Source organism: Anastrepha ludens, chromosome 6, assembly GCF_028408465.1.
Source record: "Anastrepha ludens isolate Willacy chromosome 6, idAnaLude1.1, whole genome shotgun sequence".
Lineage (NCBI taxonomy): Eukaryota > Metazoa > Arthropoda > Insecta > Diptera > Tephritidae > Anastrepha > Anastrepha ludens.
The window spans coordinates 24,698,762-24,842,940 of record NC_071502.1 but is presented as its reverse complement, the minus strand read 5'-3'; the positions used below and the strand labels follow the sequence as shown (position 1 = coordinate 24,842,940).

The 144,179-nt window shown below is 35.7% G+C and overlaps 12 protein-coding genes and 2 pseudogenes across 12 annotated transcripts; all 14 read left to right on the top strand.

Moving 5' to 3' along the window:
- Positions 1-6,407: 6,407 nt before the first annotated feature.
- Positions 6,408-7,372, top strand: LOC128868239 (coenzyme Q-binding protein COQ10, mitochondrial-like). The gene is made up of 3 exons (XM_054110095.1): positions 6,408-6,561; positions 6,720-6,823; positions 6,890-7,372. The coding sequence occupies exons 1-3, from the start codon at positions 6,451-6,453 to the stop codon at positions 7,338-7,340; spliced, it is 666 nt and encodes a 221-aa protein (XP_053966070.1). The 5' UTR covers positions 6,408-6,450; the 3' UTR covers positions 7,341-7,372.
- An 8,647-nt stretch (positions 7,373-16,019) lies between these two features.
- Positions 16,020-16,734, top strand: LOC128868135 (coenzyme Q-binding protein COQ10, mitochondrial-like). Its single transcript, XM_054109899.1, has one exon. The coding sequence runs from the start codon at positions 16,257-16,259 to the stop codon at positions 16,698-16,700; it is 444 nt and encodes a 147-aa protein (XP_053965874.1). The 5' UTR covers positions 16,020-16,256; the 3' UTR covers positions 16,701-16,734.
- A 9,733-nt stretch (positions 16,735-26,467) lies between these two features.
- On the top strand, positions 26,468-28,720 carry LOC128867681 (coenzyme Q-binding protein COQ10, mitochondrial-like; annotated as a pseudogene).
- Positions 28,721-38,359: 9,639 nt separating this feature from the next.
- Positions 38,360-40,614, top strand: LOC128867649 (coenzyme Q-binding protein COQ10, mitochondrial-like; annotated as a pseudogene).
- Positions 40,615-49,514: 8,900 nt separating this feature from the next.
- On the top strand, positions 49,515-50,229 carry LOC128868020 (coenzyme Q-binding protein COQ10, mitochondrial-like). The gene has a single exon (XM_054109722.1). The coding sequence runs from the start codon at positions 49,752-49,754 to the stop codon at positions 50,193-50,195; it is 444 nt and encodes a 147-aa protein (XP_053965697.1). The 5' UTR covers positions 49,515-49,751; the 3' UTR covers positions 50,196-50,229.
- Positions 50,230-58,664: 8,435 nt separating this feature from the next.
- Positions 58,665-59,365, top strand: LOC128868147 (coenzyme Q-binding protein COQ10, mitochondrial-like). The gene has a single exon (XM_054109914.1). It carries the CDS (start codon positions 58,902-58,904, stop codon positions 59,343-59,345), a length of 444 nt encoding a protein of 147 aa, XP_053965889.1. The 5' UTR covers positions 58,665-58,901; the 3' UTR covers positions 59,346-59,365.
- Positions 59,366-67,894: 8,529 nt separating this feature from the next.
- On the top strand, positions 67,895-68,861 carry LOC128868052 (coenzyme Q-binding protein COQ10, mitochondrial-like). The gene is made up of 3 exons (XM_054109781.1): positions 67,895-68,048; positions 68,207-68,310; positions 68,377-68,861. Exons 1-3 carry the CDS (start codon positions 67,938-67,940, stop codon positions 68,825-68,827), a joined length of 666 nt encoding a protein of 221 aa, XP_053965756.1. The 5' UTR covers positions 67,895-67,937; the 3' UTR covers positions 68,828-68,861.
- Positions 68,862-77,486: 8,625 nt separating this feature from the next.
- On the top strand, positions 77,487-78,199 carry LOC128868224 (coenzyme Q-binding protein COQ10, mitochondrial-like). Its single transcript, XM_054110064.1, has one exon. It carries the CDS (start codon positions 77,724-77,726, stop codon positions 78,165-78,167), a length of 444 nt encoding a protein of 147 aa, XP_053966039.1. The 5' UTR covers positions 77,487-77,723; the 3' UTR covers positions 78,168-78,199.
- An 8,091-nt stretch (positions 78,200-86,290) lies between these two features.
- LOC128868166 (coenzyme Q-binding protein COQ10, mitochondrial-like) lies at positions 86,291-87,003 on the top strand. Its single transcript, XM_054109970.1, has one exon. The coding sequence runs from the start codon at positions 86,528-86,530 to the stop codon at positions 86,969-86,971; it is 444 nt and encodes a 147-aa protein (XP_053965945.1). The 5' UTR covers positions 86,291-86,527; the 3' UTR covers positions 86,972-87,003.
- Positions 87,004-97,127: 10,124 nt separating this feature from the next.
- Positions 97,128-97,842, top strand: LOC128868123 (coenzyme Q-binding protein COQ10, mitochondrial-like). Its single transcript, XM_054109883.1, has one exon. The coding sequence runs from the start codon at positions 97,365-97,367 to the stop codon at positions 97,806-97,808; it is 444 nt and encodes a 147-aa protein (XP_053965858.1). The 5' UTR covers positions 97,128-97,364; the 3' UTR covers positions 97,809-97,842.
- A 9,853-nt stretch (positions 97,843-107,695) lies between these two features.
- Positions 107,696-119,155, top strand: LOC128865895 (coenzyme Q-binding protein COQ10, mitochondrial-like). The gene is made up of 2 exons (XM_054106289.1): positions 107,696-108,371; positions 119,133-119,155. The coding sequence occupies exons 1-2, from the start codon at positions 107,933-107,935 to the stop codon at positions 119,153-119,155; spliced, it is 462 nt and encodes a 153-aa protein (XP_053962264.1). The 5' UTR covers positions 107,696-107,932.
- LOC128868145 (coenzyme Q-binding protein COQ10, mitochondrial-like) lies at positions 119,071-119,762 on the top strand. Its single transcript, XM_054109912.1, has one exon. The coding sequence runs from the start codon at positions 119,308-119,310 to the stop codon at positions 119,749-119,751; it is 444 nt and encodes a 147-aa protein (XP_053965887.1). The 5' UTR covers positions 119,071-119,307; the 3' UTR covers positions 119,752-119,762.
- A 9,192-nt stretch (positions 119,763-128,954) lies between these two features.
- LOC128868154 (coenzyme Q-binding protein COQ10, mitochondrial-like) lies at positions 128,955-129,669 on the top strand. Its single transcript, XM_054109923.1, has one exon. The coding sequence runs from the start codon at positions 129,192-129,194 to the stop codon at positions 129,633-129,635; it is 444 nt and encodes a 147-aa protein (XP_053965898.1). The 5' UTR covers positions 128,955-129,191; the 3' UTR covers positions 129,636-129,669.
- Positions 129,670-138,330: 8,661 nt separating this feature from the next.
- On the top strand, positions 138,331-139,045 carry LOC128868133 (coenzyme Q-binding protein COQ10, mitochondrial-like). Its single transcript, XM_054109898.1, has one exon. The coding sequence runs from the start codon at positions 138,568-138,570 to the stop codon at positions 139,009-139,011; it is 444 nt and encodes a 147-aa protein (XP_053965873.1). The 5' UTR covers positions 138,331-138,567; the 3' UTR covers positions 139,012-139,045.
- The last annotated feature ends 5,134 nt before the right edge of the window (positions 139,046-144,179 follow it).

Here is a 144,179-nt window from a genome sequence, read left to right as displayed (position 1 = left end):
CATAAGACGTCGGGGAAATTAGAGGTGAAATTCTGAAACGTTTATAAGAATGAAAACTTTAACTAAACATTAATCTGATTTATTTTGATATTAATTCAATATATTTACTTGATTTATAATTTTATGTGGTCAACAAACCAGGGATGTAGCGGTCGTTAAGGGTTAACTTTCTTATCGGTAAACTATTAAAGCTATGAACGTGCAATACTTAACTACCGTTATTGCGATTTGAAAGACAGTTGGTTGTTCTAATGAAACACATTCAGACAGAACTTTTTCATTCAGTATCGAAGTTTATTTTCTTAGTCGATATGGGTCTTGCTGGACGAGCTTGCGAATTATTCTAAAACAAAAAAAAAAAAAAAAATTTGTCAATTTTCAATATTTTTTAATAATCATTTGTTTTTAACTCGTTACGTTTAATTACATAAATTTGTCAATTTTCAATATTTTTTAATAAAAATTTACATTAACATAGTTTAATACATCTAATATATATTAATATTATAAAGAGGAAAACTTTGTTTGTTTGTAATGAATAGGCTGAAAAACTACTGGACCGATTTTAAAAATTCTTTCACCATTCGAAAGCTACATCATCCACGAGTAACATGGATTATATTTTATTTTGGAAATAGGGCTCGAGATATAGGTCAAAACGTGGACCCGGGTAACCTTCGGATGTGTATGTACAATATGGGTATCAAATGGAAGCTGCTGGTGAATGCTTTAGTCCAGAGTATTTTTCATGCCGCTGCGTGACTAGGGTCTCGAGATAGAGACCAAAACGTGGACCCTAGAATGTGTTTGTACAATATGGATATCAAATTGAAGCTGTTGGTGAATGCTTTAGTACAGAGTATTTTTTATGCCGCTCCGTGACTGGGGTCTCGAGATATAGGTCAACACGTGGACCCGGGTAACCTTTGGTTGTGTATGTACAATATGGGTATCAAATGAAAGCTGTTGATAAGTGCTTTAATACGGGGTAATTTTCATACCTATTGATGACTAGGGTCTGGAAATATATGCCAAAACGTGGACCCGCCGTGTCTTTGCACCGAATTAAACCAAATTACACACATTGTTAAGGAGGTATTGAAGATGGTTTCCGTATAGTTTGGATACCTATTGGTAGATAGGGTCTCGAGATATAGGTCAAAACGTGGACCCGGGTAACCTTCGGATGTGTATGTACAATATGGGTATCAAATGGAAGCTGTTGGTGAATGCTTTAGTTCAGAGTATTTCCATCCGCTCCGTGACTAGGGTCTCGAGATAGAGACCAAAACGTGGACCCTAGAATGTGTTTGTACAATATGGATATCAAATGAAAGCTGTTGATAAGTGCTTTAATACGGGGTAATTTTCATACCTATTGATGACTAGGGTCTCGAAATATATGCCAAAACGTGGACCCGCCGTGTCTTTGAACCGAATTAAACCAAACTTACGCACATTGTTAAGTAAGTATTGAAAATGGGTTTCGTAAAGTTTGGTTGTAATTCGGAGCACTGGCAACGGGTACAGCGCTCTTTTGAACCAGCCATAATGTCGCTTACTGTTTTAACGCTTGGGGCGGAACTGAACTGTCAAATTGACAGTGTGAGTTACAATGTGTCAATATTTCTTTCTGATTTGGATGCCATAAGGAAAAAACGTAAGTGCAACATGTAAAAATTGTTTGTGAATTTTTTTGGAGTGGATTTTGGAACAGTGAGTAATTTCTTACGAAATTTGAGAATTTAATGTGAAATCCGAATGAAATTATGTGTTCGTGGAAAAAAAATTTTTTTTCGTTTTTTTTTTTGAAAAATATAAATGGATAATGGTTAAAAAAGCTCCAATGCTTAATAAAACATATAAATTGAAACGAAAAATTCATGGATGATCAGGAAAAAAGACGATTGTTTATTCATATGCGTTGATTTGAAATTTAAAAACAATCTTCTTTTTTCCTGATTTTCAATTTATATTTTATATTTACTCAAAAACAAATAGAAAAACAAAAAATATTGTTTATGCCAAAGCGCTTGAATGAAGAATAAAGAAATAAATAATATGAAAATCATATATTTTCTGTTCTAAACCATATCTATTCTATTTTAGTGTGCCCAGCGAAGGGGGCCGGGTTTGCTAGTATATCGCACCCTAAATACAAAAGGGTCACAACTCAAAATGTACGTTCTGCTCAAATATGAACGAGACGGTATCAATAAAACGGTCCGCGGATGACATATGGCAAAAATAATATTTTTGTTTTTTGGTAGGACTGTTATAAGCTTACATGGCAAATTTCAGCGTGATATATCACATAGTTTGGTTTCTGTGCTACTGTAAACAAGTCAAGCTCGAGTGTGGAAAATTTAGAGTTGTGCCCCTTTTGTATTTAGGGTGCGATATAATAAATTGCCTTTTGTTCGGTCCTCGAATAATCTTTCCTACTTACAAAAAAAAAATTCTCAAAAATCTACTATTTTTTGGCCCCAAACAGTGGCGTTCCCCCTTAATTTCCGAGAATTCGCTCTCAACGAGAAAAATAAAAAAAATTAAATGAACGCAAAGCAGTAAAAATTAGCAAGCTCACCTTATTAAATTGTTGACGGGAAGAAGTCACAAAAAGTAAAAAAAAAAAAAATTTAAAAAAAAAAATTAAAAAATAAAGCAAATATAATGTAAAATAACGACCCTAGCACCACATGATTTATTTCGTCCATAATAATTTATTCTATTTCATCAACGATGTCAGATGAAGAACATTAAATTTTCAATTGAATTGTTGTGGCAATCATAGCTTTCTATATATTTTCCTTGCTGCTGTATATGCATGTATGCAAGTATATGATATACATACATATATTGCCAAATTAGTTAATAACCAAGAAGTGCAAGCATAAAACACCAAAGATATCTTCAATGCTTTCGATTTGCATTTCGCAAACTGCAGCAGCGGTGACTGGAAGCTGTGGTTCAGAAGTGCATGCCTCTACATGATTGACCGATTCCTATTTAATATAGGATATCTAAATTAGATACTCCATTTTAATCAATTTTTTTAATTTAAATTTAGAATTTTGTCTCAATTCGAAAAATTTTAATTCGTGTTTATTTTTACTTTGCGTTTAACTGTTTCTCTCACTTGCAAATTCTTACAAGTAAAAAAGTAAGTCTGTAAGTCGGTTTACTGACGATAGTTTAACGTGAGAACGTCATAAGAAAATACTGATGTACTGGTTGCAATTTTCAAAACAAAATTTTAATTTTATTTGTTTGATAGATATTTTGTATGGATATAGAGGAGGAGGTAAATGGAATCGCAATGGAATAGGTCAAGTTAAATTTACACAAACATGAAAGTTGACGAAACATTTCTCAAATTCATGAAAGATATGTTCAATTTCGATTGTGCATCAGACGTTAATAAGTCAAAAACACTAAGAGGCAACATCATCGATTTGCCTTTTTCAAGACACTTTACACTCGAAACACTCCCTTTCATTTCCTATTTTTCCTATCATCGTCGTACTCGCAACAGAGAAATGATTCATTACCATGCACACGGGAAGAAGGCATATGCAAATACAAATATGCGAATTTATATATGTACATATGCGCATATACATACATATATACATATGTTCACTCAAGTAGGTGTGCAGATGTCGAACGTTGCCGAATGCGGGGGCCGATTGTGCTCTATGTCGTTCGTTCCGCGCTTTCGCTTGCAGTTCATGCAAGGTAACGACCAGCCGGCTAAATCGAATTATAAGACGTTATCACGTCAAAATGTATACAGTAAAAACTTGCTACTTCCCCTCAAATTGAAATGTTATTTTGCTCTCTCACTCTCCCTTACTTTGCAATTGTTTTGGATACATGAACACCAAAACTTGTTAATTTGTTACAATTTTTACAATTTATTTGCTTCATGAACAGACCTTTTGACTGCCTTAGAATATTTTATTTAAAATAAGCACAAAACTCTGCTCTTATTGCCGTACAAATTTCTGTTATACAGTTTACCGATTTCAATAAATATGCGTGCCAGTGATTTAGTCGAAAAAATATATGATTATATTTTAATAATAAAATAACACATAATAATACTATATAATAATACGAAAATATAATTTAGTTTGCATGAAGAATCAAAAAAAGAAAGTACTTTATTTTTAAAATGGGACATTTTGAAGTGAAAACTTCTTTAGAATCGTTGGGAGTGATTTGAGACTCGATGAAACGAAAAAGCGACACCAAAAAGAAGAAGAAAAAAGATATACGTATGTATATGTATGTATAGAAAATGCTTTATTACCAGGCACACAGAAGGATGGCATAAGCAAATTTAAATTTGTGAACTTATATATGTATTTATATATGCGGATATATGTATATATGTTGTGTGTATGTACATATGTGTAAGTAAAATTTTTTGATATTTCGCTTAGTTTTCGAGATATTTAATAAAAAAGGTCTCAAAATGTCTCATTTCAGTAGTGTCTAAACTTTTTGATCTACATTATCGCACAATATGATTTTTCAATCACTTCAGGTGTTCTTCGTCCATCCAATTCCATTTGTTTCAACTCCAAATAAGTATTCTCATACTTCTTCGCCAACCACTCAGGTAATGGCTTAGACCAGTCTTCCGGAGGCTGTGTTCGCTTATTCCACGTTGTATTACCATAGTGTGCCTCCATGCGTTTTCGCCGTGGACATTTTGGGTATTATTTAACAACTAAATCATATCTGGTAATATGAAAATAGTGATTTAGACAACAGCTGTTTGGAGCCGGCTCTCTTCTTCTTCTTATGAAAAAATAGTCAACAATAATTTTATGCTCTAATTTTAAAACCCGTATTACTGTGGTAAATTTGTTTCGAAATTGGCTCAAAACTCTTTTAGGTAACTAGTTTTAAATGTATTTTTTTTTTATTATTATAAGAGCACTTAGCACTAATTTGTTTCGAAATTGGCTCAAAACTCTTTTAGGTAACTAGTTTTAAATGTATTTTTTTTTTATTATTATAAGAGCACTTAGCACTACGACCTGAAAGATGTATTGTGCCTTTTTCATGGATTAAAAGTATTTCTCTGAGCCCAAATTCCTCAACAAATTTTAGTGTTTGTCCTATTTTATGGAGCCCTTTTTTCCTCTGGTAAAATATGTTTACACTGGTGTTTGCCCCTCTTATGCATCAGTGCTGGACACGGACATTCAGTGTCTTACTAGTATTGCCTATGGTTCTTTTAAGATCCTCTTGTTGTTGTAAGAGGAAAAACATTCCCCATACTTGTACGGGGAGTGCTGCTGGAGGGACAGTCCTTGACCAGATATACTACATATAGTAAGTCCGGGTGTTCCGGTAACATAGAACCGACTGTTTGAGGAACGCCACTTACATTTGTTAATATACTGCCCACATTGAAAATTTCTAATTTTTTAAAAGCTATATCCCATCTGTGATAACCACAATCATGATCAACAGATTGAGATGGGCAGGTCACACATTGCGGGCTAACACGTGTTACCCACCTCAACAAATACGCTTCGGTAAATGCCACAGACAGAGAAGAAGGGACCGCCCGCCGCTTAAAACATTATAACTGGTTGTAGTACATAAGAATGCAATGCAATCTCTTAACCTGAAGGCGAGTTCCCAATTGGTCTATATCTGGAGTCCTTAGTTACCTAGCGAAAAGAAAAGTCCTCTTTTCATTAGCATTTATCAACAGCTCCCATTTGCTACCCATATTGTACGAACACATCCTTAAGTTATCGGGGTCCACATTTTGGCCGATATCTCGAGACCCTAGTCACGGAGCGGCATCAAAAATACTCTATACTATAGAATCATCAGCAGCTTCCATTTGCTACCCATATTGTACAAACACATCCTAGGGTTACCCGGGTCCACGTTTTGGATTATATCTCCAGACCCTAGTCACGGAACGGTATGAAAAATACTCTATACTATAGAAATCATCAACCGCTTCCATTTGCTACCCATATTGTACAAACACATCCTAGGGTTACCCGGGTTCACGTTTTGGCCTATTTCTCGAGACCCTGGTATCCGATTCTTAAAATTTCAAAACACAAACCATCTACTGAATAGTCCAAACAAAGCCTAAAAATTTGGTTTGGATAGGGGAGCCCGTTCTTGAGTTATAAGATATTTTACATATACACGCTTTAAAATTCACTTCACAGAAACTACTGTGAAACCGGCAGAAATATTTCCTTCACTGACATCATAACCTCATTGAAAAAAATGGAATCAGTTGTCATGATTCATTATTGAATTATGCTCAGTTGTAACTTGACTTGAATACGGAGAACACGAAAATAAAAATTTTAAATAATAATAAATAATAAATTTTCAAAGCACAAAAAAAAAAAACAATTCGTGTGTTATTGTTTCAATAGTGTAAATAGTGAATTCCAGATGGGCAGATCGTTCACACGTAGCTGTGGAATTTTTTGTGGCGTAATGTTCAAGAACGCAAAATTGTTGCTGGCAAATAGGCAACTTATCGGTTGCACCTACACACAATTGTAAGTATTACTTATTTCATACAAAAATCTAATTTCAATGAAAATTATATAACCCCCCTACCAAAGCATATCGTACCAGTTCGAATGTGTCTACATGAACTCGATATGGAAATCGCAATTCGCAACTTAATTTTTTCAAGTTTGTTTACTTCTCTTTGTAGCACAGCTGCCGGCAGAAACGTGAACTGTCCTCAACGAGACTTCTTCACTTTTAGTGATCTTACAAACAAGAATCGGGAATATGCCAAAAAGGAGTTAATTGGGTAGGCGTGCAAATGTGTATTGCATCCGCTATTACTCACTTAAGTTGGCGTTTCGCAAATTTGCAGATACTCGATGCAAGAAATGTATGATGTGGTCGCCGACGTATCGAACTATTATAAGTTTGTGCCATACGTGAAGAAATCACTCGTACACAGTAAGCGTAATGACGGCTTCAAGGCTGACTTAATTGTCGGTTTCCCACCGTTGAACGAAAGTTATACATCAAACGTTTCGCTTCAAAATCCTGTGCTGGTAAAATCTGTATGCACAGATGGAAGATTATTCAACTATTTGCGTAACAATTGGCGATTTAGTCCCGGTCTGAAGGATATTCCACAATCTTGTGTTGTGGATTTCAAAGTAGCTTTCGAATTCAAATCGCTGATACACAGCAATATTGCAAATATTTTTTTCGATTTAATTTGCGATCAAATGGACCATGCTTTTGTGGCGGAAGCTGAACGACGATATGGACCACCTTCAATTAAATCGCTTATATTATGGCGAAGATCTTGACCAAGACGCAATGAACAAGTTAAACATAAATAACTCCGTATTCAAGTACTTTTGTGTGATTGATTATTTTTATTTATATACTTTTATTATTATATTATATATTATTATTATATATTATTATTATATATTGCAAAAATATCATTGTTAAACTTATACATACATTTGTACATAAGTGCATACATACATAAGTATATTTTTACTTATAGTTCACACGAGATCACACTATTTTGTACATAGCTTTACATGGTAATCATAAGCAAACAAGAAAAAAAGCCTCTCCGACAGTACCCAGAGCTGAGGTGTGTATCTTTTTCAAACAAAATTACTCAAAGATAACAAATTTATTAAATTAGTGGTTAAGTCTATTGTAAATAAACATTTTAAAACAAGAAATAATAACCAAACTGTTACAGTTCCTTTTTGTGGTATAACAACCGTGCTTTTTTAAGTTCCTGGGTAAAATGTATGAGTGGATGGATGATATTAACTCTTAACGGCCGAGAGCTTTTTTGTAATACTCGCCAATAAGACGCCGGGGAAATTAGAGGTGAAATTCTGAAACGTTTATAAGAATGAAAACTTTAACTAAACATTAATCTGATTTATTTTGATATTAATTCAATATATTTACTTGATTTATAATTTTATGTGGTCAACAAACCAGGGATGTACAAAGTTGCAATTCCTTTCATGTCCCCGTAGCGGTCGTTAAGGGTTAACTTTCTTATCGGTAAACTATTAAAGCTATGAACGTGCAATACTTAACTACCGTTATTGCGATTTGAAAGACAGTTGGTTGTTCTAATGAAACACATTCAGACAGAACTTTTTCATTCAGTATCGAAGTTTATTTTCTTAGTCGATATGAGTCTTGCTGGACGAGCTTGCGAATTATTCTAAAAAAAAAAAAAAAAAAAAAAAAATTTGTCAATTTTCAATATTTTTTAATAATCATTTGTTTTTAACTCGTTACGTTTAATTACATAAATTTGTCAATTTTCAATATTTTTTAATAAAAATTTACATTAACATAGTTTAATACATCTATATTAATATTATAAAGAGGAAAACTTTGTTTGTTTGTAATGAATAGGCTCTAAAACTACTGGACCGATTTTAAAAATTCTTTCACCATTCGAAAGCTACATCATCCACGAGTAACATGGATTATATTTTATTTTGGAAATAGGGCTCGAGATATAGGTCAAAACGTGGACCCGGGTAACCTTCGGATGTGTATGTACAATATGGGTATCAAATGGAAGCTGCTGGTGAATGCTTTAGTCCAGAGTATTTTTCATGCCGCTCCGTGACTAGGGTCTCGAGATAGAGACCAAAACGTGGACCCTAGAATGTGTTTGTACAATATGGATATCAAATTGAAGCTGTTGGTGAATGCTTTAGTACAGAGTATTTTTTATGCCGCTCCGTGACTGGGGTCTCGAGATATAGGTCAACACGTGGACCCGGGTAACCTTTGGTTGTGTATGTAGAATATGGGTATCAAATGAAAGCTGTTGATAAGTGCTTTAATACGGGGTAATTTTCATACCTATTGATGACTAGGGTCTGGAAATATATGCCAAAACGTGGACCCGCCGTGTCTTTGCACCGAATTAAACCAAATTACACACATTGTTAAGGAGGTATTGAAGATGGTTTCCGTATAGTTTGGATACCTATTGGTAGATAGGGTCTCGAGATATAGGTCAAAACGTGGACCCGGGTAACCTTCGGATGTGTATGTACAATATGGGTATCAAATGGAAGCTGTTGGTGAATGCTTTGGTTCAGAGTATTTCCATCCGCTCCGTGACTAGGGTCTCGAGATAGAGACCAAAACGTGGACCCTAGAATGTGTTTGTACAATATGGATATCAAATTGAAGCTGTTGGTGAATGCTTTAGTATAGAGTATTTTTCATGCCGCTCCGTGACTGGGGTCTCGAGATATAGGTCAACACGTGGACCCGGGTAACCTTTGGTTGTGTATGTACAATATGGGTATCAAATGAAAGCTGTTGATAAGTGCTTTAATACGGGGTAATTTTCATACCTATTGATGATTAGGGTCTGGAAATATATGCCAAAATGTGGACCCGCCGTGTCTTTGCACCGAATTAAACCAAACTTACACACATTGTTAAGGAGGTATTGATGGTTTCCGTATAGTTTGGATACCTATTGGTAGATAGGGTCTCGGGATATAGGTCAAAACGTGGACCCGGGTAACCTTCGGATGTGTATGTACAATATGGCCATCAAATGGAAGCTGTTGGTGAATGCTTTAGTTCAGAGTATTTCCATCCGCTCCGTGACTAGGGTCTCGAGATAGAGACCAAAACGTGGACCCTAGAATGTGTTTGTACAATATGGATATCAAATGAAAGCTGTTGATAAGTGCTTTAATACGGGGTAATTTTCATACCTATTGATGACTAGGGTCTCGAAATATATGCCAAAACGTGGACCCGCCGTGTCTTTGAACCGAATTAAACCAAACTTACACACATTGTTAAGTAAGTATTGAAAATGGGTTTCGTAAAGTTTGGTTGTAATTCGGAGCACTGGCAACGGGTACAGCGCTCTTTTGAACCAGCCATAATGTCGCTTACTGTTTTAACGCTTGGGGCGGAACTGAACTGTCAAATTGACAGTGTGAGTTACAATGTGTCAATATTTCTTTCTGATTTGGATGCCATAAGGAAAAAACGTAAGTGCAACATGTAAAAATTGTTTGTGAATTTTTTTGGAGTGGATTTTGGAACAGTGAGTAATTTCTTACGAAATTTGAGAATTTAATGTGAAATCCGAATGAAATTATGTGTTCGTGGAAAAAAAATTTTTTTTCGTTTTTTTTTTTGAAAAATATAAATGGATAATGGTTAAAAAAGCTCCAATGCTTAATAAAACATATAAATTGAAACGGAAAATTCATGGATGATCAGGAAAAAAGACGATTGTTTATTCATATGCGTTGATTTGAAATTTAAAAACAATCTTCTTTTTTCCTGATTTTCAAATTATATTTTATATTTACTCAAAAACAAATAGAAAACAAAAAATATTGTTTATGCCAAAGCGCTTGAATGAAGAATAAAGAAATAAATAATATGAAAATCATATATTTTCTGTTCTAAACCATATCTATTCTATTTTAGTGTGCCCAGCGAAGGGGGCCGGGTTTGCTAGTATATCGCACCCTAAATACAAAAGGGTCACAACTCAAAATGTACGTTCTGCTCAAATATGAACGAGACGGTATCAATAAAACGGTCCGCGGATGACATATGGCAAAAATAATTTTTTTGTTTTTTGGTAGGACTGTTATAAGCTTACATGGCAAATTTCAGCGTGATATATCACATAGTTTGGTTTCTGTGCTACTGTAAACAAGTCAAGCTCGAGTGTGGAAAATTTAGAGTTGTGCCCCTTTTGTATTTAGGGTGCGATATAATAAATTGCCTTTTGTTCGGTCCTCGAATAATCTTTCCTACTTACAAAAAAAAAAAAATCACAAAAATCGACTATTTTTTGGCCCCAAACAGTGGCGTTCCCCCTTAATTTCCGAGAATTCGCTCTCAACGAGAAAAATAAAAAAAATTAAATGAACGCAAAGCAGTAAAAATTTGCAAGCTCACCTTATTAAATTGTTGACGGGAAGAAGTCACAAAAAGTAAAAAAAAAAAAAATTAAAAAAAAAAAAATTTAAAAATAAAGCAAATATAATGCAAAATAACGACCCTAGCACCACATGATTTATTTCGTCCATAATAATTTATTGTATTTCATCAACGATGTCAGATGAAGAACATTAAATTTTCAATTGAATTGTTGTGGCAATCATAGCTTTCTATATATTTTCCTTGCTGCTGTATATGCATGTATGGGGGCGTCCATAAATTACGTGAGGTATCGTGAGATTTTATTCAACCCCCTCCCCCATCCCCCAATCTCACGTGAGATTTTTCAAAATGTGGGTTTCTTATGTAAACGCGTTGGATTGTTATTGTAAAAAGAAAAAAAAATTGCTTCGTGCTTTTATTTACGACTAGTTAAGACTAGTAATCAATATTGCTGAGAGTTATAAGTGTAATAAAAATTTATCAATAGAAGACTTAAATCGTAACTACTGCGATTAAAAAAAGAATATCTACTCTAATTCAGTCCATGGAGAATCATGCGCGGTTTCAAGAGAGACTATTGGGACCAACATGTCCATATGATTTTCAGTAAAATCATGTGCTCCTTCAACTTCGTTCTAATCTAGCCACTCTAAGCCGTTGACGCTTGCGCACAGTAACTCATTAGCTCGTCTTGTGACAATCCGTGAGGGTCGCACTTTGCGGAACATACGCGCTTGCTTAGCTGGTGCAATGTGAGCTGCTCTCCTGTGCTCTGCAGCTCTTGTGATAGATGCGAAGTAAATACCGCATGTACTGCAGCATATTTTCTCTAAATCATCACGTATACTTGGGCAATAGAGATCAATAGGCGTGCTGATGCAGGCATTCAGCGGTTGAATCGGTACGCGTATTAGAAATGGAGCAAATGATTTTCCGTCATGTTCTTTAAAGTTCGGAATTGTCAAACGTCAACCTGAGTGATAGGGCGTTCGGCTCATAGTGGCGCGAAAACAACCGACGGGCTACACTGTACCGCAAATTCAGATTAAATTGAGCTATTTGGTATAAAACAAATATGGTGGTTTGACAGTAGTAATGTATAACGTCGAAGTATGAATGAAATTATTTTCTTTTGAACGAATTAGTGAATGATCTTAATCATACTACGATTACGTTTGAGATTAAATCTTAAGCATGTACAATTTTTTTGTTTCAATCAGAAAAAAATTGCGTGATATTTGCCGAGACCCCCCCTCTCTCCAACGTAAGATTAGATGAGATTTGGCTCGACCCCCTCCCCCCCTTAAACATCTCACGTAATTTATGGACGCCCCCTATGCAAGTATATGATATACATACATATATTGCCAAATTAGTTAATAACCAAGAAGTGCAAGCATAAAACACCAAAGATATCTTCAATGCTTTCGATTTGCATTTCGCAAACTGCAGCAGCGGTGACTGGAAGCTGTGGTTCAGAAGTGCATGCCTCTACATGATTGACCGATTTCTATTTAATATAGGATATCTAAATTAGATACTCCATTTTAATCAATTTTTTTAATTTAAATTTAGAATTTTATCTCAATTCGAAAAATTTTAATTCGTGTTTATTTTTACTTTGCGTTTAACTGTTTCTCTCACTTGCAAATTCTTACAAGTAAAAAAGTAAGTCTGTAAGTCGGTTTACTGACAATAGTTTAACGTGAGAACGTCATAAGAAAATACTGATGTACTGGTTGCAATTTTCAAAACAAAATTTTAATTTTATTTGTTTGATAGATATTTTGTATGGATATAGAGGAGGAGGTAAATGGAATCGCAATGGAATAGTTCAAGTTAAATTTACACAAACATGAAAGTTGACGAAACATTTCTCAAATTCATGAAAGATATGTTCAATTTCGATTGTGCATCAGACGTTAATAAGTCAAAAACACTAAGAGACAACATCATCGATTTGCCTTTTTCAAGACACTTTACACTCGAAACACTCCCTTTCATTTCCTATTTTTCCTATCATCGTCCTATTCGCAACAGAGAAATGATTCATTACCATGCACACGGGAAGAAGGCATATGCAAATACAAATATGCGAATTTATATATGTACATATGCGCATATACATACATATATACATATGTTCACTCAAGTAGGTGTGCAGATGTCGAACGTTGCCGAATGCGGGGGCCGATTGTGCTCTATGTCGTTCGTTCCGCGCTTTCGCTTGCAGTTCATGCAAGGTAACGACCAGCCGGCTAAATCGAATTATAAGACGTTATCACGTCAAAATGTATACAGTAAAAACTTGCTACTTCCCCTCAAATTGAAATGTTATTTTGCTCTCTCACTCTCCCTTACTTTGCAATTGTTTTGGATACATGAACACCAAAACTTGTTAATTTGTTACAATTTTTACAATTTATTTGCTTCATGAACAGACCTTTTGACTGCCTTATAATATTTTATTTAAAATAAGCACAAAACTCTGCTCTTATTGCCGTACAAATTTCTGTTATACAGTTTACCAATTTCAATAAATATGCGTGCCAGTGATTTAGTCGAAAAAATATATGATTATATTTTAATAATAAAATAACACATAATAATACTATATAATAATACGAAAATATAATTTAGTTTGCATGAAGAATCAAAAAAAGAAAGTACTTTATTTTTAAAATGGGACATTTTGAAGTGAAAACTTCTTTAGAATCGTTGGGAGTGATTTGAGACTCGATGAAACGAAAAAGCGACACCAAAAAGAAGAAGAAAAAAGATATACGTATATATATGTATGTATAGAAAATGCTTTATTACCAGGCACACAGAAGGATGGCATAAGCAAATTTAAATTTGTGAACTTATATATGTATTTATATATGCGGATATATGTATATATGTTGTGTGTATGTACATATGTGTAAGTAAAATTTTTTGATATTTCGCTTAGTTTTCGAGATATTTAATAAAAAAGGTCTCAAAATGTCTCATTTCAGTAGTGTCTAAACTTTTTGATCTACATTATCGCACAATATGATTTTTCAATCACTTCAGGTGTTCTTCGTCCATCCAATTCCATTTGTTTCAACTCCAAATAAGTATTCTCATACTTCTTCGCCAACCACTCAGGTAATGGCTTAGACCAGTCTTCCGGAGGCTGTGTTCGCTTATTCCACGTTGTATTACCATAGTGTGCCTCCATGCGTTTTCGCCGTGGACATTTTGGGTATTATTTAACAACTAAATCATATCTGGTAATATGAAAATAGTGATTTAGAAAACAGCTGTTTGGAGCCGGCTCTCTTCTTCTTCTTATGAAAAAATAGGCAACAATAATTTTATGCTCTAATTTTAAAACCCGTATTACTGTGGTAAATTTGTTTCGAAATTGGCTCAAAACTCTTTTAGGTAACTAGTTTTAAATGTATTTTTTTTTTATTATTATAAGAGCACTTAGCACTACGACCTGAAAGATGTATTGTGCCTTTTTCATGGATTAAAAGTATTTCTCTGAGCCCAAATTCCTCAACAAATTTTAGTGTTTGTCCTATTTTATGGAGCCCTTTTTTCCTCTGGTAAAATATGTTTACACTGGTGTTTGCCCCTCTTATGCATCAGTGCTGGACACGGACATTCAGTGTCTTACTAGTATTGCCTATGGTTCTTTTAAGGTCCTCTTGTTGTTGTAAGAGGAAAAACATTCCCCATACTTGTACGGGGAGTGCTGCTGGAGTGACAGTCCTTGACCGGATATACTACATATAGTAAGTCCGGGTGTTCCGGTAACATAGAACCGACTGTTTGAGGAACGCCACTTACATTTGTTAATATACTGCCCACATTGAAAATTTCTAATTTTTTAAAAGCTATATCCCATCTGTGATAACCACAATCATGATCAACAGATTGAGATGGGCAGGTCACACATTGCGGGCTAACACGTGTTACCCACCTCAACAAATACGCTTCGGTAAATGCCACAGACAGAGAAAAAGGGACCGCCCGCCGCTTAAAACATTATAACTGGTTGTAGTACATAAGAATGCAATGCAATCTCTTAACCTGAAGGCGAGTTCCCAATTGGTCTATATCTGGAGTCCTTAGTTACCTAGCGAAAAGAAAAGTCCTCTTTTCATTAGCATTTATCAACAGCTCCCATTTGCTACCCATATTGTACGAACACATCCTTAAGTTATCGGGGTCCACATTTTGGCCGATATCTCGAGACCCTAGTCACGGAGCGGCATCAAAAACACTCTATACTATAGAATCATCAGCAGCTTCCATTTGCTACCCATATTGTACAAACACATCCTAGGGTTACCCGGGTCCACGTTTTGGATTATATCTCCAGACCCTAGTCACGGAACGGTATGAAAAATACTCTATACTATAGAAATCATCAACCGCTTCCATTTGCTACCCATATTGTACAAACACATTTCACGTTTTGGCCTATTTCTCGAGACCCTGGTATCCGATTCTTAAAATTTCAAAACACAAACCATCTACTGAATAGTCCAAACAAAGCCTAAAAATTTGGTTTGGATAGGGGAGCCCGTTCTTGAGTTATAAGATATTTTACATATACACGCTTTAAAATTCACTTCACAGAAACTACTGTGAAACCGGCAGAAATATTTCCTTCACTGACATCATAACCTCATTGAAAAAAATGGAATCAGTTGTCATGATTCATTATTGAATTATGCTCAGTTGTAACTTGACTTGAATACGGAGAACACGAAAATAAAAATTTTAAATAATAATAAATTTTCAAAGCACAAAAAAAAAAAACAATTCGTGTGTTATTGTTTCAATAGTGTAAATAGTGAATTCCAGATGGGCAGATCGTTCACACGTAGCTGTGGAATTTTTTGTGGCGTAATGTTCAAGAACGCAAAATTGTTGCTGGCAAATAGGCAACTTATCGGTTGCACCTACACACAATTGTAAGTATTACTTATTTCATACAAAAATCTAATTTCAATGAAAATTATACAACCCCCCTACCAAAGCATATCGTACCAGTTCGAATGTGTCTACATGAACTCGATATGGAAATCGCAATTCGCAACTTAATTTTTTCAAGTTTGTTTACTTCTCTTTGTAGCACAGCTGCCGGCAGAAACGTGAACTGTCCTCAACGAGACTTCTTCACTTTTAGTGATCTTACAAACAAGAATCGGGAATATGCCAAAAAGGAGTTAATTGGGTAGGCGTGCAAATGTGTATTGCATCCGCTATTACTCACTTAAGTTGGCGTTTCGCAAATTTGCAGATACTCGATGCAAGAAATGTATGATGTGGTCGCCGACGTATCGAACTATTATAAGTTTGTGCCATACGTGAAGAAATCACTCGTACACAGTAAGCGTAATGACGGCTTCAAGGCTGACTTAATTGTCGGTTTCCCACCGCTGAACGAAAGTTATACATCAAACGTTTCGCTTCAAAATCCTGTGCTGGTAAAATCTGTATGCACAGATGGAAGATTATTTAACTATTTGCGTAACAATTGGCGATTTAGTCCCGGTCTGAAGGATATTCCACAATCTTGTGTTGTGGATTTCAAAGTAGCTTTCGAATTCAAATCGCTGATACACAGCAATATTGCAAATATTTTTTTCGATTTAATTTGCGATCAAATGGACCATGCTTTTGTGGCGGAAGCTGAACGACGATATGGACCACCTTCAATTAAATCGCTTATATTATGGCGAAGATCTTGACCAAGACGCAATGAACAAGTTAAACATAAATAACTCCGTATTCAAGTACTTTTGTGTGATTGATTATTTTTATTTATATACTTTTATTATTATATTATATATTATATTATATATTATTATTATATATTGCAAAAATATCATTGTTAAACTTATACATACATTTGTACATAAGTGCATACATACATAAGTATATTTTTACTTATAGTTCACACGAGATCACACTATTTTGTACATAGCTTTACATGGTAATCATAAGCAAACAAGAAAAAAAAAGCCTCACCGACAGTACCCAGAGCTGAGGTGTGTATCTTTTTCAAACAAAATTACTCAAATATAACAAATTTATTAAATTAGTGGTTAAGTCTATTGTAAATAAACATTTTAAAACAAGAAATAATAACCAAACTGTTACAGTTCCTTTTTGTGGTATAACAACCGTGCTTTTTTAAGTTCCTGGGTAAAATGTATGAGTGGATGGATGATATTAACTCTTAACGGCCGAGAGCTTTTTTGTAATACTCGCCAATAAGACGCCGGGGAAATTAGAGGTGAAATTCTGAAACGTTTATAAGAATGAAAACTTTAACTAAACATTAATCTGATTTATTTTGATATTAATTCAATATATTTACTTGATTTATAATTTTATGTGGTCAACAAACCAGGGATGTAGCGGTCGTTAAGGGTTAACTTTCTTATCGGTAAACTATTAAAGCTATGAACGTGCAATACTTAACTACCGTTATTGCGATTTGAAAGACAGTTGGTTGTTCTAATGAAACACATTCAGACAGAACTTTTTCATTCAGTATCGAAGTTTATTTTCTTAGTCGATATGGGTCTTGCTGGACGAGCTTGCGAATTATTCTAAAAAAAAAAAAAAAATTTGTCAATTTTCAATATTTTTTAATAATCGTTTGTTTTTAACTCGTTACGTTTAATTACATAAATTTGTAAATTTTCAATATTTTTTAATAAAAGTTTACGTTAACATAGTTTAATACATCTATATTAATATTATAAAGAGGAAAACTTTGTTTGTTTGTAATGAATAGGCTCAAAAACTACTGGAGCGATTCTTTCACCATTCGAAAGCTACATCATCCACGAGTAACATGGATTATATTTTATTTTGGAAATAGGGCTCGAGATATAGGTCAAAACGTGGACCCGGGTAACCTTCGGATGTGTATGTACAATATGGGTATCAAATGGAAGCTGCTGGTGAATGCTTTAGTCCAGAGTATTTTTCATGCCGCTCCGTGACTAGGGTCTCGAGATAGAGACCAAAACGTGGACCCTAGAATGTGTTTGTACAATATGGATATCAAATTGAAGCTGTTGGTGAATGCTTTAGTACAGAGTATTTTTTATGCCGCTCCGTGACTGGGGTCTCGAGATATAGGTCAACACGTGGACCCGGGTAACCTTTGGTTGTGTATGTACAATATGGGTATCAAATGAAAGCTGTTGATAAGTGCTTTAATACGGGGTAATTTTCATACCTATTGATGACTAGGGTCTGGAAATATATGCCAAAACGTGGACCCGCCGTGTCTTTGCACCGAATTAAACCAAATTACACACATTGTTAAGGAGGTATTGAAGATGGTTTCCGTATAGTTTGGATACCTATTGGTAGATAGGGTCTCGAGATATAGGTCAAAACGTGGACCCGGTAACCTTCGGATGTGTATGTACAATATGGGTATCAAATGGAAGCTGTCGGTGAATGATTTAGTTCAGAGTATTTCCATCCGCTCCGTGACTAGGGTCTCGAGATAGAGACCAAAACGTGGACCCTAGAATGTGTTTGTACAATATGGATATCAAATTGAAGCTGTTGGTGAATGCTTTAGTACAGAGTATTTTTCATGCCGCTCCGTGACTGGGGTCTCGAGATATAGGTCAACACGTGGACCCGGGTAACCTTTGGTTGTGTATGTACAATATGGGTATCAAATGAAAGCTGTTGATAAGTGCTTTAATACGGGGTAATTTTCATACCTGTTGATGACTAGGGTCTCGAAATATATGCCAAAACGTGGACCCCCCGTGTCTTTGCACCGAATTAAACCAAACTTACGCACATTTTTAAGTAAGTATTGAAAATGGGTTTCGTAAAGTTTGGTTGTAATTCGGAGCACTGGCAACGGGTACAGCGTTCTTTTGAACCAGCCATAATGCCGCTTACTTTTTTAACGCTTGGGGCGGAACTGAACTGTCAAATTGACAGTGTGAGTTACAATGTGTCAATATTTCTTTCTGATTTGGATGCCATAAGGAAAAAACGTAAGTGCAACATGTAAAAATTGTTTGTGAATTTTTTTGGAGTGGATTTTGGAACAGTGAGTAATTTCTTACGAAATTTGAGAATTTAATGTGAAATCCGAATGAAATTATGTGTTCGTGGAAAAAATTTTTTTTTTAGTTTTTTTTTTTTTGAAAATATAAATGGATAATGGTTAAAAAAGCTCCAATGCTTAATAAAACATATAAATTGAAACGAAAAATTCATGGATGATCAGGAAAAAAGACGATTGTTTATTCGTAGCCGAAATTTCATTCCGCAAACAAAATTTGATGGCACTTCTCTGCTCAATCAAATCAGACATTGTAAAAATCGAAAAATGCACTCTGGCAAGCATAAATATATTACTAATATTGACATTCACATGAAAGTTGGCTCAGATGTTATTAACAGCGCTGCCAACTCATGAAAAAAATAACTAGAGCGAAATTTTAATCCCGCGAAGCTTAACAAATAAATTCACCTTACTTTTTGCCCACAGTAGCATATCGTCGATACGGCCTTGTAAGCCACATTCAGAAGGCTTGCTCGTATCACGCGGTAGTTGCAGACAATCATTTTCTACAGATAGCGTAGGGAGCATTTAGGTTATAAACTGTATGTAGTCAAAGGACCAAGTTTCACTTAGTAGCTGAAGCGTGCACCCCACCACCACTTCAACGCCGGCGAAAGATCAGGACGTAATCTATACTAATATTATAAAGAGGAAAACTTTGTTTGTTTGTAATGAATAGGCTCAAAAACTACTTGACCGATTTTAAAAATTCTTTCACCATTCGAAAGCTACATCATCCACGAGTAACATGGATTATATTTTATTTTGGAAATAGGGCTCGAGATATAGGTCAAAACGTGGACCCGGGTAACCTTCGGATGTGTATGTACAATATGGGTATCAAATGGAAGCTGCTAGTGAATGCTTTAGTACAGAGTATTTTTTATGCCGCTCCGTGACTGGGGTCTCGAGATATAGGTCAACACGTGGACCCGGGTAACCTTTGGTTGTGTATGTACAATATGGGTATCAAATGAAAGCTGTTGATAAGTGCTTTAATACGGGGTAATTTTCATACCTATTGATGACTAGGGTCTGGAAATATATGCCAAAATGTGGACCCGCCGTGTCTTTGCACCGAATTAAACCAAACTTACACACATTGTTAAGGAGGTATTGATGGTTTCCGTATAGTTTGGATACCTATTGGTAGATAGGGTCTCGGGATATAGGTCAAAACGTGGACCCGGGTAACCTTCGGATGTGTATGTACAATATGGGCATCAAATGGAAGCTGTTGGTGAATGCTTTAGTTCAGAGTATTTCCATCCGCTCCGTGACTAGGGTCTCGAGATAGAGACCAAAACGTGGACCCTAGAATGTGTTTGTACAATATGGATATCAAATGAAAGCTGTTGATAAGTGCTTTAATACGGGGTAATTTTCATACCTATTGATGACTAGGGTCTCGAAATATATGCCAAAACGTGGACCCGCCGTGTCTTTGAACCGAATTAAACCAAACTTACACACATTGTTAAGTAAGTATTGAAAATGGGTTTCGTAAAGTTTGGTTGTAATTCGGAGCACTGGCAACGGGTACAGCGCTCTTTTGAACCAGCCATAATGTCGCTTACTGTTTTAACGCTTGGGGCGGAACTGAACTGTCAAATTGACAGTGTGAGTTACAATGTGTCAATATTTCTTTCTGATTTGGATGCCATAAGGAAAAAACGTAAGTGCAACATGTAAAAATTGTTTGTGAATTTTTTTGGAGTGGATTTTGGAACAGTGAGTAATTTCTTACGAAATTTGAGAATTTAATGTGAAATCCGAATGAAATTATGTGTTCGTGGAAAAAAAATTTGGTTTCGTTTTTTTTTTTGAAAAATATAAATGGATAATGGTTAAAAAAGCTCCAATGCTTAATAAAACATATAAATTGAAACGAAAAATTCATGGATGATCAGGAAAAAAGACGATTGTTTATTCATATGCGTTGATTTGAAATTTAAAAACAATCTTCTTTTTTCCTGATTTTCAATTTATATTTTATATTTACTCAAAAACAAATAGAAAAACAAAAAATATTGTTTATGCCAAAGCGCTTGAATGAAGAATAAAGAAATAAATAATATGAAAATCATATATTTTCTGTTCTAAACCATATCTATTCTATTTTAGTGTGCCCAGCGAAGGGGGCCGGGTTTGCTAGTATATCGCACCCTAAATACAAAAGGGTCACAACTCAAAATGTACGTTCTGCTCAAATATGAACGAGACGGTATCAGTAAAACGGTCCGCGGATGACATATGGCAAAAATAATTTTTTTGTTTTTTGGTAGGACTGTTATAAGCTTACATGGCAAATTTCAGCGTGATATATCACATAGTTTGGTTTCTGTGCTACTGTAAACAAGTCAAGCTCGAGTGTGGAAAATTTAGAGTTGTGCCCCTTTTGTATTTAGGGTGCGATATAATAAATTGCCTTTTGTTCGGTCCTCGAATAATCTTTCCTACTTACAAAAAAAAAAAATCACAAAAATCGACTATTTTTTGGCCCCAAACAGTGGCGTTCCCCCTTAATTTCCGAGAATTCGCTCTCAAAGAGAAAAATAAAAAAAAATTAAATGAACGCAAAGCAGTAAAAATTTGCAAGCTCACCTTATTAAATTGTTGACGGGAAGAAGTCACAAAAAGTAAAAAAAAAAAAAATTAAAAAGTAAAGCAAATATAATGCAAAATAACGACCCTAGCACCACATGGTTTATTTCGTCCATAATAATTTATTCTATTTCATCAACGATGTCAGATGAAGAACATTAAATTTTCAATTGAATTGTTGTGGCAATCATAGCTTTCTATATATTTTCCTTGCTGCTGTATATGCATGTATGGGGGCGTCCATAAATTACGTGAGGTATCGTGAGATTTTATTCAACCCCCTCCCCCATCCCCCAATCTCACGTGAGATTTTTCAAAATGTGGGTTTCTTATGTAAACGCGTTGGATTGTTATTGTAAAAAGAAAAAAAAATTGCTTCGTGCTTTTATTTACGACTAGTTAAGACTAGTAATCAATATTGCTGAGAGTTATAAGTGTAATCAAAATGTATCAATAGAAGACTTAAATCGTAACTACTGCGATTAAAAAAAGAATATCTACTCTAATTCAGTCCATGGAGAATCATGCGCGGTTTCAAGAGAGACTATTGGGACCAACATGTCCATATGATTTTCAGTAAAATCATGTGCTCCTTCAACTTCGTTCTAATCTAGCCACTCTAAGCCGTTGACGCTTGCGCACAGTAACTCATTAGCTCGTCTTGTGACAATCCGTGAGGGTCGCACTTTGCGGAACATACGCGCTTGCTTAGCTGGTGCAATGTGAGCTGCTCTCCTGTGCTCTGCAGGTCTTGTGATAGATGCGAAGTAAATACCGCATGTACTGCAGCATATTTTCTCTAAATCATCACGTATACTTGGGCAATAGAGATCAATAGGCGTGCTGATGCAGGCATTCAGCGGTTGAATCGGTACGCGTATTAGAAATGGAGCAAATGATTTTCCGTCATGTTCTTTAAAGTCCGGAATTGTCAAACGTCAACCTGAGTGATAGGGCTTTCGGCTCATAGTGGCGCGAAAACAACCGACGGGCTACACTGTACCGCAAATTCAGATTAAATTGAGCTATTTGGTATAAAACAAATATGGTGGCTTGACAGTAGTAATGTATAACGTCGAAGTATGAATGAAATTATTTTCTTTTGAACGAATTAGTGAATGATCTTAATCATACTACGATTACGTTTGAGATTAAATCTTAAGCATGTACAATTTTTTTGTTTCAATCAGAAAAAAATTGCGTGATATTTGCCGAGACCCCCCCCCCCCCCCCTCTCTCCAACGTAAGATTAGATGAGATTTGGCTCGACCCCCTCCCCCCCTTAAACATCTCACGTAATTTATGGACGCCCCCTATGCAAGTATATGATATACATACATATATTGCCAAATTAGTTAATAACCAAGAAGTGCAAGCATAAACACCAAAGATATCTTCAATGCTTTCGATTTGCATTTCGCAAACTGCAGCAGCGGTGACTGGAAGCTGTGGTTCAGAAGTGCATGCCTCTACATGATTGACCGATTTCTATTTAATATAGGATATCTAAATTAGATACTCCATTTTAATCAATTTTTTTAATTTAAATTTAGAATTTTATCTCAATTCGAAAAATTTTAATTCGTGTTTATTTTTACTTTGCGTTTAACTGTTTCTCTCACTTGCAAATTCTTACAAGTAAAAAAGTAAGTCTGTAAGTCGGTTTAATGACGATAGTTTAACGTGAGAACGTCATAAGAAAATACTGATGTACTGGTTGCAATTTTCAAAACAAAATTTTAATTTTATTTGTTTGATAGATATTTTGTAGGGATATAGAGGAGGAGGTAAATGGAATCGCAATGGAATAGGTCAAGTTAAATTTACACAAACATGAAAGTTGACGAAACATTTCTCAAATTCATGAAAGATATGTTCAATTTCGATTGTGCATCAGACGTTAATAAGTCAAAAACACTAAGAGGCAACATCATCGATTTGCCTTTTTCAAGACACTTTACACTCGAAACACTCCCTTTCATTTCCTATTTTTCCTATCATCGTCCTATTCGCAACAGAGAAATGATTCATTACCATGCACACGGGAAGAAGGCATATGCAAATACAAATATGCGAATTTATATATGTACATATGCGCATATACATACATATATACATATGTTCACTCAAGTAGGTGTGCAGATGTCGAACGTTGCCGAATGCGGGGGCCGATTGTGCTCTATGTCGTTCGTTCCGCGCTTTCGCTTGCAGTTCATGCAAGGTAACGACCAGCCGGCTAAATCGAATTATAAGACGTTATCACGTCAAAATGTATACAGTAAAAACTTGCTACTTCCCCTCAAATTGAAATGTTATTTTGCTCTCTCACTCTCCCTTACTTTGCAATTGTTTTGGATACATGAACACCAAAACTTGTTAATTTGTTACAATTTTTACAATTTATTTGCTTCATGAACAGACCTTTTGACTGCCTTATAATATTTTATTTAAAATAAGCACAAAACTCTGCTCTTATTGCCGTACAAATTTCTGTTATACAGTTTACCGATTTCAATAAATATGCGTGCCAGTGATTTAGTCGAAAAAATATATGATTATATTTTAATAATAAAATAACACATAATAATACTATATAATAATACGAAAATATAATTTAGTTTGCATGAAGAATCAAAAAAAGAAAGTACTTTATTTTTAAAATGGGACATTTTGAAGTGAAAACTTCTTTAGAATCGTTGGGAGTGATTTGAGACTCGATGAAACGAAAAAGCGACACCAAAAAGAAGAAGAAAAAAGAGATACGTATATATATGTATGTATAGAAAATGCTTTATTACCAGGCACACAGAAGGATGGCATAAGCAAATTTAAATTTGTGAACTTATATATGTATTTATATATGCGGATATATGTATATATGTTGTGTGTATGTACATATGTGTAAGTAAAATTTTTTGATATTTCGCTTAGTTTTCGAGATATTTAATAAAAAAGGTCTCAAAATGTCTCATTTCAGTAGTGTCTAAACTTTTTGATCTACATTATCGCACAATATGATTTTTCAATCACTTCAGGTGTTCTTCGTCCATCCAATTCCATTTGTTTCAACTCCAAATAAGTATTCTCATACTTCTTCGCCAACCACTCAGGTAATGGCTTAGACCAGTCTTCCGGAGGCTGTGTTCGCTTATTCCACGTTGTATTACCATAGTGTGCCTCCATGCGTTTTCGCCGTGGACATTTTGGGTATTATTTAACAACTAAATCATATCTGGTAATATGAAAATAGTGATTTAGAAAACAGCTGTTTGGAGCCGGCTCTCTTCTTCTTCTTATGAAAAAATAGGCAACAATAATTTTATGCTCTAATTTTAAAACCCGTATTACTGTGGTAAATTTGTTTCGAAATTGGCTCAAAACTCTTTTAGGTAACTAGTTTTAAATGTATTTTTTTTTTATTATTATAAGAGCACTTAGCACTACGACCTGAAAGATGTATTGTGCCTTTTTCATGGATTAAAAGTATTTCTCTGAGCCCAAATTCCTCAACAAATTTTAGTGTTTGTCCTATTTTATGGAGCCCTTTTTTCCTCTGGTAAAATATGTTTACACTGGTGTTTGCCCCTCTTATGCATCAGTGCTGGACACGGACATTCAGTGTCTTACTAGTATTGCCTATGGTTCTTTTAAGGTCCTCTTGTTGTTGTAAGAGGAAAAACATTCCCCATACTTGTACGGGGAGTGCTGCTGGAGTGACAGTCCTTGACCAGATATACTACATATAGTAAGTCCGGTTGTTCCGGTAACATAGAACCGACTGTTTGAGGAACGCCACTTACATTTGTTAATATACTGCCCACATTGAAAATTTCTAATTTTTTAAAAGCTATATCCCATCTGTGATAACCACAATCATGATCAACAGATTGAGATGGGCAGGTCACACATTGCGGGCTAACACGTGTTACCCACCTCAACAAATACGCTTCGGTAAATGCCACAGACAGAGAAGAAGGGACCGCCCGCCGCTTAAAACATTATAACTGGTTGTAGTACATAAGAATGCAATGCAATCTCTTAACCTGAAGGCGAGTTCCCAATTGGTCTATATCTGGAGTCCTTAGTTACCTAGCGAAAAGAAAAGTCCTCTTTTCATTAGCATTTATCAACAGCTCCCATTTGCTACCCATATTGTACGAACACATCCTTAAGTTATCGGGGTCCACATTTTGGCCGATATCTCGAGACCCTAGTCACGGAGCGGCATCAAAAACACTCTATACTATAGAATCATCAGCAGCTTCCATTTGCTACCCATATTGTACAAACACATCCTAGGGTTACCCGGGTCCACGTTTTGGATTATATCTCCAGACCCTAGTCACGGAACGGTATGAAAAATACTCTATACTATAGAAATCATCAACCGCTTCCATTTGCTACCCATATTGTACAAACACATCCTAGGGTTACCCGGGTTCACGTTTTGGCCTATTTCTCGAGACCCTGGTATCCGATTCTTAAAATTTCAAAACACAAACCATCTACTGAATAGTCCAAACAAAGCCTAAAAATTTGGTTTGGATAGGTGAGCCCGTTCTTGAGTTATAAGATATTTTACATATACACGCTTTAAAATTCACTTCACAGAAACTACTGTGAAACCGGCAGAAATATTTCCTTCACTGACATCATAACCTCATTGAAAAAAGTGGAATCAGTTGTCATGATTCATTATTGAATTATGCTCAGTTGTAACTTGACTTGAATACGGAGAACACGAAAATAAAAATTTTAAATAATAATAAATTTTCAAAGCACAAAAAAAAAAAAACAATTCGTGTGTTATTGTTTCAATAGTGTAAATAGTGAATTCCAGATGGGCAGATCGTTCACACGTAGCTGTGGAATTTTTTGTGGCGTAATGTTCAAGAACGCAAAATTGTTGCTGGCAAATAGGCAACTTATCGGTTGCACCTACACACAATTGTAAGTATTACTTATTTCATACAAAAATCTAATTTCAATGAAAATTATATAACCCCTACCAAAGCATATCGTACCAGTTCGAATGTGTCTACATGAACTCGATATGGAAATCGCAATTCGCAACTTAATTTTTTCAAGTTTGTTTACTTCTCTTTGTAGCACAGCTGCCGGCAGAAACGTGAACTGTCCTCAACGAGACTTCTTCACTTTTAGTGATCTTACAAACAAGAATCGGGAATATGCCAAAAAGGAGTTAATTGGGTAGGCGTGCAAATGTGTATTGCATCCGCTATTACTCACTTAAGTTGGCGTTTCGCAAATTTGCAGATACTCGATGCAAGAAATGTATGATGTGGTCGCCGACGTATCGAACTATTATAAGTTTGTCCCATACGTGAAGAAATCACTCGTACACAGTAAGCGTAATGACGGCTTCAAGGCTGACTTAATTGTCGGTTTCCCACCGCTGAACGAAAGTTATACATCAAACGTTTCGCTTCAAAATCCTGTGCTGGTAAAATCTGTATGCACAGATGGAAGATTATTCAACTAATAGGACTATGAATAAGTTCGTGCGGTTTTTTTTCGAAATTTGAAACTTTATTGACGTAAAATGGTTACAAATTTAATATTCAAAATATTGTCCATCGCTTACTACTACTTTTTCCCATCTTTCTGGCAATTCACGGATTCCCTTTGTGAAAAATTCGGTCGGTTTTGCCGCAATCCACGAATCGATCCATTTTTTGACTTCATCGTAATTACGGAAGTGCTGGTCAGCCAGGCCATGTTGCATCGATCGGAAGAGATAGTAATCGGATGGCGCAAGGTCTGGACTATACGGCGGGTGGGGTAGGACATCCCATTTGAGCGTTTCTAAGTATGTTTTGACCACTTGTGCAACATGTGGCCGAGCATTGTCATGTTGCAAAATAACTTTGTCGTGTCTATCGGCGTATTGCGGCCGTTTTTCTCGCAGTGCTCGGCTCAAACGCATCAATTGTCGTCGGTAGACATCCCCCGTAATCGTTTCATTCGGTTTCAGTAGCTCATAATACACAACACCCAGCTGGTCCCACCAGATACACAGCATAACCTTCAGGCCATGAATATTCTGCGCCGACGTCGATGTTGAAGCATGGCCAGGGTATCCATACGTTGCCCGACGTTTTGGATTGTCGTAATGGACCCACTTTTCATCGCCAGTCACAGTTCGATGCAAAAAACCCTTTCTTTTGTGCCGTTGAAGCAGTTGTTCGCATGCCATAAAACGGCGTTCAACGTCTCTTGGCTTCAATTCATACGGCACCCAATGGCCTACCTTTCGGATCATTCCCATGGCTTTTAAACGTTTGGAAATGGTAGATTGATCAACTCCCAAAGTTTTTGCAACCTCTTCTTGCGTTTGAGCCGGATCTTGATCGAGCAATTCCTCCAATTCGGTATCCATGAACTTTGGCGGCGCACCCTCGCGTTCTTCGTCTTCCAAGCCAAAATCACCACTTTTAAAGCGTGCAAACCACTTCTGGCACGTTCGCTCAGATAGAGCATGCTCACCATAAACTTCCACCAAGATACGATGACTTTCGGCTGTTTTTTTCTTCATATTAAAATAATGAAGAAGAATTCCCCGCAAAAACACATTATTTGGAACGAAATTCGACATTTTCAAGTGTGGTAAAAATATTGTTGTTTACGCTTCAAATAAAAAACTTATACTGACGTTTGTGCCTTACGACAGTAGCTCTCCAATGAATGTTTGGAAATGTGGATCGATGGAATAATAATCAAGTTACGCCATCTGTTGTAAAACCGCACGAACTTATAAATAGGCCTATTATTTGCGTAACAATTGGCGATTTAGTCCCGGTCTGAAGGATATTCCACAATCTTGTGTTGTGGATTTCAAAGTAGCTTTCGAATTCAAATCGCTGATACACAGCAATATTGCAAATATTTTTTTCGATTTAATTTGCGATCAAATGGACCATGCTTTTGTGGCGGAAGCTGAACGACGATATGGACCACCTTCAATTAAATCGCTTATATTATGGCGAAGATCTTGACCAAGACGCAATGAACAAGTTAAACATAAATAACTCCGTATTCAAGTACTTTTGTGTGATTGATTATTTTTATTTATATACTTTTATTATTATATTATATATTATATTATATATTATTATTATATATTGCAAAAATATCATTGTTAAACTTATACATACATTTGTACATAAGTGCATACATACATAAGTATATTTTTACTTATAGTTCACACGAGATCACACTATTTTGTACATAGCTTTACATGGTAATCATAAGCAAACAAGAAAAAAAAAGCCTCACCGACAGTACCCAGAGCTGAGGTGTGTATCTTTTTCAAACAAAATTACTCAAATATAACAAATTTATTAAATTAGTGGTTAAGTCTATTGTAAATAAACATTTTAAAACAAGAAATAATAACCAAACTGTTACAGTTCCTTTTTGTGGTATAACAACCGTGCTTTTTTAAGTTCCTGGGTAAAATGTATGAGTGGATGGATGATATTAACTCTTAACGGCCGAGAGCTTTTTTGTAATACTCGCCAATAAGACGCCGGGGAAATTAGAGGTGAAATTCTGAAACGTTTATAAGAATGAAAACTTTAACTAAACATTAATCTGATTTATTTTGATATTAATTCAATATATTTACTTGATTTATAATTTTATGTGGTCAACAAACCAGGGATGTAGCGGTCGTTAAGGGTTAACTTTCTTATCGGTAAACTATTAAAGCTATGAACGTGCAATACTTAACTACCGTTATTGCGATTTGAAAGACAGTTGGTTGTTCTAATGAAACACATTCAGACAGAACTTTTTCATTCAGTATCGAAGTTTATTTTCTTAGTCGATATGGGTCTTGCTGGACGAGCTTGCGAATTATTCTAAAAAAAAAAAAAAAATTTGTCAATTTTCAATATTTTTTAATAATCGTTTGTTTTTAACTCGTTACGTTTAATTACATAAATTTGTAAATTTTCAATATTTTTTAATAAAAGTTTACGTTAACATAGTTTAATACATCTATATTAATATTATAAAGAGGAAAACTTTGTTTGTTTGTAATGAATAGGCTCAAAAACTACTGGAGCGATTCTTTCACCATTCGAAAGCTACATCATCCACGAGTAACATGGATTATATTTTATTTTGGAAATAGGGCTCGAGATATAGGTCAAAACGTGGACCCGGGTAACCTTCGGATGTGTATGTACAATATGGGTATCAAATGGAAGCTGCTGGTGAATGCTTTAGTCCAGAGTATTTTTCATGCCGCTCCGTGACTAGGGTCTCGAGATAGAGACCAAAACGTGGACCCTAGAATGTGTTTGTACAATATGGATATCAAATTGAAGCTGTTGGTGAATGCTTTAGTACAGAGTATTTTTTATGCCGCTCCGTGACGGGTCTCGAGATATAGGTCAACACGTGGACCCGGGTAACCTTTGGTTGTGTATGTACAATATGGGTATCAAATGAAAGCTGTTGATAAGTGCTTTAATACGGGGTAATTTTCATACCTATTGATGACTAGGGTCTGGAAATATATGCCAAAACGTGGACCCGCCGTGTCTTTGCACCGAATTAAACCAAATTACACACATTGTTAAGGAGGTATTGAAGATGGTTTCCGTATAGTTTGGATACCTATTGGTAGATAGGGTCTCGAGATATAGGTCAAAACGTGGACCCGGTAACCTTCGGATGTGTATGTACAATATGGGTATCAAATGGAAGCTGTCGGTGAATGATTTAGTTCAGAGTATTTCCATCCGCTCCGTGACTAGGGTCTCGAGATAGAGACCAAAACGTGGACCCTAGAATGTGTTTGTACAATATGGATATCAAATTGAAGCTGTTGGTGAATGCTTTAGTACAGAGTATTTTTCATGCCGCTCCGTGACTGGGGTCTCGAGATATAGGTCAACACGTGGACCCGGGTAACCTTTGGTTGTGTATGTACAATATGGGTATCAAATGAAAGCTTTTGATAAGTGCTTTAATACGGGGTAATTTTCATACCTGTTGATGACTAGGGTCTCGAAATATATGCCAAAACGTGGACCCCCCGTGTCTTTGCACCGAATTAAACCAAACTTACGCACATTTTTAAGTAAGTATTGAAAATGGGTTTCGTAAAGTTTGGTTGTAATTCGGAGCACTGGCAACGGGTACAGCGTTCTTTTGAACCAGCCATAATGTCGCTTACTGTTTTAACGCTTGGGGCGGAACTGAACTGTCAAATTGACAGTGTGAGTTACAATGTGTCAATATTTCTTTCTGATTTGGATGCCATAAGGAAAAAACGTAAGTGCAACATGTAAAAATTGTTTGTGAATTTTTTTGGAGTGGATTTTGGAACAGTGAGTAATTTCTTACGAAATTTGAGAATTTAATGTGAAATCCGAATGAAATTATGTGTTCGTGGAAAAAATTTTTTTTTTAGTTTTTTTTTTTTTGAAAATATAAATGGATAATGGTTAAAAAAGCTCCAATGCTTAATAAAACATATAAATTGAAACGAAAAATTCATGGATGATCAGGAAAAAAGACGATTGTTTATTCGTAGCCGAAATTTCATTCCGCAAACAAAATTTGATGGCACTTCTCTGCTCAATCAAATCAGACATTGTAAAAATCGAAAAATGCACTCTGGCAAGCGTAAATATATTACTAATATTGACATTCACGTGAAAGTTGGCTCAGATGTTATTAACAGCGCTGCCAACTCATGAAAAAAATAACTAGAGCGAAATTTTAATCCCGCGAAGCTTAACAAATAAATTCACCTTACTTTTTGCCCACAGTAGTATATCGTCGATACGGCCTTGTAAGCCACATTCAGAAGGCTTGCTCGTATCACGCGGTAGTTGCAGACAATCATTTTCTACAGATAGCGTAGGGAGCATTTAGGTTATAAACTGTATGTAGTCAAAGGACCAAGTTTCACTTAGTAGCTGAAGCGTGCACCCCACCACCACTTCAACGCCGGCGAAAGATCAGGACGTAATCTATACTAATATTATAAAGAGGAAAACTTTGTTTGTTTGTAATGAATAGGCTCAAAAACTACTGGACCGATTTTAAAAATTCTTTCACCATTCGAAAGCTACATCATCCACGAGTAACATGGATTATATTTTATTTTGGAAATAGGGCTCGAGATATAGGTCAAAACGTGGACCCGGGTAACCTTCGGATGTGTATGTACAATATGGGTATCAAATGGAAGCTGCTAGTGAATGCTTTAGTACAGAGTATTTTTTATGCCGCTCCGTGACTGGGGTCTCGAGATATAGGTCAACACGTGGACCCGGGTAACCTTTGGTTGTGTATGTACAATATGGGTATCAAATGAAAGCTGTTGATAAGTGCTTTAATACGGGGTAATTTTCATACCTATTGATGACTAGGGTCTGGAAATATATGCCAAAATGTGGACCCGCCGTGTCTTTGCACCGAATTAAACCAAACTTACACACATTGTTAAGGAGGTATTGATGGTTTCCGTATAGTTTGGATACCTATTGGTAGATAGGGTCTCGGGATATAGGTCAAAACGTGGACCCGGGTAACCTTCGGATGTGTATGTACAATATGGGCATCAAATGGAAGCTGTTGGTGAATGCTTTAGTTCAGAGTATTTCCATCCGCTCCGTGACTAGGGTCTCGAGATAGAGACCAAAACGTGGACCCTAGAATGTGTTTGTACAATATGGATATCAAATGAAAGCTGTTGATAAGTGCTTTAATACGGGGTAATTTTCATACCTATTGATGACTAGGGTCTCGAAATATATGCCAAAACGTGGACCCGCCGTGTCTTTGAACCGAATTAAACCAAACTTACACACATTGTTAAGTAAGTATTGAAAATGGGTTTCGTAAAGTTTGGTTGTAATTCGGAGCACTGGCAACGGGTACAGCGCTCTTTTGAACCAGCCATAATGTCGCTTACTGTTTTAACGCTTGGGGCGGAACTGAACTGTCAAATTGACAGTGTGAGTTACAATGTGTCAATATTTCTTTCTGATTTGGATGCCATAAGGAAAAAACGTAAGTGCAACATGTAAAAATTGTTTGTGAATTTTTTTGGAGTGGATTTTGGAACAGTGAGTAATTTCTTACGAAATTTGAGAATTTAATGTGAAATCCGAATGAAATTATGTGTTCGTGGAAAAAAAATTTGGTTTCGTTTTTTTTTTTGAAAAATATAAATGGATAATGGTTAAAAAAGCTCCAATGCTTAATAAAACATATAAATTGAAACGAAAAATTCATGGATGATCAGGAAAAAAGACGATTGTTTATTCATATGCGTTGATTTGAAATTTAAAAACAATCTTCTTTTTTCCTGATTTTCAATTTATATTTTATATTTACTCAAAAACAAATAGAAAAACAAAAAATATTGTTTATGCCAAAGCGCTTGAATGAAGAATAAAGAAATAAATAATATGAAAATCATATATTTTCTGTTCTAAACCATATCTATTCTATTTTAGTGTGCCCAGCGAAGGGGGCCGGGTTTGCTAGTATATCGCACCCTAAATACAAAAGGGTCACAACTCAAAATGTACGTTCTGCTCAAATATGAACGAGACGGTATCAATAAAACGGTCCGCGGATGACATATGGCAAAAATAATTTTTTTGTTTTTTGGTAGGACTGTTATAAGCTTACATGGCAAATTTCAGCGTGATATATCACATAGTTTGGTTTCTGTGCTACTGTAAACAAGTCAAGCTCGAGTGTGGAAAATTTAGAGTTGTGCCCCTTTTGTATTTAGGGTGCGATATAATAAATTGCCTTTTGTTCGGTCCTCGAATAATCTTTCCTACTTACAAAAAAAAAAAAAATCACAAAAATCGACTATTTTTTGGCCCCAAACAGTGGGGTTCCCCCTTAATTTCCGAGAATTCGCTCTCAAAGAGAAAAATAAAAAAAATTAACTGAACGCAAAGCAGTAAAAATTTGCAAGCTCACCTTATTAAATTGTTGACGGGAAGAAGTCACAAAAAGTAAAAAAAAAAAAAATTAAAAAGTAAAGCAAATATAATGCAAAATAACGACCCTAGCACCACATGATTTATTTCGTCCATAATAATTTATTCTATTTCATCAACGATGTCAGATGAAGAACATTAAATTTTCAATTGAATTGTTGTGGCAATCATAGCTTTCTATATATTTTCCTTGCTGCTGTATATGCATGTATGGGGGCGTCCATAAATTACGTGAGGTATCGTGAGATTTTATTCAACCCCCTCCCCCATCCCCCAATCTCACGTGAGATTTTTCAAAATGTGGGTTTCTTATGTAAACGCGTTGGATTGTTATTGTAAAAAGAAAAAAAAATTGCTTCGTGCTTTTATTTACGACTAGTTAAGACTAGTAATCAATATTGCTGAGAGTTATAAGTGTAATCAAAATGTATCAATAGAAGACTTAAATCGTAACTACTGCGATTAAAAAAAGAATATCTACTCTAATTCAGTCCATGGAGAATCATGCGCGGTTTCAAGAGAGACTATTGGGACCAACATGTCCATATGATTTTCAGTAAAATCATGTGCTCCTTCAACTTCGTTCTAATCTAGCCACTCTAAGCCGTTGACGCTTGCGCACAGTAACTCATTAGCTCGTCTTGTGACAATCCGTGAGGGTCGCACTTTGCGGAACATACGCGCTTGCTTAGCTGGTGCAATGTGAGCTGCTCTCCTGTGCTCTGCAGGTCTTGTGATAGATGCGAAGTAAATACCGCATGTACTGCAGCATATTTTCTCTAAATCATCACGTATACTTGGGCAATAGAGATCAATAGGCGTGCTGATGCAGGCATTCAGCGGTTGAATCGGTACGCGTATTAGAAATGGAGCAAATGATTTTCCGTCATGTTCTTTAAAGTCCGGAATTGTCAAACGTCAACCTGAGTGATAGGGCGTTCGGCTCATAGTGGCGCGAAAACAACCGACGGGCTACACTGTACCGCAAATTCAGATTAAATTGAGCTATTTGGTATAAAACAAATATGGTGGTTTGACAGTAGTAATGTATAACGTCGAAGTATGAATGAAATTATTTTCTTTTGAACGAATTAGTGAATGATCTTAATCATACTACGATTACGTTTGAGATTAAATCTTAAGCATGTACAATTTTTTTGTTTCAATCAGAAAAAAATTGCGTGATATTTGCCGAGACCCCCCCCCCCTCTCTCCAACGTAAGATTAGATGAGATTTGGCTCGACCCCCTCCCCCCCTTAAACATCTCACGTAATTTATGGACGCCCCCTATGCAAGTATATGATATACATACATATATTGCCAAATTAGTTAATAACCAAGAAGTGCAAGCATAAAACACCAAAGATATCTTCAATGCTTTCGATTTGCATTTCGCAAACTGCAGCAGCGGTGACTGGAAGCTGTGGTTCAGAAGTGCATGCCTCTACATGATTGACCGATTCCTATTTAATATAGGATATCTAAATTAGATACTCCATTTTAATCAATTTTTTTAATTTAAATTTAGAATTTTATCTCAATTCGAAAAATTTTAATTCGTGTTTATTTTTACTTTGCGTTTAACTGTTTCTCTCACTTGCAAATTCTTACAAGTAAAAAAGTAAGTCTGTAAGTCGGTTTAATGACGATAGTTTAACGTGAGAACGTCATAAGAAAATACTGATGTACTGGTTGCAATTTTCAAAACAAAATTTTAATTTTATTTGTTTGATAGATATTTTGTAGGGATATAGAGGAGGAGGTAAATGGAATCGCAATGGAATAGGTCAAGTTAAATTTACACAAACATGAAAGTTGACGAAACATTTCTCAAATTCATGAAAGATATGTTCAATTTCGATTGTGCATCAGACGTTAATAAGTCAAAAACACTAAGAGGCAACATCATCGATTTGCCTTTTTCAAGACACTTTACACTCGAAACACTCCCTTTCATTTCCTATTTTTCCTATCATCGTCCTATTCGCAACAGAGAAATGATTCATTACCATGCACACGGGAAGAAGGCATATGCAAATACAAATATGCGAATTTATATATGTACATATGCGCATATACATACATATATACATATGTTCACTCAAGTAGGTGTGCAGATGTCGAACGTTGCCGAATGCGGGGGCCGATTGTGCTCTATGTCGTTCGTTCCGCGCTTTCGCTTGCAGTTCATGCAAGGTAACGACCAGCCGGCTAAATCGAATTATAAGACGTTATCACGTCAAAATGTATACAGTAAAAACTTGCTACTTCCCCTCAAATTGAAATGTTATTTTGCTCTCTCACTCTCCCTTACTTTGCAATTGTTTTGGATACATGAACACCAAAACTTGTTAATTTGTTACAATTTTTACAATTTATTTGCTTCATGAACAGACCTTTTGACTGCCTTATAATATTTTATTTAAAATAAGCACAAAACTCTGCTCTTATTGCCGTACAAATTTCTGTTATACAGTTTACCGATTTCAATAAATATGCGTGCCAGTGATTTAGTCGAAAAAATATATGATTATATTTTAATAATAAAATAACACATAATAATACTATATAATAATACGAAAATATAATTTAGTTTGCATGAAGAATCAAAAAAAGAAAGTACTTTATTTTTAAAATGGGACATTTTGAAGTGAAAACTTCTTTAGAATCGTTGGGAGTGATTTGAGACTCGATGAAACGAAAAAGCGACACCAAAAAGAAGAAGAAAAAAGATATACGTATATATATGTATGTATAGAAAATGCTTTATTACCAGGCACACAGAAGGATGGCATAAGCAAATTTAAATTTGTGAACTTATATATGTATTTATATATGCGGATATATGTATATATGTTGTGTGTATGTACATATGTGTAAGTAAAATTTTTTGATATTTCGCTTAGTTTTCGAGATATTTAATAAAAAAGGTCTCAAAATGTCTCATTTCAGTAGTGTCTAAACTTTTTGATCTACATTATCGCACAAAATGATTTTTCAATCACTTCAGGTGTTCTTCGTCCATCCAATTCCATTTGTTTCAACTCCAAATAAGTATTCTCATACTTCTTCGCCAACCACTCAGGTAATGGCTTAGACCAGTCTTCCGGAGGCTGTGTTCGCTTATTCCACGTTGTATTACCATAGTGTGCCTCCATGCGTTTTCGCCGTGGACATTTTGGGTATTATTTAACAACTAAATCATATCTGGTAATATGAAAATAGTGATTTAGAAAACAGCTGTTTGGAGCCGGCTCTCTTCTTCTTCTTATGAAAAAATAGGCAACAATAATTTTATGCTCTAATTTTAAAACCCGTATTACTGTGGTAAATTTGTTTCGAAATTGGCTCAAAACTCTTTTAGGTAACTAGTTTTAAATGTATTTTTTTTTTATTATTATAAGAGCACTTAGCACTACGACCTGAAAGATGTATTGTGCCTTTTTCATGGATTAAAAGTATTTCTCTGAGCCCAAATTCCTCAACAAATTTTAGTGTTTGTCCTATTTTATGGAGCCCTTTTTTCCTCTGGTAAAATATGTTTACACTGGTGTTTGCCCCTCTTATGCATCAGTGCTGGACACGGACATGCTGCTGGAGTGACAGTCCTTGACCAGATATACTACATATAGTAAGTCCGGTTGTTCCGGTAACATAGAACCGACTGTTTGAGGAACGCCACTTACATTTGTTAATATACTGCCCACATTGAAAATTTCTAATTTTTTAAAAGCTATATCCCATCTGTGATAACCACAATCATGATCAACAGATTGAGATGGGCAGGTCACACATTGCGGGCTAACACGTGTTACCCACCTCAACAAATACGCTTCGGTAAATGCCACAGACAGAGAAGAAGGGACCGCCCGCCGCTTAAAACATTATAACTGGTTGTAGTACATAAGAATGCAATGCAATCTCTTAACCTGAAGGCGAGTTCCCAATTGGTCTATATCTGGAGTCCTTAGTTACCTAGCGAAAAGAAAAGTCCTCTTTTCATTAGCATTTATCAACAGCTCCCATTTGCTACCCATATTGTACGAACACATCCTTAAGTTATCGGGGTCCACATTTTGGCCGATATCTCGAGACCCTAGTCACGGAGCGGCATCAAAAACACTCTATACTATAGAATCATCAGCAGCTTCCATTTGCTACCCATATTGTACAAACACATCCTAGGGTTACCCGGGTCCACGTTTTGGATTATATCTCCAGACCCTAGTCACGGAACGGTATGAAAAATACTCTATACTATAGAAATCATCAACCGCTTCCATTTGCTACCCATATTGTACAAACACATCCTAGGGTTACCCGGGTTCACGTTTTGGCCTATTTCTCGAGACCCTGGTATCCGATTCTTAAAATTTCAAAACACAAACCATCTACTGAATAGTCCAAACAAAGCCTAAAAATTTGGTTTGGATAGGTGAGCCCGTTCTTGAGTTATAAGATATTTTACATATACACGCTTTAAAATTCACTTCACAGAAACTACTGTGAAACCGGCAGAAATATTTCCTTCACTGACATCATAACCTCATTGAAAAAAGTGGAATCAGTTGTCATGATTCATTATTGAATTATGCTCAGTTGTAACTTGACTTGAATACGGAGAACACGAAAATAAAAATTTTAAATAATAATAAATTTTCAAAGCACAAAAAAAAAAAAACAATTCGTGTGTTATTGTTTCAATAGTGTAAATAGTGAATTCCAGATGGGCAGATCGTTCACACGTAGCTGTGGAATTTTTTGTGGCGTAATGTTCAAGAACGCAAAATTGTTGCTGGCAAATAGGCAACTTATCGGTTGCACCTACACACAATTGTAAGTATTACTTATTTCATACAAAAATCTAATTTCAATGAAAATTATACAACCCCCCTACCAAAGCATATCGTACCAGTTCGAATGTGTCTACATGAACTCGATATGGAAATCGCAATTCGCAACTTAATTTTTTCAAGTTTGTTTACTTCTCTTTGTAGCACAGCTGCCGGCAGAAACGTGAACTGTCCTCAACGAGACTTCTTCACTTTTAGTGATCTTACAAACAAGAATCGGGAATATGCCAAAAAGGAGTTAATTGGGTAGGCGTGCAAATGTGTATTGCATCCGCTATTACTCACTTAAGTTGGCGTTTCGCAAATTTGCAGATACTCGATGCAAGAAATGTATGATGTGGTCGCCGACGTATCGAACTATTATAAGTTTGTCCCATACGTGAAGAAATCACTCGTACACAGTAAGCGTAATGACGGCTTCAAGGCTGACTTAATTGTCGGTTTCCCACCGCTGAACGAAAGTTATACATCAAACGTTTCGCTTCAAAATCCTGTGCTGGTAAAATCTGTATGCACAGATGGAAGATTATTCAACTAATAGGACTATGAATAAGTTCGTGCGGTTTTTTTTCGAAATTTGAAACTTTATTGACGTAAAATGGTTACAAATTTAATATTCAAAATATTGTCCATCGCTTACTACTACTTTTTCCCATCTTTCTGGCAATTCACGGATTCCCTTTGTGAAAAATTCGGTCGGTTTTGCCGCAATCCACGAATCGATCCATTTTTTGACTTCATCGTAATTACGGAAGTGCTGGTCAGCCAGGCCATGTTGCATCGATCGGAAGAGATAGTAATCGGATGGCGCAAGGTCTGGACTATACGGCGGGTGGGGTAGGACATCCCATTTGAGCGTTTCTAAGTATGTTTTGACCACTTGTGCAACATGTGGCCGAGCATTGTCATGTTGCAAAATAACTTTGTCGTGTCTATCGGCGTATTGCGGCCGTTTTTCTCGCAGTGCTCGGCTCAAACGCATCAATTGTCGTCGGTAGACATCCCCCGTAATCGTTTCATTCGGTTTCAGTAGCTCATAATACACAACACCCAGCTGGTCCCACCAGATACACAGCATAACCTTCAGGCCATGAATATTCTGCGCCGACGTCGATGTTGAAGCATGGCCAGGGTATCCATACGTTGCCCGACGTTTTGGATTGTCGTAATGGACCCACTTTTCATCGCCAGTCACAGTTCGATGCAAAAAACCCTTTCTTTTGTGCCGTTGAAGCAGTTGTTCGCATGCCATAAAACGGCGTTCAACGTCTCTTGGCTTCAATTCATACGGCACCCAATGGCCTACCTTTCGGATCATTCCCATGGCTTTTAAACGTTTGGAAATGGTAGATTGATCAACTCCCAAAGTTTTTGCAACCTCTTCTTGCGTTTGAGCCGGATCTTGATCGAGCAATTCCTCCAATTCGGTATCCATGAACTTTGGCGGCGCACCCTCGCGTTCTTCGTCTTCCAAGCCAAAATCACCACTTTTAAAGCGTGCAAACCACTTCTGGCACGTTCGCTCAGATAGAGCATGCTCACCATAAACTTCCACCAAGATACGATGACTTTCGGCTGTTTTTTTCTTCATATTAAAATAATGAAGAAGAATTCCCCGCAAAAACACATTATTTGGAACGAAATTCGACATTTTCAAGTGTGGTAAAAATATTGTTGTTTACGCTTCAAATAAAAAACTTATACTGACGTTTGTGCCTTACGACAGTAGCTCTCCAATGAATGTTTGGAAATGTGGATCGATGGAATAATAATCAAGTTACGCCATCTGTTGTAAAACCGCACGAACTTATAAATAGGCCTATTATTTGCGTAACAATTGGCGATTTAGTCCCGGTCTGAAGGATATTCCACAATCTTGTGTTGTGGATTTCAAAGTAGCTTTCGAATTCAAATCGCTGATACACAGCAATATTGCAAATATTTTTTTCGATTTAATTTGCGATCAAATGGACCATGCTTTTGTGGCGGAAGCTGAACGACGATATGGACCACCTTCAATTAAATCGCTTATATTATGGCGAAGATCTTGACCAAGACGCAATGAACAAGTTAAACATAAATAACTCCGTATTCAAGTACTTTTGTGTGATTGATTATTTTTATTTATATACTTTTATTATTATATTATATATTATATTATATATTATTATTATATATTGCAAAAATATCATTGTTAAACTTATACATACATTTGTACATAAGTGCATACATACATAAGTATATTTTTACTTATAGTTCACACGAGATCACACTATTTTGTACATAGCTTTACATGGTAATCATAAGCAAACAAGAAAAAAAAAGCCTCACCGACAGTACCCAGAGCTGAGGTGTGTATCTTTTTCAAACAAAATTACTCAAATATAACAAATTTATTAAATTAGTGGTTAAGTCTATTGTAAATAAACATTTTAAAACAAGAAATAATAACCAAACTGTTACAGTTCCTTTTTGTGGTATAACAACCGTGCTTTTTTAAGTTCCTGGGTAAAATGTATGAGTGGATGGATGATATTAACTCTTAACGGCCGAGAGCTTTTTTGTAATACTCGCCAATAAGACGCCGGGGAAATTAGAGGTGAAATTCTGAAACGTTTATAAGAATGAAAACTTTAACTAAACATTAATCTGATTTATTTTGATATTAATTCAATATATTTACTTGATTTATAATTTTATGTGGTCAACAAACCAGGGATGTAGCGGTCGTTAAGGGTTAACTTTCTTATCGGTAAACTATTAAAGCTATGAACGTGCAATACTTAACTACCGTTATTGCGATTTGAAAGACAGTTGGTTGTTCTAATGAAACACATTCAGACAGAACTTTTTCATTCAGTATCGAAGTTTATTTTCTTAGTCGATATGGGTCTTGCTGGACGAGCTTGCGAATTATTCTAAAAAAAAAAAAAAAATTTGTCAATTTTCAATATTTTTTAATAATCGTTTGTTTTTAACTCGTTACGTTTAATTACATAAATTTGTAAATTTTCAATATTTTTTAATAAAAGTTTACGTTAACATAGTTTAATACATCTATATTAATATTATAAAGAGGAAAACTTTGTTTGTTTGTAATGAATAGGCTCAAAAACTACTGGAGCGATTCTTTCACCATTCGAAAGCTACATCATCCACGAGTAACATGGATTATATTTTATTTTGGAAATAGGGCTCGAGATATAGGTCAAAACGTGGACCCGGGTAACCTTCGGATGTGTATGTACAATATGGGTATCAAATGGAAGCTGCTGGTGAATGCTTTAGTCCAGAGTATTTTTCATGCCGCTCCGTGACTAGGGTCTCGAGATAGAGACCAAAACGTGGACCCTAGAATGTGTTTGTACAATATGGATATCAAATTGAAGCTGTTGGTGAATGCTTTAGTACAGAGTATTTTTTATGCCGCTCCGTGACGGGTCTCGAGATATAGGTCAACACGTGGACCCGGGTAACCTTTGGTTGTGTATGTACAATATGGGTATCAAATGAAAGCTGTTGATAAGTGCTTTAATACGGGGTAATTTTCATACCTATTGATGACTAGGGTCTGGAAATATATGCCAAAACGTGGACCCGCCGTGTCTTTGCACCGAATTAAACCAAATTACACACATTGTTAAGGAGGTATTGAAGATGGTTTCCGTATAGTTTGGATACCTATTGGTAGATAGGGTCTCGAGATATAGGTCAAAACGTGGACCCGGTAACCTTCGGATGTGTATGTACAATATGGGTATCAAATGGAAGCTGTCGGTGAATGATTTAGTTCAGAGTATTTCCATCCGCTCCGTGACTAGGGTCTCGAGATAGAGACCAAAACGTGGACCCTAGAATGTGTTTGTACAATATGGATATCAAATTGAAGCTGTTGGTGAATGCTTTAGTACAGAGTATTTTTCATGCCGCTCCGTGACTGGGGTCTCGAGATATAGGTCAACACGTGGACCCGGGTAACCTTTGGTTGTGTATGTACAATATGGGTATCAAATGAAAGCTTTTGATAAGTGCTTTAATACGGGGTAATTTTCATACCTGTTGATGACTAGGGTCTCGAAATATATGCCAAAACGTGGACCCCCCGTGTCTTTGCACCGAATTAAACCAAACTTACGCACATTTTTAAGTAAGTATTGAAAATGGGTTTCGTAAAGTTTGGTTGTAATTCGGAGCACTGGCAACGGGTACAGCGTTCTTTTGAACCAGCCATAATGTCGCTTACTGTTTTAACGCTTGGGGCGGAACTGAACTGTCAAATTGACAGTGTGAGTTACAATGTGTCAATATTTCTTTCTGATTTGGATGCCATAAGGAAAAAACGTAAGTGCAACATGTAAAAATTGTTTGTGAATTTTTTTGGAGTGGATTTTGGAACAGTGAGTAATTTCTTACGAAATTTGAGAATTTAATGTGAAATCCGAATGAAATTATGTGTTCGTGGAAAAAATTTTTTTTTTAGGTTTTTTTTTTTTTGAAAATATAAATGGATAATGGTTAAAAAAGCTCCAATGCTTAATAAAACATATAAATTGAAACGAAAAATTCATGGATGATCAGGAAAAAAGACGATTGTTTATTCGTAGCCGAAATTTCATTCCGCAAACAAAATTTGATGGCACTTCTCTGCTCAATCAAATCAGACATTGTAAAAATCGAAAAATGCACTCTGGCAAGCGTAAATATATTACTAATATTGACATTCACGTGAAAGTTGGCTCAGATGTTATTAACAGCGCTGCCAACTCATGAAAAAAATAACTAGAGCGAAATTTTAATCCCGCGAAGCTTAACAAATAAATTCACCTTACTTTTTGCCCACAGTAGTATATCGTCGATACGGCCTTGTAAGCCACATTCAGAAGGCTTGCTCGTATCACGCGGTAGTTGCAGACAATCATTTTCTACAGATAGCGTAGGGAGCATTTAGGTTATAAACTGTATGTAGTCAAAGGACCAAGTTTCACTTAGTAGCTGAAGCGTGCACCCCACCACCACTTCAACGCCGGCGAAAGATCAGGACGTAATCTATACTAATATTATAAAGAGGAAAACTTTGTTTGTTTGTAATGAATAGGCTCAAAAACTACTTGACCGATTTTAAAAATTCTTTCACCATTCGAAAGCTACATCATCCACGAGTAACATGGATTATATTTTATTTTGGAAATAGGGCTCGAGATATAGGTCAAAACGTGGACCCGGGTAACCTTCGGATGTGTATGTACAATATGGGTATCAAATGGAAGCTGCTAGTGAATGCTTTAGTACAGAGTATTTTTTATGCCGCTCCGTGACTGGGGTCTCGAGATATAGGTCAACACGTGGACCCGGGTAACCTTTGGTTGTGTATGTACAATATGGGTATCAAATGAAAGCTGTTGATAAGTGCTTTAATACGGGGTAATTTTCATACCTATTGATGACTAGGGTCTGGAAATATATGCCAAAATGTGGACCCGCCGTGTCTTTGCACCGAATTAAACCAAACTTACACACATTGTTAAGGAGGTATTGATGGTTTCCGTATAGTTTGGATACCTATTGGTAGATAGGGTCTCGGGATATAGGTCAAAACGTGGACCCGGGTAACCTTCGGATGTGTATGTACAATATGGGCATCAAATGGAAGCTGTTGGTGAATGCTTTAGTTCAGAGTATTTCCATCCGCTCCGTGACTAGGGTCTCGAGATAGAGACCAAAACGTGGACCCTAGAATTTGTTTGTACAATATGGATATCAAATGAAAGCTGTTGATAAGTGCTTTAATACGGGGTAATTTTCATACCTATTGATGACTAGGGTCTCGAAATATATGCCAAAACGTGGACCCGCCGTGTCTTTGAACCGAATTAAACCAAACTTACACACATTGTTAAGTAAGTATTGAAAATGGGTTTCGTAAAGTTTGGTTGTAATTCGGAGCACTGGCAACGGGTACAGCGCTCTTTTGAACCAGCCATAATGTCGCTTACTGTTTTAACGCTTGGGGCGGAACTGAACTGTCAAATTGACAGTGTGAGTTACAATGTGTCAATATTTCTTTCTGATTTGGATGCCATAAGGAAAAAACGTAAGTGCAACATGTAAAAATTGTTTGTGAATTTTTTTGGAGTGGATTTTGGAACAGTGAGTAATTTCTTACGAAATTTGAGAATTTAATGTGAAATCCGAATGAAATTATGTGTTCGTGGAAAAAAAATTTGGTTTCGTTTTTTTTTTTGAAAAATATAAATGGATAATGGTTAAAAAAGCTCCAATGCTTAATAAAACATATAAATTGAAACGAAAAATTCATGGATGATCAGGAAAAAAGACGATTGTTTATTCATATGCGTTGATTTGAAATTTAAAAACAATCTTCTTTTTTCCTGATTTTCAATTTATATTTTATATTTACTCAAAAACAAATAGAAAAACAAAAAATATTGTTTATGCCAAAGCGCTTGAATGAAGAATAAAGAAATAAATAATATGAAAATCATATATTTTCTGTTCTAAACCATATCTATTCTATTTTAGTGTGCCCAGCGAAGGGGGCCGGGTTTGCTAGTATATCGCACCCTAAATACAAAAGGGTCACAACTCAAAATGTACGTTCTGCTCAAATATGAACGAGACGGTATCAATAAAACGGTCCGCGGATGACATATGGCAAAAATAATTTTTTTGTTTTTTGGTAGGACTGTTATAAGCTTACATGGCAAATTTCAGCGTGATATATCACATAGTTTGGTTTCTGTGCTACTGTAAACAAGTCAAGCTCGAGTGTGGAAAATTTAGAGTTGTGCCCCTTTTGTATTTAGGGTGCGATATAATAAATTGCCTTTTGTTCGGTCCTCGAATAATCTTTCCTACTTACAAAAAAAAAAAAATCACAAAAATCGACTATTTTTTGGCCCCAAACAGTGGCGTTCCCCCTTAATTTCCGAGAATTCGCTCTCAAAGAGAAAAATAAAAAAAAATTAAATGAACGCAAAGCAGTAAAAATTTGCAAGCTCACCTTATTAAATTGTTGACGGGAAGAAGTCACAAAAAGTAAAAAAAAAAAAAATTAAAAAGTAAAGCAAATATAATGCAAAATAACGACCCTAGCACCACATGATTTATTTCGTCCATAATAATTTATTCTATTTCATCAACGATGTCAGATGAAGAACATTAAATTTTCAATTGAATTGTTGTGGCAATCATAGCTTTCTATATATTTTCCTTGCTGCTGTATATGCATGTATGCAAGTATATGATATACATACATATATTGCCAAATTAGTTAATAACCAAGAAGTGCAAGCATAAAACACCAAAGATATCTTCAATGCTTTCGATTTGCATTTCGCAAACTGCAGCAGCGGTGACTGGAAGCTGTGGTTCAGAAGTGCATGCCTCTACATGATTGACCGATTCCTATTTAATATAGGATATCTAAATTAGATACTCCATTTTAATCAATTTTTTTAATTTAAATTTAGAATTTTGTCTCAATTCGAAAAATTTTAATTCGTGTTTATTTTTACTTTGCGTTTAACTGTTTCTCTCACTTGCAAATTCTTACAAGTAAAAAAGTAAGTCTGTAAGTCGGTTTACTGACGATAGTTTAACGTGAGAACGTCATAAGAAAATACTGATGTACTGGTTGCAATTTTCAAAACAAAATTTTAATTTTATTTGTTTGATAGATATTTTGTATGGATATAGAGGAGGAGGTAAATGGAATCGCAATGGAATAGGTCAAGTTAAATTTACACAAACATGAAAGTTGACGAAACATTTCTCAAATTCATGAAAGATATGTTCAATTTCGATTGTGCATCAGACGTTAATAAGTCAAAAACACTAAGAGGCAACATCATCGATTTGCCTTTTTCAAGACACTTTACACTCGAAACACTCCCTTTCATTTCCTATTTTTCCTATCATCGTCCTATTCGCAACAGAGAAATGATTCATTACCATGCACACGGGAAGAAGGCATATGCAAATACAAATATGCGAATTTATATATGTACATATGCGCATATACATACATATATACATATGTTCACTCAAGTAGGTGTGCAGATGTCGAACGTTGCCGAATGCGGGGGCCGATTGTGCTCTATGTCGTTCGTTCCGCGCTTTCGCTTGCAGTTCATGCAAGGTAACGACCAGCCGGCTAAATCGAATTATAAGACGTTATCACGTCAAAATGTATACAGTAAAAACTTGCTACTTCCCCTCAAATTGAAATGTTATTTTGCACTCTCACTCTCCCTTACTTTGCAATTGTTTTGGATACATGAACACCAAAACTTGTTAATTTGTTACAATTTTTACATTTTATTTGCTTCATGAACAGACCTTTTGACTGCCTTATAATATTTTATTTAAAATAAGCACAAAACTCTGCTCTTATTGCCGTACAAATTTCTGTTATACAGTTTACCGATTTCAATAAATATGCGTGCCAGTGATTTAGTCGAAAAAATATATGATTATATTTTAATAATAAAATAACACATAATAATACTATATAATAATACGAAAATATAATTTAGTTTGCATGAAGAATCAAAAAAAGAAAGTACTTTATTTTTAAAATGGGACATTTTGAAGTGAAAACTTCTTTAGAATCGTTGGGAGTGATTTGAGACTCGATGAAACGAAAAAGCGACACCAAAAAGAAGAAGAAAAAAGATATACGTATATATATGTATGTATAGAAAATGCTTTATTACCAGGCACACAGAAGGATGGCATAAGCAAATTTAAATTTGTGAACTTATATATGTATTTATATATGCGGATATATGTATATATGTTGTGTGTATGTACATATGTGTAAGTAAAATTTTTTGATATTTCGCTTAGTTTTCGAGATATTTAATAAAAAAGGTCTCAAAATGTCTCATTTCAGTAGTGTCTAAACTTTTTGATCTACATTATCGCACAATATGATTTTTCAATCACTTCAGATGTTCTTCGTCCATCCAATTCCATTTGTTTCAACTCCAAATAAGAATTCTCATACTTCTTCGCCAACCACTCAGGTAATGGCTTAGACCAGTCTTCCGGAGGCTGTGTTCGCTTATTCCACGTTGTATTACCATAGTGTGCCTCCATGCGTTTTCGCCGTGGACATTTTGGGTATTATTTAACAACTAAATCATATCTGGTAATATGAAAATAGTGATTTAGAAAACAGCTGTTTGGAGCCGGCTCTCTTCTTCTTCTTATGAAAAAATAGGCAACAATAATTTTATGCTCTAATTTTAAAACCCGTATTACTGTGGTAAATTTGTTTCGAAATTGGCTCAAAACTCTTTTAGGTAACTAGTTTTAAATGTATTTTTTTTTTATTATTATAAGAGCACTTAGCACTACGACCTGAAAGATGTATTGTGCCTTTTTCATGGATTAAAAGTATTTCTCTGAGCCCAAATTCCTCAACAAATTTTAGTGTTTGTCCTATTTTATGGAGCCCTTTTTTCCTCTGGTAAAATATGTTTACACTGGTGTTTGCCCCTCTTATGCATCAGTGCTGGACACGGACATTCAGTGTCTTACTAGTATTGCCTATGGTTCTTTTAAGGTCCTCTTGTTGTTGTAAGAGGAAAAACATTCCCCATACTTGTACGGGGAGTGCTGCTGGAGTGACAGTCCTTGACCGGATATACTACATATAGTAAGTCCGGGTGTTCCGGTAACATAGAACCGACTGTTTGAGGAACGCCACTTACATTTGTTAATATACTGCCCACATTGAAAATTTCTAATTTTTTAAAAGCTATATCCCATCTGTGATAACCACAATCATGATCAACAGATTGAGATGGGCAGGTCACACATTGCGGGCTAACACGTGTTACCCACCTCAACAAATACGCTTCGGTAAATGCCACAGACAGAGAAGAAGGGACCGCCCGCCGCTTAAAACATTATAACTGGTTGTAGTACATAAGAATGCAATGCAATCTCTTAACCTGAAGGCGAGTTCCCAATTGGTCTATATCTGGAGTCCTTAGTTACCTAGCGAAAAGAAAAGTCCTCTTTTCATTAGCATTTATCAACAGCTCCCATTTGCTACCCATATTGTACGAACACATCCTTAAGTTATCGGGGTCCACATTTTGGCCGATATCTCGAGACCCTAGTCACGGAGCGGCATCAAAAATACTCTATACTATAGAATCATCAGCAGCTTCCATTTGCTACCCATATTGTACAAACACATCCTAGGGTTACCCGGGTCCACGTTTTGGATTATATCTCCAGACCCTAGTCACGGAACGGTATGAAAAATACTCTATACTATAGAAATCATCAACCGCTTCCATTTGCTACCCATATTGTACAAACACATCCTAGGGTTACCCGGGTTCACGTTTTGGCCTATTTCTCGAGACCCTGGTATCCGATTCTTAAAATTTCAAAACACAAACCATCTACTGAATAGTCCAAACAAAGCCTAAAAACTTGGTTTGGATAGGTGAGCCCGTTCTTGAGTTATAAGATATTTTACATATACACGCTTTAAAATTCACTTCACAGAAACTACTGTGAAACCGGCAGAAATATTTCCTTCACTGACATCATAACCTCATTGAAAAAAATGGAATCAGTTGTCATGATTCATTATTGAATTATGCTCAGTTGTAACTTGACTTGAATACGGAGAACACGAAAATAAAAATTTTAAATAATAATAAATTTTCAAAGCACAAAAAAAAAAAACAATTCGTGTGTTATTGTTTCAATAGTGTAAATAGTGAATTCCAGATGGGCAGATCGTTCACACGTAGCTGTGGAATTTTTTGTGGCGTAATGTTCAAGAACGCAAAATTGTTGCTGGCAAATAGGCAACTTATCGGTTGCACCTACACACAATTGTAAGTATTACTTATTTCATAGAAAAATCTAATTTCAATGAAAATTATATAACCCCCCTACCAAAGCATATCGTACCAGTTCGAATGTGTCTACATGAACTCGATATGGAAATCGCAATTCGCAACTTAATTTTTTCAAGTTTGTTTACTTCTCTTTGTAGCACAGCTGCCGGCAGAAACGTGAACTGTCCTCAACGAGACTTCTTCACTTTTAGTGATCTTACAAACAAGAATCGGGAATATGCCAAAAAGGAGTTAATTGGGTAGGCGTGCAAATGTGTATTGCATCCGCTATTACTCACTTAAGTTGGCGTTTCGCAAATTTGCAGATACTCGATGCAAGAAATGTATGATGTGGTCGCCGACGTATCGAACTATTATAAGTTTGTGCCATACGTGAAGAAATCACTCGTACACAGTAAGCGTAATGACGGCTTCAAGGCTGACTTAATTGTCGGTTTCCCACCGCTGAATGAAAGTTATACATCAAATGTTTCACTTCAAAGTCCTGTGCTGGTAAAATCTGTATGCACAGATGGAAGATTATTCAACTATTTGCGTAACAATTGGCGATTTAGTCCCGGTCTGAAGGATATTCCACAATCTTGTGTTGTGGATTTCAAAGTAGCTTTCGAATTCAAATCGCTGATACACAGCAATATTGCAAATATTTTTTTCGATTTAATTTGCGATCAAATGGACCATGCTTTTGTGGCGGAAGCTGAACGACGATATGGACCACCTTCAATTAAATCGCTTATATTATGGCGAAGATCTTGACCAAGACGCAATGAACAAGTTAAACATAAATAACTCCGTATTCAAGTACTTTTGTGTGATTGATTATTTTTATTTATATACTTTTATTATTATATTATATATTATATTATATATTATTATTATATATTGCAAAAATATCATTGTTAAACTTATACATACATTTGTACATAAGTGCATACATACATAAGTATATTTTTACTTATAGTTCACACGAGATCACACTATTTTGTACATAGCTTTACATGGTAATCATAAGCAAACAAGAAAAAAAAAGCCTCACCGACAGTACCCAGAGCTGAGGTGTGTATCTTTTTCAAACAAAATTACTCAAATATAACAAATTTATTAAATTAGTGGTTAAGTCTATTGTAAATAAACATTTTAAAACAAGAAATAATAACCAAACTGTTACAGTTCCTTTTTGTGGTATAACAACCGTGCTTTTTTAAGTTCCTGGGTAAAATGTATGAGTGGATGGATGATATTAACTCTTAACGGCCGAGAGCTTTTTTGTAATACTCGCCAATAAGACGTCGGGGAAATTAGAGGTGAAATTCTGAAACGTTTATAAGAATGAAAACTTTAACTAAACATTAATCTGATTTATTTTGATATTAATTCAATATATTTACTTGATTTATAATTTTATGTGGTCAACAAACCAGGGATGTAGCGGTCGTTAAGGGTTAACTTTCTTATCGGTAAACTATTAAAGCTATGAACGTGCAATACTTAACTACCGTTATTGCGATTTGAAAGACAGTTGGTTGTTCTAATGAAACACATTCAGACAGAACTTTTTCATTCAGTATCGAAGTTTATTTTCTTAGTCGATATGGGTCTTGCTGGACGAGCTTGCGAATTATTCTAAAAAAAAAAAAAAATTTGTCAATTTTCAATATTTTTTAATAATCATTTGTTTTTAACTCGTTACGTTTAATTACATAAATTTGTCAATTTTCAATATTTTTTAATAAACATTTACGTTAACATAGTTTAATACATCTATATTAATATTATAAAGAGGAAAACTTTGTTTGTTTGTAATGAATAGGCTCAAAAACTACTGGAGCGATTCTTTCACCATTCGAAAGCTACATCATCCACGAGTAACATGGATTATATTTTATTTTGGAAATAGGGCTCGAGATATAGGTCAAAACGTGGACCCGGGTAACCTTCGGATGTGTATGTACAATATGGGTATCAAATGGAAGCTGTCGGTGAATGCTTTAGTTCAGAGTATTTCCATCCGCTCCGTGACTAGGGTCTCGAGATAGAGACCAAAACGTGGACCCTAGAATGTGTTTGTACAATATGGATATCAAATTGAAGCTGTTGGTGAATGCTTTAGTACAGAGTATTTTTTATGCCGCTGCGTGACTGGGGTCTCGAGATATAGGTCAACACGTGGACCCGGGTAACCTTTGGTTGTGTATGTACAATATGGGTATCAAATGAAAGCTGTTGATAAGTGCTTTAATACGGGGTAATTTTCATACCTATTGATGACTAGGGTCTCGAAATATATGCCAAAACGTGGACCCGCCGTGTCTTTGCACCGAATTAAACCAAATTACACACATTGTTAAGGAGGTATTGAAGATGGTTTCCGTATAGTTTGGATACCTATTGGTAGATAGGGTCTCGAGATATAGGTCAAAACGTGGACCCGGGTAACCTTCGGATGTGTATGTACAATATGGGTATCAAATGGAAGCTGTCGGTGAATGCTTTAGTTCAGAGTATTTCCATCCGCTCCGTGACTAGGGTCTCGAGATAGAGACCAAAACGTGGACCCTAGAATGTGTTTGTACAATATGGATATCAAATTGAAGCTGTTGGTGAATGCTTTAGTACAGAGTATTTTTCATGCCGCTCCGTGACTGGGGTCTCGAGATTTAGGTCAACACGTGGACCCGGGTAACCTTTGGTTATGTATGTACAATATGGGTATCAAATGAAAGCTGTTGATAAGTGCTTTAATACGGGGTAATTTTCATACCTGTTGATGACTAGGGTCTGGAAATATATGCCAAAATGTGGACCCGCCGTGTCTTTGCACCGAATTAAACCAAACTTACACACATTGTTAAGGAGGTATTGATGGTTTCCGTATAGTTTGGATACCTATTGGTAGATAGGGTCTCGGGATATAGGTCAAAACGTGGACCCGGGTAACCTTCGGATGTGTATGTACAATATGGGCATCAAATGGAAGCTGTTGGTGAATGCTTTAGTTCAGAGTATTTCCATCCGCTCCGTGACTAGGGTCTCGAGATAGAGACCCAAACGTGGACCCTAGAATGTGTTTGTACAATATGGATATCAAATGAAAGCTGTTGATAAGTGCTTTAATACGGGGTAATTTTCATACCTATTGATGACTAGGGTCTCGAAATATATGCCAAAACGTGGACCCGCCGTGTCTTTGAACCGAATTAAACCAAACTTACACACATTGTTAAGTAAGTATTGAAAATGGGTTTCGTAAAGTTTGGTTGTAATTCGGAGCACTGGCAACGGGTACAGCGCTCTTTTGAACCAGCCATAATGTCGCTTACTGTTTTAACGCTTGGGGCGGAACTGAACTGTCAAATTGACAGTGTGAGTTACAATGTGTCAATATTTCTTTCTGATTTGGATGCCATAAGGAAAAAACGTAAGTGCAACATGTAAAAATTGTTTGTGAATTTTTTTGGAATGGATTTTGGAACAGTGAGTAATTTCTTACGAAATTTGAGAATTTAATGTGAAATCCGAATGAAATTATGTGTTCGTGGAAAAAAAATTTGTTTTCGTTTTTTTTTTTGAAAAATATAAATGGATAATGGTTAAAAAAGCTCCAATGCTTAATAAAACATATAAATTGAAACGAAAAATTCATAGATGATCAGGAAAAAAGACGATTGTTTATTCATATGCGTTGATTTGAAATTTAAAAACAATCTTCTTTTTTCCTGATTTTCAATTTATATTTTATATTTACTCAAAAACAAATAGAAAAACAAAAAATATTGTTTATGCCAAAGCGCTTGAATGAAGAATAAAGAAATAAATAATATGAAAATCATATATTTTCTGTTCTAAACCATATCTATTCTATTTTAGTGTGCCCAGCGAAGGGGGCCGGGTTTGCTAGTATATCGCACCCTAAATACAAAAGGGTCACAACTCAAAATGTACGTTCTGCTCAAATATGAACGAGACGGTATCAATAAAACGGTCCGCGGATGACATATGGCAAAAATAATTTTTTTGTTTTTTGGTAGGACTGTTATAAGCTTACATGGCAAATTTCAGCGTGATATATCACATAGTTTGGTTTCTGTGCTACTGTAAACAAGTCAAGCTCGAGTGTGGAAAATTTAGAGTTGTGCCCCTTTTGTATATAGGGTGCGATATAATAAATTGCCTTTTGTTCGGTCCTCGAATAATCTTTCCTACTTACAAAAAAAAAAAAATCACAAAAATCGACTATTGTTTGGCCCCAAACAGTGGCGTTCCCCCTTAATTTCCGAGAATTCGCTCTCAACGAGAAAAATAAAAAAAATTAAATGAACGCAAAGCAGTAAAAATTTGCAAGCTCACCTTATTAAATTGTTGACGGGAAGAAGTCACAAAAAGTAAAAAAAATAAAATTAAAAAATAAAGCAAATATAATGCAAAATAACGACCCTAGCACCACATGATTTATTTCGTCCATAATAATTTATTCTATTTCATCAACGATGTCAGATGAAGAACATTAAATTTTCAATTGAATTGTTGTGGCAATCATAGCTTTCTATATATTTTCCTTGCTGCTGTATATGCATGTATGGGGGCGTCCATAAATTACGTGAGGTATCGTGAGATTTTATTCAACCCCCTCCCCCATCCCCCAATCTCACGTGAGATTTTTCAAAATGTGGGTTTCTTATGTAAACGCGTTGGATTGTTATTGTAAAAAGAAAAAAAAATTGCTTCGTGCTTTTATTTACGACTAGTTAAGACTAGTAATCAATATTGCTGAGAGTTATAAGTGTAATAAAAATTTATCAATAGAAGACTTAAATCGTAACTACTGCGATTAAAAAAAGAATATCTACTCTAATTCAGTCCATGGAGAATCATGCGCGGTTTCAAGAGAGACTATTGGGACCAACATGTCCATATGATTTTCAGTAAAATCATGTGCTCCTTCAACTTCGTTCTAATCTAGCCACTCTAAGCCGTTGACGCTTGCGCACAGTAACTCATTAGCTCGTCTTGTGACAATCCGTGAGGGTCGCACTTTGCGGAACATACGCGCTTGCTTAGCTGGTGCAATGTGAGCTGCTCTCCTGTGCTCTGCAGCTCTTGTGATAGATGCGAAGTAAATACCGCATGTACTGCATCATATTTTCTCTAAATCATCACGTATACTTGGGCAATAGAGATCAATAGGCGTGCTGATGCAAGCATTCAGCGGTTGAATCGGTACGCGTATTAGAAATGGAGCAAATGATTTTCCGTCATGTTCTTTAAAGTCCGGAATTGTCAAACGTCAACCTGAGTGATAGGGCGTTCGGCTCATAGTGGCGCGAAAACAACCGACGGGCTACACTGTACCGCAAATTCAGATTAAATTGAGCTATTTGGTATAAAACAAATGTGGTGGTTTGACAGTAGTAATGTATAACGTCGAAGTATGAATGAAATTATTTTCTTTTGAACGAATTAGTGAATGATCTTAATCATACTACCATTACGTTTGAGATTAAATCTTAAGCATGTACAATTTTTTTGTTTCAATCAGAAAAAAATTGCGTGATATTTGCCGAGACCCCCCCTCTCTCCAACGTAAGATTAGATGAGATTTGGCTCGACCCCCTCCCCCCCTTAAACATCTCACGTAATTTATGGACGCCCCCTATGCAAGTATATGATATACATACATATATTGCCAAATTAGTTAATAACCAAGAAGTGCAAGCATAAAACACCAAAGATATCTTCAATGCTTTCGATTTGCATTTCGCAAACTGCAGCAGCGGTGACTGGAAGCTGTGGTTCAGAAGTGCATGCCTCTACATGATTGACCGATTCCTATTTAATATAGGATATTTAAATTAGATACTCCATTTTAATCAATTTTTTTAATTTAAATTTAGAATTTTGTCTCAATTCGAAAAATTTTAATTCGTGTTTATTTTTACTTTGCGTTTAACTGTTTCTCTCACTTGCAAATTCTTACAAGTAAAAAAGTAAGTCTGTAAGTCGGTTTACTGACGATAGTTTAACGTGAGAACGTCATAAGAAAATACTGATGTACTGGTTGCAATTTTCAAAACAAAATTTTAATTTTATTTGTTTGATAGATATTTTGTATGGATATAGAGGAGGAGGTAAATGGAATCGCAATGGAATAGGTCAAGTTAAATTTACACAAACAAGAAAGTAGACGAAACATTTCTCAAATTCATGAAAGATATGTTCAATTCCGATTGTGCATCAGACGTTAATAAGTCAAAAACACTAAGAGGCAACATCATCGATTTGCCTTTTTCAAGACACTTTACACTCGAAACACTCCCTTTCATTTCCTATTTTTCCTATCATCGTCCTATTCGCAACAGAGAAATGATTCATTACCATGCACACGGGAAGAAGGCATATGCAAATACAAATATGCGAATTTATATATGTACATATGCGCATATACATACATATATACATATGTTCACTCAAGTAGGTGTGCAGATGTCGAACGTTGCCGAATGCGGGGGCCGATTGTGCTCTATGTCGTTCGTTCCGCGCTTTCGCTTGCAGTTCATGCAAGGTAACGACCAGCCGGCTAAATCGAATTATAAGACGTTATCACGTCAAAATGTATACAGTAAAAACTTGCTACTTCCCTCAAATTGAAATGTTATTTTGCTCTCTCACTCTCCCTTACTTTGCAATTGTTTTGGATACATGAACACCAAAACTTGTTAATTTGTTACAATTTTTACAATTTATTTGCTTCATGAACAGACCTTTTGACTGCCTTATAATATTTTATTTAAAATAAGCACAAAACTCTGCTCTTATTGCCGTACAAATTTCTGTTATACAGTTTACCGATTTCAATAAATATGCGTGCCAGTGATTTAGTCGAAAAAATATATGATTATATTTTAATAATAAAATAACACATAATAATACTATATAATAATACGAAAATATAATTTAGTTTGCATGAAGAATCAAAAAAAGAAAGTACTTTATTTTTAAAATGGGACATTTTGAAGTGAAAACTTCTTTAGAATCGTTGGGAGTGATTTGAGACTCGATGAAACGAAAAAGCGACACCAAAAAGAAGAAGAAAAAAGATATACGTATATATACGTATGTATAGAAAATGCTTCATTACCAGGCACACAGAAGGATGGCATAAGCAAATTTAAATTTGTGAATTTATATATGTATTTATATATGCGGATATATGTATATATGTTGTGTGTATGTACATATGTGTAAGTAAAATTTTTTGATATTTCGCTTAGTTTTCGAGATATTTAATAAAAAAGGTCTCAAAATGTCTCATTTCAGTAGTGTCTAAACTTTTTGATCTACATTATCGCACAATATGATTTTTCAATCACTTCAGATGTTCTTCGTCCATCCAATTCCATTTGTTTCAACTCCAAATAAGTATTCTCATACTTCTTCGCCAACCACTCAGGTAATGGCTTAGACCAGTCTTCCGGAGGCTGTGTTCGCTTATTCCACGTTGTATTACCATAGTGTGCCTCCATGCGTTTTCGCCGTGGACATTTTGGGTATTATTTAACAACTAAATCATATCTGGTAATATGAAAATAGTGATTTAGAAAACAGCTGTTTGGAGCCGGCTCTCTTCTTCTTCTTATGAAAAAATAGGCAACAATAATTTTATGCTCTAATTTTAAAACCCGTATTACTGTGGTAAATTTGTTTCGAAATTGGCTCAAAACTCTTTTAGGTAACTAGTTTTAAATGTATTTTTTTTTTATTATTATAAGAGCACTTAGCACTACGACCTGAAAGATGTATTGTGCCTTTTTCATGGATTAAAAGTATTTCTCTGAGCCCAAATTCCTCAACAAATTTTAGTGTTTGTCCTATTTTATGGAGCCCTTTTTTCCTCTGGTAAAATATGTTTACACTGGTGTTTGCCCCTCTTATGCATCAGTGCTGGACACGGACATTCAGTGTCTTACTAGTATTGCCTATGGTTCTTTTAAGGTCCTCTTGTTGTTGTAAGAGGAAAAACATTCCCCATACTTGTACGGGGAGTGCTGCTGGAGTGACAGTCCTTGACCGGATATAATCACATTGCGGGCTAACACGTGTTACCCACCTCAACAAATACGCTTCGGTAAATGCCACAGACAGAGAAGAAGGGACCGCCCGCCGCTTAAAACATTATAACTGGTTGTAGTACATAAGAATGCAATGCAATCTCTTAACCTGAAGGCGAGTTCCCAATTGGTCTATATCTGGAGTCCTTAGTTACCTAGCGAAAAGAAAAGTCCTCTTTTCATTAGCATTTATCAACAGCTCCCATTTGCTACCCATATTGTACGAACACATCCTTAAGTTATCGGGGTCCACATTTTGGCCGATATCTCGAGACCCTAGTCACGGAGCGGCATCAAAAATACTCTATACTATAGAATCATCAGCAGCTTCCATTTGCTACCCATATTGTACAAACACATCCTAGGGTTACCCGGGTCCACGTTTTGGATTATATCTCCAGACCCTAGTCACGGAACGGTATGAAAAATACTCTATACTATAGAAATCATCAACCGCTTCCATTTGCTGCCCATATTGTACAAACACATCCTAGGGTTACCCGGGTTCACGTTTTGGCCTATTTCTCGAGACCCTGGTATCCGATTCTTAAAATTTCAAAACACAAACCATCTACTGAATAGTCCAAACAAAGCCTAAAAATTTGGTTTGGATAGGTGAGCCCGTTCTTGAGTTATAAGATATTTTACATATACACGCTTTAAAATTCACTTCACAGAAACTACTGTGAAACCGGCAGAAATATTTCCTTCACTGACATCATAACCTCATTGAAAAAAATGGAATCAGTTGTCATGATTCATTATTGAATTATGCTCAGTTGTAACTTGACTTGAATACGGAGAACACGAAAATAAAAATTTTAAATAATAATAAATAATAAATTTTCAAAGCACAAAAAAAAAAAAACAATTCGTGTGTTATTGTTTCAATAGTGTAAATAGTGAATTCCAGATGGGCAGATCGTTCACACGTAGCTGTGGAATTTTTTGTGGCGTAATGTTCAAGAACGCAAAATTGTTGCTGGCAAATAGGCAACTTATCGGTTGCACCTACACACAATTGTAAGTATTACTTATTTCATAGAAAAATCTAATTTCAATGAAAATTATATAACCCCTACCAAAGCATATCGTACCAGTTCGAATGTGTCTACATGAACTCGATATGGAAATCGCAATTCGCAACTTAATTTTTTCAAGTTTGTTTACTTCTCTTTGTAGCACAGCTGCCGGCAGAAACGTGAACTGTCCTCAACGAGACTTCTTCACTTTTAGTGATCTTACAAACAAGAATCGGGAATATGCCAAAAAGGAGTTAATTGGGTAGGCGTGCAAATGTGTATTGCATCCGCTATTACTCACTTAAGTTGGCGTTTCGCAAATTTGCAGATACTCGATGCAAGAAATGTATGATGTGGTCGCCGACGTATCGAACTATTATAAGTTTGTGCCATACGTGAAGAAATCACTCGTACACAGTAAGCGTAATGACGGCTTCAAGGCTGACTTAATTGTCGGTTTCCCACCGCTGAACGAAAGTTATACATCAAACGTTTCGCTTCAAAATCCTGTGCTGGTAAAATCTGTATGCACAGATGGAAGATTATTTAACTATTTGCGTAACAATTGGCGATTTAGTCCCGGTCTGAAGGATATTCCACAATCTTGTGTTGTGGATTTCAAAGTAGCTTTCGAATTCAAATCGCTGATACACAGCAATATTGCAAATATTTTTTTCGATTTAATTTGCGATCAAATGGACCATGCTTTTGTGGCGGAAGCTGAACGACGATATGGACCACCTTCAATTAAATCGCTTATATTATGGCGAAGATCTTGACCAAGACGCAAAGAAGGTAGTTAAACATAAATAACTCCGTATTCAAGTACTTTTGTGTGATTGATTATTTTTATTTATATACTTTTATTATTATATTATATATTATATTATATATTATTATTATATATTGCAAAAATATCATTGTTAAACTTATACATACATTTGTACATAAGTGCATACATACATAAGTATATTTTTACTTATAGTTCACACGAGATCACACTATTTTGTACATAGCTTTACATGGTAATCATAAGCAAACAAGAAAAAAAGCCTCACCGACAGTACCCAGAGCTGAGGTGTGTATCTTTTTCAAACAAAATTACTCAAAGATAACAAATTTATTAAATTAGTGGTTAAGTCTATTGTAAATAAACATTTTAAAACAAGAAATAATAACCAAACTGTTACAGTTCCTTTTTGTGGTATAACAACCGTGCTTTTTTAAGTTCCTGGGTAAAATGTATGAGTGGATGGATGATATTAACTCTTAACGGCCGAGAGCTTTTTTGTAATACTCGCCAATAAGACGCCGGGGAAATTAGAGGTGAAATTCTGAAACGTTTATAAGAATGAAAACTTTAACTAAACATTAATCTGATTTATTTTGATATTAATTCAATATATTTACTTGATTTATAATTTTATGTGGTCAACAAACCAGGGATGTACAAAGTTGCAATTCTTTTCATGCCCCCGTAGCGGTCGTTAAGGGTTAACTTTCTTATCGGTAAACTATTAAAGCTATGAACGTGCAATACTTAACTACCGTTATTGCGATTTGAAAGACAGTTGGTTGTTCTAATGAAACACATTCAGACAGAACTTTTTCATTCAGTATCGAAGTTTATTTTCTTAGTCGATATGGGTCTTGCTGGACGAGCTTGCGAATTATTCTAAAACAAAAAAAAAAAAAAAAATTTGTCAATTTTCAATATTTTTTAATAATCATTTGTTTTAACTCGTTACGTTTAATTACATAAATTTGTCAATTTTCAATATTTTTTAATAAAAATTTACATTAACATAGTTTAATACATCTAATATATTATATATTAATATTATAAAGAGGAAAACTTTGTTTGTTTGTAATGAATAGGCTGAAAAACTACTGGACCGATTTTAAAAATTCTTTCACCATTCGAAAGCTACATCATCCACGAGTAACATGGATTATATTTTATTTTGGAAATAGGGCTCGAGATATAGGTCAAAACGTGGACCCGGGTAACCTTCGGATGTGTATGTACAATATGGGTATCAAATGGAAGCTGTTGGTGAATGCTTTAGTACAGAGTATTCTTTATGCCGCTCCGTGACTAGGGTATCGAGATAGAGACCAAAACGTGGACCCTAGAATGTGTTTGTACAATATGGATATCAAATTGAAGCTGTTGGTGAATGCTTTAGTACAGAGTATTTTTTATGCCGCTCCGTGACTGGGGTCTCGAGATATAGGTCAACACGTGGACCCGGGTAACCTTTGGTTGTGTATGTACAATATGGGTATCAAATGAAAGCTGTTGATAAGTGCTTTAATACGGGGTAATTTTCATACCTATTGATGACTAGGGTCTGGAAATATATGCCAAAACGTGGACCCGCCGTGTCTTTGCACCGAATTAAACCAAATTACACACATTGTTAAGGAGGTATTGAAGATGGTTTCCGTATAGTTTGGATACCTATTGGTAGATAGGGTCTCGAGATATAGGTCAAAACGTGGACCCGGGTAACCTTCGGATGTGTATGTACAATATGGGTATCAAATGGAAGCTGTCGGTGAATGCTTTAGTTCAGAGTATTTCCATCCGCTCCGTGAGTAGGGTCTCGAGATAGAGACCAAAACGTGGACCCTAGAATGTGTTTGTACAATATGGATATCAAATTGAAGCTGTTGGTGAATGCTTTAGTATAGAGTATTTTTCATGCCGCTCCGTGACTGGGGTCTCGAGATATAGGTCAACACGTGGACCCGGGTAACCTTTGGTTGTGTATGTACAATATGGGTATCAAATGAAAGCTGTTGATAAGTGCTTTAATACGGGGTAATTTTCATACCTATTGATGACTAGGGTCTGGAAATATATGCCAAAATGTGGACCCGCCGTGTCTTTGCACCGAATTAAACCAAACTTACACACATTGTTAAGGAGGTATTGATGGTTTCCGTATAGTTTGGATACCTATTGGTAGATAGGGTCTCGGGATATAGGTCAAAACGTGGACCCGGGTAACCTTCGGATGTGTATGTACAATATGGGCATCAAATGGAAGCTGTTGGTGAATGCTTTAGTTCAGAGTATTTCCATCCGCTCCGTGACTAGGGTCTCGAGATAGAGACCAAAACGTGGACCCTAGAATGTGTTTGTACAATATGGATATCAAATGAAAGCTGTTGATAAGTGCTTTAATACGGGGTAATTTTCATACCTATTGATGACTAGGGTCTCGAAATATATGCCAAAACGTGGACCCGCCGTGTCTTTGAACCGAATTAAACCAAACTTACACACATTGTTAAGTAAGTATTGAAAATGGGTTTCGTAAAGTTTGGTTGTAATTCGGAGCACTGGCAACGGGTACAGCGCTCTTTTGAACCAGCCATAATGTCGCTTACTGTTTTAACGCTTGGGGCGGAACTGAACTGTCAAATTGACAGTGTGAGTTACAATGTGTCAATATTTCTTTCTGATTTGGATGCCATAAGGAAAAAACGTAAGTGCAACATGTAAAAATTGTTTGTGAATTTTTTTGGAGTGGATTTTGGAACAGTGAGTAATTTCTTACGAAATTTGAGAATTTAATGTGAAATCCGAATGAAATTATGTGTTCGTCGAAAAAAAATTTGTTTTCGTTTTTTTTTTTTGAAAAATATAAATGGATAATGGTTAAAAAAGCTCCAATGCTTAATAAAACATATAAATTGAAACGAAAAATTCATAGATGATCAGGAAAAAAGACGATTGTTTATTCATATGCGTTGATTTGAAATTTAAAAACAATCTTCTTTTTTCCTGATTTTCAATTTATATTTTATATTTACTCAAAAACAAATAGAAAAACAAAAAATATTGTTTATGCCAAAGCGCTTGAATGAAGAATAAAGAAATAAATAATATGAAAATTATATATTTTCTGTTCTAAACCATATCTATTCTATTTTAGTGTGCCCAGCGAAGGGGGCCGGGTTTGCTAGTATATCGCACCCTAAATACAAAAGGGTCACAACTCAAAATGTACGTTCTGCTCAAATATGAACGAGACGGTATCAATAAAACGGTCCGCGGATGACATGTGGCAAAAATAATTTTTTTGTTTTTTGGTAGGACTGTTATAAGCTTACATGGCAAATTTCAGCGTGATATATCACATAGTTTGGTTTCTGTGCTACTGTAAACAAGTCAAGCTCGAGTGTGGAAAATTTAGAGTTGTGCCCCTTTTGTATTTAGGGTGCGATATAATAAATTGCCTTTTGTTCGGTCCTCGAATAATCTTTCCTACTAACAAAAAAAAAAAAAATCACAAAAATCGACTATTTTTTGGCCCCAAACAGTGGCGGTCCCCCTTAATTTCCGAGAATTCGCTCTCAAAGAGAAAAATAAAAAAAATTAAATGAACGCAAAGCAGTAAAAATTTGCAAGCTCACCTTATTAAATTGTTGACGGGAAGAAGTCACAAAAAGTAAAAGAAAAAAAAATTAAAAAAAAAAAATTAAAAAATAAAGCAAATATAATGCAAAATAACGACCCTAGCACCACATGATTTATTTCGTCCATAATAATTTATTCTATTTCATCAACGATGTCAGATGAAGAACATTAAATTTTCAATTGAATTGTTGTGGCAATCATAGCTTTCTATATATTTTCCTTGCTGCTGTATATGCATGTATGGGGGCGTCCATAAATTACGTGAGGTATCGTGAGATTTTATTCAACCCCCTCCCCCATCCCCCAATCTCACGTGAGATTTTTCAAAATGTGGGTTTCTTATGTAAACGCGTTGGATTGTTATTGTAAAAAGAAAAAAAAATTGCTTCGTGCTTTTATTAACGACTAGTTAAGACTAGTAATCAATATTGCTGAGAGTTATAAGTGTAATAAAAATTTATCAATAGAAGACTTAAATCGTAACTACTGCGATTAAAAAAAGAATATCTACTCTAATTCAGTCCATGGAGAATCATGCGCGGTTTCAAGAGAGACTATTGGGACCAACATGTCCATATGATTTTCAGTAAAATCATGTGCTCCTTCAACTTCGTTCTAATCTAGCCACTCTAAGCCGTTGACGCTTGCGCACAGTAACTCATTAGCTCGTCTTGTGACAATCCGTGAGGGTCGCACTTTGCGGAACATACGCGCTTGCTTAGCTGGTGCAATGTGAGCTGCTCTCCTGTGCTCTGCAGCTCTTGTGATAGATGCGAAGTAAATACCGCATGTACTGCAGCATATTTTCTCTAAATCATCACGTATACTTGGGCAATAGAGATCAATAGGCGTGCTGATGCAGGCATTCAGCGGTTGAATCGGTACGCGTATTAGAAATGGAGCAAATGATTTTCCGTCATGTTCTTTAAAGTCCGGAATTGTCAAACGTCAACCTGAGTGATAGGGCGTTCGGCTCATAGTGGCGCGAAAACAACCGACGGGCTACACTGTACCGCAAATTCAGATTAAATTGAGCTATTTGGTATAAAACAAATATGGTGGTTTGACAGTAGTAATGTATAACGTCGAAATATGAATGAAATTATTTTCTTTTGAACGAATTAGTGAATGATCTTAATCATACTACCATTACGTTTGAGATTAAATCTTAAGCATGTACAATTTTTTTGTTTCAATCAGAAAAAAATTGCGTGATATTTGCCGAGACCCCCCCTCTCTCCAATGTAAGATTAGATGAGATTTGGCTCGACCCCCTCCCCCCCTTAAACATCTCACGTAATTTATGGACGCCCCCTATGCAAGTATATGATATACATACATATATTGCCAAATTAGTTAATAACCAAGAAGTGCAAGCATAAAACACCAAAGATATCTTCAATGCTTTCGATTTGCATTTCGCAAACTGCAGCAGCGGTGACTGGAAGCTGTGGTTCAGAAGTGCATGCCTCTACATGATTGACCGATTCCTATTTAATATAGGATATCTAAATTAGATACTCCATTTTAATCAATTTTTTTAATTTAAATTTAGAATTTTGTCTCAATTCGAAAAATTTTAATTCGTGTTTATTTTTACTTTGCGTTTAACTGTTTCTCTCACTTGCAAATTCTTACAAGTAAAAAAGTAAGTCTGTAAGTCGGTTTACTGACGATAGTTTAACGTGAGAACGTCATAAGAAAATACTGATGTACTGGTTGCAATTTTCAAAACAAAATTTTAATTTTATTTGTTTGATAGATATTTTGTATGGATATAGAGGAGGAGGTAAATGGAATCGCAATGGAATAGGTCAAGTTAAATTTACACAAACATGAAAGTTGACGAAACATTTCTCAAATTCATGAAAGATATGTTCAATTTCGATTGTGCATCAGACGTTAATAAGTCAAAAACACTAAGAGGCAACATCATCGATTTGCCTTTTTCAAGACACTTTACACTCGAAACACTTCCTTTCATTTCCTATTTTTCCTATCATCGTCCTATTCGCAACAGAGAAATGATTCATTACCATGCACACGGGAAGAAGGCATATGCAAATACAAATATGCGAATTTATATATGTACATATGCGCATATACATACATATATACATATGTTCACTCAAGTAGGTGTGCAGATGTCGAACGTTGCCGAATGCGGGGGCCGATTGTGCTCTATGTCGTTCGTTCCGCGCTTTCGCTTGCAGTTCATGCAAGGTAACGACCAGCCGGCTAAATCGAATTATAAGACGTTATCACGTCAAAATGTATACAGTAAAAACTTGCTACTTCCCCTCAAATTGAAATGTTATTTTGCTCTCTCACTCTCCCTTACTTTGCAATTGTTTTGGATACATGAACACCAAAACTTGTTAATTTGTTACAATTTTTACATTTTATTTGCTTCATGAACAGACCTTTTGACTGCCTTATAATATTTTATTTAAAATAAGCACAAAACTCTGCTCTTATTGCCGTACAAATTTCTGTTATACAGTTTACCGATTTCAATAAATATGCGTGCCAGTGATTTAGTCGAAAAAATATATGATTATATTTTAATAATAAAATAACACATAATAATACTATATAATAATACGAAAATATAATTTAGTTTGCATGAAGAATCAAAAAAAGAAAGTACTTTATTTTTAAAATGGGACATTTTGAAGTGAAAACTTCTTTAGAATCGTTGGGAGTGATTTGAGACTCGATGAAACTAAAAAGCGACACCAAAAAGAAGAAGAAAAAAGATATACGTATATATATGTATGTATAGAAAATGCTTCATTACCAGGCACACAGAAGGATGGCATAAGCAAATTTAAATTTGTGAATTTATATATGTATGTATATATGCGGATATATGTATATATGTTGTGTGTATGTACATATGCGTAAGTAAAAATTTTTGTTGATATTTCGCTTAGTTTTCGAGATATTTAATAAAAAAGGTCTCAAAATGTCTCATTTCAGTAGTGTCTAAACTTTTTGATCTACATTATCGCACAATATGATTTTTCAATCACTTCAGGTGTTCTTCGTCCATCCAATTCCATTTGTTTCAACTCCAAATAAGTATTCTCATACTTCTTCGCCAACCACTCAGGTAATGGCTTAGACCAGTCTTCCGGAGGCTGTGTTCGCTTATTCCACGTTGTATTACCATAGTGTGCCTCCATGCGTTTTCGCCGTGGACATTTTGGGTATTATTTAACAACTAAATCATATCTGGTAATATGAAAATAGTGATTTAGAAAACAGCTGTTTGGAGCCGGCTCTCTTCTTCTTCTTATGAAAAAATAGGCAACAATAATTTTATGCTCTAATTTTAAAACCCGTATTACTGTGGTAAATTTGTTTCGAAATTGGCTCAAAACTCTTTTAGGTAACTAGTTTTAAATGTATTTTTTTTTTATTATTATAAGAGCACTTAGCACTAATTTGTTTCGAAATTGGCTCAAAACTCTTTTAGGTAACTAGTTTTAAATGTATTTTTTTTTTATTATTATAAGAGCACTTAGCACTACGACCTGAAAGATGTATTGTGCCTTTTTCATGGATTAAAAGTATTTCTCTGAGCCCAAATTCCTCAACAAATTTTAGTGTTTGTCCTATTTTATGGAGCCCTTTTTTCCTCTGGTAAAATATGTTTACACTGGTGTTTGCCCCTCTTATGCATCAGTGCTGGACACGGACATTCAGTGTCTTACTAGTATTGCCTATGGTTCTTTTAAGGTCCTCTTGTTGTTGTAAGAGGAAAAACATTCCCCATACTTGTACGGGGAGTGCTGCTGGAGTGACAGTCCTTGACCGGATATACTACATATAGTAAGTCCGGGTGTTCCGGTAACATAGAACCGACTGTTTGAGGAACGCCACTTACATTTGTTAATATACTGCCCACATTGAAAATTTCTAATTTTTTAAAAGCTATATCCCATCTGTGATAACCACAATCATGATCAACAGATTGAGATGGGCAGGTCACACATTGCGGGCTAACACGTGTTACCCACCTCAACAAATACGCTTCGGTAAATGCCACAGACAGAGAAGAAGGGACCGCCCGCCGCTTAAAACATTATAACTGGTTGTAGTACATAAGAATGCAATGCAATCTCTTAACCTGAAGGCGAGTTCCCAATTGGTCTATATCTGGAGTCCTTAGTTACCTAGCGAAAAGAAAAGTCCTCTTTTCATTAGCATTTATCAACAGCTCCCATTTGCTACCCATATTGTACGAACACATCCTTAAGTTATCGGGGTCCACATTTTGGCCGATATCTCGAGACCCTAGTCACGGAGCGGCATCAAAAATACTCTATACTATAGAATCATCAGCAGCTTCCATTTGCTACCCATATTGTACAAACACATCCTAGGGTTACCCGGGTCCACGTTTTGGATTATATCTCCAGACCCTAGTCACGGAACGGTATGAAAAATACTCTATACTATAGAAATCATCAACCGCTTCCATTTGCTACCCAAATTGTACAAACACATCCTAGGGTTACCCGGGTTCACGTTTTGGCCTATTTCTCGAGACCCTGGTATCCGATTCTTAAAATTTCAAAACACAAACCATCTACTGAATAGTCCAAACAAAGCCTAAAAACTTGGTTTGGATAGGTGAGCCCGTTCTTGAGTTATAAGATATTTTACATATACACGCTTTAAAATTCACTTCACAGAAACTACTGTGAAACCGGCAGAAATATTTCCTTCACTGACATCATAACCTCATTGAAAAAAATGGAATCAGTTGTCATGATTCATTATTGAATTATGCTCAGTTGTAACTTGACTTGAATACGGAGAACACGAAAATAAAAATTTTAAATAATAATAAATAATAAATTTTCAAAGCACAAAAAAAAAAAAACAATTCGTGTGTTATTGTTTCAATAGTGTAAATAGTGAATTCCAGATGGGCAGATCGTTCACACGTAGCTGTGGAATTTTTTGTGGCGTAATGTTCAAGAACGCAAAATTGTTGCTGGCAAATAGGCAACTTATCGGTTGCACCTACACACAATTGTAAGTATTACTTATTTCATAGAAAAATCTAATTTCAATGAAAATTATATAACCCCCCTACCAAAGCATATCGTACCAGTTCGAATGTGTCTACATGAACTCGATATGGAAATCGCAATTCGCAACTTAATTTTTTCAAGTTTGTTTACTTCTCTTTGTAGCACAGCTGCCGGCAGAAACGTGAACTGTCCTCAACGAGACTTCTTCACTTTTAGTGATCTTACAAACAAGAATCGGGAATATGCCAAAAAGGAGTTAATTGGGTAGGCGTGCAAATGTGTATTGCATCCGCTATTACTCACTTAAGTTGGCGTTTCGCAAATTTGCAGATACTCGATGCAAGAAATGTATGATGTGGTCGCCGACGTATCGAACTATTATAAGTTTGTGCCATACGTGAAGAAATCACTCGTACACAGTAAGCGTAATGACGGCTTCAAGGCTGACTTAATTGTCGGTTTCCCACCGCTGAATGAAAGTTATACATCAAATGTTTCGCTTCAAAATCCTGTGCTGGTAAAATCTGTATGCACAGATGGAAGATTATTCAACTATTTGCGTAACAATTGGCGATTTAGTCCCGGTCTGAAGGATATTCCACAATCTTGTGTTGTGGATTTCAAAGTAGCTTTCGAATTCAAATCGCTGATACACAGCAATATTGCAAATATTTTTTTCGATTTAATTTGCGATCAAATGGACCATGCTTTTGTGGCGGAAGCTGAACGACGATATGGACCACCTTCAATTAAATCGCTTATATTATGGCGAAGATCTTGACCAAGACGCAATGAACAAGTTAAACATAAATAACTCCGTATTCAAGTACTTTTGTGTGATTGATTATTTTTATTTATATACTTTTATTATTATATTATATATTATATTATATATTATTATTATATATTGCAAAAATATCATTGTTAAACTTATACATACATTTGTACATAAGTGCATACATACATAAGTATATTTTTACTTATAGTTCACACGAGATCACACTATTTTGTACATAGCTTTACATGGTAATCATAAGCAAACAAGAAAAAAAGCCTCACCGACAGTACCCAGAGCTGAGGTGTGTATCTTTTTCAAACAAAATTACTCAAAGATAACAAATTTATTAAATTAGTGGTTAAGTCTATTGTAAATAAACATTTTAAAATAAGAAATAATAACCAAACTGTTACAGTTCCTTTTTGTGGTATAACAACCGTGCTTTTTTAAGTTCCTGGGTAAAATGTATGAGTGGATGGATGATATTAACTCTTAACGGCCGAGAGCTTTTTTGTAATACTCGCCAATAAGACGCCGGGGAAATTAGAGGTGAAATTCTGAAACGTTTATAAGAATGAAAACTTTAACTAAACATTAATCTGATTTATTTTGATATTAATTCAATATATTTACTTGATTTATAATTTTATGTGGTCAACAAACCAGGGATGTACAAAGTTGCAATTCTTTTCATGTCCCCGTAGCGGTCGTTAAGGGTTAACTTTCTTATCGGTAAACTATTAAAGCTATGAACGTGCAATACTTAACTACCGTTATTGCGATTTGAAAGACAGTTGGTTGTTCTAATGAAACACATTCAGACAGAACTTTTTCATTCAGTATCGAAGTTTATTTTCTTAGTCGATATGGGTCTTGCTGGACGAGCTTGCGAATTATTCTAAAAAAAAAAAAAAAAAAAAAAATTTGTCAATTTTCAATATTTTTTAATAATCATTTGTTTTTAACTCGTTACGTTTAATTACATAAATTTGTCAATTTTCAATATTTTTTAATAAAAATTTACGTTAACATAGTTTAATACATCTATATTAATATTATAAAGAGGAAAACTTTGTTTGTTTGTAATGAATAGGCTCAAAAACTACTGGACCGATTTTAAAAATTCTTTCACCATTCGAAAGCTACATCATCCACGAGTAACATGGATTATATTTTATTTTGGAAATAGGGCTCGAGATATAGGTCAAAACGTGGACCCGGGTAACCTTCGGATGTGTATGTACAATATGGGTATCAAATGGAAGCTGCTGGTGAATGCTTTAGTCCAGAGTATTTTTCATGCCGCTCCGTGACTAGGGTATCGAGATAGAGACCAAAACGTGGACCCTAGAATGTGTTTGTACAATATGGATATCAAATTGAAGCTGTTGGTGAATGCTTTAGTACAGAGTATTTTTTATGCCGCTCCGTGACTGGGGTCTCGAGATATAGGTCAACACGTGGACCCGGGTAACCTTTGGTTGTGTATGTACAATATGGGTATCAAATGAAAGCTGTTGATAAGTGCTTTAATACGGGGTAATTTTCATACCTATTGATGACTAGGGTCTGGAAATATATGCCAAAACGTGGACCCGCCGTGTCTTTGCACCGAATTAAACCAAATTACACACATTGTTAAGGAGGTATTGAAGATGGTTTCCGTATAGTTTGGATACCTATTGGTAGATAGGGTCTCGAGATATAGGTCAAAACGTGGACCCGGGTAACCTTCGGATGTGTATGTACAATATGGGTATCAAATGGAAGCTGTCGGTGAATGCTTTAGTTCAGAGTATTTCCATCCGCTCCGTGACTAGGGTCTCGAGATAGAGACCAAAACGTGGACCCTAGAATGTGTTTGTACAATATGGATATCAAATTGAAGCTGTTGGTGAATGCTTTAGTATAGAGTATTTTTCATGCCGCTCCGTGACTGGGGTCTCGAGATATAGGTCAACACGTGGACCCGGGTAACCTTTGGTTGTGTATGTACAATATGGGTATCAAATGAAAGCTGTTGATAAGTGCTTTAATACGGGGTAATTTTCATACCTATTGATGACTAGGGTCTGGAAATATATGCCAAAATGTGGACCCGCCGTGTCTTTGCACCGAATTAAACCAAACTTACACACATTGTTAAGGAGGTATTGATGGTTTCCGTATAGTTTGGATACCTATTGGTAGATAGGGTCTCGGGATATAGGTCAAAACGTGGACCCGGGTAACCTTCGGATGTGTATGTACAATATGGGCATCAAATGGAAGCTGTTGGTGAATGCTTTAGTTCAGAGTATTTCCATCCGCTCCGTGACTAGGGTCTCGAGATAGAGACCAAAACGTGGACCCTAGAATTTGTTTGTACAATATGGATATCAAATGAAAGCTGTTGATAAGTGCTTTAATACGGGGTAATTTTCATACCTATTGATGACTAGGGTCTCGAAATATATGCCAAAACGTGGACCCGCCGTGTCTTTGAACCGAATTAAACCAAACTTACACACATTGTTAAGTAAGTATTGAAAATGGGTTTCGTAAAGTTTGGTTGTAATTCGGAGCACTGGCAACGGGTACAGCGCTCTTTTGAACCAGCCATAATGTCGCTTACTGTTTTAACGCTTGGGGCGGAACTGAACTGTCAAATTTACAGTGTGAGTTACAATGTGTCAATATTTCTTTCTGATTTGGATGCCATAAGGAAAAAAACGTAAGTGCAACATGTAAAAATTGTTTGTGAATTTTTTTGGAGTGGATTTTGGAACAGTGAGTAATTTCTTACGAAATTTGAGAATTTAATGTGAAATCCGAATGAAATTATGTGTTCGTGGAAAAAAAATTTGTTTTCGTTTTTTTTTTTTGAAAAATATAAATGGATAATGGTTAAAAAAGCTCCAATGCTTAATAAAACATATAAATTGAAACGAAAAATTCATGGATGATCAGGAAAAAAGACGATTGTTTATTCATATGCGTTGATTTGAAATTTAAAAACAATCTTCTTTTTTCCTGATTTTCAATTTATATTTTATATTTACTCAAAAACAAATAGAAAAACAAAAATTATTGTTTATGCCAAAGCGCTTGAATGAAGAATAAAGAAATAAATAATATGAAAATCATATATTTTCTGTTCTAAACCATATCTATTCTAGTTTAGTGTGCCCAGCGAAGGGGGCCGGGTTTGCTAGTATATCGCACCCTAAATACAAAAGGGTAACAACTCAAAATGTACGTTCTGCTCAAATATGAACGAGACGGTATCAATAAAACGGTCCGCGGATGACATATGGCAAAAATAATTTTTTTGTTTTTTGGTAGGACTGTTATAAGCTTACATGGCAAATTTCAGCGTGATATATCACATAGTTTGGTTTCTGTGCTACTGTAAACAAGTCAAGCTCGAGAGTGGAAAATTTAGAGTTGTGCCCCTTTTGTATTTAGGGTGCGATATAATAAATTGCCTTTTGTTCGGTCCTCGAATAATCTTTCCTACTAACAAAAAAAAAAAAAATCACAAAAATCGACTATTTTTTGGCCCCAAACAGTGGCGGTCCCCCTTAATTTCCGAGAATTCGCTCTCAAAGAGAAAAATAAAAAAAATTAAATGAACGCAAAGCAGTAAAAATTTGCAAGCTCACCTTATTAAATTGTTGACGGGAAGAAGTCACAAAAAGTAAAAGAAAAAAAAATTAAAAAAAAAAAATTAAAAAATAAAGCAAATATAATGCAAAATAACGACCCTAGCACCACATGATTTATTTCGTCCATAATAATTTATTCTATTTCATCAACGATGTCAGATGAAGAACATTAAATTTTCAATTGAATTGTTGTGGCAATCATAGCTTTTTATATATTTTCCTTGCTGCTGTATATGCATGTATGGGGGCGTCCATAAATTACGTGAGGTATCGTGAGATTTTATTCAACCCCCTCCCCCATCCCCCAATCTCACGTGAGATTTTTCAAAATGTGGGTTTCTTATGTAAACGCGTTGGATTGTTATTGTAAAAAGAAAAAAAAAATTGCTTCGTGCTTTTATTTACGACTAGTTAAGACTAGTAATCAATATTGCTGAGAGTTATAAGTGTAATAAAAATTTATCAATAGAAGACTTAAATCGTAACTACTGCGATTAAAAAAAGAATATCTACTCTAATTCAGTCCATGGAGAATCATGCGCGGTTTCAAGAGAGACTATTGGGACCAACATGTCCATATGATTTTCAGTAAAATCATGTGCTCCTTCAACTTCGTTCTAATCTAGCCACTCTAAGCCGTTGACGCTTGCGCACAGTAACTCATTAGCTCGTCTTGTGACAATCCGTGAGGGTCGCACTTTGCGGAACATACGCGCTTGCTTAGCTGGTGCAATGTGAGCTGCTCTCCTGTGCTCTGCAGCTCTTGTGATAGATGCGAAGTAAATACCGCATGTACTGCAGCATATTTTCTCTAAATCATCACGTATACTTGGGCAATAGAGATCAATAGGCGTGCTGATGCAGGCATTCAGCGGTTGAATCGGTACGCGTATTAGAAATGGAGCAAATGATTTTCCGTCATGTTCTTTAAAGTCCGGAATTGTCAAACGTCAACCTGAGTGATAGGGCGTTCGGCTCATAGTGGCGCGAAAACAACCGACGGGCTACACTGTACCGCAAATTCAGATTAAATTGAGCTATTTGGTATAAAACAAATATGGTGGTTTGACAGTAGTAATGTATAACGTCGAAGTATGAATGAAATTATTTTCTTTTGAACGAATTAGTGAATGATCTTAATCATACTACCATTACGTTTGAGATTAAATCTTAAGCATGTACAATTTTTTTGTTTCAATCAGAAAAAAATTGCGTGATATTTGCCGAGACCCCCCCCCTCTCTCCAACGTAAGATTAGATGAGATTTGGCTCGACCCCCTCCCCCCCTTAAACATCTCACGTAATTTATGGACGCCCCCTATGCAAGTATATGATATACATACATATATTGCCAAATTAGTTAATAACCAAGAAGTGCAAGCATAAAACACCAAAGATATCTTCAATGCTTTCGATTTGCATTTCGCAAACTGCAGCAGCGGTGACTGGAAGCTGTGGTTCAGAAGTGCATGCCTCTACATGATTGACCGATTCCTATTTAATATAGGATATCTAAATTAGATACTCCATTTTAATCAATTTTTTTAATTTAAATTTAGAATTTTGTCTCAATTCGAAAAATTTTAATTCGTGTTTATTTTTACTTTGCGTTTAACTGTTTCTCTCACTTGCAAATTCTTACAAGTAAAAAAGTAAGTCTGTAAGTCGGTTTACTGACGATAGTTTAACGTGAGAACGTCATAAGAAAATACTGATGTACTGGTTGCAATTTTCAAAACAAAATTTTAATTTTATTTGTTTGATAGATATTTTGTATGGATATAGAGGAGGAGGTAAATGGAATCGCAATGGAATAGGTCAAGTTAAATTTACACAAACATGAAAGTTGACGAAACATTTCTCAAATTCATGAAAGATATGTTCAATTTCGATTGTGCATCAGACGTTAATAAGTCAAAAACACTAAGAGGCAACATCATCGATTTGCCTTTTTCAAGACACTTTACACTCGAAACACTCCCTTTCATTTCCTATTTTTCCTATCATCGTCCTATTCGCAACAGAGAAATGATTCATTACCATGCACACGGGAAGAAGGCATATGCAAATACAAATATGCGAATTTATATATGTACATATGCGCATATACATACATATATACATATGTTCACTCAAGTAGGTGTGCAGATGTCGAACGTTGCCGAATGCGGGGGCCGATTGTGCTCTATGTCGTTCGTTCCGCGCTTTCGCTTGCAGTTCATGCAAGGTAACGACCAGCCGGCTAAATCGAATTATAAGACGTTATCACGTCAAAATGTATACAGTAAAAACTTGCTACTTCCCCTCAAATTGAAATGTTATTTTGCTCTCTCACTCTCCCTTACTTTGCAATTGTTTTGGATACATGAACACCAAAACTTGTTAATTTGTTACAATTTTTACAATTTATTTGCTTCATGAACAGACCTTTTGACTGCCTTATAATATTTTATTTAAAATAAGCACAAAACTCTGCTCTTATTGCCGTACAAATTTCTGTTATACAGTTTACCGATTTCAATAAATATGCGTGCCAGTGATTTAGTCGAAAAAATATATGATTATATTTTAATAATAAAATAACACATAATAATACTATATAAGTACTTTATTTTTAAAATGGGACATTTTGAAGTGAAAACTTCTTTAGAATCGTTGGGAGTGATTTGAGACTCGATGAAACGAAAAAGCGACACCAAAAAGAAGAAGAAAAAAGAGATACGTATATATATGTATGTATAGAAAATGCTTTATTACCAGGCACACAGAAGGATGGCATAAGCAAATTTAAATTTGTGAACTTATATATGTATTTATATATGCGGATATATGTATATATGTTGTGTGTATGTACATATGTGTAAGTAAAATTTTTTGATATTTCGCTTAGTTTTCGAGATATTTAATAAAAAAGGTCTCAAAATGTCTCATTTCAGTAGTGTCTAAACTTTTTGATCTACATTATCGCACAATATGATTTTTCAATCACTTCAGGTGTTCTTCGTCCATCCAATTCCATTTGTTTCAACTCCAAATAAGTATTCTCATACTTCTTCGCCAACCACTCAGGTAATGGCTTAGACCAGTCTTCCGGAGGCTGTGTTCGCTTATTCCACGTTGTATTACCATAGTGTGCCTCCATGCGTTTTCGCCGTGGACATTTTGGTTATTATTTAACAACTAAATCATATCTGGTAATATGAAAATAGTGATTTAGAAAACAGCTGTTTGGAGCCGGCTCTCTTCTTCTTCTTATGAAAAAATAGTCAACAATAATTTTATGCTCTAATTTTAAAACCCGTATTACTGTGGTAAATTTGTTTCGAAATTGGCTCAAAACTCTTTTAGGTAACTAGTTTTAAATGTATTTTTTTTTTATTATTATAAGAGCACTTAGCACTACGACCTGAAAGATGTATTGTGCCTTTTTCATGGATTAAAAGTATTTCTCTGAGCCCAAATTCCTCAACAAATTTTAGTGTTTGTCCTATTTTATGGAGCCCTTTTTTCCTCTGGTAAAATATGTTTACACTGGTGTTTGCCCCTCTTATGCATCAGTGCTGGACACGGACATTCAGTGTCTTACTAGTATTGCCTATGGTTCTTTTAAGGTCCTCTTGTTGTTGTAAGAGGAAAAACATTCCCCATACTTGTACGGGGAGTGCTGCTGGAGTGACAGTCCTTGACCAGATATACTACATATAGTAAGTCCGGTTGTTCCGGTAACATAGAACCGACTGTTTGAGGAACGCCACTTACATTTGTTAATATACTGCCCACATTGAAAATTTCTAATTTTTTAAAAGCTATATCCCATCTGTGATAACCACAATCATGATCAACAGATTGAGATGGGCAGGTCACACATTGCGGGCTAACACGTGTTACCCACCTCAACAAATACGCTTCGGTAAATGCCACAGACAGAGAAGAAGGGACCGCCCGCCGCTTAAAACATTATAACTGGTTGTAGTACATAAGAATGCAATGCAATCTCTTAACCTGAAGGCGAGTTCCCAATTGGTCTATATCTGGAGTCCTTAGTTACCTAGCGAAAAGAAAAGTCCTCTTTTCATTAGCATTTATCAACAGCTCCCATTTGCTACCCATATTGTACGAACACATCCTTAAGTTATCGGGGTCCACATTTTGGCCGATATCTCGAGACCCTAGTCACGGAGCGGCATCAAAAATACTCTATACTATAGAATCATCAGCAGCTTCCATTTGCTACCCATATTGTACAAACACATCCTAGGGTTACCCGGGTCCACGTTTTGGATTATATCTCCAGACCCTAGTCACGGAACGGTATGAAAAATACTCTATACTATAGAAATCATCAACCGCTTCCATTTGCTACCCATATTGTACAAACACATCCTAGGGTTACCCGGGTTCACGTTTTGGCCTATTTCTCGAGACCCTGGTATCCGATTCTTAAAATTTCAAAACACAAACCATCTACTGAATAGTCCAAACAAAGCCTAAAAATTTGGTTTGGATAGGTGAGCCCGTTCTTGAGTTATAAGATATTTTACATATACACGCTTTAAAATTCACTTCACAGAAACTACTGTGAAACCGGCAGAAATATTTCCTTCACTGACATCATAACCTCATTGAAAAAAATGGAATCAGTTGTCATGATTCATTATTGAATTATGCTCAGTTGTAGCTTGACTTGAATACGGAGAACACGAAAATAAAAATTTTAAATAATAATAAATAATAAATTTTCAAAGCACAAAAAAAAAAAAACAATTCGTGTGTTATTGTTTCAATAGTGTAAATAGTGAATTCCAGATGGGCAGATCGTTCACACGTAGCTGTGGAATTTTTTGTGGCGTAATGTTCAAGAACGCAAAATTGTTGCTGGCAAATAGGCAACTTATCGGTTGCACCTACACACAATTGTAAGTATTACTTATTTCATAGAAAAATCTAATTTCAATGAAAATTATATAACCCCCCTACCAAAGCATATCGTACCAGTTCGAATGTGTCTACATGAACTCGATATGGAAATCGCAATTCGCAACTTAATTTTTTCAAGTTTGTTTACTTCTCTTTGTAGCACAGCTGCCGGCAGAAACGTGAACTGTCCTCAACGAGACTTCTTCACTTTTAGTGATCTTACAAACAAGAATCGGGAATATGCCAAAAAGGAGTTAATTGGGTAGGCGTGCAAATGTGTATTGCATCCGCTATTACTCACTTAAGTTGGCGTTTCGCAAATTTGCAGATACTCGATGCAAGAAATGTATGATGTGGTCGCCGACGTATCGAACTATTATAAGTTTGTGCCATACGTGAAGAAATCACTCGTACACAGTAAGCGTAATGACGGCTTCAAGGCTGACTTAATTGTCGGTTTCCCACCGCTGAACGAAAATTATACCTCAAACGTTTCGCTTCAAAATCCTGTGCTGGTAAAATCTGTATGCACAGATGGAAGATTATTCAACTATTTGCGTAACAATTGGCGATTTAGTCCCGGTCTGAAGGATATTCCACAATCTTGTGTTGTGGATTTCAAAGTAGCTTTCGAATTCAAATCGCTGATACACAGCAATATTGCAAATATTTTTTTCGATTTAATTTGCGATCAAATGGACCATGCTTTTGTGGCGGAAGCTGAACGACGATATGGACCACCTTCAATTAAATCGCTTATATTATGGCGAAGATCTTGACCAAGACGCAATGAACAAGTTAAACATAAATAACTCCGTATTCAAGTACTTTTGTGTGATTGATTATTTTTATTTATATACTTTTATTATTATATTATATATTATTATTATATATTGCAAAAATATCATTGTTAAACTTATACATACATTTGTACATAAGTGCATACATACATAAGTATATTTTTACTTATAGTTCACACGAGATCACACTATTTTGTACAAAGCTTTACATGGTAATCATAAGCAAACAAGAAAAAAAAGCCTCACCGACAGTACCCAGAGCTGAGGTGTGTATCTTTTTCAAACAAAATTACTCAAAGATAACAAATTTATTAAATTAGTGGTTAAGTCTATTGTAAATAAACATTTTAAAACAAGAAATAATAACCAAACTGTTACAGTTCCTTTTTGTGGTATAACAACCGTGCTTTTTTAAGTTCCTGGGTAAAATGTATGAGTGGATGGATGATATTAACTCTTAACGGCCGAGAGCTTTTTTGTAATACTCGCCCATAAGACGTCGGGGAAATTAGAGGTGAAATTCTGAAACGTTTATAAGAATGAAAACTTTAACTAAACATTAATCTGATTTATTTTGATATTAATTCAATATATTTACTTGATTTATAATTTTATGTGGTCAACAAACCAGGGATGTACAAAGTTGCAATTCTTTTCATGTCCCCGTAGCGGTCGTTAAGGGTTAACTTTCTTATCGGTAAACTATTAAAGCTATGAACGTGCAATACTTAACTACCGTTATTGCGATTTGAAAGACAGTTGGTTGTTCTAATGAAACACATTCAGACAGAACTTTTTCATTCAGTATCGAAGTTTATTTTCTTAGTCGATATGGGTCTTGCTGGACGAGCTTGCGAATTATTCTAAAAAAAAAAAAAAAAAAAAAAAAATTGTCAATTTTCAATATTTTTTAATAAAAATTTACGTTAACATAGTTTAATACATCTATATTAATATTATAAAGAGGAAAACTTTGTTTGTTTGTAATGAATAGGCTCAAAAACTACTGGACCGATTTTAAAAATTCTTTCACCATTCGAAAGCTACATCATCCACGAGTAACATGGATTATATTTTATTTTGGAAATAGGGCTCGAGATATAGGTCAAAACGTGGACCCGGGTAACCTTCGGATGTGTATGTACAATATGGATATCAAATGGAAGCTGCTGGTGAATGCTTTAGTCCAGAGTATTTTTCATGCCGCTGCGTGACTAGGGTCTCGAGATAGAGACCAAAACGTGGACCCTAGAATGTGTTTGTACAATATGGATATCAAATTGAAGCTGTTGGTGAATGCTTTAGTACAGAGTATTTTTTATGCCGCTCCGTGACTGGGGTCTCGAGATATAGGTCAAAACGTGGACCCGGGTAACCTTTGGTTGTGTATGTACAATATGGGTATCAAATGAAAGCTGTTGATAAGTGCTTTAATACGGGGTAATTTTCATACCTATTGATGACTAGGGTCTGGAAATATATGCCAAAACGTGGACCCGCCGTGTCTTTGCACCGAATTAAACCAAATTACACACATTGTTAAGGAGGTATTGAAGATGGTTTCCGTATAGTTTGGATACCTATTGGTAGATAGGGTCTCGAGATATAGGTCAAAACGTGGACCCGGGTAACCTTCGGATGTGTATGTACAATATGGGTATCAAATGGAAGCTGTTGGTGAATGCTTTAGTTCAGAGTATTTCCATCCGCTCCGTGACTAGGGTCTCGAGATAGAGACCAAAACGTGGACCCTAGAATGTGTTTGTACAATATGGATATCAAATGAAAGCTGTTGATAAGTGCTTTAATACGGGGTAATTTTCATACCTATTGATGACTAGGGTCTCGAAATATATGCCAAAACGTGGACCCGCCGTGTCTTTGAACCGAATTAAACCAAACTTACGCACATTGTTAAGTAAGTATTGAAAATGGGTTTCGTAAAGTTTGGTTGTAATTCGGAGCACTGGCAACGGGTACAGCGCTCTTTTGAACCAGCCATAATGTCGCTTACTGTTTTAACGCTTGGGGCGGAACTGAACTGTCAAATTGACAGTGTGAGTTACAATGTGTCAATATTTCTTTCTGATTTGGATGCCATAAGGAAAAAAACGTAAGTGCAACATGTAAAAATTGTTTGTGAATTTTTTTGGAGTGGATTTTGGAACAGTGAGTAATTTCTTACGAAATTTGAGAATTTAATGTGAAATCCGAATGAAATTATGTGTTCGTGGAAAAAAAATTTTTTTTCGTTTTTTTTTTTTGAAAAATATAAATGGATAATGGTTAAAAAAGCTCCAATGCTTAATAAAACATATAAATTGAAACGGAAAATTCATGGATGATCAGGAAAAAGGACGATTGTTTATTCATATGCGTTGATTTGAAATTTAAAAACAATCTTCTTTTTTCCTGATTTTCAAATTATATTTTATATTTACTCAAAAACAAATAGAAAACAAAAAATATTGTTTATGCCAAAGCGCTTGAATGAAGAATAAAGAAATAAATAATATGAAAATCATATATTTTCTGTTCTAAACCATATCTATTCTATTTTAGTGTGCCCAGCGAAGGGGGCCGGGTTTGCTAGTATATCGCACCCTAAATACAAAAGGGTCACAACTCAAAATGTACGTTCTGCTCAAATATGAACGAGACGGTATCAATAAAACGGTCCGCGGATGACATATGGCAAAAATAATTTTTTTGTTTTTTGGTAGGACTGTTATAAGCTTACATGGCAAATTTCAGCGTGATATATCACATAGTTTGGTTTCTGTGCTACTGTAAACAAGTCAAGCTCGAGTGTGGAAAATTTAGAGTTGTGCCCCTTTTGTATTTAGGGTGCGATATAATAAATTGCCTTTTGTTCGGTCCTCGAATAATCTTTCCTACTTACAAAAAAAAAAAAATCACAAAAATCGACTATTTTTTGGCCCCAAACAGTGGCGTTCCCCCTTAATTTCCGAGAATTCGCTCTCAACGAGAAAAATAAAAAAAATTAAATGAACGCAAAGCAGTAAAAATTTGCAAGCTCACCTTATTAAATTGTTGACGGGAAGAAGTCACAAAAAGTAAAAAAAAAAAAAATTAAAAAAAAAAAAATTTAAAAATAAAGCAAATATAATGCAAAATAACGACCCTAGCACCACATGATTTATTTCGTCCATAATAATTTATTGTATTTCATCAACGATGTCAGATGAAGAACATTAAATTTTCAATTGAATTGTTGTGGCAATCATAGCTTTCTATATATTTTCCTTGCTGCTGTATATGCATGTATGGGGGCGTCCATAAATTACGTGAGGTATCGTGAGATTTTATTCAACCCCCTCCCCCATCCCCCAATCTCACGTGAGATTTTTCAAAATGTGGGTTTCTTATGTAAACGCGTTGGATTGTTATTGTAAAAAGAAAAAAAAAATTGCTTCGTGCTTTTATTTACGACTAGTTAAGACTAGTAATCAATATTGCTGAGAGTTATAAGTGTAATAAAAATTTATCAATAGAAGACTTAAATCGTAACTACTGCGATTAAAAAAAGAATATCTACTCTAATTCAGTCCATGGAGAATCATGCGCGGTTTCAAGAGAGACTATTGGGACCAACATGTCCATATGATTTTCAGTAAAATCATGTGCTCCTTCAACTTCGTTCTAATCTAGCCACTCTAAGCCGTTGACGCTTGCGCACAGTAACTCATTAGCTCGTCTTGTGACAATCCGTGAGGGTCGCACTTTGCGGAACATACGCGCTTGCTTAGCTGGTGCAATGTGAGCTGCTCTCCTGTGCTCTGCAGCTCTTGTGATAGATGCGAAGTAAATACCGCATGTACTGCAGCATATTTTCTCTAAATCATCACGTATACTTGGGCAATAGAGATCAATAGGCGTGCTGATGCAGGCATTCAGCGGTTGAATCGGTACGCGTATTAGAAATGGAGCAAATGATTTTCCGTCATGTTCTTTAAAGTCCGGAATTGTCAAACGTCAACCTGAGTGATAGGGCGTTCGGCTCATAGTGGCGCGAAAACAACCGACGGGCTACACTGTACCGCAAATTCAGATTAAATTGAGCTATTTGGTATAAAACAAATATGGTGGTTTGACAGTAGTAATGTATAACGTCGAAGTATGAATGAAATTATTTTCTTTTGAACGAATTAGTGAATGATCTTAATCATACTACGATTACGTTTGAGATTAAATCTTAAGCATGTACAATTTTTTTGTTTCAATCAGAAAAAAATTGCGTGATATTTGCCGAGACCCCCCCCCCCCCCCTCTCTCCAACGTAAGATTAGATGAGATTTGGCTCGACCCCCTCCCCCCCTTAAACATCTCACGTAATTTATGGACGCCCCCTATGCAAGTATATGATATACATACATATATTGCCAAATTAGTTAATAACCAAGAAGTGCAAGCATAAAACACCAAAGATATCTTCAATGCTTTCGATTTGCATTTCGCAAACTGCAGCAGCGGTGACTGGAAGCTGTGGTTCAGAAGTGCATGCCTCTACATGATTGACCGATTTCTATTTAATATAGGATATCTAAATTAGATACTCCATTTTAATCAATTTTTTTAATTTAAATTTAGAATTTTATCTCAATTCGAAAAATTTTAATTCGTGTTTATTTTTACTTTGCGTTTAACTGTTTCTCTCACTTGCAAATTCTTACAAGTAAAAAAGTAAGTCTGTAAGTCGGTTTACTGACGATAGTTTAACGTGAGAACGTCATAAGAAAATACTGATGTACTGGTTGCAATTTTCAAAACAAAATTTTAATTTTATTTGTTTGATAGATATTTTGTATGGATATAGAGGAGGAGGTAAATGGAATCGCAATGGAATAGTTCAAGTTAAATTTACACAAACATGAAAGTTGACGAAACATTTCTCAAATTCATGAAAGATATGTTCAATGTCGATTGTGCATCAGACGTTAATAAGTCAAAAACACTAAGAGACAACATCATCGATTTGCCTTTTTCAAGACACTTTACACTCGAAACACTCCCTTTCATTTCCTATTTTTCCTATCATCGTCCTATTCGCAACAGAGAAATGATTCATTACCATGCACACGGGAAGAAGGCATATGCAAATACAAATATGCGAATTTATATATGTACATATGCGCATATACATACATATATACATATGTTCACTCAAGTAGGTGTGCAGATGTCGAACGTTGCCGAATGCGGGGGCCGATTGTGCTCTATGTCGTTCGTTCCGCGCTTTCGCTTGCAGTTCATGCAAGGTAACGACCAGCCGGCTAAATCGAATTATAAGACGTTATCACGTCAAAATGTATACAGTAAAAACTTGCTACTTCCCCTCAAATTGAAATGTTATTTTGCTCTCTCACTCTCCCTTACTTTGCAATTGTTTTGGGTACATGAACACCAAAACTTGTTAATTTGTTACAATTTTTACAATTTATTTGCTTCATGAACAGACCTTTTGACTGCCTTATAATATTTTATTTAAAATAAGCACAAAACTCTGCTCTTATTGCCGTACAAATTTCTGTTATACAGTTTACCGATTTCAATAAATATGCGTGCCAGTGATTTAGTCGAAAAAATATATGATTATATTTTAATAATAAAATAACACATAATAATACTATATAATAATACGAAAATATAATTTAGTTTGCATGAAGAATCAAAAAAAGAAAGTACTTTATTTTTAAAATGGGACATTTTGAAGTGAAAACTTCTTTAGAATCGTTGGGAGTGATTTGAGACTCGATGAAACTAAAAAGCGACACCAAAAAGAAGAAGAAAAAAGATATACGTATATATATGTATGTATAGAAAATGCTTTATTACCAGGCACACAGAAGGATGGCATAAGCAAATTTAAATTTGTGAACTTATATATGTATTTATATATGCGGATATATGTATATATGTTGTGTGTATGTACATATGTGTAAGTAAAATTTTTTGATATTTCGCTTAGTTTTCGAGATATTTAATAAAAAAGGTCTCAAAATGTCTCATTTCAGTAGTGTCTAAACTTTTTGATCTACATTATCGCACAATATGATTTTTCAATCACTTCAGATGTTCTTCGTCCATCCAATTCCATTTGTTTCAACTCCAAATAAGTATTCTCATACTTCTTCGCCAACCACTCAGGTAATGGCTTAGACCAGTCTTCCGGAGGCTGTGTTCGCTTATTCCACGTTGTATTACCATAGTGTGCCTCCATGCGTTTTCGCCGTGGACATTTTGGGTATTATTTAACAACTAAATCATATCTGGTAATATGAAAATAGTGATTTAGAAAACAGCTGTTTGGAGCCGGCTCTCTTCTTCTTCTTATGAAAAAATAGGCAACAATAATTTTATGCTCTAATTTTAAAACCCGTATTACTGTGGTAAATTTGTTTCGAAATTGGCTCAAAACTCTTTTAGGTAACTAGTTTTAAATGTATTTTTTTTTTTATTATTATAAGAGCACTTAGCACTAGGACCTGAAAGATGTATTGTGCCTTTTTCATGGATTAAAAGTATTTCTCTGAGCCCAAATTCCTCAACAAATTTTAGTGTTTGTCCTATTTTATGGAGCCCTTTTTCCTCTGGTAAAATATGTTTACACTGGTGTTTGCCCCTCTTATGCATCAGTGCTGGACACGGACATTCAGTGTCTTACTAGTATTGCCTATGGTTCTTTTAAGGTCCTCTTGTTGTTGTAAGAGGAAAAACATTCCCCATACTTGCTGCTGGAGTGACAGTCCTTGACCGGATATACTACATATAGTAAGTCCGGGTGTTCCGGTAACATAGAACCGACTGTTTGAGGAACGCCACTTACATTTGTTAATATACTGCCCACATTGAAAATTTCTAATTTTTTAAAAGCTATATCCCATCTGTGATAACCACAATCATGATCAACAGATTGAGATGGGCAGGTCACACATTGCGGGCTAACACGTGTTACCCACCTCAACAAATACGCTTCGGTAAATGCCACAGACAGAGAAGAAGGGACCGCCCGCCGCTTAAAACATTATAACTGGTTGTAGTACATAAGAATGCAATGCAATCTCTTAACCTGAAGGCGAGTTCCCAATTGGTCTATATCTGGAGTCCTTAGTTACCTAGCGAAAAGAAAAGTCCTCTTTTCATTAGCATTTATCCACAGCTCCCATTTGCTACCCATATTGTACGAACACATCCTTAAGTTATCGGGGTCCACATTTTGGCCGATATCTCGAGACCCTAGTCACGGAGCGGCATCAAAAACACTCTATACTATAGAATCATCAGCAGCTTCCATTTGCTACCCATATTGTACAAACACATCCTAGGGTTACCCGGGTCCACGTTTTGGATTATATCTCCAGACCCTAGTCACGGAACGGTATGAAAAATACTCTATACTATAGAAATCATCAACCGCTTCCATTTGCTACCCATATTGTACAAACACATCCTAGGGTTACCCGGGTTCACGTTTTGGCCTATTTCTCGAGACCCTGGTATCCGATTCTTAAAATTTCAAAACACAAACCATCTACTGAATAGTCCAAACAAAGCCTAAAAATTTGGTTTGGATAGGTGAGCCCGTTCTTGAGTTATAAGATATTTTACATATACACGCTTTAAAATTCACTTCACAGAAACTACTGTGAAACCGGCAGAAATATTTCCTTCACTGACATCATAACCTCATTGAAAAAAATGGAATCAGTTGTCATGATTCATTATTGAATTATGCTCAGTTGTAACTTGACTTGAATACGGAGAACACGAAAATAAAAATTTTAAATAATAATAAATAATAAATTTTCAAAGCACAAAAAAAAAAAAACAATTCGTGTGTTATTGTTTCAATAGTGTAAATAGTGAATTCCAGATGGGCAGATCGTTCACACGTAGCTGTGGAATTTTTTGTGGCGTAATGTTCAAGAACGCAAAATTGTTGCTGGCAAATAGGCAACTTATCGGTTGCACCTACACACAATTGTAAGTATTACTTATTTCATAGAAAAATCTAATTTCAATGAAAATTATATAACCCCCTACCAAAGCATATCGTACCAGTTCGAATGTGTCTACATGAACTCGATATGGAAATCGCAATTCGCAACTTAATTTTTTCAAGTTTGTTTACTTCTCTTTGTAGCACAGCTGCCGGCAGAAACGTGAACTGTCCTCAACGAGACTTCTTCACTTTTAGTGATCTTACAAACAAGAATCGGGAATATGCCAAAAAGGAGTTAATTGGGTAGGCGTGCAAATGTGTATTGCATCCGCTATTACTCACTTAAGTTGGCGTTTCGCAAATTTGCAGATACTCGATGCAAGAAATGTATGATGTGGTCGCCGACGTATCGAACTATTATAAGTTTGTGCCATACGTGAAGAAATCACTCGTACACAGTAAGCGTAATGACGGCTTCAAGGCTGACTTAATTGTCGGTTTCCCACCGCTGAACGAAAGTTATACCTCAAACGTTTCGCTTCAAAATCCTGTGCTGGTAAAATCTGTATGCACAGATGGAAGATTATTCAACTATTTGCGTAACAATTGGCGATTTAGTCCCGGTCTGAAGGATATTCCACAATCTTGTGTTGTGGATTTCAAAGTAGCTTTCGAATTCAAATCGCTGATACACAGCAATATTGCAAATATTTTTTTCGATTTAATTTGCGATCAAATGGACCATGCTTTTGTGGCGGAAGCTGAACGACGATATGGACCACCTTCAATTAAATCGCTTATATTATGGCGAAGATCTTGACCAAGACGCAATGAACAAGTTAAACATAAATAACTCCGTATTCAAGTACTTTTGTGTGATTGATTTTTTTTATTTATATACTTTTATTATTATATTATATATGATATTATATATTATTATTATATATTGCAAAAATATCATTGTTAAACTTATACATACATTTGTACATAAGTGCATACATACATAAGTATATTTTTACTTATAGTTCACACGAGATCACACTATTTTGTACATAGCTTTACATGGTAATCATAAGCAAACAAGAAAAAAAAGCCTCACCGACAGTACCCAGAGCTGAGGTGTGTATCTTTTTCAAACAAAATTACTCAAAGATAACAAATTTATTAAATTAGTGGTTAAGTCTATTGTAAATAAACATTTTAAAACAAGAAATAATAACCAAACTGTTACAGTTCCTTTTTGTGGTATAACAACCGTGCTTTTTTAAGTTCCTGGGTAAAATGTATGAGTGGATGGATGATATTAACTCTTAAAGGCCGAGAGCTTTTTTGTAATACTCGCCAATAAGACGCCGGGGAAATTAGAGGTGAAATTCTGAAACGTTTATAAGAATGAAAACTTTAACTAAACATTAATCTGATTTATTTTGATATTAATTCAATATATTTACTTGATTTATAATTTTATGTGGTCAACAAACCAGGGATGTAGCGGTCGTTAAGGGTTAACTTTCTTATCGGTAAACTATTAAAGCTATGAACGTGCAATACTTAACTACCGTTATTGCGATTTGAAAGACAGTTGGTTGTTCTAATGAAACACATTCAGACAGAACTTTTTCATTCAGTATCGAAGTTTATTTTCTTAGTCGATATGGGTCTTGCTGGACGAGCTTGCGAATTATTCTAAAAAAAAAAAAAAAAAAAAAAAATTTGTCAATTTTCAATATTTTTTAATAATCATTTGTTTTTAACTCGTTACGTTTAATTACATAAATTTGTAAATTTTCAATATTTTTTAATAAAAATTTACGTTAACATAGTTTAATACATCTATATTAATATTATAAAGAGGAAAACTTTGTTTGTTTGTAATGAATAGGCTCAAAAACTACTGGAGCGATTTTAAAAATTCTTTCACCATTCGAAAGCTACATCATCCACGAGTAACATGGATTATATTTTATTTTTGGAAATAGGGCTCGAGATATAGGTCAAAACGTGGACCCGGGTAACCTTCGGATGTGTATGTACAATATGGGTATCAAATGGAAGCTGCTGGTGAATGCTTTAGTCCAGAGTATTTTTCATGCCGCTCCGTGACTAGGGTCTCGAGATAGAGACCAAAACGTGGACCCTAGAATGTGTTTGTACAATATGGATATCAAATTGAAGCTGTTGGTGAATGCTTTAGTACAGAGTATTTTTTATGCCGCTCCGTGACTGGGGTCTCGAGATATAGGTCAACACGTGGACCCGGGTAACCTTTGGTTGTGTATGTACAATATGGGTATCAAATGAAAGCTGTTGATAAGTGCTTTAATACGGGGTAATTTTCATACCTATTGATGACTAGGGTCTGGAAATATATGCCAAAACGTGGACCCGCCGTGTCTTTGCACCGAATTAAACCAAATTACACACATTGTTAAGGAGGTATTGAAGATGGTTTCCGTATAGTTTGGATACCTATTGGTAGATAGGGTCTCGAGATATAGGTCAAAACGTGGACCCGGTAACCTTCGGATGTGTATGTACAATATGGGTATCAAATGGAAGCTGTCGGTGAATGCTTTAGTTCAGAGTATTTCCATCCGCTCCGTGACTAGGGTCTCGAGATAGAGACCAAAACGTGGACCCTAGAATGTGTTTGTACAATATGGATATCAAATTGAAGCTGTTGGTGAATGCTTTAGTACAGAGTATTTTTCATGCCGCTCCGTGACTGGGGTCTCGAGATATAGGTCAACACGTGGACCCGGGTAACCTTTGGTTGTGTATGTACAATATGGGTATCAAATGAAAGCTGTTGATAAGTGCTTTAATACGGGGTAATTTTCATACCTATTGATGACTAGGGTCTGGAAATATATGCCAAAATGTGGACCCGCCGTGTCTTTGCACCGAATTAAACCAAACTTACACACATTGTTAAGTAAGTATTGAAAATGGGTTTCGTAAAGTTTGGTTGTAATTCGGAGCACTGGCAACGGGTACAGCGTTCTTTTGAACCAGCCATAATGCCGCTTACTTTTTTAACGCTTGGGGCGGAACTGAACTGTCAAATTGACAGTGTGAGTTACAATGTGTCAATATTTCTTTCTGATTTGGATGCCATAAGGAAAAAACGTAAGTGCAACATGTAAAAATTGTTTGTGAATTTTTTTGGAGTGGATTTTGGAACAGTGAGTAATTTCTTACGAAATTTGAGAATTTAATGTGAAATCCGAATGAAATTATGTGTTCGTGGAAAAAATTTTTTTTTTCGTTTTTTTTTTTTTGAAAATATAAATGGATAATGGTTAAAAAAGCTCCAATGCTTAATAAAACATATAAATTGAAACGAAAAATTCATGGATGATCAGGAAAAAAGACGATTGTTTATTCGTAGCCGAAATTTCATTCCGCAAACAAAATTTGATGGCACTTCTCTGCTCAATCAAATCAGACATTGTAAAAATCGAAAAATGCACTCTGGCAAGCGTAAATATATTACTAATATTGACATTCACATGAAAGTTGGCTCAGATGTTATTAACAGTGCTGCCAACTCATGAAAAAAATAACTAGAGCGAAATTTTAATCCCGCGAAGCTTAACAAATAAATTCACCTTACTTTTTGCCCACAGTAGTATATCGTCGATACGGCCTTGTAAGCCACATTCAGAAGGCTTGCTCGTATCACGCGGTAGTTGCAGACAATCATTTTCTACAGATAGCGTAGGGAGCATTTAGGTTATAAACTGTATGTAGTCAAAGGACCAAGTTTCACTTAGTAGCTGAAGCGTGCACCCCACCACCACTTCAACGCCGGCGAAAGATCAGGACGTAATCTATACTAATATTATAAAGAGGAAAACTTTGTTTGTTTGTAATGAATAGGCTCAAAAACTACTTGACCGATTTTAAAAATTCTTTCACCATTCGAAAGCTACATCATCCACGAGTAACATGGATTATATTTTATTTTGGAAATAGGGCTCGAGATATAGGTCAAAACGTGGACCCGGGTAACCTTCGGATGTGTATGTACAATATGGGTATCAAATGGAAGCTGCTAGTGAATGCTTTAGTACAGAGTATTTTTCATGCCGCTCCGTGACTAGGGTCTCGAGATAGAGACCAAAACGTGGACCCTAGAATGTGTTTGTACAATATGGATATCAAATTGAAGCTGTTGGTGAATGCTTTAGTATAGAGTATTTTTCATGCCGCTCCGTGACTGGGGTCTCGAGATATAGGTCAACACGTGGACCCGGGTAACCTTTGGTTGTGTATGTACAATATGGGTATCAAATGAAAGCTGTTGATAAGTGCTTTAATACGGGGTAATTTTCATACCTATTGATGACTAGGGTCTGGAAATATATGCCAAAATGTGGACCCGCCGTGTCTTTGCACCGAATTAAACCAAACTTACACACATTGTTAAGGAGGTATTGATGGTTTCCGTATAGTTTGGATACCTATTGGTAGATAGGGTCTCGGGATATAGGTCAAAACGTGGACCCGGGTAACCTTCGGATGTGTATGTACAATATGGGCATCAAATGGAAGCTGTTGGTGAATGCTTTAGTTCAGAGTATTTCCATCCGCTCCGTGACTAGGGTCTCGAGATAGAGACCAAAACGTGGACCCTAGAATGTGTATGTACAATATGGATATCAAATGAAAGCTGTTGATAAGTGCTTTAATACGGGGTAATTTTCATACCTATTGATGACTAGGGTCTCGAAATATATGCCAAAACGTGGACCCGCCGTGTCTTTGAACCGAATTAAACCAAACTTACACACATTGTTAAGTAAGTATTGAAAATGGGTTTCGTAAAGTTTGGTTGTAATTCGGAGCACTGGCAACGGGTACAGCGCTCTTTTGAACCAGCCATAATGTCGCTTACTGTTTTAACGCTTGGGGCGGAACTGAACTGTCAAATTGACAGTGTGAGTTACAATGTGTCAATATTTCTTTCTGATTTGGATGCCATAAGGAAAAAACGTAAGTGCAACATGTAAAAATTGTTTGTGAATTTTTTTGGAGTGGATTTTGGAACAGTGAGTAATTTCTTACGAAATTTGAGAATTTAATGTGAAATCCGAATGAAATTATGTGTTCGTGGAAAAAAAATTTGTTTTCGTTTTTTTTTTTTGAAAAATATAAATGGATAATGGTTAAAAAGCTCCAATGCTTAATAAAACATATAAATTGAAACGAAAAATTCATGGATGATCAGGAAAAAAGACGATTGTTTATTCATATGCGTTGATTTGAAATTTAAAAACAATCTTCTTTTTTCCTGATTTTCAAATTATATTTTATATTTACTCAAAAACAAATAGAAAAACAAAAAATATTGTTTATGCCAAAGCGCTTGAATGAAGAATAAAGAAATAAATAATATGAAAATCATATATTTTCTGTTCTAAACCATATCTATTCTATTTTAGTGTGCCCAGCGAAGGGGGCCGGGTTTGCTAGTATATCGCACCCTAAATACAAAAGGGTCACAACTCAAAATGTACGTTCTGCTCAAATATGAACGAGACGGTATCAATAAAACGGTCCGCGGATGACATATGGCAAAAATAATTTTTTTGTTTTTTGGTAGGACTGTTATAAGCTTACATGGCAAATTTCAGCGTGATATATCACATAGTTTGGTTTCTGTGCTACTGTAAACAAGTCAAGCTCGAGTGTGGAAAATTTAGAGTTGTGCCCCTTTTGTATTTAGGGTGCGATATAATAAATTGCCTTTTGTTCGGTCCTCGAATAATCTTTCCTACTTACAAAAAAAAAAAAATCACAAAAATCGACTATTTTTTGGCCCCAAACAGTGGCGTTCCCCCTTAATTTCCGAGAATTCGCTCTCAAAGAGAAAAATAAAAAAAATTAAATGAACGCAAAGCAGTAAAAATTTGCAAGCTCACCTTATTAAATTGTTGACGGGAAGAAGTCACAAAAATTTAAAAAAAAAAATTAAAAAATAAAGCAAATATAATGCAAAATAACGACCCTAGCACTACATGATTTATTTCGTCCATAATAATTTATTCTATTTCATCAACGATGTCAGATGAAGAACATTAAATTTTCAATTGAATTGTTGTGGCAATCATAGCTTTCTATATATTTTCCTTGCTGCTGTATATGCATGTATGGGGGCGTCCATAAATTACGTGAGGTATCGTGAGATTTTATTCAACCCCCCCCCCCATCCCCCAATCTCACGTGAGATTTTTCAAAATGTGGGTTTCTTATGTAAACGCGTTGGATTGTTATTGTAAAAAGAAAAAAAAATTGCTTCGTGCTTTTATTTACGACTAGTTAAGACTAGTAATCAATATTGCTGAGAGTTATTAGTGTAATAAAAATTTATCAATAGAAGACTTAAATCGTAACTACTGCGATTAAAAAAAGAATATCTACTCTAATTCAGTCCATGGAGAATCATGCGCGGTTTCAAGAGAGACTATTGGGACCAACATGTCCATATGATTTTCAGTAAAATCATGTGCTCCTTCAACTTCGTTCTAATCTAGCCACTCTAAGCCGTTGACGCTTGCGCACAGTAACTCATTAGCTCGTCTTGTGACAATCCGTGAGGGTCGCACTTTGCGGAACATACGCGCTTGCTTAGCTGGTGCAATGTGAGCTGCTCTCCTGTGCTCTGCAGCTCTTGTGATAGATGCGAAGTAAATACCGCATGTACTGCAGCATATTTTCTCTAAATCATCACGTATACTTGGGCAATAGAGATCAATAGGCGTGCTGATGCAGGCATTCAGCGGTTGAATCGGTACGCGTATTAGAAATGGAGCAAATGATTTTCCGTCATGTTCTTTAAAGTCCGGAATTGTCAAACGTCAACCTGAGTGATAGGGCTTTCGGCTCATAGTGGCGCGAAAACAACCGACGGGCTACACTGTACCGCAAATTCAGATTAAATTGAGCTATTTGGTATAAAACAAATATGGTGGCTTGACAGTAGTAATGTATAACGTCGAAGTATGAATGAAATTATTTTCTTTTGAACGAATTAGTGAATGATCTTAATCATACTACGATTACGTTTGAGATTAAATCTTAAGCATGTACAATTTTTTTGTTTCAATCAGAAAAAAATTGCGTGATATTTGCCGAGACCCCCCCCCCCCCCCCCCTCTCTCCAACGTAAGATTAGATGAGATTTGGCTCGACCCCCTCCCCCCCTTAAACATCTCACGTAATTTATGGACGCCCCCTATGCAAGTATATGATATACATACATATATTGCCAAATTAGTTAATAACCAAGAAGTGCAAGCATAAAACACCAAAGATATCTTCAATGCTTTCGATTTGCATTTCGCAAACTGCAGCAGCGGTGACTGGAAGCTGTGGTTCAGAAGTGCATGCCTCTACATGATTGACCGATTTCTATTTAATATAGGATATCTAAATTAGATACTCCATTTTAATCAATTTTTTTAATTTAAATTTAGAATTTTATCTCAATTCGAAAAATTTTAATTCGTGTTTATTTTTACTTTGCGTTTAACTGTTTCTCTCACTTGCAAATTCTTACAAGTAAAAAAGTAAGTCTGTAAGTCGGTTTAATGACGATAGTTTAACGTGAGAACGTCATAAGAAAATACTGATGTACTGGTTGCAATTTTCAAAACAAAATTTTAATTTTATTTGTTTGATAGATATTTTGTATGGATATAGAGGAGGAGGTAAATGGAATCGCAATGGAATAGGTCAAGTTAAATTTACACAAACATGAAAGTTGACGAAACATTTCTCAAATTCATGAAAGATATGTTCAATTTCGATTGTGCATCAGACGTTAATAAGTCAAAAACACTAAGAGGCAACATCATCGATTTGCCTTTTTCAAGACACTTTACACTCGAAACACTCCCTTTCATTTCCTATTTTTCCTATCATCGTCCTATTCGCAACAGAGAAATGATTCATTACCATGCACACGGGAAGAAGGCATATGCAAATACAAATATGCGAATTTATATATGTACATATGCGCATATACATACATATATACATATGTTCACTCAAGTAGGTGTGCAGATGTCGAACGTTGCCGAATGCGGGGGCCGATTGTGCTCTATATCGTTCGTTCCGCGCTTTCGCTTGCAGTTCATGCAAGGTAACGACCAGCCGGCTAAATCGAATTATAAGACGTTATCACGTCAAAATGTATACAGTAAAAACTTGCTACTTCCCCTCAAATTGAAATGTTATTTTGCTCTCTCACTCTCCCTTACTTTGCAATTGTTTTGGATACATGAACACCAAAACTTGTTAATTTGTTACAATTTTTACAATTTATTTGCTTCATGAACAGACCTTTTGACTGCCTTATAATATTTTATTTAAAATAAGCACAAAACTCTGCTCTTATTGCCGTACAAATTTCTGTTATACAGTTTACCGATTTCAATAAATATGCGTGCCAGTGATTTAGTCGAAAAAATATATGATTATATTTTAATAATAAAATAACACATAATAATACTATATAATAATACGAAAATATAATTTAGTTTGCATGAAGAATCAAAAAAAGAAAGTACTTTATTTTTAAAATGGGACATTTTGAAGTGAAAACTTCTTTAGAATCGTTGGGAGTGATTTGAGACTCGATGAAACGAAAAAGCGACACCAAAAAGAAGAAGAGAAAAGATATACGTATATATATGTATGTATAGAAAATGCTTTATTACCAGGCACACAGAAGGATGGCATAAGCAAATTTAAATTTGTGAACTTATATATGTATTTATATATGCGGATATATGTATATATGTTGTGTGTATGTACATATGTGTAAGTAAAATTTTTTGATATTTCGCTTAGTTTTCGAGATATTTAATAAAAAAGGTCTCAAAATGTCTCATTTCAGTAGTGTCTAAACTTTTTGATCTACATTATCGCACAATATGATTTTTCAATCACTTCAGATGTTCTTCGTCCATCCAATTTCATTTGTTTCAACTCCAAATAAGTATTCTCATACTTCTTCGCCAACCACTCAGGTAATGGCTTAGACCAGTCTTCCGGAGGCTGTGTTCGCTTATTCCACGTTGTATTACCATAGTGTGCCTCCATGCGTTTTCGCCGTGGACATTTTGGGTATTATTTAACAACTAAATCATATCTGGTAATATGAAAATAGTGATTTAGAAAACAGCTGTTTGGAGCCGGCTCTCTTCTTCTTCTTATGAAAAAATAGGCAACAATAATTTTATGCTCTAATTTTAAAACCCGTATTACTGTGGTAAATTTGTTTCGAAATTGGCTCAAAACTCTTTTAGGTAACTAGTTTTAAATGTATTTTTTTTTTATTATTATAAGAGCACTTAGCACTACGACCTGAAAGATGTATTGTGCCTTTTTCATGGATTAAAAGTATTTCTCTGAGCCCAAATTCCTCAACAAATTTTAGTGTTTGTCCTATTTTATGGAGCCCTTTTTTCCTCTGGTAAAATATGTTTACACTGGTGTTTGCCCCTCTTATGCATCAGTGCTGGGCACGGACATTCAGTGTCTTACTAGTATTGCCTATGGTTCTTTTAAGGTCCTCTTGTTGTTGTAAGAGGAAAAACATTCCCCATACTTGTACGGGGAGTGCTGCTGGAGTGACAGTCCTTGACCGGATATACTACATATAGTAAGTCCGGGTGTTCCGGTAACATAGAACCGACTGTTTGAGGAACGCCACTTACATTTGTTAATATACTGCCCACATTGAAAATTTCTAATTTTTTAAAAGCTATATCCCATCTGTGATAACCACAATCATGATCAACAGATTGAGATGGGCAGGTCACACATTGCGGGCTAACACGTGTTACCCACCTCAACAAATACGCTTCGGTAAATGCCACAGACAGAGAAGAAGGGACCGCCCGCCGCTTAAAACATTATAACTGGTTGTAGTACATAAGAATGCAATGCAATCTCTTAACCTGAAGGCGAGTTCCCAATTGGTCTATATCTGGAGTCCTTAGTTACCTAGCGAAAAGAAAAGTCCTCTTTTCATTAGCATTTATCAACAGCTCCCATTTGCTACCCATATTGTACGAACACATCCTTAAGTTATCGGGGTCCACATTTTGGCCGATATCTCGAGACCCTAGTCACGGAGCGGCATCAAAAACACTCTATACTATAGAATCATCAGCAGCTTCCATTTGCTACCCATATTGTACAAACACATCCTAGGGTTACCCGGGTCCACGTTTTGGATTATATCTCCAGACCCTAGTCACGGAACGGTATGAAAAATACTCTATACTATAGAAATCATCAACCGCTTCCATTTGCTACCCATATTGTACAAACACATCCTAGGGTTACCCGGGTTCACGTTTTGGCCTATTTCTCGAGACCCTGGTATCCGATTCTTAAAATTTCAAAACACAAACCATCTACTGAATAGTCCAAACAAAGCCTAAAAATTTGGTTTGGATAGGTGAGCCCGTTCTTGAGTTATAAGATATTTTACATATACACGCTTTAAAATTCACTTCACAGAAACTACTGTGAAACCGGCAGAAATATTTCCTTCACTGACATCATAACCTCATTGAAAAAAATGGAATCAGTTGTCATGATTCATTATTGAATTATGCTCAGTTGTAACTTGACTTGAATACGGAGAACACGAAAATAAGAATTTTAAATAATAATAAATTTTCAAAGCACAAAAAAAAAAAACAATTCGTGTGTTATTGTTTCAATAGTGTAAATAGTGAATTCCAGATGGGCAGATCGTTCACACGTAGCTGTGGAATTTTGTGTGGCGTAATGTTCAAGAACGCAAAATTGTTGCTGGCAAATAGGCAACTTATCGGTTGCACCTACACACAATTGTAAGTATTACTTATTTCATAGAAAAATCTAATTTCAATGAAAATTATATAACCCCCCTACCAAAGCATATCGTACCAGTTCGAATGTGTCTACATGAACTCGATATGGAAATCGCAATTCGCAACTTAATTTTTTCAAGTTTGTTTACTTCTCTTTGTAGCACAGCTGCCGGCAGAAACGTGAACTGTCCTCAACGAGACTTCTTCACTTTTAGTGATCTTACAAACAAGAATCGGGAATATGCCAAAAAGGAGTTAATTGGGTAGGCGTGCAAATGTGTATTGCATCCGCTATTACTCACTTAAGTTGGCGTTTCGCAAATTTGCAGATACTCGATGCAAGAAATGTATGATGTGGTCGCCGACGTATCGAACTATTATAAGTTTGTGCCATACGTGAAGAAATCACTCGTACACAGTAAGCGTAATGACGGCTTCAAGGCTGACTTAATTGTCGGTTTCCCACCGCTGAATGAAAGTTATACATCAAATGTTTCGCTTCAAAATCCTGTGCTGGTAAAATCTGTATGCACAGATGGAAGATTATTCAACTATTTGCGTAACAATTGGCGATTTAGTCCCGGTCTGAAGGATATTCCACAATCTTGTGTTGTGGATTTCAAAGTAGCTTTCGAATTCAAATCGCTGATACACAGCAATATTGCAAATATTTTTTTCGATTTAATTTGCGATCAAATGGACCATGCTTTTGTGGCGGAAGCTGAACGACGATATGGACCACCTTCAATTAAATCGCTTATATTATGGCGAAGATCTTGACCAAGACGCAATGAACAAGTTAAACATAAATAACTCCGTATTCAAGTACTTTTGTGTGATTGATTATTTTTATTTATATACTTTTATTATTATATTATATATTATATTATATATTATTATTATATATTGCAAAAATATCATTGTTAAACTTATACATACATTTGTACATAAGTGCATACATACATAAGTATATTTTTACTTATAGTTCACACGAGATCACACTATTTTGTACATAGCTTTACATGGTAATCATAAGCAAACAAGAAAAAAAAAGCCTCACCGACAGTACCCAGAGCTGAGGTGTGTATCTTTTTCAAACAAAATTACTCAAATATAACAAATTTATTAAATTAGTGGTTAAGTCTATTGTAAATAAACATTTTAAAACAAGAAATAATAACCAAACTGTTACAGTTCCTTTTTGTGGTATAACAACCGTGCTTTTTTAAGTTCCTGGGTAAAATGTATGAGTGGATGGATGATATTAACTCTTAACGGCCGAGAGCTTTTTTGTAATACTCGCCAATAAGACGTCGGGGAAATTAGAGGTGAAATTCTGAAACGTTTATAAGAATGAAAACTTTAACTAAACATTAATCTGATTTATTTTGATATTAATTCAATATATTTACTTGATTTATAATTTTATGTGGTCAACAAACCAGGGATGTAGCGGTCGTTAAGGGTTAACTTTCTTATCGGTAAACTATTAAAGCTATGAACGTGCAATACTTAACTACCGTTATTGCGATTTGAAAGACAGTTGGTTGTTCTAATGAAACACATTCAGACAGAACTTTTTCATTCAGTATCGAAGTTTATTTTCTTAGTCGATATGGGTCTTGCTGGACGAGCTTGCGAATTATTCTAAAAAAAAAAAAAAAAAAAAAATTTGTCAATTTTCAATATTTTTTAATAATCATTTGTTTTTAACTCGTTACGTTTAATTACATAAATTTGTCAATTTTCAATATTTTTTAATAAAAATTTACATTAACATAGTTTAATACATCTATATTAATATTATAAAGAGGAAAACTTTGTTTGTTTGTAATGAATAGGCTCAAAAACTACTGGAGCGATTCTTTCACCATTCGAAAGCTACATCATCCACGAGTAACATGGATTATATTTTATTTTGGAAATAGGGCTCGAGATATAGGTCAAAACGTGGACCCGGGTAACCTTCGGATGTGTATGTACAATATGGATATCAAATGGAAGCTGCTGGTGAATGCTTTAGTCCAGAGTATTTTTCATGCCGCTCCGTGACTAGGGTCTCGAGATAGAGACCAAAACGTGGACCCTAGAATGTGTTTGTACAATATGGATATCAAATTGAAGCTGTTGGTGAATGCTTTAGTACAGAGTATTTTTTATGCCGCTCCGTGACGGGTCTCGAGATATAGGACAACACGTGGACCCGGGTAACCTTTGGTTGTGTATGTACAATATGGGTATCAAATGAAAGCTGTTGATAAGTGCTTTAATACGGGGTAATTTTCATACCTATTGATGACTAGGGTCTGGAAATATATGCCAAAACGTGGACCCGCCGTGTCTTTGCACCGAATTAAACCAAATTACACACATTGTTAAGGAGGTATTGAAGATGGTTTCCGTATAGTTTGGATACCTATTGGTAGATAGGGTCTCGAGATATAGGTCAAAACGTGGACCCGGTAACCTTCGGATGTGTATGTACAATATGGGTATCAAATGGAAGCTGTCGGTGAATGATTTAGTTCAGAGTATTTCCATCCGCTCCGTGACTAGGGTCTCGAGATAGAGACCAAAACGTGGACCCTAGAATGTGTTTGTACAATATGGATATCAAATTGAAGCTGTTGGTGAATGCTTTAGTACAGAGTATTTTTCATGCCGCTCCGTGACTGGGGTCTCGAGATATAGGTCAACACGTGGACCCGGGTAACCTTTGGTTGTGTATGTACAATATGGGTATCAAATGAAAGCTGTTGATAAGTGCTTTAATACGGGGTAATTTTCATACCTGTTGATGACTAGGGTCTCGAAATATATGCCAAAACGTGGACCCCCCGTGTCTTTGCACCGAATTAAACCAAACTTACGCACATTTTTAAGTAAGTATTGAAAATGGGTTTCGTAAAGTTTGGTTGTAATTCGGAGCACTGGCAACGGGTACAGCGTTCTTTTGAACCAGCCATAATGCCGCTTACTTTTTTAACGCTTGGGGCGGAACTGAACTGTCAAATTGACAGTGTGAGTTACAATGTGTCAATATTTCTTTCTGATTTGGATGCCATAAGGAAAAAACGTAAGTGCAACATGTAAAAATTGTTTGTGAATTTTTTTGGAGTGGATTTTGGAACAGTGAGTAATTTCTTACGAAATTTGAGAATTTAATGTGAAATCCGAATGAAATTATGTGTTCGTGGAAAAAATTTTTTTTTTAGTTTTTTTTTTTTTGAAAATATAAATGGATAATGGTTAAAAAAGCTCCAATGCTTAATAAAACATATAAATTGAAACGAAAAATTCATGGATGATCAGGAAAAAAGACGATTGTTTATTCGTAGCCGAAATTTCATTCCGCAAACAAAATTTGATGGCACTTCTCTGCTCAATCAAATCAGACATTGTAAAAATCGAAAAATGCACTCTGGCAAGCGTAAATATATTACTAATATTGACATTCACATGAAAGTTGGCTCAGATGTTATTAACAGTGCTGCCAACTCATGAAAAAAATAACTAGAGCGAAATTTTAATCCCGCGAAGCTTAACAAATAAATTCACCTTACTTTTTGCCCACAGTAGTATATCGTCGATACGGCCTTGTAAGCCACATTCAGAAGGCTTGCTCGTATCACGCGGTAGTTGCAGACAATCATTTTCTACAGATAGCGTAGGGAGCATTTAGGTTATAAACTGTATGTAGTCAAAGGACCAAGTTTCACTTAGTAGCTGAAGCGTGCACCCCACCACCACTTCAACGCCGGCGATTATATTTTATTTTGGAAATAGGGCTCGAGATATAGGTCAAAACGTGGACCCGGGTAACCTTCGGATGTGTATGTACAATATGGGTATCAAATGGAAGCTGCTAGTGAATGCTTTAGTACAGAGTATTTTTTATGCCGCTCCGTGACTGGGGTCTCGAGATATAGGTCAACACGTGGACCCGGGTAACCTTTGGTTGTGTATGTACAATATGGGTATCAAATGAAAGCTGTTGATAAGTGCTTTAATACGGGGTAATTTTCATACCTATTGATGACTAGGGTCTGGAAATATATGCCAAAATGTGGACCCGCCGTGTCTTTGCACCGAATTAAACCAAAACTTACACACATTGTTAAGGAGGTATTGATGGTTTCCGTATAGTTTGGATACCTATTGGTAGATAGGGTCTCGGGATATAGGTCAAAACGTGGACCCGGGTAACCTTCGGATGTGTATGTACAATATGGGCATCAAATGGAAGCTGTTGGTGAATGCTTTAGTTCAGAGTATTTCCATCCGCTCCGTGACTAGGGTCTCGAGATAGAGACCAAAACGTGGACCCTAGAATGTGTTTGTACAATATGGATATCAAATGAAAGCTGTTGATAAGTGCTTTAATACGGGGTAATTTTCATACCTATTGATGACTAGGGTCTCGAAATATATGCCAAAACGTGGACCCGCCGTGTCTTTGAACCGAATTAAACCAAACTTACACACATTGTTAAGTAAGTATTGAAAATGGGTTTCGTAAAGTTTGGTTGTAATTCGGAGCACTGGCAACGGGTACAGCGCTCTTTTGAACCAGCCATAATGTCGCTTACTGTTTTAACGCTTGGGGCGGAACTGAACTGTCAAATTGACAGTGTGAGTTACAATGTGTCAATATTTCTTTCTGATTTGGATGCCATAAGGAAAAAACGTAAGTGCAACATGTAAAAATTGTTTGTGAATTTTTTTGGAGTGGATTTTGGAACAGTGAGTAATTTCTTACGAAATTTGAGAATTTAATGTGAAATCCGAATGAAATTATGTGTTCGTGGAAAAAAAATTTGGTTTCGTTTTTTTTTTTGAAAAATATAAATGGATAATGGTTAAAAAAGCTCCAATGCTTAATAAAACATATAAATTGAAACGAAAAATTCATGGATGATCAGGAAAAAAGACGATTGTTTATTCATATGCGTTGATTTGAAATTTAAAAACAATCTTCTTTTTTCCTGATTTTCAATTTATATTTTATATTTACTCAAAAACAAATAGAAAAACAAAAAATATTGTTTATGCCAAAGCGCTTGAATGAAGAATAAAGAAATAAATAATATGAAAATCATGTATTTTCTGTTCTAAACCATATCTATTCTATTTTAGTGTGCCCAGCGAAGGGGGCCGGGTTTGCTAGTATATCGCACCCTAAATACAAAAGGGTCACAACTCAAAATGTACGTTCTGCTCAAATATGAACGAGACGGTATCAATAAAACGGTCCGCGGATGACATATGGCAAAAATAATTTTTTTGTTTTTTGGTAGGACTGTTATAAGCTTACATGGCAAATTTCAGCGTGATATATCACATAGTTTGGTTTCTGTGCTACTGTAAACAAGTCAAGCTCGAGTGTGGAAAATTTAGAGTTGTGCCCCTTTTGTATTTAGGGTGCGATATAATAAATTGCCTTTTGTTCGGTCCTCGAATAATCTTTCCTACTTACAAAAAAAAAAAAATCACAAAAATCGACTATTTTTTGGCCCCAAACAGTGGCGTTCCCCCTTAATTTCCGAGAATTCGCTCTCAAAGAGAAAAATAAAAAAAAATTAAATGAACGCAAAGCAGTAAAAATTTGCAAGCTCACCTTATTAAATTGTTGACGGGAAGAAGTCACAAAAAGTAAAAAAAAGAAAAATTAAAAAGTAAAGCAAATATAATGCAAAATAACGACCCTAGCACCACATGATTTATTTCGTCCATAATAATTTATTCTATTTCATCAACGATGTCAGATGAAGAACATTAAATTTTCAATTGAATTGTTGTGGCAATCATAGCTTTCTATATATTTTCCTTGCTGCTGTATATGCATGTATGGGGGCGTCCATAAATTACGTGAGGTATCGTGAGATTTTATTCAACCCCCTCCCCCATCCCCCAATCTCACGTGAGATTTTTCAAAATGTGGGTTTCTTATGTAAACGCGTTGGATTGTTATTGTAAAAAGAAAAAAAAATTGCTTCGTGCTTTTATTTACGACTAGTTAAGACTAGTAATCAATATTGCTGAGAGTTATAAGTGTAATAAAAATGTATCAATAGAAGACTTAAATCGTAACTACTGCGATTAAAAAAAGAATATCTACTCTAATTCAGTCCATGGAGAATCATGCGCGGTTTCAAGAGAGACTATTGGGACCAACATGTCCATATGATTTTCAGTAAAATCATGTGCTCCTTCAACTTCGTTCTAATCTAGCCACTCTAAGCCGTTGACGCTTGCGCACAGTAACTCATTAGCTCGTCTTGTGACAATCCGTGAGGGTCGCACTTTGCGGAACATACGCGCTTGCTTAGCTGGTGCAATGTGAGCTGCTCTCCTGTGCTCTGCAGCTCTTGTGATAGATGCGAAGTAAATACCGCATGTACTGCAGCATATTTTCTCTAAATCATCACGTATACTTGGGCAATAGAGATCAATAGGCGTGCTGATGCAGGCATTCAGCGGTTGAATCGGTACGCGTATTAGAAATGGAGCAAATGATTTTCCGTCATGTTCTTTAAAGTTCGGAATTGTCAAACGTCAACCTGAGTGATAGGGCGTTCGGCTCATAGTGGCGCGAAAACAACCGACGGGCTACACTGTACCGCAAATTCAGATTAAATTGAGCTATTTGGTGTAAAACAAATATGGTGGTTTGACAGTAGTAATGTATAACGTCGAAGTATGAATGAAATTATTTTCTTTTGAACGAATTAGTGAATGATCTTAATCATACTACGATTACGTTTGAGATTAAATCTTAAGCATGTACAATTTTTTTGTTTCAATCAGAAAAAAATTGCGTGATATTTGCCGAGACCCCCCCCCCCCCCCCCCCTCTCTCCAACGTAAGATTAGATGAGATTTGGCTCGACCCCCTCCCCCCCTTAAACATCTCACGTAATTTATGGACGCCCCCTATGCAAGTATATGATATACATACATATATTGCCAAATTAGTTAATAACCAAGAAGTGCAAGCATAAAACACCAAAGATATCTTCAATGCTTTCGATTTGCATTTCGCAAACTGCAGCAGCGGTGACTGGAAGCTGTGGTTCAGAAGTGCATGCCTCTACATGATTGACCGATTCCTATTTAATATAGGATATCTAAATTAGATACTCCATTTTAATCAATTTTTTTAATTTAAATTTAGAATTTTGTCTCAATTCGAAAAATTTTAATTCGTGTTTATTTTTACTTTGCGTTTAACTGTTTCTCTCACTTGCAAATTCTTACAAGTAAAAAAGTAAGTCTGTAAGTCGGTTTACTGACGATAGTTTAACGTGAGAACGTCATAAGAAAATACTGATGTACTGGTTGCAATTTTCAAAACAAAATTTTAATTTTATTTGTTTGATAGATATTTTGTATGGATATAGAGGAGGAGGTAAATGGAATCGCAATGGAATAGGTCAAGTTAAATTTACACAAACATGAAAGTTGACGAAACATTTCTCAAATTCATGAAAGATATGTTCAATTTCGATTGTGCATCAGACGTTAATAAGTCAAAAACACTAAGAGGCAACATCATCGATTTGCCTTTTTCAAGACACTTTACACTCGAAACACTCCCTTTCATTTCCTATTTTTCCTATCATCGTCCTATTCGCAACAGAGAAATGATTCATTACCATGCACACGGGAAGAAGGCATATGCAAATACAAATATGCGAATTTATATATGTACATATGCGCATATACATACATATATACATATGTTCACTCAAGTAGGTGTGCAGATGTCGAACGTTGCCGAATGCGGGGGCCGATTGTGCTCTATGTCGTTCGTTCCGCGCTTTCGCTTGCAGTTCATGCAAGGTAACGACCAGCCGGCTAAATCGAATTATAAGACGTTATCACGTCAAAATGTATACAGTAAAAACTTGCTACTTCCCCTCAAATTGAAATGTTATTTTGCTCTCTCACTCTCCCTTACTTTGCAATTGTTTTGGATACATGAACACCAAAACTTGTTAATTTGTTACAATTTTTACAATTTATTTGCTTCATGAACAGACCTTTTGACTGCCTTATAATATTTTATTTAAAATAAGCACAAAACTCTGCTCTTATTGCCGTACAAATTTCTGTTATACAGTTTACCGATTTCAATAAATATGCGTGCCAGTGATTTAGTCGAAAAAATATATGATTATATTTTAATAATAAAATAACACATAATAATACTATATAATAATACGAAAATATAATTTAGTTTGCATGAAGAATCAAAAAAAGAAAGTACTTTATTTTTAAAATGGGACATTTTGAAGTGAAAACTTCTTTAGAATCGTTGGGAGTGATTTGAGACTCGATGAAACGAAAAAGCGACACCAAAAAGAAGAAGAAAAAAGAGATACGTATATATATGTATGTATAGAAAATGCTTTATTACCAGGCACACAGAAGGATGGCATAAGCAAATTTAAATTTGTGAATTTATATATGTATTTATATATGCGGATATATGTATATATGTTGTGTGTATGTACATATGTGTAAGTAAAATTTTTTGATATTTCGCTTAGTTTTCGAGATATTTAATAAAAAAGGTCTCAAAATGTCTCATTTCAGTAGTGTCTAAACTTTTTGATCTACATTATCGCACAATATGATTTTTCAATCACTTCAGATGTTCTTCGTCCATCCAATTCCATTTGTTTCAACTCCAAATAAGAATTCTCATACTTCTTCGCCAACCACTCAGGTAATGGCTTAGACCAGTCTTCCGGAGGCTGTGTTCGCTTATTCCACGTTGTATTACCATAGTGTGCCTCCATGCGTTTTCGCCGTGGACATTTTGGGTATTATTTAACAACTAAATCATATCTGGTAATATGAAAATAGTGATTTAGAAAACAGCTGTTTGGAGCCGGCTCTCTTCTTCTTCTTATGAAAAAATAGGCAACAATAATTTTATGCTCTAATTTTAAAACCCGTATTACTGTGGTAAATTTGTTTCGAAATTGGCTCAAAACTCTTTTAGGTAACTAGTTTTAAATGTATTTTTTTTTATTATTATAAGAGCACTTAGCACTACGACCTGAAAGATGTATTGTGCCTTTTTCATGGATTAAAAGTATTTCTCTGAGCCCAAATTCCTCAACAAATTTTAGTGTTTGTCCTATTTTATGGAGCCCTTTTTTCCTCTGGTAAAATATGTTTACACTGGTGTTTGCCCCTCTTATGCATCAGTGCTGGACACGGACATTCAGTGTCTTACTAGTATTGCCTATGGTTCTTTTAAGGTCCTCTTGTTGTTGTAAGAGGAAAAACATTCCCCATACTTGTACGGGGAGTGCTGCTGGAGTGACAGTCCTTGACCGGATATACTACATATAGTAAGTCCGGGTGTTCCGGTAACATAGAACCGACTGTTTGAGGAACGCCACTTACATTTGTTAATATACTGCCCACATTGAAAATTTCTAATTTTTTAAAAGCTATATCCCATCTGTGATAACCACAATCATGATCAACAGATTGAGATGGGCAGGTCACACATTGCGGGCTAACACGTGTTACCCACCTCAACAAATACGCTTCGGTAAATGCCACAGACAGAGAAGAAGGGACCGCCCGCCGCTTAAAACATTATAACTGGTTGTAGTACATAAGAATGCAATGCAATCTCTTAACCTGAAGGCGAGTTCCCAATTGGTCTATATCTGGAGTCCTTAGTTACCTAGCGAAAAGAAAAGTCCTCTTTTCATTAGCATTTATCAACAGCTCCCATTTGCTACCCATATTGTACGAACACATCCTTAAGTTATCGGGGTCCACATTTTGGCCGATATCTCGAGACCCTAGTCACGGAGCGGCATCAAAAACACTCTATACTATAGAATCATCAGCAGCTTCCATTTGCTACCCATATTGTACAAACACATCCTAGGGTTACCCGGGTCCACGTTTTGGATTATATCTCCAGACCCTAGTCACGGAACGGTATGAAAAATACTCTATACTATAGAAATCATCAACCGCTTCCATTTGCTACCCATATTGTACAAACACATCCTAGGGTTACCCGGGTTCACGTTTTGGCCTATTTCTCGAGACCGTGGTATCCGATTCTTAAAATTTCAAAACACAAACCATCTACTGAATAGTCCAAACAAAGCCTAAAAATTTGGTTTGGATAGGTGAGCCCGTTCTTGAGTTATAAGATATTTTACATATACACGCTTTAAAATTCACTTCACAGAAACTACTGTGAAACCGGCAGAAATATTTCCTTCACTGACATCATAACCTCATTGAAAAAAATGGAATCAGTTGTCATGATTCATTATTGAATTATGCTCAGTTGTAACTTGACTTGAATACGGAGAACACGAAAATAAAAACTTTAAATAATAATAAATTTTCAAAGCACAAAAAAAAAAAACAATTCGTGTGTTATTGTTTCAATAGTGTAAATAGTGAATTCCAGATGGGCAGATCGTTCACACGTAGCTGTGGAATTTTTTGTGGCGTAATGTTCAAGAACGCAAAATTGTTGCTGGCAAATAGGCAACTTATCGGTTGCACCTACACACAATTGTAAGTATTACTTATTTCATACAAAAATCTAATTTCAATGAAAATTATATAACCCCCTACCAAAGCATATCGTACCAGTTCGAATGTGTCTACATGAACTCGATATGGAAATCGCAATTCGCAACTTAATTTTTTCAAGTTTGTTTACTTCTCTTTGTAGCACAGCTGCCGGCAGAAACGTGAACTGTCCTCAACGAGACTTCTTCACTTTTAGTGATCTTACAAACAAGAATCGGGAATATGCCAAAAAGGAGTTAATTGGGTAGGCGTGCAAATGTGTATTGCATCCGCTATTACTCACTTAAGTTGGCGTTTCGCAAATTTGCAGATACTCGATGCAAGAAATGTATGATGTGGTCGCCGACGTATCGAACTATTATAAGTTTGTGCCATACGTGAAGAAATCACTCGTACACAGTAAGCGTAATGACGGCTTCAAGGCTGACTTAATTGTCGGTTTCCCACCGCTGAACGAAAGTTATACATCAAACGTTTCGCTTCAAAATCCTGTGCTGGTAAAATCTGTATGCACAGATGGAAGATTATTCAACTATTTGCGTAACAATTGGCGATTTAGTCCCGGTTTGAAGGATATTCCACAATCTTGTGTTGTGGATTTCAAAGTAGCTTTCGAATTCAAATCGCTGATACACAGCAATATTGCAAATATTTTTTTCGATTTAATTTGCGATCAAATGGACCATGCTTTTGTGGCGGAAGCTGAACGACGATATGGACCACCTTCAATTAAATCGCTTATTATTATTATATATTGCAAAAATATCATTGTTAAACTTATACATACATTTGTACATAAGTGCATACATACATAAGTATATTTTTACTTATAGTTCACACGAGATCACACTATTTTGTACATAGCTTTACATGGTAATCATAAGCAAACAAGAAAAAAAAGCCTCACCGACAGTACCCAGAGCTGAGGTGTGTATCTTTTTCAAACAAAATTACTCAAAGATAACAAATTTATTAAATTAGTGGTTAAGTCTATTGTAAATAAACATTTTAAAACAAGAAATAATAACCAAACTGTTACAGTTCCTTTTTGTGGTATAACAACCGTGCTTTTTTAAGTTCCTGGGTAAAATGTATGAGTGGATGGATGATATTAACTCTTAACGGCCGAGAGCTTTTTTGTAATACTCGCCAATAAGACGTCGGGGAAATTAGAGGTGAAATTCTGAAACGTTTATAAGAATGAAAACTTTAACTAAACATTAATCTGATTTATTTTGATATTAATTCAATATATTTACTTGATTTATAATTTTATGTGGTCAACAAACCAGGGATGTAGCGGTCGTTAAGGGTTAACTTTCTTATCGGTAAACTATTAAAGCTATGAACGTGCAATACTTAACTACCGTTATTGCGATTTGAAAGACAGTTGGTTGTTCTAATGAAACACATTCAGACAGAACTTTTTCATTCAGTATCGAAGTTTATTTTCTTAGTCGATATGGGTCTTGCTGGACGAGCTTGCGAATTATTCTAAAAAAAAAAAAAAAAAAAAAAATTTGTCAATTTTCAATATTTTTTAATAATCATTTGTTTTTAACTCGTTACGTTTAATTACATAAATTTGTCAATTTTCAATATTTTTTAATAAACATTTACGTTAACATAGTTTAATACATCTATATTAATATTATAAAGAGGAAAACTTTGTTTGTTTGTAATGAATAGGCTCAAAAACTACTGGAGCGATTTTAAAAATTCTTTCACCATTCGAAAGCTACATCATCCACGAGTAACATGGATTATATTTTATTTTGGAAATAGGGCTCGAGATATAGGTCAAAACGTGGACCCGGGTAACCTTCGGATGTGTATGTACAATATGGGTATCAAATGGAAGCTGTTGGTGAATGCTTTAGTTCAGAGTATTTCCATCCGCTCCGTGACTAGGGTCTCGAGATAGAGACCAAAACGTGGACCCTAGAATGTGTTTGTACAATATGGATATCAAATTGAAGCTGTTGGTGAATGCTTTAGTACAGAGTATTTTTCATGCCGCTCCGTGACTGGGGTCTCGAGATTTAGGTCAACACGTGGACCCGGGTAACCTTTGGTTATGTATGTACAATATGGGTATCAAATGAAAGCTGTTGATAAGTGCTTTAATACGGGGTAATTTTCATACCTGTTGATGACTAGGGTCTCGAAATATATGCCAAAACGTGGACCCCCCGTGTCTTTGCACCGAATTAAACCAAACTTACGCACATTGTTAAGTAAGTATTGAAAATGGGTTTCGTAAAGTTTGGTTGTAATTCGGAGCACTGGCAACGGGTACAGCGTTCTTTTGAACCAGCCATAATGCCGCTTACTTTTTTAACGCTTGGGGCGGAACTGAACTGTCAAATTGACAGTGTGAGTTACAATGTGTCAATATTTCTTTCTGATTTGGATGCCATAAGGAAAAAACGTAAGTGCAACATGTAAAAATTGTTTGTGAATTTTTTTGGAGTGGATTTTGGAACAGTGAGTAATTTCTTACGAAATTTGAGAATTTAATGTGAAATCCGAATGAAATTATGTGTTCGTGGAAAAAAATTTTTTTTTCGTTTTTTTTTTTTTGAAAAATATAAATGGATAATGGTTAAAAAAGCTCCAATGCTTAATAAAACATATAAATTGAAACGAAAAATTCATGGATGATCAGGAAAAAAGACGATTGTTTATTCGTAGCCGAAATTTCATTCCGCAAACAAAATTTGATGGCACTTCTCTGCTCAATCAAATCAGACATTGTAAAAATCGAAAAATGCACTCTGGCAAGCGTAAATATATTACTAATATTGACATTCACATGAAAGTTGGCTCAGATGTTATTAACAGTGCTGCCAACTCATGAAAAAAATAACTAGAGCGAAATTTTAATCCCGCGAAGCTTAACAAATAAATTCACCTTACTTTTTGCCCACAGTAGTATATCGTCGATACGGCCTTGTAAGCCACATTCAGAAGGCTTGCTCGTATCACGCGGTAGTTGCAGACAATCATTTTCTACAGATAGCGTAGGGAGCATTTAGGTTATAAACTGTATGTAGTCAAAGGACCAAGTTTCACTTAGTAGCTGAAGCGTGCACCCCACCACCACTTCAACGCCGGCGAAAGATCAGGACGTAATCTATACTAATATTATAAAGAGGAAAACTTTGTTTGTTTGTAATGAATAGGCTCAAAAACTACTGGACCGATTTTAAAAATTCTTTCACCATTCGAAAGCTACATCATCCACGAGTAACATGGATTATATTTTATTTTGGAAATAGGGCTCGAGATATAGGTCAAAACGTGGACCCGGGTAACCTTCGGATGTGTATGTACAATATGGGTATCAAATGGAAGCTGCTGGTGAATGCTTTAGTACAGAGTATTTTTCATGCCGCTCCGTGACTGGGGTCTCGAGATATAGGTCAACACGTGGACCCGGGTAACCTTTGGTTGTGTATGTACAATATGGGTATCAAATGAAAGCTGTTGATAAGTGCTTTAATACGGGGTAATTTGCATACCTATTGATGACTAGGGTCTGGAAATATATGCCAAAATGTGGACCCGCCGTGTCTTTGCACCGAATTAAACCAAACTTACACACATTGTTAAGGAGGTATTGATGGTTTCCGTATAGTTTGGATACCTATTGGTAGATAGGGTCTCGGGATATAGGTCAAAACGTGGACCCGGGTAACCTTCGGATGTGTATGTACAATATGGGCATCAAATGGAAGCTGTTGGTGAATGCTTTAGTTCAGAGTATTTCCATCCGCTCCGTGACTAGGGTCTCGAGATAGAGACCAAAACGTGGACCCTAGAATGTGTTTGTACAATATGGATATCAAATGAAAGCTGTTGATAAGTGCTTTAATACGGGGTAATTTTCATACCTATTGATGACTAGGGTCTCGAAATATATGCCAAAACGTGGGCCCCCCGTGTCTTTGCACCGAATTAAACCAAACTTACACACATTGTTAAGTAAGTATTGAAAATGGGTTTCGTAAAGTTTGGTTGTAATTCGGAGCACTGGCAACGGGTACAGCGCTCTTTTGAACCAGCCATAATGTCGCTTACTGTTTTAACGCTTGGGGCGGAACTGAACTGTCAAATTGACAGTGTGAGTTACAATGTGTCAATATTTCTTTCTGATTTGGATGCCATAAGGAAAAAACGTAAGTGCAACATGTAAAAATTGTTTGTGAATTTTTTTGGAATGGATTTTGGAACAGTGAGTAATTTCTTACGAAATTTGAGAATTTAATGTGAAATCCGAATGAAATTATGTGTTCGTGGAAAAAAAATTTGTTTTCGTTTTTTTTTTTTGAAAAATATAAATGGATAATGGTTAAAAAAGCTCCAATGCTTAATAAAACATATAAATTGAAACGAAAAATTCATAGATGATCAGGAAAAAAGACGATTGTTTATTCATATGCGTTGATTTGAAATTTAAAAACAATCTTCTTTTTTCCTGATTTTCAATTTATATTTTATATTTACTCAAAAACAAATAGAAAAACAAAAAATATTGTTTATGCCAAAGCGCTTGAATGAAGAATAAAGAAATAAATAATATGAAAATCATATATTTTCTGTTCTAAACCATATCTATTCTATTTTAGTGTGCCCAGCGAAGGGGGCCGGGTTTGCTAGTATATCGCACCCTAAATACAAAAGGGTCACAACTCAAAATGTACGTTCTGCTCAAATATGAACGAGACGGTATCAATAAAACGGTCCGCGGATGACATATGGCAAAAATAATTTTTTTGTTTTTTGGTAGGACTGTTATAAGCTTACATGGCAAATTTCAGCGTGATATATCACATAGTTTGGTTTCTGTGCTACTGTAAACAAGTCAAGCTCGAGTGTGGAAAATTTAGAGTTGTGCCCCTTTTGTGTATAGGGTGCGATATAATAAATTGCCTTTTGTTCGGTCCTCGAATAATCTTTCCTACTTACAAAAAAAAAAAAATCACAAAAATCGACTATTGTTTGGCCCCAAACAGTGGCGTTCCCCCTTAATTTCCGAGAATTCGCTCTCAAAGAGAAAAATAAAAAAAATTAAATGAACGCAAAGCAGTAAAAATTTGCAAGCTCACCTTATTAAATTGTTGACGGGAAGAAGTCACAAAAAGTAAAAAAAATAAAATTAAAAAAAAAAAAATTTAAAAATAAAGCAAATATAATGCAAAATAACGACCCTAGCACCACATGATTTATTTCGTCCATAATAATTTATTCTATTTCATCAACGATGTCAGATGAAGAACATTAAATTTTCAATTGAATTGTTGTGGCAATCATAGCTTTCTATATATTTTCCTTGCTGCTGTATATGCATGTATGGGGGCGTCCATAAATTACGTGAGGTATCGTGAGATTTTATTCAACCCCCTCCCCCATCCCCCAATCTCACGTGAGATTTTTCAAAATGTGGGTTTCTTATGTAAACGCGTTGGATTGTTATTGTAAAAAGAAAAAAAAATTGCTTCGTGCTTTTATTAACGACTAGTTAAGACTAGTAATCAATATTGCTGAGAGTTATAAGTGTAGTAAAAATTTATCAATAGAAGACTTAAATCGTAACTACTGCGATTAAAAAAAGAATATCTACTCTAATTCAGTCCATGGAGAATCATGCGCGGTTTCAAGAGAGACTATTGGGACCAACATGTCCATATGATTTTCAGTAAAATCATGTGCTCCTTCAACTTCGTTCTAATCTAGCCACTCTAAGCCGTTGACGCTTGCGCACAGTAACTCATTAGCTCGTCTTGTGACAATCCGTGAGGGTCGCACTTTGCGGAACATACGCGCTTGCTTAGCTGGTGCAATGTGAGCTGCTCTCCTGTGCTCTGCAGCTCTTGTGATAGATGCGAAGTAAATACCGCATGTACTGCAGCATATTTTCTCTAAATCATCACGTATACTTGGGCAATAGAGATCAATAGGCGTGCTGATGCAGGCATTCAGCGGTTGAATCGGTACGCGTATTAGAAATGGAGCAAATGATTTTCCGTCATGTTCTTTAAAGTCCGGAATTGTCAAACGTCAACCTGAGTGATAGGGCGTTCGGCTCATAGTGGCGCGAAAACAACCGACGGGCTACACTGTACCGCAAATTCAGATTAAATTGAGCTATTTGGTATAAAACAAATATGGTGGTTTGACAGTAGTAATGTATAACGTCGAAGTATGAATGAAATTATTTTCTTTTGAACGAATTAGTGAATGATCTTAATCATACTACGATTACGTTTGAGATTAAATCTTAAGCATGTACAATTTTTTTGTTTCAATCAGAAAAAAATTGCGTGATATTTGCCGAGACCCCCCCTCTCTCCAACGTAAGATTAGATGAGATTTGGCTCGACCCCCTCCCCCCCTTAAACATCTCACGTAATTTATGGACGCCCCCTATGCAAGTATATGATATACATACATAATAGGTCTATTTATAAGTTCGTGCGGTTTTACAACAGATGGCGTAACTTGATTATTATTCCATCGATCCACATTTCCAAACATTCATTGGAGAGCTACTGTCGTAAGGCACAAACGTCAGTATAAGTTTTTTATTTGAAGCGTAAACAACAATATTTTTACCACACTTGAAAATGTCGAATTTCGTGCCAAATAATGTGTTTTTGCGGGGAATTCTTCTTCATTATTTTAATATGAAGAAAAAAGCAGCCGAAAGTCATCGTATCTTGGTGGAAGTTTATGGTGAGCATGCTCTATCTGAGCGAACGTGCCAGAAGTGGTTTGCACGCTTTAAAAGTGGTGATTTTGGCTTGGAAGACGAAGAACGCGAGGGTGCGCCGCCAAAGTTCATGGATACCGAATTGGAGGAATTGCTCGATCAAGATCCGGCTCAAACGCAAGAAGAGGTTGCAAAAACTTTGGGAGTTGATCAATCAACCATTTCCAAACGTTTAAAAGCCATGGGAATGATCCGAAAGGTAGGCCATTGGGTGCCGTATGAATTGAAGCCAAGAGACGTTGAACGCCGTTTTATGGCATGCGAACAACTGCTTCAACGGCACAAAAGAAAGGGTTTTTTGCATCGAATTGTGACTGGCGATGAAAAGTGGGTCCATTACGACAATCCAAAACGTCGGGCAACGTATGGATACCCTGGCCATGCTTCAACATCGACGTCGGCGCAGAATATTCATGGCCTGAAGGTTATGCTGTGTATCTGGTGGGACCAGCTGGGTGTTGTGTATTATGAGCTACTGAAACCGAATGAAACGATTACGGGGGATGTCTACCGACGACAATTGATGCGTTTGAGCCGAGCACTGCGAGAAAAACGGCCGCAATACGCCGATAGACACGACAAAGTTATTTTGCAACATGACAATGCTCGGCCACATGTTGCACAAGTGGTCAAAACATACTTAGAAACGCTCAAATGGGATGTCCTACCCCACCCGCCGTATAGTCCAGACCTTGCGCCATCCGATTACTATCTCTTCCGATCGATGCAACATGGCCTGGCTGACCAGCACTTCCGTAATTACGATGAAGTCAAAAAATGGATCGATTCGTGGATTGCGGCAAAACCGACCGAATTTTTCACAAAGGGAATCCGTGAATTGCCAGAAAGATGGGAAAAAGTAGTAGTAAGCGATGGACAATATTTTGAATATTAAATTTGTAACCATTTTACGTCAATAAAGTTTCAAATTTCGAAAAAAAACCGCACGAACTTATTCATAGTCCTATTATATTGCCAAATTAGTTAATAACCAAGAAGTGCAAGCATAAAACACCAAAGATATCTTCAATGCTTTCGATTTGCATTTCGCAAACTGCAGCAGCGGTGACTGGAAGCTGTGGTTCAGAAGTGCATGCCTCTACATGATTGACCGATTCCTATTTAATATAGGATATCTAAATTAGATACTCCATTTTAATCAATTTTTTTAATTTAAATTTAGAATTTTGTCTCAATTCGAAAAATTTTAATTCGTGTTTATTTTTACTTTGCGTTTAACTGTTTCTCTCACTTGCAAATTCTTACAAGTAAAAAAGTAAGTCTGTAAGTCGGTTTACTGACGATAGTTTAACGTGAGAACGTCATAAGAAAATACTGATGTACTGGTTGCAATTTTCAAAACAAAATTTTAATTTTATTTGTTTGATAGATATTTTGTATGGATATAGAGGAGGAGGTAAATGGAATCGCAATGGAATAGGTCAAGTTAAATTTACACAAACATGAAAGTTGACGAAACATTTCTCAAATTCATGAAAGATATGTTCAATTTCGATTGTGCATCAGACGTTAATAAGTCAAAAACACTAAGAGGCAACATCATCGATTTGCCTTTTTCAAGACACTTTACACTCGAAACACTCCCTTTCATTTCCTATTTTTCCTATCATCGTCCTATTCGCAACAGAGAAATGATTCGTTACCATGCACACGGGAAGAAGGCATATGCAAATACAAATATGCGAATTTATATATGTACATATGCGCATATACATACATATATACATATGTTCACTCAAGTAGGTGTGCAGATGTCGAACGTTGCCGAATGCGGGGGCCGATTGTGCTCTATGTCGTTCGTTCCGCGCTTTCGCTTGCAGTTCATGCAAGGTAACGACCAGCCGGCTAAATCGAATTATAAGACGTTATCACGTCAAAATGTATACAGTAAAAACTTGCTACTTCCCCTCAAATTGAAATGTTATTTTGCTCTCTCACTCTCCCTTACTTTGCAATTGTTTTGGATACATGAACACCAAAACTTGTTAATTTGTTACAATTTTTACAATTTATTTGCTTCATGAACAGACCTTTTGACTGCCTTATAATATTTTATTTAAAATAAGCACAAAACTCTGCTCTTATTGCCGTACAAATTTCTGTTATACAGTTTACCGATTTCAATAAATATGCGTGCCAGTGATTTAGTCGAAAAAATATATGATTATATTTTAATAATAAAATAACACATAATAATACTATATAATAATACGAAAATATAATTTAGTTTGCATGAAGAATCAAAAAAAGAAAGTACTTTATTTTTAAAATGGGACATTTTGAAGTGAAAACTTCTTTAGAATCGTTGGGAGTGATTTGAGACTCGATGAAACGAAAAAGCGACACCAAAAAGAAGAAGAGAAAAGATATACGTATATATATGTATGTATAGAAAATGCTTTATTACCAGGCACACAGAAGGATGGCATAAGCAAATTTAAATTTGTGAACTTATATATGTATTTATATATGCGGATATATGTATATATGTTGTGTGTATGTACATATGTGTAAGTAAAATTTTTTGATATTTCGCTTAGTTTTCGAGATATTTAATAAAAAAGGTCTCAAAATGTCTCATTTCAGTAGTGTCTAAACTTTTTGATCTACATTATCGCACAATATGATTTTTCAATCACTTCAGGTGTTCTTCGTCCATCCAATTCCATTTGTTTCAACTCCAAATAAGTATTCTCATACTTCTTCGCCAACCACTCAGGTAATGGCTTAGACCAGTCTTCCGGAGGCTGTGTTCGCTTATTCCACGTTGTATTACCATAGTGTGCCTCCATGCGTTTTCGCCGTGGACATTTTGGGTATTATTTAACAACTAAATCATATCTGGTAATATGAAAATAGTGATTTAGAAAACAGCTGTTTGGAGCCGGCTCTCTTCTTCTTCTTATGAAAAAATAGGCAACAATAATTTTATGCTCTAATTTTAAAACCCGTATTACTGTGGTAAATTTGTTTCGAAATTGGCTCAAAACTCTTTTAGGTAACTAGTTTTAAATGTATTTTTTTTTTATTATTATAAGAGCACTTAGCACTACGACCTGAAAGATGTATTGTGCCTTTTTCATGGATTAAAAGTATTTCTCTGAGCCCAAATTCCTCAACAAATTTTAGTGTTTGTCCTATTTTATGGAGCCCTTTTTTCCTCTGGTAAAATATGTTTACACTGGTGTTTGCCCCTCTTATGCATCAGTGCTGGACACGGACATTCAGTGTCTTACTAGTATTGCCTATGGTTCTTTTAAGGTCCTCTTGTTGTTGTAAGAGGAAAAACATTCCCCATACTTGTACGGGGAGTGCTGCTGGAGTGACAGTCCTTGACCGGATATACTACATATAGTAAGTCCGGGTGTTCCGGTAACATAGAACCGACTGTTTGAGGAACGCCACTTACATTTGTTAATATACTGCCCACATTGAAAATTTCTAATTTTTTAAAAGCTATATCCCATCTGTGATAACCACAATCATGATCAACAGATTGAGATGGGCAGGTCACACATTGCGGGCTAACACGTGTTACCCACCTCAACAAATACGCTTCGGTAAATGCCACAGACAGAGAAGAAGGGACCGCCCGCCGCTTAAAACATTATAACTGGTTGTAGTACATAAGAATGCAATGCAATCTCTTAACCTGAAGGCGAGTTCCCAATTGGTCTATATCTGGAGTCCTTAGTTACCTAGCGAAAAGAAAAGTCCTCTTTTCATTAGCATTTATCAACAGCTCCCATTTGCTACCCATATTGTACGAACACATCCTTAAGTTATCGGGGTCCACATTTTGGCCGATATCTCGAGACCCTAGTCACGGAGCGGCATCAAAAATACTCTATACTATAGAATCATCAGCAGCTTCCATTTGCTACCCATATTGTACAAACACATCCTAGGGTTACCCGGGTCCACGCTTTGGATTATATCTCCAGACCCTAGTCACGGAACGGTATGAAAAATACTCTATACTATAGAAATCATCAACCGCTTCCATTTGCTGCCCATATTGTACAAACACATCCTAGGGTTACCCGGGTTCACGTTTTGGCCTATTTCTCGAGACCCTGGTATCCGATTCTTAAAATTTCAAAACACAAACCATCTACTGAATAGTCCAAACAAAGCCTAAAAACTTGGTTTGGATAGGTGAGCCCGTTCTTGAGTTATAAGATATTTTACATATACACGCTTTAAAATTCACTTCACAGAAACTACTGTGAAACCGGCAGAAATATTTCCTTCACTGACATCATAACCTCATTGAAAAAAATGGAATCAGTTGTCATGATTCATTATTGAATTATGCTCAGTTGTAACTTGACTTGAATACGGAGAACACGAAAATAAAAATTTTAAATAATAATAAATTTTCAAAGGACAAAAAAAAAAAAAACAATTCGTGTGTTATTGTTTCAATAGTGTAAATAGTGAATTCCAGATGGGCAGATCGTTCACACGTAGCTGTGGAATTTTTTGTGGCGTAATGTTCAAGAACGCAAAATTGTTGCTGGCAAATAGGCAACTTATCGGTTGCACCTACACACAATTGTAAGTATTACTTATTTCATAGAAAAATCTAATTTCAATGAAAATTATATAACCCCCCTACCAAAGCATATCGTACCAGTTCGAATGTGTCTACATGAACTCGATATGGAAATCGCAATTCGCAACTTAATTTTTTCAAGTTTGTTTACTTCTCTTTGTAGCACAGCTGCCGGCAGAAACGTGAACTGTCCTCAACGAGACTTCTTCACTTTTAGTGATCTTACAAACAAGAATCGGGAATATGCCAAAAAGGAGTTAATTGGGTAGGCGTGCAAATGTGTATTGCATCCGCTATTACTCACTTAAGTTGGCGTTTCGCAAATTTGCAGATACTCGATGCAAGAAATGTATGATGTGGTCGCCGACGTATCGAACTATTATAAGTTTGTGCCATACGTGAAGAAATCACTCGTACACAGTAAGCGTAATGACGGCTTCAAGGCTGACTTAATTGTCGGTTTCCCACCGCTGAACGAAAGTTATACATCAAACGTTTCGCTTCAAAATCCTGTGCTGGTAAAATCTGTATGCACAGATGGAAGATTATTTAACTATTTGCGTAACAATTGGCGATTTAGTCCCGGTCTGAAGGATATTCCACAATCTTGTGTTGTGGATTTCAAAGTAGCTTTCGAATTCAAATCGCTGATACACAGCAATATTGCAAATATTTTTTTCGATTTAATTTGCGATCAAATGGACCATGCTTTTGTGGCGGAAGCTGAACGACGATATGGACCACCTTCAATTAAATCGCTTATATTATGGCGAAGATCTTGACCAAGACGCAAAGAAGGTAGTTAAACATAAATAACTCCGTATTCAAGTACTTTTGTGTGATTGATTATTTTTATTTATATACTTTTATTATTATATTATATACTATATTATATATTATTATTATATATTGCAAAAATATCATTGTTAAACTTATACATACATTTGTACATAAGTGCATACATACATAAGTATATTTTTACTTATAGTTCACACGAGATCACACTATTTTGTACATAGCTTTACATGGTAATCATAAGCAAACAAGAAAAAAAGCCTCACCGACAGTACCCAGAGCTGAGGTGTGTATCTTTTTCAAACAAAATTACTCAAAGATAACAAATTTATTAAATTAGTGGTTAAGTCTATTGTAAATAAACATTTTAAAACAAGAAATAATAACCAAACTGTTACAGTTCCTTTTTGTGGTATAACAACCGTGCTTTTTTAAGTTCCTGGGTAAAATGTATGAGTGGATGGATGATATTAACTCTTAACGGCCGAGAGCTTTTTTGTAATACTCGCCAATAAGACGCCGGGGAAATTAGAGGTGAAATTCTGAAACGTTTATAAGAATGAAAACTTTAACTAAACATTAATCTGATTTATTTTGATATTAATTCAATATATTTACTTGATTTATAATTTTATGTGGTCAACAAACCAAGGATGTACAAAGTTGCAATTCTTTTCATGTCCCCGTAGCGGTCGTTAAGGGTTAACTTTCTTATCGGTAAACTATTAAAGCTATGAACGTGCAATACTTAACTACCGTTATTGCGATTTGAAAGACAGTTGGTTGTTCTAATGAAACACATTCAGACAGAACTTTTTCATTCAGTATCGAAGTTTATTTTCTTAGTCGATATGGGTCTTGCTGGACGAGCTTGCGAATTATTCTAAAACAAAAAAAAAAAAAAAAATTTGTCAATTTTCAATATTTTTTAATAATCATTTGTTTTTAACTCGTTACGTTTAATTACATAAATTTGTCAATTTTCAATATTTTTTAATAAAAATTTACATTAACATAGTTTAATACATCTAATATATATTAATATTATAAAGAGGAAAACTTTGTTTGTTTGTAATGAATAGGCTGAAAAACTACTGGACCGATTTTAAAAATTCTTTCACCATTCGAAAGCTACATCATCCACGAGTAACATGGATTATATTTTATTTTGGAAATAGGGCTCGAGATATAGGTCAAAACGTGGACCCGGGTAACCTTCGGATGTGTATGTACAATATGGGTATCAAATGGAAGCTGTTGGTGAATGCTTTAGTTCAGAGTATTCTTTATGCCGCTCCGTGACTAGGGTATCGAGATAGAGACCAAAACGTGGACCCTAGAATGTGTTTGTACAATATGGATATCAAATTGAAGCTGTTGGTGAATGCTTTAGTACAGAGTATTTTTTATGCCGCTCCGTGACTGGGGTCTCGAGATATAGGTCAACACGTGGACCCGGGTAACCTTTGGTTGTGTATGTACAATATGGGTATCAAATGAAAGCTGTTGATAAGTGCTTTAATACGGGGTAATTTTCATACCTATTGATGACTAGGGTCTGGAAATATATGCCAAAACGTGGACCCGCCGTGTCTTTGCACCGAATTAAACCAAATTACACACATTGTTAAGGAGGTATTGAAGATGGTTTCCGTATAGTTTGGATACCTATTGGTAGATAGGGTCTCGAGATATAGGTCAAAACGTGGACCCGGGTAACCTTCGGATGTGTATGTACAATATGGGTATCAAATGGAAGCTGCTTGTGAATGCTTTAGTCCAGAGTATTTTTCATGCCGCTCCGTGACTAGGGTCTCGAGATAGAGACCAAAACGTGGACCCTAGAATGTGTTTGTACAATATGGATATCAAATTGAAGCTGTTGGTGAATGCTTTAGTACAGAGTATTTTTTATGCCGCTCCGTGACTGGGGTCTCGAGATATAGGTCAACACGTGGACCCGGGTAACCTTTGGTTGTGTATGTACAATATGGGTATCAAATGAAAGCTGTTGATAAGTGCTTTAATACGGGGTAATTTTCATACCTATTGATGACTAGGGTCTGGAAATATATGCCAAAACGTGGACCCGCCGTGTCTTTGCACCGAATTAAACCAAATTACACACATTGTTAAGGAGGTATTGAAGATGGTTTCCGTATAGTTTGGATACCTATTGGTAGATAGGGTCTCGAGATATAGGTCAAAACGTGGACCCGGGTAACCTTCGGATGTGTATGTACAATATGGGTATCAAATGGAAGCTGTCGGTGAATGCTTTAGTTCAGAGTATTTCCATCCGCTCCGTGACTAGGGTCTCGAGATAGAGACCAAAACGTGGACCCTAGAATGTGTTTGTACAATATGGATATCAAATTGAAGCTGTTGGTGAATGCTTTAGTATAGAGTATTTTTCATGCCGCTCCGTGACTGGGGTCTCGAGATATAGGTCAACACGTGGACCCGGGTAACCTTTGGTTGTGTATGTACAATATGGGTATCAAATGAAAGCTGTTGATAAGTGCTTTAATACGGGGTAATTTTGATACCTATTGATGACTAGGGTCTGGAAATATATGCCAAAATGTGGACCCGCCGTGTCTTTGCACCGAATTAAACCAAACTTACACACATTGTTAAGGAGGTATTGATGGTTTCCGTATAGTTTGGATACCTATTGGTAGATAGGGTCTCGGGATATAGGTCAAAACGTGGACCCGGGTAACCTTCGGATGTGTATGTACAATATGGGCATCAAATGGAAGCTGTTGGTGAATGCTTTAGTTCAGAGTATTTCCATCCGCTCCGTGACTAGGGTCTCGAGATAGAGACCAAAACGTGGACCCTAGAATGTGTTTGTACAATATGGATATCAAATGAAAGCTGTTGATAAGTGCTTTAATACGGGGTAATTTTCATACCTATTGATGACTAGGGTCTCGAAATATATGCCAAAACGTGGACCCGCCGTGTCTTTGAACCGAATTAAACCAAACTTACACACATTGTTAAGTAAGTATTGAAAATGGGTTTCGTAAAGTTTGGTTGTAATTCGGAGCACTGGCAACGGGTACAGCGCTCTTTTGAACCAGCCATAATGTCGCTTACTGTTTTAACGCTTGGGGCGGAACTGAACTGTCAAATTGACAGTGTGAGTTACAATGTGTCAATATTTCTTTCTGATTTGGATGCCATAAGGAAAAAACGTAAGTGCAACATGTAAAAATTGTTTGTGAATTTTTTTGGAGTGGATTTTGGAACAGTGAGTAATTTCTTACGAAATTTGAGAATTTAATGTGAAATCCGAATGAAATTATGTGTTCGTGGAAAAAAAATTTGTTTTCGTTTTTTTTTTTTGAAAAATATAAATGGATAATGGTTAAAAAAGCTCCAATGCTTAATAAAACATATAAATTGAAACGAAAAATTCATAGATGATCAGGAAAAAAGACGATTGTTTATTCATATGCGTTGATTTGAAATTTAAAAACAATCTTCTTTTTTCCTGATTTTCAATTTATATTTTATATTTACTCAAAAACAAATAGAAAAACAAAAAATATTGTTTATGCCAAAGCGCTTGAATGAAGAATAAAGAAATAAATAATATGAAAATCATATATTTTCTGTTCTAAACCATATCTATTCTATTTTAGTGTGCCCAGCGAAGGGGGCCGGGTTTGCTAGTATATCGCACCCTAAATACAAAAGGGTCACAACTCAAAATGTACGTTCTGCTCAAATATGAACGAGACGGTATCAATAAAACGGTCCGCGGATGACATATGGCAAAAATAATTTTTTTGTTTTTTGGTAGGACTGTTATAAGCTTACATGGCAAATTTCAGCGTGATATATCACATAGTTTGGTTTCTGTGCTACTGTAAACAAGTCAAGCTCGAGTGTGGAAAATTTAGAGTTGTGCCCCTTTTGTATTTAGGGTGCGATATAATAAATTGCCTTTTGTTCGGTCCTCGAATAATCTTTCCTACTAACAAAAAAAAAAAAATCACAAAAATCGACTATTTTTTGGCCCCAAACAGTGGCGGTCCCCCTTAATTTCCGAGAATTCGCTCTCAAAGAGAAAAATAAAAAAAATTAAATGAACGCAAAGCAGTAAAAATTTGCGCTCACCTTATTAAATTGTTGACGGGAAGAAGTCACAAAAAGTAAAAGAAAAAAAATTAAAAAAAAAAAATTAAAAAATAAAGCAAATATAATGCAAAATAACGACCCTAGCACCACATGATTTATTTCGTCCATAATAATTTATTCTATTTCATCAACGATGTCAGATGAAGAACATTAAATTTTCAATTGAATTGTTGTGGCAATCATAGCTTTCTATATATTTTCCTTGCTGCTGTATATGCATGTATGGGGGCGTCCATAAATTACGTGAGGTATCGTGAGATTTTATTCAACCCCCTCCCCCATCCCCCAATCTCACGTGAGATTTTTCAAAATGTGGGTTTCTTATGTAAACGCGTTGGATTGTTATTGTAAAAAGAAAAAAAAATTGCTTCGTGCTTTTATTAACGACTAGTTAAGACTAGTAATCAATATTGCTGAGAGTTATAAGTGTAATAAAAATTTATCAATAGAAGACTTAAATCGTAACTACTGCGATTAAAAAAAGAATATCTACTCTAATTCAGTCCATGGAGAATCATGCGCGGTTTCAAGAGAGACTATTGGGACCAACATGTCCATATGATTTTCAGTAAAATCATGTGCTCCTTCAACTTCGTTCTAATCTAGCCACTCTAAGCCGTTGACGCTTGCGCACAGTAACTCATTAGCTCGTCTTGTGACAATCCGTGAGGGTCGCACTTTGCGGAACATACGCGCTTGCTTAGCTGGTGCAATGTGAGCTGCTCTCCTGTGCTCTGCAGCTCTTGTGATAGATGCGAAGTAAATACCGCATGTACTGCAGCATATTTTCTCTAAATCATCACGTATACTTGGGCAATAGAGATCAATAGGCGTGCTGATGCAGGCATTCAGCGGTTGAATCGGTACGCGTATTAGAAATGGAGCAAATGATTTTCCGTCATGTTCTTTAAAGTCCGGAATTGTCAAACGTCAACCTGAGTGATAGGGCGTTCGGCTCATAGTGGCGCGAAAACAACCGACGGGCTACACTGTACCGCAAATTCAGATTAAATTGAGCTATTTGGTATAAAACAAATATGGTGGTTTGACAGTAGTAATGTATAACGTCGAAGTATGAATGAAATTATTTTCTTTTGAACGAATTAGTGAATGATCTTAATCATACTACGATTACGTTTGAGATTAAATCTTAAGCATGTACAATTTTTTTGTTTCAATCAGAAAAAAATTGCGTGATATTTGCCGAGACCCCCCCTCTCTCCAACGTAAGATTAGATGAGATTTGGCTCGACCCCCTCCCCCCCTTAAACATCTCACGTAATTTATGGACGCCCCCTATGCAAGTATATGATATACATACATATATTGCCAAATTAGTTAATAACCAAGAAGTGCAAGCATAAAACACCAAAGATATCTTCAATGCTTTCGATTTGCATTTCGCAAACTGCAGCAGCGGTGACTGGAAGCTGTGGTTCAGAAGTGCATGCCTCTACATGATTGACCGATTCCTATTTAATATAGGATATCTAAATTAGATACTCCATTTTAATCAATTTTTTTAATTTAAATTTAGAATTTTGTCTCAATTCGAAAAATTTTAATTCGTGTTTATTTTTACTTTGCGTTTAACTGTTTCTCTCACTTGCAAATTCTTACAAGTAAAAAAGTAAGTCTGTAAGTCGGTTTACTGACGATAGTTTAACGTGAGAACGTCATAAGAAAATACTGATGTACTGGTTGCAATTTTCAAAACAAAATTTTAATTTTATTTGTTTGATAGATATTTTGTATGGATATAGAGGAGGAGGTAAATGGAATCGCAATGGAATAGGTCAAGTTAAATTTACACAAACATGAAAGTTGACGAAACATTTCTCAAATTCATGAAAGATATGTTCAATTTCGATTGTGCATCAGACGTTAATAAGTCAAAAACACTAAGAGGCAACATCATCGATTTGCCTTTTTCAAGACACTTTACACTCGAAACACTCCCTTTCATTTCCTATTTTTCCTATCATCGTCCTATTCGCAACAGAGAAATGATTCATTACCATGCACACGGGAAGAAGGCATATGCAAATACAAATATGCGAATTTATATATGTACATATGCGCATATACATACATATATACATATGTTCACTCAAGTAGGTGTGCAGATGTCGAACGTTGCCGAATGCGGGGGCCGATTGTGCTCTATGTCGTTCGTTCCGCGCTTTCGCTTGCAGTTCATGCAAGGTAACGACCAGCCGGCTAAATCGAATTATAAGACGTTATCACGTCAAAATGTATACAGTAAAAACTTGCTACTTCCCCTCAAATTGAAATGTTATTTTGCTCTCTCACTCTCCCTTACTTTGCAATTGTTTTGGATACATGAACACCAAAACTTGTTAATTTGTTACAATTTTTACAATTTATTTGCTTCATGAACAGACCTTTTGACTGCCTTATAATATTTTATTTAAAATAAGCACAAAACTCTGCTCTTATTGCCGTACAAATTTCTGTTATACAGTTTACCGATTTCAATAAATATGCGTGCCAGTGATTTAGTCGAAAAAATATATGATTATATTTTAATAATAAAATAACACATAATAATACTATATAATAATACGAAAATATAATTTAGTTTGCATGAAGAATCAAAAAAAGAAAGTACTTTATTTTTAAAATGGGACATTTTGAAGTGAAAACTTCTTTAGAATCGTTGGGAGTGATTTGAGACTCGATGAAACGAAAAAGCGACACCAAAAAGAAGAAGAAAAAAGATATACGTATATATATGTATGTATAGAAAATGCTTTATTACCAGGCACACAGAAGGATGGCATAAGCAAATTTAAATTTGTGAACTTATATATGTATTTATATATGCGGATATATGTATATATGTTGTGTGTATGTACATATGTGTAAGTAAAATTTTTTGATATTTCGCTTAGTTTTCGAGATATTTAATAAAAAAGGTCTCAAAATGTCTCATTTCAGTAGTGTCTAAACTTTTTGATCTACATTATCGCACAATATGATTTTTCAATCACTTCAGGTGTTCTTCGTCCATCCAATTCCATTTGTTTCAACTCCAAATAAGTATTCTCATACTTCTTCGCCAACCACTCAGGTAATGGCTTAGACCAGTCTTCCGGAGGCTGTGTTCGCTTATTCCACGTTGTATTACCATAGTGTGCCTCCATGCGTTTTCGCCGTGGACATTTTGGGTATTATTTAACAACTAAATCATATCTGGTAATATGAAAATAGTGATTTAGAAAACAGCTGTTTGGAGCCGGCTCTCTTCTTCTTCTTATGAAAAAATAGGCAACAATAATTTTATGCTCTAATTTTAAAACCCGTATTACTGTGGTAAATTTGTTTCGAAATTGGCTCAAAACTCTTTTAGGTAACTAGTTTTAAATGTATTTTTTTTTTATTATTATAAGAGCACTTAGCACTACGACCTGAAAGATGTATTGTGCCTTTTTCATGGATTAAAAGTATTTCTCTGAGCCCAAATTCCTCAACAAATTTTAGTGTTTGTCCTATTTTATGGAGCCCTTTTTTCCTCTGGTAAAATATGTTTACACTGGTGTTTGCCCCTCTTATGCATCAGTGCTGGACACGGACATTCAGTGTCTTACTAGTATTGCCTATGGTTCTTTTAAGGTCCTCTTGTTGTTGTAAGAGGAAAAACATTCCCCATACTTGTACGGGGAGTGCTGCTGGAGTGACAGTCCTTGACCGGATATACTACATATAGTAAGTCCGGGTGTTCCGGTAACATAGAACCGACTGTTTGAGGAACGCCACTTACATTTGTTAATATACTGCCCACATTGAAAATTTCTAATTTTTTAAAAGCTATATCCCATCTGTGATAACCACAATCATGATCAACAGATTGAGATGGGCAGGTCACACATTGCGGGCTAACACGTGTTACCCACCTCAACAAATACGCTTCGGTAAATGCCACAGACAGAGAAGAAGGGACCGCCCGCCGCTTAAAACATTATAACTGGTTGTAGTACATAAGAATGCAATGCAATCTCTTAACCTGAAGGCGAGTTCCCAATTGGTCTATATCTGGAGTCCTTAGTTACCTAGCGAAAAGAAAAGTCCTCTTTTCATTAGCATTTATCAACAGCTCCCATTTGCTACCCATATTGTACGAACACATCCTTAAGTTATCGGGGTCCACATTTTGGCCGATATCTCGAGACCCTAGTCACGGAGCGGCATCAAAAATACTCTATACTATAGAATCATCAGCAGCTTCCATTTGCTACCCATATTGTACAAACACATCCTAGGGTTACCCGGGTCCACGTTTTGGATTATATCTCCAGACCCTAGTCACGGAACGGTATGAAAAATACTCTATACTATAGAAATCATCAACCGCTTCCATTTGCTACCCAAATTGTACAAACACATCCTAGGGTTACCCGGGTTCACGTTTTGGCCTATTTCTCGAGACCCTGGTATCCGATTCTTAAAATTTCAAAACACAAACCATCTACTGAATAGTCCAAACAAAGCCTAAAAACTTGGTTTGGATAGGTGAGCCCGTTCTTGAGTTATAAGATATTTTACATATACACGCTTTAAAATTCACTTCACAGAAACTACTGTGAAACCGGCAGAAATATTTCCTTCACTGACATCATAACCTCATTGAAAAAAATGGAATCAGTTGTCATGATTCATTATTGAATTATGCTCAGTTGTAACTTGACTTGAATACGGAGAACACGAAAATAAAAATTTTAAATAATAATAAATTTTCAAAGGACAAAAAAAAAAAAAAACAATTCGTGTGTTATTGTTTCAATAGTGTAAATAGTGAATTCCAGATGGGCAGATCGTTCACACGTAGCTGTGGAATTTTTTGTGGCGTAATGTTCAAGAACGCAAAATTGTTGCTGGCAAATAGGCAACTTATCGGTTGCACCTACACACAATTGTAAGTATTACTTATTTCATAGAAAAATCTAATTTCAATGAAAATTATATAACCCCCCTACCAAAGCATATCGTACCAGTTCGAATGTGTCTACATGAACTCGATATGGAAATCGCAATTCGCAACTTAATTTTTTCAAGTTTGTTTACTTCTCTTTGTAGCACAGCTGCCGGCAGAAACGTGAACTGTCCTCAACGAGACTTCTTCACTTTTAGTGATCTTACAAACAAGAATCGGGAATATGCCAAAAAGGAGTTAATTGGGTAGGCGTGCAAATGTGTATTGCATCCGCTATTACTCACTTAAGTTGGCGTTTCGCAAATTTGCAGATACTCGATGCAAGAAATGTATGATGTGGTCGCCGACGTATCGAACTATTATAAGTTTGTGCCATACGTGAAGAAATCACTCGTACACAGTAAGCGTAATGACGGCTTCAAGGCTGACTTAATTGTCGGTTTCCCACCGCTGAACGAAAGTTATACATCAAACGTTTCGCTTCAAAATCCTGTGCTGGTAAAATCTGTATGCACAGATGGAAGATTATTTAACTATTTGCGTAACAATTGGCGATTTAGTCCCGGTCTGAAGGATATTCCACAATCTTGTGTTGTGGATTTCAAAGTAGCTTTCGAATTCAAATCGCTGATACACAGCAATATTGCAAATATTTTTTTCGATTTAATTTGCGATCAAATGGACCATGCTTTTGTGGCGGAAGCTGAACGACGATATGGACCACCTTCAATTAAATCGCTTATATTATGGCGAAGATCTTGACCAAGACGCAATGAACAAGTTAAACATAAATAACTCCGTATTCAAGTACTTTTGTGTGATTGATTATTTTTATTTATATACTTTTATTATTATATTATATATTATATTATATATTATTATTATATATTGCAAAAATATCATTGTTAAACTTATACATACATTTGTACATAAGTGCATACATACATAAGTATATTTTTACTTATAGTTCACACGAGATCACACTATTTTGTGCATAGCTTTACATGGTAATCATAAGCAAACAAGAAAAAAAGCCTCACCGACAGTACCCAGAGCTGAGGTGTGTATCTTTTTCAAACAAAATTACTCAAAGATAACAAATTTATTAAATTAGTGGTTAAGTCTATTGTAAATAAACATTTTAAAACAAGAAATAATAACCAAACTGTTACAGTTCCTTTTTGTGGTATAACAACCGTGCTTTTTTAAGTTCCTGGGTAAAATGTATGAGTGGATGGATGATATTAACTCTTAACGGCCGAGAGCTTTTTTGTAATACTCGCCAATAAGACGCCGGGGAAATTAGAGGTGAAATTCTGAAACGTTTATAAGAATGAAAACTTTAACTAAACATTAATCTGATTTATTTTGATATTAATTCAATATATTTACTTGATTTATAATTTTATGTGGTCAACAAACCAGGGATGTACAAAGTTGCAATTCTTTTCATGTCCCCGTAGCGGTCGTTAAGGGTTAACTTTCTTATCGGTAAACTATTAAAGCTATGAACGTGCAATACTTAACTACCGTTATTGCGATTTGAAAGACAGTTGGTTGTTCTAATGAAACACATTCAGACAGAACTTTTTCATTCAGTATCGAAGTTTATTTTCTTAGTCGATATGGGTCTTGCTGGACGAGCTTGCGAATTATTCTAAAAAAAAAAAAAAAAAAAAAAATTTGTCAATTTTCAATATTTTTTAATAATCATTTGTTTTTAACTCGTTACGTTTAATTACATAAATTTGTCAATTTTCAATATTTTTTAATAAAAATTTACGTTAACATAGTTTAATACATCTATATTAATATTATAAAGAGGAAAACTTTGTTTGTTTGTAATGAATAGGCTCAAAACCTACTGGACCGATTTTAAAAATTCTTTCACCATTCGAAAGCTACATCATCCACGAGTAACATGGATTATATTTTATTTTGGAAATAGGGCTCGAGATATAGGTCAAAACGTGGACCCGGGTAACCTTCGGATGTGTATGTACAATATGGGTATCAAATGGAAGCTGTTGGTGAATGCTTTAGTCCAGAGTATTTTTCATGCCGCTCCGTGACTAGGGTATCGAGATAGAGACCAAAACGTGGACCCTAGAATGTGTTTGTACAATATGGATATCAAATTGAAGCTGTTGGTGAATGCTTTAGTACAGAGTATTTTTTATGCCGCTCCGTGACTGGGGTCTCGAGATATAGGTCAACACGTGGACCCGGGTAACCTTTGGTTGTGTATGTACAATATGGGTATCAAATGAAAGCTGTTGATAAGTGCTTTAATACGGGGTAATTTTCATACCTATTGATGACTAGGGTCTGGAAATATATGCCAAAACGTGGACCCGCCGTGTCTTTGCACCGAATTAAACCAAATTACACACATTGTTAAGGAGGTATTGAAGATGGTTTCCGTATAGTTTGGATACCTATTGGTAGATAGGGTCTCGAGATATAGGTCAAAACGTGGACCCGGGTAACCTTCGGATGTGTATGTACAATATGGGTATCAAATGGAAGCTGTCGGTGAATGCTTTAGTTCAGAGTATTTCCATCCGCTCCGTGACTAGGGTCTCGAGATAGAGACCAAAACGTGGACCCTAGAATGTGTTTGTACAATATGGATATCAAATTGAAGCTGTTGGTGAATGCTTTAGTATAGAGTATTTTTCATGCCGCTCCGTGACTGGGGTCTCGAGATATAGGTCAACACGTGGACCCGGGTAACCTTTGGTTGTGTATGTACAATATGGGTATCAAATGAAAGCTGTTGATAAGTGCTTTAATACGGGGTAATTTTCATACCTATTGATGACTAGGGTCTGGAAATATATGCCAAAATGTGGACCCGCCGTGTCTTTGCACCGAATTAAACCAAACTTACACACATTGTTAAGGAGGTATTGATGGTTTCCGTATAGTTTGGATACCTATTGGTAGATAGGGTCTCGGGATATAGGTCAAAACGTGGACCCGGGTAACCTTCGGATGTGTATGTACAATATGGGCATCAAATGGAAGCTGTTGGTGAATGCTTTAGTTCAGAGTATTTCCATCCGCTCCGTGACTAGGGTCTCGAGATAGAGACCAAAACGTGGACCCTAGAATTTGTTTGTACAATATGGATATCAAATGAAAGCTGTTGATAAGTGCTTTAATACGGGGTAATTTTCATACCTATTGATGACTAGGGTCTCGAAATATATGCCAAAACGTGGACCCGCCGTGTCTTTGAACCGAATTAAACCAAACTTACACACATTGTTAAGTAAGTATTGAAAATGGGTTTCGTAAAGTTTGGTTGTAATTCGGAGCACTGGCAACGGGTACAGCGCTCTTTTGAACCAGCCATAATGTCGCTTACTGTTTTAACGCTTGGGGCGGAACTGAACTGTCAAATTTACAGTGTGAGTTACAATGTGTCAATATTTCTTTCTGATTTGGATGCCATAAGAAAAAAACGTAAGTGCAACATGTAAAAATTGTTTGTGAATTTTTTTGGAGTGGATTTTGGAACAGTGAGTAATTTCTTACGAAATTTGAGAATTTAATGTGAAATCCGAATGCAATTATGTGTTCGTGGAAAAAAAATTTGTTTTCGTTTTTTTTTTTTTGAAAAATATAAATGGATAATGGTTAAAAAAGCTCCAATGCTTAATAAAACATATAAATTGAAACGAAAAATTCATGGATGATCAGGAAAAAAGACGATTGTTTATTCATATGCGTTGATTTGAAATTTAAAAACAATCTTCTTTTTTCCTGATTTTCAATTTATATTTTATATTTACTCAAAAACAAATAGAAAAACAAAAATTATTGTTTATGCCAAAGCGCTTGAATGAAGAATAAAGAAATAAATAATATGAAAATCATATATTTTCTGTTCTAAACCATATCTATTCTATTTTAGTGTGCCCAGCGAAGGGGGCCGGGTTTGCTAGTATATCGCACCCTAAATACAAAAGGGTCACAACTCAAAATGTACGTTCTGCTCAAATATGAACGAGACGGTATCAATAAAACGGTCCGCGGATGACATATGGCAAAAATAATTTTTTTGTTTTTTGGTAGGACTGTTATAAGCTTACATGGCAAATTTCAGCGTGATATATCACATAGTTTGGTTTCTGTGCTACTGTAAACAAGTCAAGCTCGAGTGTGGAAAATTTAGAGTTGTGCCCCTTTTGTATTTAGGGTGCGATATAATAAATTGCCTTTTGTTCGGTCCTCGAATAATCTTTCCTACTAACAAAAAAAAAAAAAATCACAAAAATCGACTATTTTTTGGCCCCAAACAGTGGCGGTCCCCCTTAATTTCCGAGAATTCGCTCTCAAAGAGAAAAATAAAAAAAATTAAATGAACGCAAAGCAGTAAAAATTTGCAAGCTCACCTTATTAAATTGTTGACGGGAAGAAGTCACAAAAAGTAAAAGAAAAAAAAATTTAAAAAAAAAAATTAAAAAATAAAGCAAATATAATGCAAAATAACGACCCTAGCACCACATGATTTATTTCGTCCATAATAATTTATTCTATTTCATCAACGATGTCAGATGAAGAACATTAAATTTTCAATTGAATTGTTGTGGCAATCATAGCTTTCTATATATTTTCCTTGCTGCTGTATATGCATGTATGGGGGCGTCCATAAATTACGTGAGGTATCGTGAGATTTTATTCAACCCCCTCCCCCATCCCCCAATCTCACGTGAGATTTTTCAAAATGTGGGTTTCTTATGTAAACGCGTTGGATTGTTATTGTAAAAAGAAAAAAAAATTGCTTCGTGCTTTTATTTACGACTAGTTAAGACTAGTAATCAATATTGCTGAGAGTTATAAGTGTAATAAAAATTTATCAATAGAAGACTTAAATCGTAACTACTGCGATTAAAAAAAGAATATCTACTCTAATTCAGTCCATGGAGAATCATGCGCGGTTTCAAGAGAGACTATTGGGACCAACATGTCCATATGATTTTCAGTAAAATCATGTGCTCCTTCAACTTCGTTCTAATCTAGCCACTCTAAGCCGTTGACGCTTGCGCACAGTAACTCATTAGCTCGTCTTGTGACAATCCGTGAGGGTCGCACTTTGCGGAACATACGCGCTTGCTTAGCTGGTGCAATGTGAGCTGCTCTCCTGTGCTCTGCAGCTCTTGTGATAGATGCGAAGTAAATACCGCATGTACTGCAGCATATTTTCTCTAAATCATCACGTATACTTGGGCAATAGAGATCAATAGGCGTGCTGATGCAGGCATTCAGCGGTTGAATCGGTACGCGTATTAGAAATGGAGCAAATGATTTTCCGTCATGTTCTTTAAAGTCCGGAATTGTCAAACGTCAACCTGAGTGATAGGGCGTTCGGCTCATAGTGGCGCGAAAACAACCGACGGGCTACACTGTACCGCAAATTCAGATTAAATTGAGCTATTTGGTATAAAACAAATATGGTGGTTTGACAGTAGTAATGTATAACGTCGAAGTATGAATGAAATTATTTTCTTTTGAACGAATTAGTGAATGATCTTAATCATACTACCATTACGTTTGAGATTAAATCTTAAGCATGTACAATTTTTTTGTTTCAATCAGAAAAAAATTGCGTGATATTTGCCGAGACCCCCCCTCTCTCCAACGTAAGATTAGATGAGATTTGGCTCGACCCCCTCCCCCCCTTAAACATCTCACGTAATTTATGGACGCCCCCTATGCAAGTATATGATATACATACATATATTGCCAAATTAGTTAATAACCAAGAAGTGCAAGCATAAAACACCAAAGATATCTTCAATGCTTTCGATTTGCATTTCGCAAACTGCAGCAGCGGTGACTGGAAGCTGTGGTTCAGAAGTGCATGCCTCTACATGATTGACCGATTCCTATTTAATATAGGATATCTAAATTAGATACTCCATTTTAATCAATTTTTTTAATTTAAATTTAGAATTTTGTCTCAATTCGAAAAATTTTAATTCGTGTTTATTTTTACTTTGCGTTTAACTGTTTCTCTCACTTGCAAATTCTTACAAGTAAAAAAGTAAGTCTGTAAGTCGGTTTACTGACGATAGTTTAACGTGAGAACGTCATAAGAAAATACTGATGTACTGGTTGCAATTTTCAAAACAAAATTTTAATTTTATTTGTTTGATAGATATTTTGTATGGATATAGAGGAGGAGGTAAATGGAATCGCAATGGAATAGGTCAAGTTAAATTTACACAAACATGAAAGTTGACGAAACATTTCTCAAATTCATGAAAGATATGTTCAATTTCGATTGTGCATCAGACGTTAATAAGTCAAAAACACTAAGAGGCAACATCATCGATTTGCCTTTTTCAAGACACTTTACACTCGAAACACTCCCTTTCATTTCCTATTTTTCCTATCATCGTCCTATTCGCAACAGAGAAATGATTCATTACCATGCACACGGGAAGAAGGCATATGCAAATACAAATATGCGAATTTATATATGTACATATGCGCATATACATACATATATACATATGTTCACTCAAGTAGGTGTGCAGATGTCGAACGTTGCCGAATGCGGGGGCCGATTGTGCTCTATGTCGTTCGTTCCGCGCTTTCGCTTGCAGTTCATGCAAGGTAACGACCAGCCGGCTAAATCGAATTATAAGACGTTATCACGTCAAAATGTATACAGTAAAAACTTGCTACTTCCCCTCAAATTGAAATGTTATTTTGCTCTCTCACTCTCCCTTACTTTGCAATTGTTTTGGATACATGAACACCAAAACTTGTTAATTTGTTACAATTTTTACAATTTATTTGCTTCATGAACAGACCTTTTGACTGCCTTATAATATTTTATTTAAAATAAGCACAAAACTCTGCTCTTATTGCCGTACAAATTTCTGTTATACAGTTTACCGATTTCAATAAATATGCGTGCCAGTGATTTAGTCGAAAAAATATATGATTATATTTTAATAATAAAATAACACATAATAATACTATATAATAATACGAAAATATAATTTAGTTTGCATGAAGAATCAAAAAAAGAAAGTACTTTATTTTTAAAATGGGACATTTTGAAGTGAAAACTTCTTTAGAATCGTTGGGAGTGATTTGAGACTCGATGAAACGAAAAAGCGACACCAAAAAGAAGAAGAAAAAAGATATACGTATATATATGTATGTATAGAAAATGCTTTATTACCAGGCACACAGAAGGATGGCATAAGCAAATTTAAATTTGTGAACTTATATATGTATTTATATATGCGGATATATGTATATATGTTGTGTGTATGTACATATGTGTAAGTAAAATTTTTTGATATTTCGCTTAGTTTTCGAGATATTTAATAAAAAAGGTCTCAAAATGTCTCATTTCAGTAGTGTCTAAACTTTTTGATCTACATTATCGCACAATATGATTTTTCAATCACTTCAGGTGTTCTTCGTCCATCCAATTCCATTTGTTTCAACTCCAAATAAGTATTCTCATACTTCTTCGCCAACCACTCAGGTAATGGCTTAGACCAGTCTTCCGGAGGCTGTGTTCGCTTATTCCACGTTGTATTACCATAGTGTGCCTCCATGCGTTTTCGCCGTGGACATTTTGGGTATTATTTAACAACTAAATCATATCTGGTAATATGAAAATAGTGATTTAGAAAACAGCTGTTTGGAGCCGGCTCTCTTCTTCTTCTTATGAAAAAATAGGCAACAATAATTTTATGCTCTAATTTTAAAACCCGTATTACTGTGGTAAATTTGTTTCGAAATTGGCTCAAAACTCTTTTAGGTAACTAGTTTTAAATGTATTTTTTTTTTATTATTATAAGAGCACTTAGCACTACGACCTGAAAGATGTATTGTGCCTTTTTCATGGATTAAAAGTATTTCTCTGAGCCCAAATTCCTCAACAAATTTTAGTGTTTGTCCTATTTTATGGAGCCCTTTTTTCCTCTGGTAAAATATGTTTACACTGGTGTTTGCCCCTCTTATGCATCAGTGCTGGACACGGACATTCAGTGTCTTACTAGTATTGCCTATGGTTCTTTTAAGGTCCTCTTGTTGTTGTAAGAGGAAAAACATTCCCCATACTTGTACGGGGAGTGCTGCTGGAGTGACAGTCCTTGACCGGATATACTACATATAGTAAGTCCGGGTGTTCCGGTAACATAGAACCGACTGTTTGAGGAACGCCACTTACATTTGTTAATATACTGCCCACATTGAAAATTTCTAATTTTTTAAAAGCTATATCCCATCTGTGATAACCACAATCATGATCAACAGATTGAGATGGGCAGGTCACACATTGCGGGCTAACACGTGTTACCCACCTCAACAAATACGCTTCGGTAAATGCCACAGACAGAGAAGAAGGGACCGCCCGCCGCTTAAAACATTATAACTGGTTGTAGTACATAAGAATGCAATGCAATCTCTTAACCTGAAGGCGAGTTCCCAATCGGTCTATATCTGGAGTCCTTAGTTACCTAGCGAAAAGAAAAGTCCTCTTTTCATTAGCATTTATCAACAGCTCCCATTTGCTACCCATATTGTACGAACACATCCTTAAGTTATCGGGGTCCACATTTTGGCCGATATCTCGAGACCCTAGTCACGGAGCGGCATCAAAAATACTCTATACTATAGAATCATCAGCAGCTTCCATTTGCTACCCATATTGTACAAACACATCCTAGGGTTACCCGGGTCCACGTTTTGGATTATATCTCCAGACCCTAGTCACGGAACGGTATGAAAAATACTCTATACTATAGAAATCATCAACCGCTTCCATTTGCTACCCATATTGTACAAACACATCCTAGGGTTACCCGGGTTCACGTTTTGGCCTATTTCTCGAGACCCTGGTATCCGATTCTTAAAATTTCAAAACACAAACCATCTACTGAATAGTCCAAACAAAGCCTAAAAATTTGGTTTGGATAGGTGAGCCCGTTCTTGAGTTATAAGATATTTTACATATACACGCTTTAAAATTCACTTCACAGAAACTACTGTGAAACCGGCAGAAATATTTCCTTCACTGACATCATAACCTCATTGAAAAAAATGGAATCAGTTGTCATGATTCATTATTGAATTATGCTCAGTTGTAACTTGACTTGAATACGGAGAACACGAAAATAAAAATTTTAAATAATAATAAATTTTCAAAGCACAAAAAAAAAAAACAATTCGTGTGTTATTGTTTCAATAGTGTAAATAGTGAATTCCAGATGGGCAGATCGTTCACACGTAGCTGTGGAATTTTTTGTGGCGTAATGTTCAAGAACGCAAAATTGTTGCTGGCAAATAGGCAACTTATCGGTTGCACCTACACACAATTGTAAGTATTACTTATTTCATACAAAAATCTAATTTCAATGAAAATTATATAACCCCCCTACCAAAGCATATCGTACCAGTTCGAATGTGTCTACATGAACTCGATATGGAAATCGCAATTCGCAACTTAATTTTTTCAAGTTTGTTTACTTCTCTTTGTAGCACAGCTGCCGGCAGAAACGTGAACTGTCCTCAACGAGACTTCTTCACTTTTAGTGATCTTACAAACAAGAATCGGGAATATGCCAAAAAGGAGTTAATTGGGTAGGCGTGCAAATGTGTATTGCATCCGCTATTACTCACTTAAGTTGGCGTTTCGCAAATTTGCAGATACTCGATGCAAGAAATGTATGATGTGGTCGCCGACGTATCGAACTATTATAAGTTTGTGCCATACGTGAAGAAATCACTCGTACACAGTAAGCGTAATGACGGCTTCAAGGCTGACTTAATTGTCGGTTTCCCACCGCTGAACGAAAGTTATACATCAAACGTTTCGCTTCAAAATCCTGTGCTGGTAAAATCTGTATGCACAGATGGAAGATTATTTAACTATTTGCGTAACAATTGGCGATTTAGTCCCGGTCTGAAGGATATTCCACAATCTTGTGTTGTGGATTTCAAAGTAGCTTTCGAATTCAAATCGCTGATACACAGCAATATTGCAAATATTTTTTTCGATTTAATTTGCGATCAAATGGACCATGCTTTTGTGGCGGAAGCTGAACGACGATATGGACCACCTTCAATTAAATCGCTTATATTATGGCGAAGATCTTGACCAAGACGCAATGAACAAGTTAAACATAAATAACTCCGTATTCAAGTACTTTTGTGTGATTGATTATTTTTATTTATATACTTTTATTATTATATTATATATTATATTATATATTATTATTATATATTGCAAAAATATCATTGTTAAACTTATACATACATTTGTACATAAGTGCATACATACATAAGTATATTTTTACTTATAGTTCACACGAGATCACACTATTTTGTACATAGCTTTACATGGTAATCATAAGCAAACAAGAAAAAAAGCCTCACCGACAGTACCCAGAGCTGAGGTGTGTATCTTTTTCAAACAAAATTACTCAAAGATAACAAATTTATTAAATTAGTGGTTAAGTCTATTGTAAATAAACATTTTAAAACAAGAAATAATAACCAAACTGTTACAGTTCCTTTTGTGGTATAACAACCGTGCTTTTTTAAGTTCCTGGGTAAAATGTATGAGTGGATGGATGATATTAACTCTTAACGGCCGAGAGCTTTTTTGTAATACTCGCCAATAAGACGCCGGGGAAATTAGAGGTGAAATTCTGAAACGTTTATAAGAATGAAAACTTTAACTAAACATTAATCTGATTTATTTTGATATTAATTCAATATATTTACTTGATTTATAATTTTATGTGGTCAACAAACCAGGGATGTACAAAGTTGCAATTCTTTTCATGTCCCCGTAGCGGTCGTTAAGGGTTAACTTTCTTATCGGTAAACTATTAAAGCTATGAACGTGCAATACTTAACTACCGTTATTGCGATTTGAAAGACAGTTGGTTGTTCTAATGAAACACATTCAGACAGAACTTTTTCATTCAGTATCGAAGTTTATTTTCTTAGTCGATATGGGTCTTGCTGGACGAGCTTGCGAATTATTCTAAAAAAAAAAAAAAAAAAAAAAATTTGTCAATTTTCAATATTTTTTAATAATCATTTGTTTTTAACTCGTTACGTTTAATTACATAAATTTGTCAATTTTCAATATTTTTTAATAAAAATTTACGTTAACATAGTTTAATACATCTATATTAATATTATAAAGAGGAAAACTTTGTTTGTTTGTAATGAATAGGCTCAAAACCTACTGGACCGATTTTAAAAATTCTTTCACCATTCGAAAGCTACATCATCCACGAGTAACATGGATTATATTTTATTTTGGAAATAGGGCTCGAGATATAGGTCAAAACGTGGACCCGGGTAACCTTCGGATGTGTATGTACAATATGGGTATCAAATGGAAGCTGCTGGTGAATGCTTTAGTCCAGAGTATTTTTCATGCCGCTCCGTGACTAGGGTATCGAGATAGAGACCAAAACGTGGACCCTAGAATGTGTTTGTACAATATGGATATCAAATTGAAGCTGTTGGTGAATGCTTTAGTACAGAGTATTTTTTATGCCGCTCCGTGACTGGGGTCTCGAGATATAGGTCAACACGTGGACCCGGGTAACCTTTGGTTGTGTATGTACAATATGGGTATCAAATGAAAGCTGTTGATAAGTGCTTTAATACGGGGTAATTTTCATACCTATTGATGACTAGGGTCTGGAAATATATGCCAAAACGTGGACCCGCCGTGTCTTTGCACCGAATTAAACCAAATTACACACATTGTTAAGGAGGTATTGAAGATGGTTTCCGTATAGTTTGGATACCTATTGGTAGATAGGGTCTGGAGATATAGGTCAAAACGTGGACCCGGGTAACCTTCGGATGTGTATGTACAATATGGGTATCAAATGGAAGCTGTCGGTGAATGCTTTAGTTCAGAGTATTTCCATCCGCTCCGTGACTAGGGTCTCGAGATAGAGACCAAAACGTGGACCCTAGAATGTGTTTGTACAATATGGATATCAAATTGAAGCTGTTGGTGAATGCTTTAGTACAGAGTATTTTTCATGCCGCTCCGTGACTGGGGTCTCGAGATATAGGTCAACACGTGGACCCGGGTAACCTTTGGTTGTGTATGTACAATATGGGTATCAAATGAAAGCTGTTGATAAGTGCTTTAATACGGGGTAATTTTCATACCTGTTGATGACTAGGGTCTCGAAATATATGCCAAAACGTGGACCCCCCGTGTCTCTGCACCGAATTAAACCAAACTTACGCACATTGTTAAGGAGGTATTGATGGTTTCCGTATAGTTTGGATACCTATTGGTAGATAGGGTCTCGGGATATAGGTCAAAACGTGGACCCGGGTAACCTTCGGATGTGTATGTACAATATGGGCATCAAATGGAAGCTGTTGGTGAATGCTTTAGTTCAGAGTATTTCCATCCGCTCCGTGACTAGGGTCTCGAGATAGAGACCAAAACGTGGACCCTAGAATGTGTTTGTACAATATGGATATCAAATGAAAGCTGTTGATAAGTGCTTTAATACGGGGTAATTTTCATACCTATTGATGACTAGGGTCTCGAAATATATGCCAAAACGTGGACCCGCCGTGTCTTTGAACCGAATTAAACCAAACTTACGCACATTGTTAAGTAAGTATTGAAAATGGGTTTCGTAAAGTTTGGTTGTAATTCGGAGCACTGGCAACGGGTACAGCGTTCTTTTGAACCAGCCATAATGCCGCTTACTTTTTTAACGCTTGGGGCGGAACTGAACTGTCAAATTGACAGTGTGAGTTACAATGTGTCAATATTTCTTTCTGATTTGGATGCCATAAGGAAAAAACGTAAGTGCAACATGTAAAAATTGTTTGTGAATTTTTTTGGAGTGGATTTTGGAACAGTGAGTAATTTCTTACGAAATTTGAGAATTTAATGTGAAATCCGAATGAAATTATGTGTTCGTGGAAAAAAAATTTGTTTTCGTTTTTTTTTTTGAAAAATATAAATGGATAATGGTTAAAAAAGCTCCAATGCTTAATAAAACATATAAATTGAAACGAAAAATTCATAGATGATCAGGAAAAAAGACGATTGTTTATTCATATGCGTTGATTTGAAATTTAAAAACAATCTTCTTTTTTCCTGATTTTCAATTTATATTTTATATTTACTCAAAAACAAATAGAAAAACAAAAAATATTGTTTATGCCAAAGCGCTTGAATGAAGAATAAAGAAATAAATAATATGAAAATCATATATTTTCTGTTGTAAACCATATCTATTCTATTTTAGTGTGCCCAGCGAAGGGGGCCGGGTTTGCTAGTATATCGCACCCTAAATACAAAAGGGTCACAACTCAAAATGTACGTTCTGCTCAAATATGAACGAGACGGTATCAATAAAACGGTCCGCGGATGACATATGGCAAAAATAATTTTTTTGTTTTTTGGTAGGACTGTTATAAGCTTACATGGCAAATTTCAGCGTGATATATCACATAGTTTGGTTTCTGTGCTACTGTAAACAAGTCAAGCTCGAGTGTGGAAAATTTAGAGTTGTGCCCCTTTTGTATTTAGGGTGCGATATAATAAATTGCCTTTTGTTCGGTCCTCGAATAATCTTTCCTACTAACAAAAAAAAAAAAATCACAAAAATCGACTATTTTTTGGCCCCAAACAGTGGCGGTCCCCCTTAATTTCCGAGAATTCGCTCTCAAAGAGAAAAATAAAAAAAATTAAATGAACGCAAAGCAGTAAAAATTTGCGCTCACCTTATTAAATTGTTGACGGGAAGAAGTCACAAAAAGTAAAAGAAAAAAAAATTAAAAAAAAAAAATTAAAAAATAAAGCAAATATAATGCAAAATAACGACCCTAGCACCACATGATTTATTTCGTCCATAATAATTTATTCTATTTCATCAACGATGTCAGATGAAGAACATTAAATTTTCAATTGAATTGTTGTGGCAATCATAGCTTTCTATATATTTTCCTTGCTGCTGTATATGCATGTATGGGGGCGTCCATAAATTACGTGAGGTATCGTGAGATTTTATTCAACCCCCTCCCCCATCCCCCAATCTCACGTGAGATTTTTCAAAATGTGGGTTTCTTATGTAAACGCGTTGGATTGTTATTGTAAAAAGAAAAAAAAATTGCTTCGTGCTTTTATTAACGACTAGTTAAGACTAGTAATCAATATTGCTGAGAGTTATAAGTGTAATAAAAATGTATCAATAGAAGACTTAAATCGTAACTACTGCGATTAAAAAAAGAATATCTACTCTAATTCAGTCCATGGAGAATCATGCGCGGTTTCAAGAGAGACTATTGGGACCAACATGTCCATATGATTTTCAGTAAAATCATGTGCTCCTTCAACTTCGTTCTAATCTAGCCACTCTAAGCCGTTGACGCTTGCGCACAGTAACTCATTAGCTCGTCTTGTGACAATCCGTGAGGGTCGCACTTTGCGGCACATACGCGCTTGCTTAGCTGGTGCAATGTGAGCTGCTCTCCTGTGCTCTGCAGCTCTTGTGATAGATGCGAAGTAAATACCGCATGTACTGCAGCATATTTTCTCTAAATCATCACGTATACTTGGGCAATAGAGATCAATAGGCGTGCTGATGCAGGCATTCAGCGGTTGAATCGGTACGCGTATTAGAAATGGAGCAAATGATTTTCCGTCATGTTCTTTAAAGTCCGGAATTGTCAAACGTCAACCTGAGTGATAGGGCGTTCGGCTCATAGTGGCGCGAAAACAACCGACGGGCTACACTGTACCGCAAATTCAGATTAAATTGAGCTATTTGGTATAAAACAAATATGGTGGTTTGACAGTAGTAATGTATAACGTCGAAGTATGAATGAAATTATTTTCTTTTGAACGAATTAGTGAATGATCTTAATCATACTACGATTACGTTTGAGATTAAATCTTAAGCATGTACAATTTTTTTGTTTCAATCAGAAAAAAATTGCGTGATATTTGCCGAGACCCCCCCCCCCCCCCCCCCCTCTCTCCAACGTAAGATTAGATGAGATTTGGCTCGACCCCCTCCCCCCCTTAAACATCTCACGTAATTTATGGACGCCCCCTATGCAAGTATATGATATACATACATATATTGCCAAATTAGTTAATAACCAAGAAGTGCAAGCATAAAACACCAAAGATATCTTCAATGCTTTCGATTTGCATTTCGCAAACTGCAGCAGCGGTGACTGGAAGCTGTGGTTCAGAAGTGCATGCCTCTACATGATTGACCGATTCCTATTTAATATAGGATATCTAAATTA

Coding starts and splice junctions, on each gene's coding strand:
- LOC128868052 (XM_054109781.1), top strand. CDS start 67,938: ATGGGCAGATCGTTCACACGTAGCTGTGGAATTTTTTGTGGCGTAATG. Junction 68,049..68,206: donor GTTGCACCTACACACAATTG/TAAGTATTACTT, acceptor ACTTCTCTTTGT/AGCACAGCTGCCGGCAGAAA. Junction 68,311..68,376: donor GCCAAAAAGGAGTTAATTGG/GTAGGCGTGCAA, acceptor GCAAATTTGCAG/ATACTCGATGCAAGAAATGT.
- LOC128868239 (XM_054110095.1), top strand. CDS start 6,451: ATGGGCAGATCGTTCACACGTAGCTGTGGAATTTTTTGTGGCGTAATG. Junction 6,562..6,719: donor GTTGCACCTACACACAATTG/TAAGTATTACTT, acceptor ACTTCTCTTTGT/AGCACAGCTGCCGGCAGAAA. Junction 6,824..6,889: donor GCCAAAAAGGAGTTAATTGG/GTAGGCGTGCAA, acceptor GCAAATTTGCAG/ATACTCGATGCAAGAAATGT.
- LOC128868145 (XM_054109912.1), top strand. CDS start 119,308: ATGCAAGAAATGTATGATGTGGTCGCCGACGTATCGAACTATTATAAG.
- LOC128868166 (XM_054109970.1), top strand. CDS start 86,528: ATGCAAGAAATGTATGATGTGGTCGCCGACGTATCGAACTATTATAAG.
- LOC128865895 (XM_054106289.1), top strand. CDS start 107,933: ATGCAAGAAATGTATGATGTGGTCGCCGACGTATCGAACTATTATAAG. Junction 108,372..119,132: donor GCTTATTATTATTATATATT/GCAAAAATATCA, acceptor TTCTCTTTGTAG/CACAGCTGCCGGCAGAAACG.
- LOC128868147 (XM_054109914.1), top strand. CDS start 58,902: ATGCAAGAAATGTATGATGTGGTCGCCGACGTATCGAACTATTATAAG.
- LOC128868123 (XM_054109883.1), top strand. CDS start 97,365: ATGCAAGAAATGTATGATGTGGTCGCCGACGTATCGAACTATTATAAG.
- LOC128868020 (XM_054109722.1), top strand. CDS start 49,752: ATGCAAGAAATGTATGATGTGGTCGCCGACGTATCGAACTATTATAAG.
- LOC128868135 (XM_054109899.1), top strand. CDS start 16,257: ATGCAAGAAATGTATGATGTGGTCGCCGACGTATCGAACTATTATAAG.
- LOC128868154 (XM_054109923.1), top strand. CDS start 129,192: ATGCAAGAAATGTATGATGTGGTCGCCGACGTATCGAACTATTATAAG.
- LOC128868224 (XM_054110064.1), top strand. CDS start 77,724: ATGCAAGAAATGTATGATGTGGTCGCCGACGTATCGAACTATTATAAG.
- LOC128868133 (XM_054109898.1), top strand. CDS start 138,568: ATGCAAGAAATGTATGATGTGGTCGCCGACGTATCGAACTATTATAAG.